The sequence below is a fragment of the Thalassophryne amazonica genome, chromosome 17 (genome assembly GCF_902500255.1).
Source record: "Thalassophryne amazonica chromosome 17, fThaAma1.1, whole genome shotgun sequence".
Classification (NCBI taxonomy): domain Eukaryota; kingdom Metazoa; phylum Chordata; class Actinopteri; order Batrachoidiformes; family Batrachoididae; genus Thalassophryne; species Thalassophryne amazonica.
The window spans coordinates 4,009,528-4,131,209 of NC_047119.1; the positions used below are offsets into that span (position 1 = coordinate 4,009,528).

Sequence of the window (121,682 nt, forward strand, 5' to 3'; positions counted from 1 at the left end):
TTCTTCTTCTTACTTATAAGGTTTTGAATAATCAGGTCCCATCTTATCTTAGGGACCTCATAGTACCATATCACCCCAATAGAGCGCTTTGCTCTCAGACTGCAGGCTTACTTGTAGTTCCTAGGGTTTGTAAGAGTAGAATGGGAGGCAGAGCCTTCAGCTTTCAGGCTCCTCTCCTGTGGAACCAGCTCCCAATTCAGATCAGGGAGACAGACACCCTCTCTACTTTTAAGATTAGGCTTAAAACTTTCCTTTTTGCTAAAGCTTATAGTTAGGGCTGGATCAGGTGACCCTGAACCATCCCTTAGTTATGCTGCTATAGACTTAGACTGCTGGGGGGTTCCCATGATGCACTGAATGATTCTTTCTCTTTTTGCTCTGTATGCACCACTCTGCATTTAATCATTAGTGATCGATCTCTGCTCCCCTCCACAGCATGTCTTTTTCTTGGTTCTCTCCCTCAGCCCCAACCAGTCCCAGCAGAAGACTGCCCCTCCCTAAGCCTGGTTCTACTGGAGGTTTCTTCCTGTTAAAAGGGAGTTTTTCCTTCCCACTGTCGCCAAGTGCTTGCTCACAGGGGGTCGTTTTGACCGTTGGGGTTTTTCTGTAAATATTGTATGGCTTTGCCTTGCAATATGAAGCGCCTTGGGGCAACTGTTTGTTGTGATTTGGCGCTATATAAATAAAATTGATTTGATTTGATATATATATATATATCATCCATTTTGAACAAGTCTGTAACATAAAATGTGCAAAAAGTGAATTGCTGTGAAAGCTTTCTGAATGCACTGTATACCTTAAATAAAACTATTAAGTGGACTATTGCACTTTAGAGGTGGGGTTCAAAGCCCACATGCTGATTTAAATGACAAAAATTACATCAACTTGAAGTTTGTGTTGAACTAACGGAAAAACCAAAAATCTCAAACAACAACAAAAAAAACCTTTTTCACATTGTTATTATGGGATATTGTGTGTAGAATTTTGAGGAAAAAATGGATTTCATCCATTTTGAAATAAGGCTGTAACATAACAAAATGTGGAAAACGTGAAGTGCTGTGAATACTTTCTGGATGCACTGTACGTGCCGTCGTGGTTCAGTTTCTTCATCTGCAGAGAACAGGGAGATAACTGACAGTTTGAAAGGTGATGTGTGACAAAAAAAAAACAAAGGAAGGTGGAAAATATGAAATTCAGGAGTAAAACAAGCGATGGATGATGAAGGGGTGAAGGAAGAAGTTGGAGGCAAGCTGCCACCGGTAAGAAAGAGCAAGCGAAAGAGTGGGGCATCAATCAATACTATGACTCATTCTTTGTGCATCGACTACTTCCTAACAGCATTTATTAAAGCAAACCTAATCATTTTGGACCAATAAACAGATCCAGGAGGCTCTGTATTCTGTCAGGCTACACAACACGCATTAAAATTAAGTACACTCAAACTAAAGTGGGAGCAAAGACATACAAGCAAGGGTCAGAAAACCGAGGTGTCGGACCAATCAAAACACGCTTATCTGCACGTTATGTACATGAAAAAGTATGGTGTAGAGTCAACATGACATTCTGCAAAGCTCCATGGTGATCAAAGAAGGTCTAAATTTATCTGTGAGTACTGAAAGAATTATGTGAAACTAAACTATGTGCAAGAAGCCCTCATAAAGCCCCACTGTCCAAAAATCGACATGTGCTGAAGAGGTAACAATTTGCCAAGCAACACACTGACTGGCCTAAAGAGAAATGGAGCAAAATTTTGTGGATGGAAGAAAGGTTTGGGTTTAGGGGGCCACAGACGCCCCCCAAAAACTGAATTCAAGCCACAGTACAGTGGTCCCTCGCTATATCGTGGTTCATCTTTCATTTTGCGGATTTTTTTTAGTGCAATTTTGCATGCTTCTTCTTCTTTTTTTTAACAGCGCATTGTGTGCTGCATCCTCATCAGGGAGGCCGGACGGCATCACCGCGATTGATCTCACTGCCTCTGATGCACTTACTGAGTCTGCAGGGTTGGTAAGCGCTGCAGCGGGCCACTCACACCACCCCACTGTCTGCTGTGCGGAGTTGTGGCCAAAATCTGGCAACAGGTCCAGAACCTACGCTCGCTGTTTTGATGCAGAGCGCTCCAGCAGCCCGCAAGGATAGAATTCTTGCAGAAAAATCCGCAGCGCTGCATGGTCTCGGTAACTGCAGCCGCAGAGCTCCGTGGCCACTGAGAGAGGTTTGTATCTTTTTAATGACTTGGATTCTTTGCAGGTCCCACATCCGTCCCGCAACGGTAACACCGGAGGCAGTGAGCGAAGAAACAGCACGCGCATTGTGTTCTGCGTGTGTCTGTTTATAAGAATCTTCTCGCCCAGAAGAAAAAAAGAGCGCCAACAACTACCCATAACTGTGTTCTTCACTCGGAAAAAGACACCTGCACCGAGGTGTGACTCAGTGAAAAAAGACGCTAAAAGTGGCGCCAGGACGAAGAGGTGCGGCCAGATGAACTGTGAAATACTGGTCAGTCACTATTAATAATTTCTTATGTGTCCAACCCCGTAGGTTGATTGTTAAAATTAAATTCATTAGTTCTAAAAGCCATCATAATTATTTATAGGAAAATGTTCTATTTTTATATCTCAAAAAAATATTTGGGCCTGAAAACAGGTTGGTCTTATTTTTCTACTAAGGTTTGAAATTTGAGAGTGTTTACACACGAGAGAAAAGTGAGAAAATGTTAATGCCTGTTTGAGAAAAGTGTATAAAGTGTGTAGTGAGGGGTTTTACAGCCTTAAAACATCCATAATAATTGTAAAAAATAACACTGACTACTTCGCAGATTTCGCCTATCGCGGGTTATTTTTAGAACGTAACTCCCGCGATAAACGAGGGACCACTGTACACTGTGAAGACAGTGAAGCGTGGTGGAGCAAGCATCATGATATGGGGATGTTCTGTTGGGTCTATTTATCGCATACAAAGGATCATGGATCAGTTTGAATGTACATCAAAATACTTGGAGGTCATGTTGCCCTATGCCGAAGAGGAAATGCTCCTGAAATAGGTGTTTCAACAAGACAACAACCCCAAACACACCAGCAAGCGAGCAGCATTTGGGTTCCAGACCAACAAAATTAAAGTTATGGAGTGGCCAGCCCAATGCCGGGACCCTACTCCAATAGAAAACTTGTGGGGTAACATCAAAAATACTGTTTCAGAGGTAAAACCAAGAAATGCAGAGGAATTATGGACTGCAGTCCAGTGGTCTTGGACTGGAATACCTGTTCACAGGTGCCAGAAGTTACTCGACTTCACACAACACAGATGTGAAGGAGTTCTCAGAAATAGTGTTCATACAACTAAATATTAGTTCAGTGATTCATAGGAAAGATAAATCTTCAAGCTTTTTCAGTTTCTACAATAAAAGTTTGAGTTTGTAAACAAAAATGCAGACACTGCTATTTTTTTGAACAGCCTATTATTCATTTTTCTTCACTTTCTGTAAAGCAATAACAAATTTGATACATTTTTGTTCATGTTTTGATTTGGAATTGAATGTACAGTGTTCCCATTGCATTTGTGTGTATGGAAATAAAAGTTATTATAAAAATTGAGCTTTACTCACTTTTTTAAACACACTACCATTATTTTTAACACTACTGTAAATGTCCACCAAGTGGAGATATTGCTCCATTTCAAGAACCTTGAGTATGGGTTTCAGTTGGACACCACACCAATGATGACCAAGTTGCTGCTTATATTTGTGGATTACAACAAAGCAGCTATTGATACAGTCATGTATTCCAACACTTTGTATAGCATCAATTAACAAACTACCGTGAGTATCGTGACATAAAGACGGACATTGTGGCATCAAAATAATAATAAGAATAAAACTCTACTGGAGGCAAATGGTGAATTTCAAGCTCAATGCTTATTTTTAGGTTTGGGGTCAGGGTTTGGGTTGTGCATGAACCGTAACACTGGGCAGTTCGCGGTTTGCATCTGATATCGTATCAATAGAAACGGTGAAGAAATGATCCCCTTCAACAGCGCCACCCTAAGCTAATGTACAGTATTACAAGAACGTAAAGAGGATGACCCTCAAGTAAATAACTGTTTTATGTTTGATTAAATCAAACATTTATTTGTAACAGAGTTATGCCTGTACAAGCAATTTGTGTGTGGAGTTTTTTTTTTTTTTTCTTCCTCAAAATGACCAACTGCATCAGTTAGAACACAAAACTAACTCCACAGATTCTGCTGCTCTGACGTCACCTGATCGCCTGCAGTTAATCACACATATTGCTGCATATTATCCATCAGCTTCTGACTCACCTGTGTGTGTGTGTGTGTGTGTGTGTGTGTGTGTGTGTGTGTGTGTGTGTGTGTGTGTGTGTGTGTGTGTGTGTGTGTGTGTGTGTATCCGGACCTTCGTGGGGATCATTTCGTCCGTGTGTCCGCTGCTCCGCCATGGTCCAAACACGGCTCTGTGTCCGGTGTCACCGGCGCTCCTCCGGCTCCGGCACAGTGATGGTCCGCAGATTAACTGTTACACCAGGACACAGACACACAGGTGAACAGCGCCTCCCAGCGGCCAGAATCCGCATGCAGGCACCGAGGGGAAAAGCGCGGGAACTGGAACGGCCATCTTGCTAATAATCAGGAAGACGGTAAACAAGATGTAGCATAAAATACACAACATCACATTTGTTAGGTTTATCAATTCTGTTTGTACGGGTACTAAATAAGTAAGTCGTGGAATTCTGTAGGCATGTTAAGTCCAGTGAGCTACAACACAAACAGCTCACTAAAATATGAAATGTACATTTGACATCTACTATAATTTTAAAAAACTGCACAGAGCTTCATTTTGAGTTATTCAAAATGTATGTGAAAGAAACTAGGGCCAGGTTTTGGCTGTAGTTCTGTTCTGGTGAAATACTCATTTGTAGCCACGGTTCAAAAACTACTAAAATCATTTCCTCAACATGCATGTCATACTCCATTACTGCTTACATATTCAAATCAAAGATAGGATAAAAACATTTGTTTTTAGCTAAGTATGAATACAGGCACAGTTTTGTTCTTAGGAGGCAAAACCTCTCATTCACACACATCATATTGTCACTAATAACGTATTTACAAATTTACTGCTAACGTATTTAGAAAGTAAATTTATCTCCATACTTTTCAATATATGTTCCTTGCAGGTATAAATGTATGCAAAGACACTATTATATATCTTATAGCACCAAAATAAATTGAGGATACATCATGAAAATTGATGCCAGTACTTTCTATGTGCAACTTGCATTCGGACTCACTGCAAACATAACCGCTGGGCAGGTGGTACCAGGCACTACGTTGCAAAATGAATCACATTTTCGTGATGCTTTTCGTTCTTTTTTCAACTATTTCTAACCATAGCCCTAACCATAACCCCACAGCCCCCCCCATGTATTTTGTGCTCCCATAACGAAAATGTAGTGCTTTCGGTGACAGGATAATGAACCATAGATTAATTTACTTTTCATGATGCCATCACAAAATAGCGTGAGATTGGGTTGGTCCCTGTACTTCCAGGTTTAATTGCTTAGTTTTGTTTATAGACGCCTTTACGGTCTCAAATCTCGTGCGTAATCACGTTCTCGGAGGCCGAGATTTTGTTGTCAGTGTCAACAAGCGTTCGCGGCAACTTGTTTGCAACATTGCATCGTTATGGAGGTGAGTTCAATCAAAATATGCATTTAGGTGTTTAACTAAGATAATCGTGAGTCTTTAATGTGAGTTTTATTAAAAAAAAAAAAGTGTGTTGCTGTTAGGGTTGTGTGTCGGGAACCAGTTCTTTTCAGGTATCTTTAAGAAATGATTCGATCCATCGACATCAATAGCCTTTTTGCTTATCGATTCCCTTATCGGTCCTTCAGAGTGGCCCTTGTTATTGGGGGTGTTTGTCAGGAAAATTATCATTTCTCTTATACAGACCCTGCAGCGGGTCTGTAATTAACCATTTCTGCAGTGCATCTTTGCTTTGAACCTTGAACCAGTGAAGCAGTGCTTTGATCTTTGATCTGCTGCTTTGTTGGTTGTGAAGCAGCAGGACCTTTGTGGCCGGGACCTTTGTGGGGGATCGAACCCACGCGGCTCGCACCAAAAGACCGTTCCTCTACCAGGTCAGCCAAAGGGGAACTCCCCGTTAGCCAAGCTAGCAGGAACGTCTTTTCAATTGGGACCCGGGACTATCATCCCGCTACAGTTGTTTTATTTTGCTTTATCTTAATTTTTCCCCGCTAAAACCCTAAAAAGCATATGCCTGTGAATATTTACCTTTTTTATGTTAAACCGACCTGTTATGGTCTTCTGAAACAGTTCATAGATGTATTTTATAACTTAAAAACGGGGCCGATGCTAACATGTTAGCATGTCTATGACATTTTCAATATTAAACTTAGCATTAAGCTGAGCCATTATCAAGCCTCCTTCCCCAGCGTGCAAAGGATTCTGGGATACTCTAAAACCGTGAATCAAATCAAATCAGTTTTATTTATATAGCGCCAAATCACAGCAAACATTTGCCCCAAGGCACTTTATATGTATATATATTGTTATATTATTGTATGGCCTTGCCTTACAATATAAAGTGCCTTGGGGCAACTGTTTGTTGTGATTTGGCGCTATATAAAAAAAATTGATTGATTGATTGATTGATATATATTGTAAGGCAAAAGCCATACAATAATTACAGAAAAACTCCAACGGTTAAAACGACCCCCTGTGAGCAAGCACTTGGCTACAGTGGGAAGGAAAAACTCCCTTTTAACAGGAAGAAACCTCCAGCAGAACCAGGCTCAGGGAGGGGCAGTCTTCTGCTGGGACTGGTTGGGGCTGAGGGAGAGAACCAGGAAAAAGACATGCTGTGGAAGAGAGCAGAGATCAATCACTAATGATTAAAAGCAGAGTGGTGCATACAGAGCAAAAAGAGGTGAATAAAAAGAAACACTCAGTGCATCATGGGAACCCCCCAGCAGTCTAAGTCTATAGCAGCATAACTAAGCGATGGTTCAGGGTCACCTGATCCAGCCCTAACTATAAGCTTTTTCAAAAAGGAAAGTTTTAAGCCTAATCTTATGAGGGCTGTCAATAAAGTATAGGTCCTTTTTATTTTTTTCAAAAACTATATGGATTTCATTCATATGTTTTTACGTCAGACATGCTTGAACCCTCGTGCGCATGCGTGAGTTTTTCCACGCCTGTCGGTGACGTCATTCGCCTGTGAGCGCTCCTTGTGGGAGGAGTCGTCCAGCCCCTCGTCGGAATTCCTTTGTCTGAGAAGTTGCTGAGAGACTGGCGCTTTGTTTGATCAAAATTTTTTCTAAACCTGTGAGACACATCGAAGTGGACACGGTTCGAAAAATTAAGCTGGTTTTCTGTGAAAATTTTAACGGCTGATGAGAGATTTTGAGGTGATTCTGTCGCTTTAAGGACTTCCCACGGAGCGAGACGTCGCGCAGCGCTCTGAGGTGCCATCGTCAGCCTGTTTCAAGCTGAAAACCTCCACATTTCAGGCTCTATTGATCCAGGACGTCGTGAGAGAACAGAGAAGTTTCAGAAGAAGTTGGTTTCAGCATTTTATCCGGATATTCCACTGTTAAAGGAGATTTTTTTAATGAAAGACGTGCGGACGGGTCCGCGTGTCGGGACGCAGCCGGCGCGGTGCAGCGGCACAGGAAGAACACCTCGGTGTTGATAACCATTTGTAAAATCCAGGCGGTTTTTGATGGCTTTCAGTGGAGTGAGTATATGAGAAATTGGTTAACAGCTGGACATGTTCCAACTTGTCCTTAAGGCTTCCAACGGAGGTGTTTTATTCAAAACCTTATAAGTAAGAAGAAGAATTTTAAATTCTATTCTGGAATTAACAGGAAGCCAATGAAGAGAGGCCAATATGGGTGAGATATGCTCTCTCCTTCTAGTCCCTGTCAGTACTCTAGCTGCAGCATTTTGAATTAACTGAAGGCTTTTCAGGGAACTTTTAGGACAACCTGATAATAATGAATTACAGTAGTCCAGCCTAGAAGAAATAAATGCATGAATTAGCTTTTCAGCATCACTCTGAGACAAGACCTTTCTAATTTTAGAGATATTGCGCAAATGCAAAAAAGCAGTTCTACATATTTGCTTAATATGCACATTGAAGGACATATCCTGATCAAAAATGACTCCACAATTTCTCACAGTATTACTGGAGGTCAGGGTAATGCCATCCAGAGTAAGGATCTGGTTAGACACCATGTTTCTAAGATTTGTGGGGCCAAGTACAATAACTTCAGTTTTATCTGAATTTAAAAGCAGGAAATTAGAGGTCATCCATGTCTTTATGTCTGAAAGACATTCCTGCAGTTTGACTAATTGGTGTGTGTCCTCTGGCTTCATGGATAGATAAAGGTGGGTATCATCTGCGTAACAATGAAAATTTAAGCAACGCTTTCTAATAACACTGCCTAAGGGAAGCATGTATAAAGTGAATAAAATTGGTCCTAGCACAGAACCTTGTGGAACTCCATAATTAACCTTAGTCTGTGAAGAAGACTCCCCATTTACATGAACAAATTGTAATCTATTAGATAAATATGATTCAAACCACCGCAGCGCAGTGCCTTTAATACCTATGGCATGCTCTAATCTCTGTAATAAAATTTTATGGTCAACAGTATCAAAAGCAGCACTGAGGTCTAACAGGACAAGCACAGAGATGAGTCCACTGTCTGAGGCCATAAGAAGATCATTTGTAACCTTCACTAATGCTGTTTCTGTACTATGATGAATTCTAAAACCTGACTGAAACTCTTCAAACAGACCATTCCTCTGCAGATGATCATTTAGCTGTTTTACAACTACCCTTTCAAGAATTTTTGAGAGAAAAGGAAGGTTGGAGATTGGCCTATAATTAGCTAAGATAGCTGGGTCAAGTGATGGCTTTTTAAGTAATGGTTTAATTACTGCCACCTTAAAAGCCTGTGGTACATAGCCAAGTAATAAAGATAGATTGATCATATTTAAGATCAAAGCATTAATTAACGGTAGGGCTTCCTTGAGCAGCGTGGTAGGAATGGGGTCTAATAGACATGTTGATGGTTTGGAGGAAGTAACTAATGAAAATAACTCAGACAGAACAATTAGAGAGAAAGAGTCTAGCCAAATACCAGCATTACTGAAAGCAGCCGAACATAAAGATATGTCTTTGGGATGGTTATGAATAATTTTTTCTCTAATAGTATAGTATTAATAGTAATAATTTTATTAGCAAAGAAAGTCATGAAGTCATTACTAGTTAAAGTTAAAGTTAAAGGAATACTTGGCTCAATAGAGCTCTGACTCTTTGTCAGCCTGGCAACAGTGCTGAAAAGAAACCTGGGGTTGTTCTTATTTTCTTCAATTAGTGATGAATAGTAAGATGTCCTAGCTTTACCGAGGGCTTTTTTTTAATAGAGCAACAGACTCTTTTTCCAGGCTAAATGAAGATCTTCTAAATTAGTGAGACACCATTTCCTCTCCAACTTACGGCTTATCTGCTTTAAGCTGCGAGTTTGTGGGTTATACCACGGAGTCAGGCACTTCTGATTTAAGGCTCTCTTTTTCAGAGGAGCTACAGCATCCAAAGTTGTGCTCAATGAGGATGTAAAGCTATTGACGAGATAATCTATCTCACTCACAGAGTTTAGGTAGCTACTCTGCACTGTGTTGGTATATGGCATTGAAGAACATAACAAAGAAGGAATCATATCCTTAAACCCAGTTACAGCACTTTCAGAAAGACTTCTACTGTAATGAAACTTATTCCCCACTGCTGGGTAGTCCATCAGAGTAAATGTAAATGTTATTAAGAAATGATCAGACAACAAGGGGTTTTCAGCGAATACTGTTAAGTCTTTAATTTCCATATCATATGTCAGAACAAGATTTAAAGTGCGGTTAAAATGGTGGGTGGACTCATTTACATTTTGAGCGAAGCCAACTGAGTCTAATAATAGATTAAATGCAGTGTTGAGGCTGTCATTCTCAGCATCTGTGTGGATGTTAAAATCGCCCACTATAATTATATTATCTGAGCTAAGCACTAAGTCAGACAAAAGGTCTGAAAAATCACAAAGAAACTCACAGTAACGACCAGGTGGACGATAGATAATAACAAATAAAACGTTTTTGAGATGGACAAGACTAAGAGTCAAGCTTTCAAATGAATTAAAGCTCTGTCTGGGTCTTTGATTAATTAATAAGCTGGAGTGGAAGATTGCTGCTAATCCTCCCCCTCGGCCCGTGCTACGAGCGTTCTGGCAGTTAGTGACTCGGGGGTGTTGACTCATTTAAACTAACATATTCATCCTGCTGTAACCAGGTTTCTGTAAGGCAGAATAAATCAATATGTTGATCAATTATTATATCATTTACTAACAGGGACTTAGAAGAGAGAGACCTAATGTTTAATAGACCACATTTAACTGTTTTAGTGTGTGTTTAACTGCAGTCAGAATGCCTACTAGTTGCCAGATTGTATTCGGGTCAGCCCTGCTGACTAGTGTTACAATTACTGTTTCTGAGTCCACGTTACAGTAATTTTGTTGCCATTCTGAACTCCTGCCTTTCACCTGACATCTTGGACTGTGTGGTATAAGAATCTTTGGTTACTGATCTCTTTGTGTTGGGGAACTCTGCTGCCAAACTCTTTGAAAGACTGTAGCCATTCGGAACTCCGGTCTGAACTGTTTTGGATAAAGCTGCTAACAAACCCTTTAAAACTGTTAAGGACTGAATCTTGAAACCAGTTCACACTGACGTTTGCTGTGGTTCTCTGCACTGGGGTCTGTTACAAGTCATGTTCAGGATATTACAGGCACATAAGCCATTCATTCACTTGAGAGAACTTTTTTTTTTTTAGAATGTGTTGCAGGCCTTTAATGCAGGAATATGGGTGTATATTAACAAATGAAATGAAATTGACCACAGAAAATACAAGCTTGCGTTTAATTTGTCTGCAATGAAATAGAAGTCAAAGTAAATGTAAGGGATTGCTTTTTTCTGGCATTTTCCATGTCATCTTAACTTTTTGTGGGTTGGAGTTGTGTAACTAAAAAGATCCAATCTAAATCTAAAGTAAATACGAACCAAATATAAGGTTAAACTGGCTTTACAGCTCATTTAAAGGCAAACGAATGCTTATTTGAATTTCAGACAGAGTATAAAGTTAACTGAATTTAATGTGAAATGAAAAGCTAACAAAGTGCTCTTCTGGGTGTTAAAACAATACAGTATTTGGATTTATGAACTCAGGACAGAAGACCTCAAATTGTGCACACCTTAACTAACAATACACACAATATATAACATACTGAGGCTCACATTAAATATATGTACTTTTTGTAAAGGAGAGAATGGGTTAGACTTTCATAAATCATAAAAACAGAAAGATACTCCCGCCATCATTAGAAAAAGCTTCATTTATTGTTAAGTTCACGTCAGGTAGTTGAATAGAAACAGGTCCAAAAAATGTATGGCAAAAGGACTGAATCATGCACAAGCATGGATCAGAACAAACGTACACAATGCAGCAGCTGGAAACGTGTGCTGCTTTGACTTTACAAACTGTAGCTTCCAGTCAGTGAAAATATGCCGAAACAACAGACGTGGCAATGGATAAAATTTGGAAACGGGATCGTTCCAAAGGCTTTTCCCATTTGTGCCAGTAACATTTCTTCTCGTCATAAGTTTGTTGGCAAGTACAATTCTTTTGAATATTGCTCATTGGTAAGTACAACTGAACACCAACGCCACATCCACCTCTGACATCACTTCCTGTCCTGCTACTTTAGCTGCCACAAATACAATGGGGCGGGGGGGGTCATGACAACTGAATCAATCTGCAAGAAGCTTGTTTTTAATCAAACTGAAAACTGGCTGTGGAATGTTTCTTCTCTGATTCTGAGTTGCAGTGAACCACACACACCATTTTATACTAAATATGTAAGAATATCATGTCCGTAATAAATATTATACAGTAGTGTTCAGAATAATAGTAGTGCTATGTGACTAAAATGATGAATCCAGGTTTTGAGTTTATTTCTTATTGTTACATGGGAAACAAGGTACGAGTAGATTCAGTAGATTCTCACAAATCCAACAAGACCAAGCATTCATGATATGCACACTCTTAAGGCTATGATATTGGGCTATTAGTAAAAAAAAAAAAAGTAGAAAAGGGGGTGTTCACAGTAATAGTAGCATCTGCTGTTGACGCTACAAACTCAAAACTATTATGTTCAAACTGATTTTTTAGCAATCCTGTGAATCACTAAACTAGTATTTAGTTGTATAACCAGTTTTTCATGATTTCTTCACATCTGCAGGGCATTAATTTTGTTGGTTTGGAACCAAGATTTTGTTCGTGTACTAGTGTGCTTGGGGTCATTGTCTTGTTGAAACACCCATTTCAAGGGCATGTCCTCTTCAGCATAAGGCAACATGACCTCTTCAAGTATTTTGACATATCCAAACTGATCCATGATACCTGGTATGTGATATATAGGCCCAACACCATAGTAGGAGAAACATGCCCATATCATGATACTTGCACCACCATGCTTCACTGTCTTCACTGTGAACTGTGGCTTGAATTCAGAATTTGGGGGTCGTCTCACAAACTGTCTGCGGCCCTTGGACCCAAAAAGAACAATTTTACTCTCATCAGTCCACAAAATATTCCTCCATTTCTCTTTAGGCCAGTTGATGTGTTCTTTGACAAATTGTAACCTCTTCTGCGCATGTCTTTTATTTAACAGAGGGACTTTGCGGGGGATTCTTGCAAATAAATTAGCTTCTCACAGGCGTCTTCTAACTGTCACAGCACTTACAGGTAACTCCAGACTGTCTTTGATCATCCTGGAGCTGATCAATGGGTGAGCCTTTGCCATTCTGGTTATTCTTCTATCCATTTTGATGGTTGTTTTCCATTTTCTTCCACGCATCTGAGGTTTTTTTGTCCATTTTAAAGCATTGGAGATCATTGTAGATGAACAGCCTATAATTTTTTTCACCTGCGTATAAGTTTTCCCCTCTCCAATCAACTTTTTAATCAAACTACGCTGTTCTTCTGAACAATGTCTTGAACGTCCCATTTTCCTCAGGCTTTCAAAGAGAAAAGCATGTTCAACAGGTGCTGGCTTCATCCTTAAATAGGGGACACCTGATTCACACCTGTTTGTTCCACAAAATTGACGACCTCACTGACTGAATGCCACACTACTATTATTGTGAACACCCGCTTTTCTACTTTTTTTTTTTACTAATAGCCCAATTTCATAGCCTTAAGAGTGTGCATATCATGAAAGCTTGGTCTTGTTGGATTTGTGAGAATCTACTGAATCTACTGGTACTTTGTTTCCCATGTAACAATAAGAAATATACTCAAAACCTGGATTAATCTTTTTAGTCACAGAGCACTACTATTATTCTGAACACTACTGTATCAGTGCTGTGTTGAAAGCACGACTCAGTATTTGAAGCAAAAATAACTAATATTCTTGGAAAAAAAAAAGCTGTTTAATTCAAGTATGCAAATATTCCCTTTAAGATTGATCATTTGTCCCAAATTCTGTTCTGTAAGTAAAATGTGCCAAATGAAAATTTAAGTACAAAAATATCAAATAAATAAAATTAAAACATTTCTGTAAACAGGAAGGGAGGAATGACAGTTACACTTCCCAGGAAGATGAATCTCTGCTGGAAACTCTTTGATCCTTCGCATTTACTTTGAAACGGCTGATTCAAGTCAACTGCATTCACATGAACATGGCAAGAAAAACATATCCTATTAATAGTCTGTGCTAAAAAAGTAAATGACTTTATAAATCTGTGTATTACTGAAAATATACTCTAACATTATATTATATCTTCAACATGTAAAAAATATCCCAGAGTAATAAGTAAATGTGTATAAAAGTTGACGTGGGCTTTCTGTACAGTGATTATGGCACAGAGAACGACTGATAGAAAATCAGTGCTGAACAGAAACCAGAGACGGACGTCGCTATATGTTAGCAGAGGAGCGGAGGACGTGGAATCTCTTCAGAGTCATGCGGATGGATCCCAGCTGACGGTTCAGTCTCTCCAGGCGGTTCTCCAGGGCCACCTGAGCAGGAGAAGCAGCAGCACTGAAACTGTAAGCGACCGCTGAGCAGCAATCACGAGGGGAACAATTCAACCAAAGCTTATTAAAAACAAACAAGGACCATATCTGAAGAGTTCTCCCGGTGACTCACCTCATCTAATCTGGTCTGCAAGCTGACTCTGCCGCCTGCTCCGGGCATCCGGCTCAAAGCTGCTTCAATCTGACACACAGACATAAAGGTTAATCATTATTCAAAAATAATTAGCGTGAATGAACAACGTAAAAGGGTGAAGACTCATTTGTTTATGTAAGTTACTACTAATCTTTCTGTGAGCCATAGTAAAAAGTGAAAGGTGACATTCAATTGGCTTTACTGCTTTGGTAAACAAAGGAGACGTGTTCTGACAGCGCAGGGCAAAAACAAACAAACAAACATACATCAGCTGTCTTAACCATGGACCACATTAAGAGTTTGGATAAAGAGAATATTGTCAGTTCTGCTTTTAAGATTTAAAACAGGAAAAATATAATGTATGTAGACCAAACTTAGATATTTTTATTATTATTTATTGATGTTTTTATAGGTAGGGATATGAACTAGAGTACCAAGAGCCCTGTGTGTTACCAACTCAATTGAAGCCCACGACAAAATGCCCATTTCCAAGTGAACGAATGTATGCAAATAATTTTCGGACAGGAACAATGTCAATGACCAATATCGTGCCCTTGTGAAATTAAAAGAAAAATTATCGGACAGTTTTCCGAAAATTGGGTCCAAATGCCCACATTGGTTGTTTTTGTCATAAAAATGGCCGCCATTTTCAAACAAACAAATCTATGACATTAATGTTTTGACGTGAACCCTGCCAACAACCCAGATTACGCCCTTCACAAATCAGGAAAAAGAAAAAGAAAAGTTAGACAGTTTTTGAGAAAATTGGGTCCAAATGCCCAAATTGGTTGGTTTTGGCATAAAAATGGCCGCCATTTTCAAACAAACAAATCTATGACATTAATGTTTTGACATGAACCCTGCCAACAACCCAGATTACACCCTTCACAAATTAGGAAAAAGAAAAAGAAAAGTTAGACAGTTTTTGAGAAAACTGGGTCCAAATGCCCAAATTGGTTGTTTTTTGCATAAAAATGGCCGCCATTTTCAAACAAACACATCTATGACATTAATGTTTTGACGTGAACCTTGCCAACAACCCAGATTATGCTCTTCACAAATTAGGAAATAGAAAAAGAAAAGTTAGACAGTTTTTGAGAAACCTGCCTTTAAGTGCTCAAAATAGCTATTTTCATCATAAAAATGGCCGCCATTTCCAAAATTCTGTTTCTGAGGTAAAACCAAGAAATGCAGAGGAATTGTGGAATGTAGTCCAATGGTCCTGCACTGGAAGACCTGTTCACAGGTTCCAGAAGTTTGTCAACTCAATGCAACACAGATGTGAAGCAGTTCTCAGAAACTGTGGTTATGCAACTAAATATTTGTTCAGTGATTCACTGGAAAAATAAATCTTCAAGCATTTTTCAGTTTATACAGCAAATGTTTGAGTTTGTAAAGAGAAATGCAGACGTTGCTTTTTTTTTGAACAGCCTAATTATCCTTTTTCTTCACTTTCTGTAAAGTAATAACGAATTTGATACATTTTTCTTCCCATTTTGGTTTGGAATAAAATGTACAGTGTTCACAATGCATTTATGTGTATGGAAATAAAAGCTATTATAAGGATTCTGAGCTTTACTCACTTTTTTCTAAAGACACTGCTATTAATTTTAACACTACTGTAAATGTCCACCAAGTGGAGATACTGCTCCATTTCAAGAACCTTGAGTATGGGCGTCTGTGGGACACCACCAACAGCACCCCACTGCTATTATTATGAACACAGCTGTGTGAATTAAGGATGGGCCATATGATACTGTTAGTGATATAAAGGTATAAATTCTCCCCATGAGAAGAATTTGTCATTATATAGTTGATGGCATGCTTTCATATACAAGGTCTGTTAGAAAAGTATCAGACCTTTTTATTTTTTGCAAAAACCTGATGGATTTGAATCGTGTGCTTGCATGAGCAAACCTTGAACCTTTGTGCGCATGCGTGAACTTTTTCACGCCTGTCGATTGTATCATTTTCTGGTAAGCAGCCTTTGTGTGGGACATGTGCAGCGTTCGGCGGATTTTCATTTCAAGGAAAAAGACGGAACAACTGGAGCAGCGCCGCATCAAATTTTGCCAGAAACTGGGCGACAGCCAGGTGGAAACCATTCGGATGATTCAGACGGCTTTCGGTGACTTTTCAGTCGTGTGACTATCCGAGAAATTGTGGAAGAGGTGGGCATGTCACAGCATGTCCTGTGAGACTTCAACATGAAGGCGCTTTTGCTCCGCCATCAGAAGCAGCATGAATTTCACCGCCACTCTTTTCGTGGCCAAATTTTCTGTCTTCTACAGTGGAATGTACCGAAAAAGTGCTGATGTCCACCTCTTCCGCAATTTCTCGGATAGTCACACAACGGTCCCGCATCACCACAGAGTTCACTTTGGAAATGATCTGGTCATTTCAGCATGTTGATGGCCGACCGGAGCGCGGCTCGCTCTCCACCATTGTGCGGACGTCTTTAAACCGGTTGTACCACTCCTCAATCTGTGTGATGCCCATAGCATTGTCACCGAAAGCCGTCTGAATAATCCGAATGCTTTCCAATCCGAATGCTTTCCACCTGGCTGTTGCCCAGTTTCTGACAAAATTTGATGCGGCGCTGCTCCAGTCCTTCCGTCTTTTTCCTTGAAATTAAAATCCGCCGAGCGCACTGCACACGTCCCACACAAAGGCTGCTTACCAGAAAATGATGCAATCGACAGGCGTGAAAAAGTTAAAGGAGACCTGCATTGAAAAAAATGCAGTCAGATTTTTTGAACATAAAATGACTTACATTTACACATGAGATCCTTCTGAATGTAGTAAAGTAAATCTGCAAGCCCAGATCTGTCATTCAATGGAGAAATCTTCATTTGAAAATGACAAAATTACAGCTAACATTTAGCCCTCCGCAAACTGTCCCTCTCATCATGGATGCTGCCAAGACGCCACGGACAAGACCCTCTCCCAGCATGCATTGCGCCAATTGTAATTTGTGGATTTACGTCAGTTTGCATCTGCACCTTTTTCTTGTCTTATACGGAAGGATCTACTTTTTTTAAAACTTCATATTGTCTTGCGGCACGTTTGGTGAGTACACATTTCTTTTATTTGTGCTTGAAAATGATTTTGGGGGACTTTTTCATACGCCCGTTTGATTGAGTGGTGTCGCAATGAAAATCTACTGTCTTTCGCCTCCGGTACCTTCGCGGGATATGGAGGCGAGACCCGCAAAGAATCCCAGTCATTAAAAACATATAAACCTCTCTCAGCGTCCATGGAGCTCTGGGGCTCCGATTGCCGAGACGTGCGGTGCTGTGGATTTTGCCGCAAGAAGTCTGTCCTTGCAGCAACAGGTGTACCGGCCGCTTCGCATTAAAACAGTGAGTGTAGCGGAGGCAGAGAGCGGGAGAGGAAGAACGGCGCCCGCTATCGATGTCGTTGCTGATCTGAGCACACAGATCTGTATCTCACATTCATTGCAGCTTACTTTTGGATGTTGAAACCAGGACGTGTATAAGTAACATTACTAACAGATAAAATCAATTTCAATGCGGGATCGGACTGAAGGCGGGAGTGCGTCGTCTTGTCCCTGACGTCATGGAAATGATACGGCTGTACAAACTGTTTTCACAGAGGGCTAAATTTTAGCTGTAAATTTGTCATTTTTAAACGAAGATTTCTCTGCTGAATTACAAATTTGGGCTTACAGATTTACTTTACTGCATTCACAAGGGTCTTATAAATACATATCAGCTATTTCTTTCTGAAATCTGATCACATTTATTTCAATGCAGGTCTACTTTAACGCATGCGCACGAAGGTTCAAGGTTTGCTCATGCAAGCACACGTGATTCAAATCCATCAGGTTTTTGAAAAAAATAAAAAGGTATGATACTTTTCTAACAGACCTCGTATGCTGCATGCAGGCACGTCATGCATAATTTGCATTTGTTTTGTTTTTTTACCAAAAGTAGAAGCAGTTTTTACTTTTGACCCTTGTACAAACTGAAAATGACCTTTGTCGCCACTTTTGCTACTTTTAATTCCATAACGTCCATAATATTCTGTCACAGGTAGTCCAAACTATACCTCTTTAGAATATGATTGGAGCATTTTTCAGTTTTGACCCCAGTGGAATTCTTCACTGACTTCTACCTGGCTACAGCCACCACCCTGGGATGGCCACCATGCATTTTTGTATAGGCCGTGGTGCACTGAGGCTGGATTCCAAGTGCTGTTCCGTCACCTTAAGTGGTACTAATGTTGTGTGGGCCGCTGAAGAGGAGGTACTGCTGGCCCATCACCAGAGGGCGCCCTGCCTGAAGTGCGGGCTTCGGGCATGAGAGGGCGCTGCCACCTCCCAGGAGCAGCCAGGAGTGACAGCTGTCACACATCAATCATCAATCACCACATCCCATAAAAGCCGAGCAGCAACTCCACCTCCCTGCCGAGAAATCGTCTACCCGTCAGGTAAACTGCTCAGCCTGCAAAAACATTACAGTAGTAACGTCTTTACTTCTGTGTGTGTAATCCCTAACTTTGCAGACGAACCTTTTGTACGCTAAGGAGTAGTCGTTGTGTTTGGGGAGTTGGCGTACTCCGCATCTCAGTTGTGGACTGCTAGTGTGACATCAGGATCTGCATTTATTTCGGGAGTATTGTGATTAACAGGTGGAGGTGTTTCCCACCCTTGTACTGACTGTTTGCTGGGTGTTCACGCACCCACCATCACCTGTCCTTCCTGCCAGCAGTACCAGATCTGACAGTCGGAGGCAGTGGCCACCTGGGGACTCAGCGCTTGGTGGCTCCGGTGTGCTCCAGATCCGCTGGCAGTGGAAAGCGTGTGGGATCCGGCTCTTCTCTGGACAGGCGTCTTCTATCCTCGAGCCTGCCCACACGTCACCTTGTATTATTGACTGCTATTCTAAATTGTGTTTGTCTGTTTTTCTGTTGTGCACATTCACAACATTAAATTGTTGTATTTTGGCTTATTCCACTGTCCGTTCATTTACGCCCCCTGTTGTGGGTCCGTGTCCCTACACTTTCCCAACAGGATTTCTCGGCCAGCGTCATGGATCCCGAGGGGCGTCAACCATCAAGTGAACCACCAATGGAAACGCAGGGTGCACAGGCGCCGGCAGGAGGTGTGTTAGGTGAGCTGCAGCAAATCTTAACCGCCTTCACTGCTCGGTTGGACTTGGTGACCGAGCAGAATGTTATACTCAATCAGAGGATGGAGGCTCTCACCGCCCAGGTGGAAGCGCGCACGCAGGGCGCTGCTGCAGCACCTCCTCCTGCTGTTCAAGCACCGAATACAGACATTCCAGTGCTGATTCAACAAACCCCCCCCCTTCCCATAGGCATACATAAGCCCTCCGGAACCGTACGGAGGTTGTGTCGAGACGTGCGCTGACTTCTTGATGCAGTGTTCACTCGTCTTTTCACAGCGTCCCGTCATGTACGCGTCAGATGCCGGCCGGGTGGCTTATGTTATAAATTTGCTTCGAGGAGAGGCACACGCCTGGGCTACGGTGCTCTGGGAGCAAAATTCACAGCTCCTAACCACATATACTGGGTTTGTGAGGGAGTTTAAACAGGTGTTTGATCATCCCAATAGAGGCGAGACCGCTTCGACCGTGCTGCTGTCAATGAGACAGGGATGTCGGAGTGCAGCCGAGTATGCAGTTGACTTCCGCATCGCGGCTGCGAGTTCCAGCTGGAATACTGTTGCACTCCGTGCCGCCTTCATAAACGGACGGTCTCCGGTCCAGAAGGAGCATCTGCTGGCTAAGGATGAGCCGCGGGATTTTGACGGGCTTATCGACCTGGTCATACGGTTAGACAACCGATTAGAGGAACACCGTTGGGAGTGGGGCGAAGGGCGTGGCCGGGCGCGAGCCGTCCCTCTTCCTTCCGGGTCCGAAAGGGTGCCGCCGTCCTCACGCTCCACAGCCGGAGAGCTCTGTGTGGCAACAGCTCCCCCTGCTGACGAAGCTATGGACACGAGCAGGGCTAAAGTAAAATCTAATGACAGACAACGGAGGAGAATGTTTTTTCTGTGGCTCGAGTGAGCACATACAAAAGAACTGCCCCAAGCGGTTAAACTACAACGCCCGCCCCTAGAGACTGGGCTAAGGGTGGGCCATAACATTCACGCGGGGAGATCCCGTAGATCCGCACGCATCCCAGTGACGATCCTGAGTGGGGATCTTACCCTTCACGCCCCAGCACTTGTGGACACGGGGTTGGAAGGGAATCTGCTGGATAGCAGAAGGGCTAGGGAGGTGGGGCTCCCTCTAGTGGCTCTACCTTCACCATTGAAGGTACGGGCACTAAATGGCACCCTTCTCCCGTTAATCACACACCAGACACAGCCCGTGACTCTGGTTGTGTCTGGGAATCACAGGGAGGAGATTGTGTTCTATGTAACACCTTCTACATACCGAGTGATTTTGGGATTTCCATGGATGGTTAAGCACAATCCCCGGATAGATTGGCCGTCTGGGGTAGTGACGCAGTGGAGCGAAACCTGCCACCGGGAATGCTTAGGATCCTCGGTTCCACCCGCTGTGACAGCTAACGAGGAGGTTAAAGTCCCCCCCAATCTGTCGGCGGTGCCTGAGGAGTACCATGATCTTGCTGACGTCTTCAGCAAAGACCTGGCACTCACTCTTCCCCCACACCGTCCGTATGATTGTACCATTGATTTGATCCCGGGCGCTGAGTACCCGTCCAGCAGGTTGTACAATCTCTCACGTCCTGAGCACGAATCAATGGAGACCTACATCCGGGACTCTTTAGCTGCCAGGTTGATCTGGAACTCCACTTCCCCGATGGGTGCAGGTTTCTTTTTTGTGGGCAAGAAGGACGGCGGACTCCGTCCATGCATTGACTACAGAGGGCTGAACGAAATCATGGTTTGCAATCTATACCCGCTGCCTCTGTTAGATTCAGTGTTCACGCCCTTGCATGGAGCCCAAATTTTCACCAAGTTGGATCTTAGGAATGCGTATCACCTGGTTCGGATCCGGAAGGGAGACGAGTGGAAGATGGCGTTTAACACCCCGTTAGGTCACTTTGAGTACCTGGTCATTCCGTTCGGTCTCACCAATGCGCCCGCGACGTTCCAAGCCTTGGTTAATGACGTCTTGCGGGACTTCCTGCATCGGTTCGTCTTCGTATACCTTGACAATATCCTCATCTTCTCCCCGGATCCTGAGACTTATGTGCAACATGTACGTCAGGTCCTTCAGCGGTTGTTGGAGAACCGGTTGTTTGTGAAGGGCGAGAAGTGCGAGTTCCACCGTACTTCTTTGTCCTTCCTGGGGTTCATAATCTGCTAATTAACTAATTAGTTTGAAATTGACTACTGGCTCATGGACTACAACTGAATTACAACTGAATTCACTTAACTCAGCCCACAGCATCAAAATAAAGATGACAACACTATTGGGTTGACCAACAACGCCCTAGACAGCCTGCAGTATGTCCAGAACTCAGCTGCCAGGGTGCTAACTCACACCAAGCCCCGGCAGCACATCATTCCCATCCTCAAGAAACTTCACTGGTTCCCAGTCAAAGAACGCATCAGCTACAAAATCCGCCTCCTTACCTATATATCACTTCATTTGTGGGATTTTTAGTTATTTTTTCCATCATCTCTCTTAAATAATGTAGACCAAGTTTGTCTCATCACACTTCCACCTAATATCAAAACACAATACTTGCACAGTGAAATAATTAATTCTGTGCATTTGTTTTACTTTTATTTCCAGGCCTTTTCCCTCATTAGTGCCACTACACAGCAGCACGTATGGCAGGAAAGGCGAGAGAGGAAAAACCTTAATCTGCACATCAGATGTAATCCATCGTTCTGCCTCCAGCAGATCACGGTGATGTGGTGTGCCATACTTATTCCATTATACAGAAGACCTATAAATATGCACGCTGTGTTTACTGTGCAAATGAGAACACAGCATGACCAGGACAGAGGGAGGGGGTAGAAAGGGGAGCCAGCGGATATGAATTTTCCAAAAATAGAAGTCATTTAGCAGTGGCAATGAAAGCAAAAAGTCCAGGTTACATAAGAGGTGTAACGGGGATGAGTCGTCCTCTATTTATGCCTGTGTGCTGAAGGTGAGCCTGTTTTGATTTTTTTCTTTTTGCTGATGACTGAGGCCCGGTGACCACCTGATAGCAAAGCCATAAAAAGTGATTGATGGAAACCAGGAAACACTCTGATGTGTTCAACTGTCAGCTTGCCTGTAATTTTTCCTGTGTCAGCTCATCAAACAGTCTCTCGGCGTCGGCCAGTGAGTGCAGTGGAGAGGAATCCTCGCAGGAGACCTGCAGGTCAGCGCCCTGCTCCTCCCAGCCCAGCCGGGAGTCACCTTCAGGTGGATTCACACAACCAGACGACTCGGGCTGCTGCACGTCTAAAGGACATTAACAATCATTTATCATACGACACATTGTTATTGTTTCTAGGAAACCGTCACGAATGTATAGTGTGCAGTCTGCTGCCGTAAGTGCATCTAAAATTAAAAACTACACAGTTATTGGGCACCGCAGTCTCATTTCAGGGTGGACCCAACCCATATTTTGCCTAAAAAGGCAAAATATGACACATAATTTCTCTACCTCCGGTGACAGAAACATGGCACTTTCCCTGAGTTTTGGGGTAAATTAGACGCAAACAATGTGATAATGCAAAGAAAAAGTGAGGATGGGATGGAAAGTGGACATGTGTTGTGGTTGGTTTATGACCCGGTGCTCAAACGTGTCGAGGCAATTCTGCAGGCGAGAGAACGTAGCTACTCTAGTTAGCTGTGTAGGCTAACACTTAACAACACAACGTCTTCCCTTCTCCACTGGGAACTGAAAAGAACAACACTTTTCGCAACTGCAGCCAAAAACAAAACAGTACACCATTTTCCCGTGTGAAGTTATGCTGTGTATATATCGTGCAACGGGAGCAGCTGTCCCCATAAGTGGTCAAATCCCATGATATCACGCAGGGTTCAAACGAGACTGCGCTGCCCTATTACTGAGTTTATATCAAACTGAACTGCAATTGCAGCTCAAATTAAATTTAAAAAACAAACACCTCTTTCACTGTTAAAAACTTTTAAAAAAAATGTAATTTACCATATTTTCCAGAAAACAAGTTGCATTTTTTTAAACTAGTTTGGGAGGTTCTGTGAATTACATTGCAAAGGAACTTATATATGTAAAAAAAATAAAAATAAATAAATAAATAAATAAATGAATAAATACTGCATTCTCATATATGGCCACAAGATGGCACCATATACACACAACATGCTGCTCCCGGATACGGAATAAGATGCTGTGGTGATTCACACTGCAGAGCAGAAGCAGCAGTAACAACTCTGAATGAGAAAAACGTTTTGTCTCAAAGAACAATGAAATTTAATAAATAATGCTCTGCAACTGAAAGACCACACTCTGGAAAAAAAAAAATTAACAGAGAATAAAAAGAGAACATAACTTCTATAACTGTTTGGCACAAAACTTGTTTGGACTTTGTGAGACAAGAACAGCAGTGACAAGACTGCTAAGATGCTATCTTTGACAAATGTTTTCCAAAAATTTTCAAACATTTAAAACACACATGATCGCCTGTTCAGGGGTAAAAAAAAAAGGGCATTTTCCTTGTGTTTTGTGCTTGGTTCAATAACATTAACAAGCTTGTAGCTTGTTCTCCTTAATATGTCATTTGTGTTATAAATAGATAACGCACTGATTAAATTAATTTTGCTTCTTGCTGCATGAAGTGGTAACATCACATTTGAAAATAAATGCAACTTATACCACAGTGGAACCTGTATGTTTTTTTGCTCTTCGTAATTCATTTTTTGACATCTGTGACTTACACTGCGATGCCCTTTACAATCCGTAAAATACTGTAAATGTCTCAGAAATGCATCTTCTTCAGCCCCCAAGTTTCTAAGGGTTTGATTAAAACCCCACATTAGGATCCAAAACCACAATATTTTGTTCAGGATTAAGTAGTAAAGACAAACCACAGCACAGGGACCATGTTACAGACACAAACAAGAAGGTTTTTTTTTTTTTTTTTTTTTTTAACAATAAGGATGGAAAAAGGACACTGATGATGTCACTTGTTGAATAATCTGTTCAGCAGAACAGAAGAAATACATATACTTTGGTTTGGAGTCTAATGACACATGTACTCGTACTGGTCCTGGACAATTTTGTTCCAGGCCTTTCAGTTCAGCATGCAGGTGTGCTGAATGAATACAGCGACTACAAGTGTGGAACTTTTTCCTCTGTGCAGAACTCACTTTGCTACACAGCATTTCCCCAAAGCAACTTCAGCAGGAGACTAGATCTTATTTCAGCCCATGTCCATAGCACAGTCTCTGCTGTTTGGGAACACGACGGTGCCTCATTTGAGAATTATGGTGATCGACAAAAACGCATGAATGGGACAAAAGCAAATATATTTTTATAGTACAAGTCATGTTTTATTTTTTTAAGCTCGTTTTGGAAGTCGTTTATGTACACCGTATATGAAAAATACTGCATTATCATCCATGGCCACAAGATGGCAGTGTCTACACCTGTGAGAAGCATAGACTGAATACTGGACAAACTCTGCTTGACGTCACCCACAGGTTGTAGGGGGAGCTCCTTAGAGAAGAATATGACCAAAAAAAAAAAAAAAAAGACGAAACTGTCAAAAACTAACCAAAACTGCACATTTGCCCTTTAAGAGTTACCTAGTTACTGACAAGGTAAACTAAAAGACTAACCTCTGTTGGGGTGATGAGTGTCCAACCCAACCGTGCTGCAATACAGAGTTGGATCATGCTATGTCCAGTGATGCACTACCAGGGTTCTACCTAGGACCATTTTAGTGCCGGCTAAATTATGTGATTGTGGCTCATAGCTTTGGGGAGCTGTGGGCCCCGCGAGGCCCCAAAGCTATAGGGGTTTTATACCACTAAAACATTCTTGGCAAACCCTATTTTAACTCATTTTAGATGCATTGAAAGCAAGAATAATAAACAAAATTATATTTATGTTGTAATATTTGTAAGATCAAAGTTATTTGTTCCATGTTTCTGTCAAAGTCTGTTAATAAACTAAATAATGTTGAAAATGTTAAAAACATATTAATACTTAATGGACCTATCATTTACTCTCTTCTTCAAAAATGACACACAGTAGTTTTTAATCCAGTGAAACAGGTAGTTTTTCTGTCATCCTGACAGTTTTTTTTTTCAACATTTTTGAGTGGGATTGTACGACATTTCTTTTTAAACAGCTTATTTTTGTGGCAGGGACGGCGGTGGGATTCGAACACCGGATTGCTCACACTCGAGAACAAGACTCTACCAGGTCAGCCAAAGGGGAATTCTCCGCTAGCTAAGCAAGCAGGAACATCTTTTCAATCCGGACTTCACCTTGCTACATATATAACACCTAACTGCCTTGTTTGAACAAGAGCTGAACCTGGACTGATTTGTCAAACCTGCTCTTTTAAATGAAAAACTTTGTGAATCAGTTTCACTTTCCTCTTTCACTGATGCTGTGCCCCTCCTCCTCTCCACCCCTCCTCTCTCTCTCTCTCTCCCCCCTCCCTCACTGATCACATCTGCTGTGTTTCAAACTCGAAGCTCTTTGGAAACACGAAGCCTTTCAAATGTAAAATAAACTGTAAATTTCTGAATATATCATCACACACGGACACAGGACCTCTGGATTAATGTTGGATTTTCATGGTAGATTTTTTTTTTAAATTCATTTCAGAGCAGAGACGCTGTTTTCAGCTGCTGCCCTTCACAGTGCACCGCTGTGGCCACATAACACGCTGACTCTCTGATCTCTGCTGTTTGCGATTTGATAAAATTGCCAAACTATGACTCTATAACAGTGGTGTCCAAAGTATTCCAAAAAGGGCAGAGGGTGCAGGTTTTCTTTGCAGCCACTGACTCCAGCAGGTGATTTCACTGATGAACTCCTCCCATCTGCTCAAAGTGATGTTAATCAATGAAATTACCTGCTGAAGTCAGTGGCCGCAAAGAAAACCTGCACCCTCTCTGCCTTTTCTGCAACATTTTGGACACCACTGCTCTATAAGCTTGAAATACGTTTCAACATTTCAGTTCATTTTTCATAAATTTTGTGCTGGGTGGCACAGCTAAATTGAACCCGAGAGCTAGGTGGAAATCTGCAATGCCGGGCAGGGCCGCCCAGCGCCGGCCGTCGTGGCTAGAACCCTGTGCACTACCAAGTTGGTTTGCATGCTACTTCTAGCTTAATATGAAGCATCTCGTAGTTCTGTAGTCTGAGCAGAGTGAAACAGAAGCAGACACCCCATTTACCCCCTGCCCCAAAGTACAGATTGGTCGTCCCTGCACTGAAAGGTACTGTACACCTGCACAGCCCCATCCCACTACGTTATATTTATTTAACAGTGAACACAGTCTTGCCTACTTGAGTATTTGACTTTTTACAGAAGTATTTTTTTCCTTTTTTATTATTGTTGCTTATGCACCAAAACACCAGATCAAATTCCTTGTATGTGAGAACTTAACTTGGCAATAAATTTGATATCACTCATTTTTTAGCGCTGTTACCATCTTCTGCATCAGGTGATGGAAACTGGAGTCTTTTCCGGGGTGTGCTGATGTGGAATGAATGGCGTCTCTGGTCAAATTGTCCTTCAAACCTGTAAAACGTACACAGTGTTTTCTTTGTCATTCGTGTAACCCACAGAATGTGTATATATATATATACACTGCACAAAGCCTGCGTGACATCATCCACTGGTTCTCTATAGAGACCCGCAATAGCCGAAATGACACCCATGTCTGGGCGTCACCATGTTGGGAGCCCCGCCTGCACTGATTCACGGTGAATTCATTAATGCACAAAGGGGTGGAGCATGGGTGGCTCAGTGTGTGATGAAAAATGCCTGAACACACCCCTCTCTTCGAGTCCAAAGCACAAGCTAACAGGCTAATCTCAGTTTGGGTATTTGGGGACTCCTAACGATTTACTTTGGTGTGCACAGTAAACTTAACGAGCCGCGTATTTCCTCAGTAATCATACAGTAACGGATGAAGCTACCAACAGCTGCTAAAAGTACTAACTGTTAACATACAACAATAAATAAGGCGAGAGTTTCACTAAGGACAAATATTGCAACACAGATGTCTTAAGATGATCTGTTATGGTGTTTCACCGCACAACAAACAGACACAGCAACAACACAAGAGTGGACTGAGTTACAGTCAGAGGCTACGAACCGGTCACTACGAGTGACCGGTTCAGCCTTTGTCACTCGAAGTAACCACGCCCACAGTTACGCAGACCTTCATGGACTAAAATGCCTTAAACTAAGAACTGAAGGAGAAAAGTTTTTTTTTTTTTTGCTTTTTTGTACCAGACTGTAAACATGTTTATTTCTGCTCTAAGGTTGGACATTTTAAAGCGCACTTCTATGGGAATGTGCTCTATTTTGGAGGCAGCCTCAAGTGGCCAGTCAAGGAACTGCACTTCTGGGTTGGGGTCAAAATACAGGATCAAGTATTGCATCTTGGGAGTAACCATGGTAATACGCACTCTGAGAAACTTTACCTGTATTTCAGCTTGGTTTGAAGATGAGGTTTATTTGGAGATGTTGGATAAAAATTAAACTCAAAGTTGGAGTTCCGTCTCTACTCTGGCTCAGAAAGATATCTGAAAGCACTTTGGACTATCTTCTGCACTTTCTCATGCAGGGCTGTGCTGTGAGTGTTTTCCTCACCTTCTGACCAGGTGTTCCTCTCTCGGCATCATGTGGCCAAAAGCAGTGGAGTAATTCTCAGTTGGACAGCGTTTAGGGCTGGACTTGGCAGACAGCGGCATGAGTAAAGTTTCTCTCTTTGCTTAAAGGAAAAGAACAATACAGAATTAAGAACACATTCTGTTAAAAGGCTTTACATCATTATAATTCTCATACTTCTTTGGGCATGACTTTTCTCATGGAACCAAAATTGATTAAAGTTTCGATAAGCCGATAGAAAGAAATAAATAGTTTTAAGTTTCGATAAGCCGATAGAAAGACATAAATAGTTTTACTCTTCATAAAATTGTACATATATCCATTATTTGCCAGCCTTGTGTTCCTGGGGGTCGGTTTTATGCTGTCATTTTTTTTTTTTGACATTTGACATGCTCTCCTTCACAGAAATATGTTCAACCATATTGGAAGATGTCCATCTGATATGCAGAAATATGTAACTCCACTGTGTTTATACTGTATTTAGCAGGGATGTGGGTGGAGGAGGGAGAGGAAAAGTTCAACCATATTGGAAGATGTCCATCTGATATGCAGAAATATGTAACTCCACTGTGTTTATACTGTATTTAGCAGGGATGTGGGTGGAGGAGGGAGAGGAAAAGTAGGGGTGGGAGGAGGATGAGGGGTCGGGGGGTCGGGGGGGGGGCAAGCGGCTCCAGATTTTCTACTAACTGGTGCATTCTGTTGTTTTTAGTTGGAGTTGTATTTGTGTTGACGACCCTCCTGTCCTGTGCACCAACAGCAATTCTTGTATATTCGTCCGTGAATTGTTCTGTGAATTGTTTCTGTAATTTATGTCTGTATCATGGCCCAAGCAGAGGGTCACCCCTTTGAGTCTGGTCTGCTTGAGGTTTCTTCCTCAGAGGGAGTTTTTCTTACCACTGTTGCTCTGGGGGTTGGTAAGGTTAGATCTTACCTGTGTGAAGTGCCTTGAGGCAACTCTGTTGTGATTTGGCGCTATATAAATGAAAATAAATTGAAACTGAAATAAATGATTTTCTAGGGGGTTTAACTACCATATTTTCCGGAGTATATATCCCATTTTTACTGGTTTGAGAAGCCCTGCAATTTATAATCCAGTGCGGAGGTGATGGTCTAGTGGTTAAGACGTTGGGCTTGACACCAGAAGATCCTCGGGTCAAATTCCAGCCTGACGGGAAAATCACTAAGTGCTACTAAGGGCTACTAACAAGCAGTGTATTTAACCATCTCGGTCGTGCTGGCTCTAAGAGAACTAGCGCCTATGTGGCCCTCGACTTGTTTGCACTGTGTGTGAGACAGCCTCAACTGCAATGGAGGAGGATGGCTAGGCTAAGGTAAGGCTAACTGTATAAGCAGTCATTTTAAAAACAATATTAACTTTGGATTTGAAGTAAACGTACGTACTGGGTGAAGTTGTAGGAATGTTTCGCTGTGCTGGAGGAGGCAGAGAAGACGACCTATGGCCATCTGGAGACAGACTCCTCTGAGCTCTGAGCAGAGCTCCAGTGCTCTCTGCTCCAGGATGACACCTCCCTCCTCTGCGCTCAGGGCCGACCACCATAGGTTTAGCAGCATCTCTCTCTGCTGACAATCGAATTCGCTCCTGAATGGGCTCTTTGTGTCTTCGCTCCATGAAGGCCACTGTGGTCCTCTGATGGCCAACCCCTGAATCAGTAAACCACAGGCAGGTTGAGTTAATGTAAAATAATCAGCTTTAGGTTCTGATTAGGAGTCACAAAGCTTCACACACACTGAGGGGGAACTTTTGCCATTCAAAGATCTTTGATCATAATGTTCTCAGCTCTCTCAATGGGAGGTGGTAAAGAAATAGCTAACTAAGACCGAAATCTAAAGTCCAGCACAATGTGGTGCCTATAATCAATGTTTTCCTCTGTGCAACCAGTGGAAGGCATCGTAAATCTCATTTAATCTTTAAGGCTTTCTTTCCTGAACCCCCGCCCCCCCACCAAGCTTTCAACAGCTGAAAATGAAGGAACATAACTGGCATCGTCTAATCATGCACCAACCATATTTATGGACATGATTTTGTGTACAGGGGTTTCAAATTTAGATACTTTGTGATGACGCAAATCTCCCTTTTACAATTTATTATATTTTTTCTCAATATCAGATACATATATACCTTGAAAATTCTCAAACTAAATGCCAAATGCATTACAAACAAGTTAGAAATGGGGTTTCGATTTAACCATTTCCTACTTCATAACTATGTTTCTCCATTTTCTTCCATGACATTATTTTTATTCAGCATTCACATACTGATGGTACACAGCACAGTAAACTGGATGCTGTGTTCATTTCAGTGAAGAGATGACGCAAAGCTGCATTACTGCTCACTGAAAATGACACTCCACTCATGAAGGCATCAAATTAAATACATTTTTCCACTCAGAGTTATGATGCAATTCACATCTCCCTCACTGAAATATCACTCACCACAGTCTGAGTGCACAATGAGACAATGGAGAAGACTGTAGATAGGAATCAAGAACCAGTTGCAGTTGAGAACCGGTTCCAAATTTTTCAATCCACTGGAATCGTACGTGTCAGACATTATAAATTTCTCTTTTCAATGCTGGCAAGATATTCTGACATTATCGCACTGCAAGAACGTACGTGCCCTGATGTCACATTATGACATCAACATCTGCATCTAATAAAAAGGAAAACTGCTGCATTGACATTGAAAACTTGTGCAGGCCTCCATTTTCAACACAGAAAATTTGTCCGGAATAGATATTGATGAAAACTTATAAATTCATAGCCCTAGAGAAGACACCAAAACTCTGAATCTTATCATTTGCTTATTTATGGCATAATATCTGACAGCAAATGTCAAGATTGGGACAAATCCACCACAGTCAACAGTCACTTCCTGGAACAACAAGACCACTTCAGTTCACTGAACACCTCTGCCACTGTAATGCCGCACTTTTCCATAACAGTCGAACATGGTCATCCTTGCTGATACAAAGGACGGTCCAGGTGGCTACCCCCATGAAAATTCAGTAAGGTATGTCTTCTATTATACATTCCAATTCTAAGGTAGAACTCTACTAGTGTATAATAAAGTATATCTAAATATCTAAAAAAAAAAAAAAGAAGAGTAGAGTAGAGCCACTTAGGTGCCTGGTCTTGAGAACCAGGGATGGTAGGTTGAAAAGATTTTTTATCCCATGGGAACTCTCCCTACCCACCTAAGTGGCACAAGAATATGGACAGCAGGTATATAAGTGACATTTACACAATCAGGGTAGTAAACAACATATACAAGAAATATAGTTACTACATAATATTATAGGAGTTAGCTTCTAAAACCTAAATATTCATACAGGAGAAGATTGTAGTACAACCCCTGGCAATAATTATGGAATCACCGGCCTCAGACGATGTTCATTCAGTTGTTTAATTTTGTAGGAAAAAAGCAGATCACAGACATGACACAAAACTAAAGTCATTTAAAATGGCAACTTTCTGGCTTTAAGAAACACTATAAGAAATCAGGAAAAATAATTGTGGCAGTCAGTAACAGTTACTTTTTTAGACCAAGCAGAGGGAAAAAAATATGGACTCACTCAATTCTGAGGAATAAATTATGGAATCACCCTGTAAATTTTCATCCCCAAAACTAACACCTGCATCAAATCAGATCTGCTCGTTAGTCTGCATCTAAAAAGGAGTGATCACACCTTGGAGAGCTGTTGAACCAAGTGGACTGACATGAATCACGGCTCCAACACGAGAGATGTCAACTGAAACAAAGGAGAGGATTATCAAACTCTTAAAAGAGGGTAAATCATCACGCAATGTTGCAAAAGATGTTGGTTGTTCACAGTCAGCTGTGTCTAAACTCTGGACCAAATACAAACAACATGGGAAGGTTGTTAAAGGCAAACATACTGGTAGGCCAAGGAAGACATCAAAGCGTCAAGACGGAAAACTTAAAGCAATATGTCTCAAAAATTGAAAATGCACAACAAAACAAATGAGGAACAAATGGGAGGAAACTGGAGTCAACATCTGTGACCGAACTGTAAGAAACCGCCCAAAGGAAATGGGATTTACATACAGAAAAGGCATTATTATTAGGCATATTATAAACGAAAGCCATTATTAACACCTAAACAGAAAACAACAAGGTTACAATGGGCTAAGGAAAAGCAATCGTGGACTATGGATGACTGGATGAAAGTCATATTCAATGATGAATCTCGAATCTGCATTGGGCAAGGTGATGATGCTGGAACTTTTGTTTGGTGCCGTTCCAATGAGATTTATAAAGATGACTGCCTGAAGAGAACATGTAAATTTCCACAGTCATTGATGATATGGGGCTGCATGTCAGGTAAAGGCACTGGAGAGATGGCTGTCATTACATCATCAATAAATGCACAAGTTTACGTCGTTATTTTGGACACTTTTCTTATCCCATCAATTGAAAGGATGTTTGGGGATGATGAAATCATTTTCCAAGATGATAATGCATCTTGCCATAGAGCAAAAACTGTGAAAACATTCCTTGCAAAAAGACACATAGGGTCAATGTCATGGCCTGCAAATAGTCCGGATCTTAATCCAATTGAAAATCTTTGGTGGAAGTTGAAGATAATGGTCCATGACAAGGCTCCAACCTGCAAAGCTGATCTGGCAACAGCAATCAGAGAAAGTTGGAGCCAGATTGATGAAGAGTACTGTTTGTCACTCATTAAGTCCATGCCTCAGAGATTGCAAGCTGTTATAAAAGCCAGAGGTGGTGCAACAAAATACTAGTGATGTGTTGGAGCGTTCTTTTGTTTTTCATGATTCCATAATTTTTTTCCTCAGAACTGAGTGATTCCACATTTTTTTTGCCTCTGCTTGGTCTACAAAAGTAACCGTTACTGACTGCCACAATGTTTTTTCCTGATTTCTTATAGTGTTTCTTAAAGCCAGAAAGTTGCCATTTGAAATGACTTTAGTTTTGTGTCATGAAGGGGAGAGCATATCTCACCCATATTGGCCTCTCTTCATTGGCTTCCTGTTAATTCTAGAATAGAATTTAAAATTCTTCTTCTTAATCAATCAATCAATTTTTTTATATAGCGCCAAATCACAACAAACAGTTGCCCCAAGGTGCTTTATATTGTAAGGCAAGGCCATACAATAATATGTAAAACCCCAACGGTCAAAACGACCCCCTGTGAGCAAGCACTTGGCTACAGTGGGAAGGAAAAACTCCCTTTTAACAGGAAGAAACCTCCAACAGAACCAGGCTCAGGGAGGGGCAGTCTTCTGCTGGGACTGGTTGGGGCTGAGGGAGAGAACCAGGAAAAAGACATGCTGTGGAGGGGAGCAGAGATCAATCACTAATGATTAAATGCAGAGTGGTGCATACAGAGCAAAAAGAGAAAGAAACAGTGCATCATGGGAACCCCCCAGCAGTCTACGTCTATAGCAGCATAACTAAGGGATGGTTCAGGGTCACCCGATCCAGCCCTAACTATAAGCTTTAGCAAAAAGGAAAGTTTTAAGCCTAATCTTAAAAGTAGAGAGGGTGTCTGTCTCCCTGATCTGAATTGGGAGCTGGTTCCACAGGAGAGGAGCCTGAAAGCTGAAGGCTCTGCCTCCCATTCTACTCTTACAAACCCTAGGAACTACAAGTAAGCCTGCAGTCTGAGAGCGAAGCACTCTATTGGGGTGATATGGTACTATGAGGTCCCTAAGATAAGATGGGACCTGATTATTCAAAACCTTATAAGTAAGAAGAAGAATTTTAAATTCTATTCTAGAATTAACAGGAAGCCAATGAAGAGAGGCCAATATGGGTGAGATATGCTCTCTCCTTCTAGTCCCCGTCAGTACTCTAGCTGCAGCATTTTGAATTAACTGATAATAATGAATTACAATAGTCCAGCCTAGAGGAAATAAATGCATGAATTAGTTTTTCAGCATCACTCTGAGACAAGACCTTTCTGATTTTAGAGATATTGCGTAAATGCAAAAAAGCAGTCCTACATATTTGTTTAATATGCGCTTTGAATGACATATCCTGATCAAAAATGACTCCAAGATTTCTCACAGTATTACTAGAGGTCAGGGTAATGCCATCCAGAGTAAGGATCTGGTTAGACACCATGTTTCTAAGATTTGTGGGGCCAAGTACAATAACTTCAGTTTTATCTGAGTTTAAAAGCAGGAAATTAGAGGTCATCCATGTCTTTATGTCTGTAAGACAATCCTGCAGTTTAGCTAATTGGTGTGTGTCCTCTGGCTTCATGGATAGATAAAGCTGGGTATCATCTGCGTAACAATGAAATTTAAGCAATACCGTCTAATAATACTGCCTAAGGGAAGCATGTATAAAGTGAATAAAATTGGTCCTAGCACAGAACCTTGTGGAACTCCATAATTAACTTTAGTCTGTGAAGAAGATTCCCCATTTACATGAACAAATTGTAATCTATTAGACAAATATGATTCAAACCACCGCAGCGCAGTGCCTTTAATACCTATGGCATGCTCTAATCTCTGTAATAAAATTTTATGGTCAACAGTATCAAAAGCAGCACTGAGGTCTAACAGAACAAGCACAGAGATGAGTCCACTGTCTGAGGCCATAAGAAGATCATTTGTAACCTTCACTAATTCTGTTTCTGTACTATGATGAATTCTAAAACCTGACTGAAACTCTTCAAATAGACCATTCCTCTGCAGATGATCAGTTAGCTGTTTTACAACTACCCTTTCAAGAATTTTTGAGAGAAAAGGAAACCTTACTTATAAGGTTTTGAATAATCAGGTCCCATCTTATCTTAGGGACCTCATAGTACCATATCACCCCAATAGAGCGCTTCGCTCTCAGACTGCAGGCTTACTTGTAGTTCCTAGGGTTTGTAAGAGTAGAATGGGAGGCAGAGCCTTCAGCTTTCAGGCTCCTCTCCTCTGGAACCAGCTCCCAATTCAGATCAGGGAGAAAGACACCCTCTCTACTTTTAAGATTAGGCTTAAAACTTTCCTTTTGCTAAAGCTTATAGTTAGGGCTGGATCAGGTGACCCTGAACCATCCCTTAGTTATGCTGCTATAGACTTAGACTGCTGGGGGGTTCCCATGATGCACTGAGTGTTTCTTTCTCTTTTTGCTCTGTATGCAGCACTCTGCATTTAATCATTAGTGATTGATCTCTGCTCCCCTCTACAACATGTCTTTTTCCTGGTTCTCTCACTCAGCCCCAACCAGTCCCAGCAGAAGACTGCCCCTCCCTGAGCCTGGTTCTGCTGGAGGTTTCTTCCTGTTAAAAGGGAGTTTTTCCTTCCCACTGTCGCCAAGTGCTTGCTCACAGGGGGTCGTTTTGACCGTTGGGGTTTTTCCGTAATTATTGTATGGCTTTGCCTTACAATATAAAGCGCCTTGGGGCAAATGTTTGTTGTGATTTGGCGCTATATAAATAAAATTGATTTGATTTTGATTTGATGTCTGTGATTTGCTTTTTTCTACAAAATTAAACAACTGAATGAACATCCTCCGAGGCCGGTGATTCCATAATTTTTGCCAGGGGTTGTATACATTTACCTAGTCTGTAGACTGGTTGTACAATTAAATTATAGCTAGTAAGCTCAACTATAAATATGGTTATTTTATTATAGAAACAGAAGCTATGATGTAATATGTTTTAGGTATCTATCTAAAGTTCACCTTTTAGCTTACTATAGGAAGACAAAATCCATGCTCTATATGCTACCTAATGGAAACTCCAAACTTAGATACTATCTGTTGATATATATTAAAAAACCATAAACTGAAGAACCATTAAAAATCTACACCATATAAAATAAGTGTAAATCATGAAAGTAAGCTAACTATAGGTAGAGCTACTGTTAATTTAGCCGTTAATTAGCCAACCGTACCTTGCTAGCCAACAAGGTTAAACCAAGCTGGTAACTAGCGTAAAAGTACAATAGCATAGTTTAGCCCTACAACAAACAAGTGTGTATTAATGATAGCTTCCCAAAAAGAACAGAGCAGACTATATTGTTAAGTATAAGTTAATGTTAGCTGTTAGGTTTAACTAATTGTACCCCACTCCTACATTTTTATCACTAATATAATAATATTAAAAAAGAACAAGAAAAAGGACATTTGTATGTATTCACAACCATAAAGCGTGCTGAAATGTATATGGAGACAAGATCATTATTTGAAAAAATAAAATTCTGTTGCATCTGAAGCTCAAGTATAATTATATTCCTTCTAACACCTTAATGTTACTCCTTACAATTATCGTCTGTTGGTCCCTACAGATGATATTGATTCTGTAATGACAACTGATACGATTGGTTTCCTGCCCTCAATATGTGAACGTAGTTGCACAGGAAAAAATTCATTTTAAGAATACAAACTTGTTGATGCCTAATAAATGTTGACATTTGAATAAATTTGTGGTGTGTCATTGTTTGCACGATGTAACCTCACTGTCACGTATTAAGGTGTAGAGTTGTGTTTTAAAAATGAGCGTTCTTACATGGAGCTCGACTTGCTGTTGCTCTGGTCTCCTCCAACTCTATCAAGGCCCTCATCATTGGGGTAAGGGCACACGATCCTTCTCTCTGAACAGACTCCTGTTTAGCAAACATCTGGTCTTGGTGCCTGGTCTGAGCCTGGACAGTTTCACACTGAGGGGGAGAGGAACACCTGCAGAACAGGACACCACCACTCAAAATCTTCAAGAGCCCTGATAAAATATCCACAGCAGTAATAAAACTTGAAGGGCACTCAGTACAGCACAAAACTACATCAAGAGCCTATATCCCCCTTTAAAACACAACTTAAGGAAGCTTCAAATTCCAGCCCTTAGTCCATCCTTGTGGACCTGGGTCTGAAAATGCATTTTTGGCTACCAGATTTACACCCTCACATAAATCTGGACCAAGGTGTACCTACGAATCCAAATAATCGAGGGATCCTAAACACTTGTTTTTGACCAAGATTGTGACCTTAATCCTTTTTGCTCATCTTGGTTTCTCATTAATGACCTCTTCCTCTGATCTTTGTTTATGATAATTCATCTCTAATCCTGATTACCATATTTTCCGGAGAATAAGTCACATTGGTCAAAAAAAAAAAAAAAAAAAAAAAACACTCTTTAAAAGAGAAAAGAAAAAAGTATATACATCGCACCATATAGTATATGTCGCACTTATCAGTTCAAGCAAGAAGAAGCAAAATGGATTTAATCGCCATATTATTCATTTATAAGGCACAAATGTAAAGCAGCAGAGCTAACAAGCTAATTATTGTCACTGTAAGAGCAAAAAATGACAGTAAACTGCTTCTTTCAGCCACAGAAAAAACGATCACGTTGGGAGATGAAGGTACCAGGCAATGAAATGTTTGAAAACCCGGTGTGTCATTTATATATTTACAACACAAACGTTGCTTTAACCATCAGAAGCTAAGAGCTAATTAATTTGTTGTTACAATCACAAACTGCCTCTTTAAGCCACTGAACAGACGATCATACATACAACCCCTGGCAAAAATTATGGAATCACCGGCCTCGGAGGACGTTCATTCAGTTGTTTAATTTTGTAGAAAAAAAGCAGATCACAGACATGACACAAAACTAAAGTCATTTCAAATGGCAACTTTCTGGCTTTAAGAAACACTATAAGAAATCAAGAAAAATTCCTAACCCTAACACACACACACACAGACCAACGTGTTTGTTTACTTGCACACACAAACACAAACGTCTGTTCATTTACTCACACACACACAGACACAAACATCTATTCGTTTACTCGCACACACACAGACACAAACGTCTATTCGTTTACACACACACACAAACGTGTTTACTTGCACACAGAGACACAAACGTCTATTCGTTTAATTGCACACAGACACAAACGTCTGTTCGTTTAATTGCACACAGACACAAACGTCTGTTCGTTTACTCGCACACACACAGACACAGACACAAACGTCTGTTCGTTTACTCGCGCACACAGACACAAACGTCTATTCGTTTAATCGCAAACAGACACAAACATCTGTTCGTTTAATTGCACACAGACACAAACGTCAGTTCGTTTACTCGCACAGACACAAACGTCTCTTCATTTAATTGCACACAGACACAAACATCTGTTCGTTTACTCGCACACAGACACAAACGTCTGTTTACTCGCACACACAGACACAAACGTGTTTGTTTACTCGCACACACACAGACACAAACGTCTGTTTACTTGCACACAGAGACACAAACGTCTATTCATTTAATTGCACACAGACACAAACGTCTGTTCGTTTAATTGCACACAGACACAAACGTCTGATCGTTTACTCGCACACACACAGACACAGACACAAACGTCTGTTCGTTTACTCGCGCACACAGACACAAACGTCTATTCGTTTAATCGCAAACAGACACAAACGTCTGTTCGTTTAATTGCACAGACACAAACGTCAGTTCGTTTACTCGCACACACACAGACACAAACGTCTCTTCATTTAATCGCACACAGACACAAACGTCTGTTTACTCGCACACACACAGACACAAACGTCTATTCGTTTACTCGCACACACAGACACAAACGTCTGTTTGTTTACTCACACACAGACACAAACGTCTATTCGTTTACTCACACACACACACACAAACGTCTATTCGTTTACTCGCACACACAGACACAAACGTCTATTCTTTTACTCGCGCACACACAGACACAAACGTCTGTTCGTTTAATCGCACACAGACACAAACGTCTATTCGTTTACTCGCACACACACAGACACAAACGTCTATTCGTTTACTCGCACAGACACAAACGTCTGTTTGTTTACTCGCACACACACAGACACAAACGTCTATTAGTTTACTCGCACACACAGACACAAAAGTCTATTCGTTTACACACACAGACACAAACGTCTATTCGTTTACTTGCACATACACAGACACAAACGTCTGTTTGTTTACTCGCACACACACACAGACGTCTATTCATTTACTCACACACACACACACACAGACACAAACGTGTTTGTTTACTTGCACACACAAACACAAATGTCTGTTCATTTACTCACACACACACAAACACAAACGTCTATTCGTTTACTCGCACACACACAGACACAAACGTCTATTCGTTTACACAGACAAAAACGTCTATTCGTTTACTCGCACATACACAGACACAAACGTCTATTCGTTTACACACACAGACACAAATGTCTATTCGTTTACTCGCACATACAGACACAAAAGTCTATTCGTTTACACACACAGACACAAACGTCTGTTCATTTAATCGCACACAGACACAAACGTCTGTTCGTTTACTCGCACACACAGACACAAACGTCTGTTTGTTTACTCGCACACAGACACAAACGTCTATTCGTTTACTCGCACACACACAGACACAAACGTCTGTTTGTTTACTCGCACACACAGACACAAACGTCTATTCGTTTACTCGCACATACACAGACACAAACGTCTATTCGTTTACTTGCACACACACAGACACTAACGTCTATTCGTTTACTCGCACATACACAGACACAAACGTCTATTCGTTTACTCGTACACACAGACACAAACATCTATTCGTTTACTCATGCACACACACAGACACAAACGTCTGTTCGTTTACTCGTACACACACAGACACAAACGTCTATTCGTTTACTCGTGCACACACACAGACACAAACGTCTATTCGTTTACTCGTACACACACAGACACAAACGTCTATTCGTTTACTCGTGCACACACACAGACACAAACATCTGTTCGTTTACTCGCACATACACAGACACAAACGTCTACTCGCACACAGACACAGACACAAACATCCATTCCTATGCGTATTTACGCTGCAGTTCTTTGTGCCATTAGACTCTTCACTGTTTTGATCGACATTTATTCATATCTATTCTTGAATTCTTGGTCATGAATCACATTTTTTTTTTCTCTGTATATAAGTTGCACTGGACTATAAGTCACAGGACCTCTGAAACTAGTAAAAATACACGATTTATACTCCGGAATATACAGTACTCATCTTTATCTCATTTTTCTGAACTTTGATCCTGATCACTGACAAGTGATCCAGATTGCTGCAATTTGATGCTGATCACTGAGCTTTAAACTTGACTGTAGACCTTTGACCCTGATCTTTGGTCATGTTCCTGATCTCTGATAAACGTAGATGCTGACTGTTTTAATCCTGTAATCACGATAAAAGAGCAGCATTAAGCATAAAAAATAGGATCCCCTTGATCCAGATCAACTCCGAAGTTTAATGGCTTTTTCCAAAGCCAAACTAATCTACCAGGTTTGAGTCAAAGCGGTTCGTTGCACAGCCCTTCTAAAAATCTAACGGGCACTAGTGATTACATAATCTCCTTGACAGAAATATAATAAATAATAATATAATAGTATAATAATAATTAAAATACTATAATAAATAAATAAACAAAACCTCCAGCTGCCAGCAGCTGAACAGTCGTCCACGGGGGTTCCAGTCTTTGCTGATTGGTCACGTAATGAGCAATATGACTGCTTGTGGCCAGTCGATTGGTTGGTCTGAGGGAAAGGTGATTTTCTGAAGCCATTTAGCTGGTCAGAAAGAAGACCGAGTGGCTTCCTGTAGGTGACATCTGGCTCAGCCTTGCATTTGCTGGGAGACAGCAGCAGGTCAGGATGATGGAAAAGACTGTAAACATGTTAAAAAGGAAATTCAAAATCTCATGGTCTTTGGCATTATAACCCAAAATTGGTCTAAGCACACTTTCATTATGATGCCACAGAGGCCAGCAGTCAGGACACTGAATTAATGAAGGACTTACCCGGCCCCAGAGGGTTGTCCACTACTGTGAGAAGGAAAACGAGCCCTGGCCTGGTTCTCATGCTCCAGCTGCTTCACCTGAAACTCCAGTTTGGAGATGACCCTGAACAGACAGAAAATACTTGTTCATAAAATACAGAGAATAACATTAATTTACTGCATTCAGGATCACTGTGTTTTACAACAGGTCTCTTTTTAGACCTCCCTGGACACATCTGTTTCAAATGGAAGGTTACTTATTGAAACATGAATGAGTCCTGTGATGTGCATTCTAACAGAGAATGTACTGGTCAGGTGCTGTACTGTGGCCATATGTGACACATTTTCCTCAGCACGATCCAGAACACTGGTGCTTCAGTGCTGAGAAAGCCGGGAACTGGACGAGGCCAAGATGACACCCACACAAGACCTGACTGCCATAAACAGATGGTTTCTTTATACCCCGTCACAGGAGAGGCTGAATGAGGCCGAATGAAAATTTAACCCACATTCAGGAGGTGTTGAGGTGCATTCACACCTACAGTAGTGTTCAGAATAATAGTAGAGCTATGTGACTTAAAAGATTAATCCAGGTTTTGAGTATATTTCTTATTGTTACATGGGAAACAAGGTACCAGTAGATTCAGTAGATTCTCACAAATCCAACAAGACCAAGCATTCATGATATGCACACTCTTAAGGCTATGAAATTGGGCTATTAGTAAAAAAAAAAAGTAGAAAAGGGGGTTTCTGTGTAGGCTCTCAGTTGTCCAGGTGGTTTCCATAGTAGAGAAGCTTGAATCTTCGACTGGACTGGGTTGCTTGACGCGAGGACGTTTCGCTTCAAATCGCAGAAGCTTCCTCAGCTAAAATTCTTGCTCTGGTGGTCTGACTTCTGTCTTGACTCTTGTAGAGAAGAATAATCAAGAAGTCACAAAAGCTGGAGTTTTAAACCTAACCAGACCCCTCCTACCGAGAGGCAGACTGCTATAGGCTGGTGACTAAACAATAGCTCTAATTAGCACCTATTGTGCTCTAGTTAGCACCCTAACCACACGTTTGAGGACAAGGAAGTTAAAATATTAGCCAGAGAGAAGAAATGGTTTGAGAGAGGGGTCAAGGAGGCATTCTTTGTGAAACGTTTGAAACCCAGCCTTAACCGGGAAGGGAGTCTGAGACACGCTTTATCCCCTGTTTACAATGGGGTACTCAGGTCAAAGCAGTTTCAGTCTTTTGTTCATGGTAATGAGTCATTCACGTCATCAGCAGAGTCGTCAAGGGAGCCATCAGGAGAGGGACAGCTGCCCTCTCATTAGGAGGGTGCTAACTAGAGCACAATAGGTGCTAATTAGAGCTATTGTTTAGTCACCAGCCTATAGCAGTCTGCCTCTCGGTAGGAGGGGTCTGGTTAGGTTTAAAACTCCAGCTTTTGTGACTTCTTGATTATTCTTCTCTACAAGAGTCAAGACAGAAGTCAGACCACCAGAGCAAGAATTTTAGCTGAGGAAGCTTCTGCGATTTGAAGCGAAACTGTTATGTGTAGGACGCAGGTGGAGGAGCGGTCCAGCGTCTGACTGAACCCAGCGCTAAATAACCAGAAGCAGTTCCAAAAAGAAACAAATTTATTTTTCGTCCCACTGTGCTATACACAAATACAAAGTAAATGAGTCTGGTGGGGTGAAGAGGCGGCGGGCTCTCCCCGCGCCTCAACGGATCGGAGCCCGAACATTCTGGACTCAGGAGTTCCACCGACACCCCCCAGGTGGCTTTTCCCGAGACTGTACTCTGCGAAGGAGGAACAGAGGTAAGGTTATTCAGTACTTTTATCAAGAAAAACTATTTAGAGGCACACTTATCAGCAACACGTTCAGGACTGATTTCAGGCTTAATTCAAAAGAACAGCTGCTCACAGCTTGTGGAGGATTATCAATCCGCACGCCACAGCCGCGAGGAGCAAACGAGACAATTCTCTTCAATACCTAATTTTAGCTGCGCACAATGCCACGTTATATTCACAGATAAGATTATAAGGATAATCACCTCTGACGTGTGCTGACAGCGCTTGCCTCTCACCCTCGTCCTCCTTCACAGATGCAATGTCAGATTCTGGAGCGGCCCTCAGCGTCCTCAAACGGTGGTCACACGGTCGTATTCTCCGGCAATTAAGCCCAGATCACCACTGGCTTAAATGTAGTTCTTCATCTCTTCATTGGTACCAGCTGAGAGTCCTCAGAGCTGCACGTGAATGTCACAAGTGTCATAGATCATCCTGATTAGAGAATCGCACGTGAGTGCAACAGGTGCAGCAGATCACCATGACAGAGGTGAGAGACTCTTCTGCAGCACATTCTCCCCAGAGATCAGCCCCAAACCACCTGGGAAGGAAAACAAACACAAAAACCACAAAACAGTGTCCAGCCAAGCCCCCCAACACACAACAGAAACGTCCTCGCGTCAAGCAACCCAGTCCAGTCGAAGATTCAAGCTTCTCTACTATAGAAAAGGGGGTGTTCATAATAACAGTAGCATCTGCTGTTGACGCTACAAACTCAAAACTATTATGTTCAAACTGCTGTTTTAGCAATCCTGTGAATCACAAAACTAGTATTTAGTTGTATAACCAGTTTTCATGATTTCTTCACATCTGCGAGGCATGGAGTCAACCAACTTGTGGCAACTTCCAGCTGTTATTCCACTCCAAGATTCTTTAACAACATTCCACAATTCATTCACATTTCTTGGTTTTGCTTCTGAAACAGCTTTTTTGATGTCACCCCACAAGTTCTCAATTGGATTTAGGTCTGGGGATTGGGCAGGCCACTCCAAAACATTAATTTTGTTGGTTTGGAACCTGTTGTGTGGGCCGCCAGAAGAGGAGGTACTGCTGACCCACCACCAGTGGGCGCCCTGCCTGAAGTGCGGGCTTCAGGCACGAGAGGGCGCTGCCGCCAGGGACACAGCCGGGGGTGACAGCTGTCACTCATTATCTCTTGACAGCTGTCACCCATCTACTCTACAGCATCTCACTCCATAAAGACCAGACGTCATCTCCACCTCGTTGCCGAGATATCGTACTTCAATGGAGGTAACTTTCTCTGCCTGTAGTAATTGATTCTAAGAGCTATTGTTTTGCAGCTGTCAACCAGAGGACCGGCGTGGGTCGCGAATGTTTCGTCCTACGTCCGTCAGATAAGTGGTTAAACAGACGCTGCACGAGTGTGTGTTAGAGGTGGAGGTGGCATTCCCACCGTTGTTGTTACGGGGTGTACACACACCCACACTTGACTGTCTTTGTTCTTCGCCAGCAGTACCAGATCCGACAGTCGGGGACGGTGATCACCTGGGAATTCGGGACTTGGCGGCTCCAGTATTCACCAGGTTCGTTGGCGGCGGAAATCGTGTGGTTCCGGCTCTTCTATCCTCGAGCCTGCCCACACGTCACCTTTGTGGATTGACTGTTATTATATTCTGAGATTGTCTGTGTATTCGTTGTGCACCTTCACAACATTAAATTGTTACTTTTTGGCTCATCTATTGACCGTTCATTTGCGCCCCCTGTTGTGGGTCCGTGTCACTACTTTCACAACAGAACCAAGATTTTGCCCGTTTACTAGTATGCTTGGGGTCATTGTCTTGTTGAAACACCCATTTCAAGGGCATGGCCTCTTCAGCATAAGGCAACATGACCTCTTCAAGTATTTTGACATATCCAAACTGATCCATGATACCTGGTATGCGATATATAGGCCCAACACCATAGTAGGAGAAACATGCCCATATCATGATGCTTGCAACACCATGCTTCACTGTCTTCACTGTGAACTGTGGCTTGAATTCAGAGTTTGGGGGTCGTCTCACAAACTGTCTGCGGGTGGCCCTTGGACCCAAAAAGAACAATTTTACTCTCATCAGTCCACAAAATATTCCTCCATTTCTCTTTAGGCCAGTTGATGTGTTCTTTGGCAAACTGTAACCTCTTCTGCACATGTCTTTTATTTAACAGAGGGACTTTGCGGGGGATTCTTGCAAATAAATTAACTTCACACAGGCGTCTTCTAACTGTCACAGCACTTACAGGTAACTCCAGACTGTCTTTGATCATCCTGGAGCTGATCAATGGGTGAGCCTTTGCCATTCTGGTTATTCTTCTATCCATTTTGATGGTTGTTTTCCATTTTCTTCCACACGTCTCTGTTTTTTTTGTCCATTTTAAAGCATTGGAGATCATTGTAGATGAACAGCCTATAATTTTTTGCACCTGCGTATAAGTTTTCCCCTCTCCAGTCAACTTTTTAATCAAACTACGCTGTTCTTCTGAACAATGTCTTGAACGTCCCATTTTCCTCAGGCTTTCAAAGAGAAAAGCATGTTCAACAGGTGCTGGCTTCATCCTTAAATAGGGGACACCTGATTCACACCTGTTTGTTCCACAAAATTGACGAACTCACTGACTGAATGCCACACTACTATTATTGTGAACACCCCCTTTTCTACTTTTTTTACTAATAGCCCAATTTCATAGCCTTAAGAGTGTGCATATCATGAATGCTTGGTCTTGTTGGATTTGTGAGAATCTACTGAATCTACTGGTACCTTGTTTCCCATGTAACAATAAGAAATATACTCAAAACTTGGATTAATCTTTTTAGTCTCATAGCACTACTATTATTCTGAACACTACTGTATTTCGGACATATTCTGAGCGCAGTGCAAACACTTGGGCACAGTCGTGCAGCTGCCCCAAATGTTTTGCTCAACACCCGGGGTGCAGTCGAAGGAGAAAATATCCAACGGCAGCCGAAGTGCAGTCTGACTGCATTCTAAACAATTGGATGGTGTGAAAACGGCATTCTGACTGCATTCGGGGGGGGATATTCATCATGTTTCACCACGTTGAACCCTGGCTGAATGTCCCAGTGTGCCACAAGTGCTGCTGGAAAATATTCTGCTGAACCACAACCATATGGGTTGTAGTTGCATTCTTATTGCTGGCAGCTCTCCGGGTCCTCTTACTGGGCCTCATGTATCAACGTGCGTATGGCGATATTTGAGCGTACGTGTATATGGGGTGTACGCCAAAATGGCTGCGCTACTTGGCATTTATCAATGTGGTCGTTGGCGTACGCTGCGCTGAAAATATATACCAGGTCGAGAGGTGGTGTAAATTATACACCAAAATGAACCAGCGCTGGAATCCACATAAAAATGAAGATGATCAACATGATAAACAGTGCTATTATACAAATCAATGCATATGTTACATAAATAACACTTTCCTGATTATACTACATAATAATCAATACAAATACCGCTTTTGCGGGATTGCTGGTCTATTGAGCACGATCCGTGGCCACAGCGCTGACTGCAAAGAAAGCGCTGCTCACCTTTTTCTCCAGAGCCTGGAGCCAGAGCAGCGCTGAGCTTAACTTTATCTGGTGTGATCATTTTATACACTGAAATTGATAATTACAACTGTAGTGTTGTCATTCCCTTCGCCCGTGCTGCAACCAGGTTTTGTTTTCTCCATTCGTTTGTCACAATAAAATAAATAAAGAAATCTGAAAAATTAGGCGTGTCTTATTAATTGAGCGAGCAAATATCCACGTCAAGAATTATGGACATGTGAAAAGAGAATACAGTGGTCCCTCGCTATAACGCGGTTCACCTTTCGCTGCCTCGCCGTTTCGCTGAGTTTGTAGTCCAATTTTGCATGCCTTTTTTTTTCTTACAGTGTTCTGTGTTCTGCATATCTGTTTATAAGAATCTTCTCGCCCAGAAGAAAAAAGAGCGCTAACAACTACTCATAACTGTGTTTGTCACTCGGAAACAGACAGCTGCAGCCAGGTGTGAGTGGAAAAAGGCACGGCGTCAGGACGCAGAGGCGCGATCTGTGAAATACTGGTCAGTCACTATTAATCATTTCTTGTGTGTCCAACCTCGTAGGTTGATTGTTAAAATTAAATTTGTTAGTTCTAAAAGCCATCATAATTATTTATAGGAAAATGTTCTATTTTTATTTCTCAAACAAATGTTTGGGACTGAAAACAGGTTGGTCTTATTTTTCTACTAAGGTTTGAACTTTGAGAGTGTTTACACACGAGAGAAAAGTGAGAAAATGTTCATGCCTGATTGAGAAAAGTGTATAAAGTGGTTTTACAGGGTTTTTACAGCTTTAAAACGTCTATAATAATTGTAAAAAAATAATGCTGACTACATCGCGGTTTCGTGTATACGGGCTATTTTTAGAACGTAACTCCCGAGATAAACGAGGGACCACTGTAACAATTTTTTTGATTATACTACAAAACAATTGATACGACGGCCGCTTTTGACGCTCTATTGGCACGCGTCGTGATTGGTGGAGTTCTTTTTCTTTGCCGTCTTCCTGGCTTCCATGTCATAAAATGAGGGTGTGTCTGAAGCGGAGTCTGAATATTTATGGGCGTGTTTATTATAATTACGATTGTTTTCACCCGCCGCATTTATCAAGGTCACGTCAGGCATACGCTGGAAATGGGCAGGTGCGCACTGCTTGATACATGTCACGGCAACTTTGGTGTACTTCAAATTTACACCGTAAATTTACGCCACAAGTGCACAACATTGATACATGAGGCCCACTGTGTTCCACCTACATTTGTAGGCTCATGCACACGGCATGTGCACAAATCAGTTGGGGTGGGTCGGAGCTCAGTCTGAGTATTCGGACGGCTGTCCTTTGCAATTCTTATTCCCTCCCAGATGTGGCACAAATTTGGGTGTTTTTGACATTCCGCGTGATTCAGCTTGGCTCGTGCTCATTCGCACTAAGTGTGATGGGGCCTTTAGGGAGTCAAGCATGGGCCACAAAAAGCTGAAAGGTCTAGAAAAAAAAAAGTCAAACTTGCAGCAGTGTCAGGCATAAGAAAAAAAAATAATCCAATGAGAAAGTTTATTTATTTTGCAGTCATGCCTTTGTCTCAGACACTGCATCCACCTGAGTTCAACACCTTCATGGGCAAACAACTTGATCAATCATCTTTTTGGATACTGTGATACAACATATCCTCTCTGGGTTACTCTCTTGAACCATCAACACATTTGCATCTATTCACTGGCAGTAATTTCAGTACAGAAGGACAACAACTGTGCAAAAATTATACTATGGCACGCTACAGCATCTACGGTTATACAACATGCTCAGCACCTTACACCAAATCAGACCACATACGAGACTGGCAATGTCATCGTCAAATCACATGCTAGATCACATTCATGGGGAATCGTGATCTTCGCACTTCAGTTTGTCAAAGTTATAGATTCGACCTTCCGGAAAGCATGTCAGCTCCATTATGGATCTGCATGTTGATTTGTCAAAAGTTTTATACTGGATGACCTTCCTGATGCAGCTCCACATGACATAGAGAATAGACAGAGATGGTGTTGAACCAGGGGCCTTCTGCTCACACTCAGCACTTGGCCACCACACTGCATACCTGACTTTAACTGTCTGTTTAGTGTTAGATTGTCTGTTTTGAGTTAGAGTCTAAACTCACCTCTTCAGCTCAGATATCTCATCGTTGGCATCAACAAGCTTGTTCTCTGTTGAAATCAAGTTGTTCTGGAAACACACAATTTCCAATGAGGGAAGCACGGACAGCTCCAAATTAAGATAGCACATGAGTCAACTTTGATTTGGATTTTAAACACGCTCGCTTACTTAGTGTTTGATAAGCAATTAGGAATACACAAATCCAGTATGAGCCTTACCTTCACTCCTTCATGCTCTTTCACCAAAGAGTCATAATCTGCAAGCAACTTAGGAAGCAAAACAACCATTAAGGTCAGAAATTGTTCAATGTGAAAGAACTGGGGAAAAAACAAAATTTATGCTACATTTTTCTTTCAGGTGGAATTCATTTCAATTTCTGACTTCTGAGTAGGAATTTTTTCCGATTAGAGGCTGTATCTAAAATGAATTAAATTCAGTAAATAGCAGCTCATAGATGTTACTGATGATGTATGTCTTTGTGTTACAGTCTATGGTATTCTTTATTTTACATGTCAGCCCAGACGAGGCCCGCACTCACATTCTGCAACATCTTGGACTCTCTCTCCCTGCGAGCCTCCTTCTCATCTGCTTCCCGACAGGCTTTCTGTGTTGCCTCTTCCAGCTGCTGTACACGGGTCTTCAAGCGTGCTGCCAGGGTGTCCTTCTCTTTGCTGGAATGCTTGCTTTCTTCTAGTCGCTGCTGCAAAGACTTCACAGCAGCCCCTGCTACAGCATAGCGCTCTGGCCACTCTGCCTAACAACAAAAAGTCACAGCAAAAGTACATGTACAATGATGCTGGAAAATGCCAAGACTTTTAGCTCCAGCTACAAGGCTGACACGAGGGAATCCCAGGGAAGCCAAAAAAAAAAAAAAGGTCCCGGTATTAACGGATGCTCTCAGAGCTGTGACCTGAAACAAGGAGAATGTCTTCACAGCAGATTCCAGGTACAACATCTGAGGTTTATATCCAGAAGAGTGGACATCTAGAAACAGTTACTACACTGAGCAGGACCTTCACACTCGCAGGCCTCCGGCAAAAGACCAGAGCTTGTGGGAGACAAACATGCCACTGCCACAGGTCAGGTTTGAGAACATGTGGTGCTGCAGTGAGTTGCCGTATCCACCAAACAGCACAAATTGCGCAAAAGGTGAGAGTGTTTCATTAAAAAACACATCTAAAAAATACTGTCTGCAAATATGTACAACCCTAATTCCAATGAAGTTGGGACATTGTGTAAAATGTAAATAAAAATAGAATACAATGATTTGCAAATCTTCTTCAACCTATATTCAATTGAATACACCACAAAACAAGATATTTAATGTTCAAACTGATAAACTTTATTTTGCGCTTCATAATGCGCCACACATTTTCAATGGGCGACAGGTCTGGACTGCAGGCAGGCCAGTCTAGTACCCACTCTTTTACTATGAAGCCACGCTGTTGGAACACGTGCAGAATGTGGCTTGGCGTTGTCTTGCTGAAATAAGCAGGGACGTCCCTGAAAAAAAAGGTTGCTTGGATGGCAGCATGTGTTGCTCCAAAACCCGGATGTACCTTTCAGCATTGATGGTGCCGTCACAGATGTGTAAGTTGTCCATGCCATGGGCACTGACACACCCCCATACCATCACAGATGCTGGCTTTTGAACTTTGCTCTGGTAACAATCTGGATGGTTTTTTTCCTCTTTTGTCCAGAGGACACGACATCCATGATTTCCAAAAACAATTTGAAATGTGGAATCATCAGACCACAGCACTTTTCCACTTTGCGTCTGTCCATTTCAAATGAGCTCGGGCCCAGAGAAGGTGGTGGTGTTTCTGGATGTTGTGTTGTGTGTTGGGGGGGCTTGGCTGGACACTGTTTTGTGGTTTTTGTGTTTGTTTTCCTTCCCAGGTGGTTTGGGGCTGATCTCTGGGGAGAATGTGCTACAGAAGAGTCTCTCACCTCTGTCACGGTGATCTGCTGCACCTGTTGCACTCACGTGCGATTCTCTAATCAGGAGGATCTATGACACCTGTGACATTCACGTGCAGTTCTGAGGACTCTCAGCTGGTACCAATGAAGAGATGAAGAACTGCATTTAAGCCAGCAGTGATCTGGGCTTAATTGCCGGAGAATACGACCGTGTGACAACCGTTTGAGGACGCTGAGGGCCGCTCCAGAATCTGACATTGCGTCTGTGAAGGAGGACGAGGGTGAGAGGCAAGCGCTGTCAGCACACGTCAGAGGTGATTATCCTTATAAGCTTATCTGTGAATATAACGTGGCATTGTGTGCAGCTAAAATTAAGTATTGAAGAGAATCGTCTCGTTTGCTCCTCGCAGCTGTGGCGTGCGGATTGATAATACTCCACAAGCTGTGAGCAGCTGTTCTTTTGAATTAAGCCTGAAATCAGTCCTGAACGTGTTGCTGATAAGTGTGCCTCTAAATAGTTTTTCTTGATAAAAGTACTGAATAACCTCACCTCTGTTCCTCCTTCGCAGAGTACAGTCTCGGGAAAAGCCACCTGGGGGGTGTCGGCGTAACTCCTGAGTCCAGAACGTTCAGGCTCCGATCTGTTGAGGCGCTGGGAGAGCGCGCCGCCTCTTCACCCCACCAGACTCATTTATTTTGTATTTTGTGTACAGCACAGTGGGAAGAAAAATAAATTTGTTTCTTTTTGGAACTGCTGCTGGTTATTTAGCGCTGGGTTCAGTCAGACGCTGGACCGCTCCTCCACCTGCGTCCTACACATAACATGTTGTTGATGTTTGGCTTTCACTTTGCATGGTGGAGTTTTAACTTGCACTTGTAGATGTAGTGACGAACTGTGTTAACTGACAATGGTTTTCTGAAGTGTTCCTGAGCCCACGCAGTAAGATCCTTCACACAATGATGTCGGTTTTTAATGCAGTGCCACCTGAGGGATCGAAGGTCACGGGCATTCAATATTGGTTTTTGGCCTTGAAGCTTACGTGTAGAAAGGTCTTCAGATTCTCTGAATCTTCTGATTATATTATGGACTGTAGATGATGGAATCTCTAAATTCCTTGGAATTGAACATTCAGAAACATTGTTCTTAAACTGCTGGATTATTTTTTCACGCAGTTGTTCACAAAGTGGTGATCCTCACCCCATCTTTGCTTGTGAATGACTGAGCCTTTTGGGGATGCTCCTTTTATACCCAATCATGACACTCACCTGTTTCCAATTAACCTGATCACCTGGGGAATGTTCCAAACAGGTGTTCTTTGAGCATTCATTAACTTTCCCAGTCTATCAGTTTGAACAATAAATATCTTGTCTTTGTGGTGTATTCAACTGAATATAGGTTGAAGAGGATTTGCAAATCATTGTATTCTGTTTTTATTTACCTTTCACCGAAGGTATATATTCAAGGCATAAAATAAGGCTACTGCACAGAAAACTGTGTGTGAGGGAAGCCAGCAGTCAGAACTCTGTGGCTGTCAGAGAAAAGTCCAAATGCAGAAGAGTCACACCGATACTCTGAAATGATTGGCATCCAAAGTAATTAATACTTGGTATTAATATATATATATATAAAATTCCTGGCCTGGCAGGGGTTCTTCAAGTTGCCATGTGGTGATACATTTTGTGAATGAAATGAAGGTGAAAATGGCAATGGAGGTTAATAATGAGACAGCAGGCATTTCCACTGTGAGAACTAATACAACATTTGACATTTTGATGCATCATTCACACGTCTCGTGGCTCTAACAAGAACCTGGTACAGCTTGATGGAAGTTCTGGGATGCAAATGAAGCTGATGGTGACTACAGTAAATGGAAATTTTTGACTGGTAACTGCTTCTGGCCAGGTGGATTTCATAAAAACAACAACAAAAAAAAATTTAAATCACCATTTTAAATCATGGCAAAACAGAATATCTACAGATGGTAAATGTACTGTACATGTATATAAAAGGTGTAGATTGTGAGACAAGCCCCAAATCATGAACATCTTTTGACAGAAAAAAAGAGAATGGATACCAGTTTCTTTTCCAGTGAGCTGTTTTTTGCCTCTAGGTCCTGAATACGAGCGACAGCTTCAGCCAGAGATTTCTCAAGATGTTTACATCTGGAAATTAACCACAATTACAACAGTATAAAGCCAACACATCACCAACAACAACTTCAGTAAGAAAACAAAAATGCTTAAAAACTAACAATACAATGAAAATGCACGTACAGACCAAGGACAAACCATATGCACCTTTTTTTGGTGAGGGGTTGAAAACTTAAAACAGACCTGTCAGACAAGACTTGGTTGCTCTTCTCCAAGTCCTTCGGTAGACCTCTGAGCTTAAGTTTGTCTCGTAGCATCCGGATCTCAGACTCATAATAAGCCTTCAAATCAGCCACGTGTCTGGAGTGCTTCTCTCTCAGGTTTTGCCTTATGCTGTGCAGAAAAGAAAAATGGGAAGTGAATAAAGGGAACTGAAGAACGGACAGCGAGTGTCTGCTAGTCAAAAAGGCCTTATTAACACTGGGGCTGAAACCAAGTATTCAACGACTACAATATTCGCTCATTAAGATGGTAGTTAGTTTTTAGTTTGGACACAGGCTATTTGGTTGTTTTTAAATACTACAGACAACCAAGAAATGCATGCTTTTGTCAGTACATTCTTTCAGACTTACTTTACTTATACATTTTAATTTCACTTCATTTTATTTCATTTATACAGCGGTAAGAACAGCTGCAATCGCATCCTGGTTGCCTCAAAGCTGTCACTCACAGCAGCAAAAGTTACACTGAAGCTTTGACTGCTCACTGCTGATTATTCACAAAGACTTGAAGCCCAAAATATGACATTCAGCACAGCCCTACTTCAAAGAAGTGGCTCAGATGGCACACATTAATGGGGGTGGGGGGGGACGACTCATTTGGACCCTGATCTCTGGAAAAGAAACAATGGAAGAACACCAAAGGTCTTCTCTGAGGAGGGTGGTGACCAGTGCAGTGCCGAGTGGTTTTCCACTGCAATGTGGAGTCCAGGACTAAGGTTGAGGCAGCTCACACCGGTGGGCACAAGGAAGACCATCTTCCACGATTGTCAAGGAAGCTTGGAATTCTCTGCATTGCAGTTGCAGAGCTGAGGTCTAAAAACATGGAAGCAGCCAGATCTCGGTGGGTTAATTCACTACACGCTGTGACTGATGACTGTTTCAGAGGTGATACTCCTCTGGTCATGGGTGTCTTCATAGTAACCACATGCACTGACAGCTGGCTGCAACGACTGCAACATTTACCACAGATCTGGCAAAGATGTTAACAATGATTTAATGATCTGTGACTTAGCAAAAAGTTGGGGGAGTGATGGGTCTCTGGATGCTGGTTTGATCATCCAGAGCACCATCCACCATTGGACCCGTGGTTTTAGTTAGTGACATCGATCATGCTCTCTTGCATGACACTGGAGGCTCCTGAAGGTTTATAGAAGTACCTGGTTTGTGAACTTTGAACAGACTTGTTCTATCTACTCAAAGGACTCAGTCGAAATCTTGCAGACTTCTGTCTGCTCTGTGATCAAGACAGCCTGGTTAAACTTCACTGTTTGAAAGAACTTTTCATGCAGTCTGGCTAAGTATGGAAACATGGACACAACAATTGACTAGAATGGAATGTGAGTTCTCATAACAAGAAATTACTGGTTGAGCTAAACGGTTTAATAAATGGAATAGTTTTTACTGTGAATTCTTGGCCTTCAAAGTAATGGTTAAACAAGGTTAACATCCATTGAATTCCATATGGTGTCCCCTAACATGATAATTAAGCACAACAGATAGTGCAAACTATTACTTTTTTAAAACCATATTAGCTCAGTTAACCCATTTTTCTCCAAAACTGGAGCAACTTTAATTTTTGACCCCTTTACAAACTGAAATTGACCTCTGTCAGTTTTCCAGTTTCTACCCCATAGGACTGACTCTTAGATGGCCCAAATTATACCTTTTTGGAATCTTTACGATCAGACAAATAATGTGGTATAGTTTTCAATATGATTGGAGAACCCTGGAATGGCCAGCAGACATTTGTGTTTAGGCCGTGGTATACTGAGGCCGGACTGTAGGTGTTGTTTAATCCCTTTAAGTGGTACCAAAAACCTGCTTGTCCCATGGACAAAGACTATTTATGTATGAAGACAAGAATTTGGCTTTTGTATATGTTATTTTGCAAAAGAAAAAGACAAAAAAGAAGCAACTAGGATGATACATTAGCATTAGAGAACTGGAAAGTAAATCTAGACAAATTCTAAAAAGAGACTTATGCACACTGCAGCAATTAAAGCCATCAGTCAATATGTTCTGCCTTCCTGAATGTCTCACAACAACATTCTTTATTTTAGTCTACAGTTGCACTCACAGAGAGAGGACAACAGGATCGTCCACGTGTGTGCTGGTTGCTGGCTGTAAAGCTGCACAGTCAGCTGGCTTCAGCGTGCTGGTGTGGGTGTGACTTCCCTCCTCCTCGCTGGCTAAAGGGGCGCTGGTTCCTTGGTGCTTGTTTGCTGTGTGAGAGAAGGACTGGGACTTGTCCTGGGTATTATGGAGGACTGTCTGGGATGCATTTCCCCAGGTGTTTTTCACCTTAGAAGGGCAAGGTCCAGCTCCTGAAATGCAGGAGGTATCAGAGATACAATCAGTACCTCCAGTGTTTGGACTGCACTCAACCATACTGTCTGGGGTTACAGGAGTTGCTGCTCTGGGACAGAAATTGGGCTGCGTGGTGAGTGCAGGACTGCTGAAATTAGAAGGCGAAGTGAAGCCAGAGGTACAATCTGAATGCCTCAAGTTAGCATCTTGGTCCAAAGTCAAGACCTGAAGCATAAAGACAACATAGCACAGCTTAGAGAAACAGCTAGCCATGAACCAGATCACGAACATGAGATCCACATGCCCTACCTGTGGTGACAATGGGCTGGATGTAACAGAGACTTCACAGTCTGCATGCTTATAGCCTGTTCTTTGCTTGTTTTGATAGATCTCTTTGAGAGACAACTGAGGCTCTTGAGGTGGAGTCTGTGGAAGAAAACATCAACAAATAAGAACAAACTGTAAAAAAAAAAAAAAAAAAATCACTGGTGAAATGTTGGATCTGCTGAGTTTAACAAGCCCATCATTGCAACAGTTTTCTCAAGGACATAAAAATTCCAAACCTAGGAGGAAAATTTTGGTCAGGACTGTACCGTAATCTTCATTGCCCAAGACACAGAACCATCGTATTTTAACTTACAAGATTCGTGGACGCCTCTTGAAGAAAGAAGTATGTGCCACTGCCAATGCTGTCTGGTAGAGGGTGATATAGGTCATTCTCATTTCGATGCCAGTAAGTAAGACCTAAAAGAACACAAGTGCATTGTAATTTATGATTTATTGTAGCTTCTTCTCACTGAGCAAAAAGCATGCTAAAATAATAATAATAATAATGTACTGTATATAGTTGGGTGCAGGAATATATTGTATTTTCCGGAGTATAACTCACACAAAAGTGTAAGTTGCATCTGTTGTCTGTATGTGGAACTCACTTTTTAACAGCGTTGTAGCACATGTGCACACCACACTCTGTGCTGTTATTTAACATAAGGACTTTTTAATTCCAAAAATGAGCAAGGTAGATAAATAAATGTGCGTTGGACAACATATTGGATGTTATATGATGCAGTTTGACAACTGAAAATGTAAGATAGGCACAGCTGCAGAAGTGAACTTCGGAATTTTGCAGAAAGCTGTGCACCATAAGAACTCAAATTTTTTTTAAATAAGATTTACAAATAAATGTGTGATGGAGAACATACTGGATGTTATGTGACACAGATGAACACAGACTGCTCATCCAGTGTTGGAAACATGACAATAAATACTTGTCTATTTGAATTTTTGGTGGGGAATTTTAAATCTGACCTTTATTTTAGGACTTTTATACATTGTTCCAGTGTACTTTTATTACTGGACTCTCTGTTGTTTAAATTACTGATCCATGGGAAAGTGAAAAGTGATGTAAGGAATAAGCAGGTACAGAAAATGAATAAATGAAGTTCAAACGTCTGAGGTGTGTGACGTTAAAACTGACCAGCTACTGCGCATATTTACAACGATCTGAACAAAGCTTACATTTATGATAAAACTACATATATTTCTGTGATGAGAAATGTTTGCATATATCAAAGCAGCACCATCATAACAGCACAACAGCACCATCTCATTGACATTTGCAGTAGCTGCAATAGTGCTTCATTGAGAACTTAATACTGCATTCAGCCCTTTTTATGATGCCACGTTGTGATTTCTTAAGTGCTGTTCGGCAGTCAATTGCTACCTGATGTCTCAGACAACAGGCTGTCACTCCTCCTGAGGGAACATGAGCTGGATGGCGGCCCGGCTGGTCGATGCTGGAAGCCAATAAATATGAGTGAGTTAGACTCAGCAGCAGAGACGTAATCACGTCAGCCACAACAAAGCACTACAGACACGGCAAGGCAGAGACAAACAGTATTATTTTGTTTTTAATCACACTTTCTCAGTTTTATTGGTCTTAAAGGAGCGGCTGTGCTGTGGGGAACCCTGGTCTACCTGTTCCTGGGAGTCTCTGTTCTCCAGTGGACTTTGTTTGTGGGATTCTCTGGTGATACAGCAGTCCTCCTGGTACTCTGGGATTTGAGGAGAACTTTGTCCTGTCTTAGTCTTCTCTGCCCTGAGTTTCTGCCGCTGGGCCCAGGAGGTCAAAGGCTGGTTGCTGCTACCACGAAAGCAAATGAATTTCTCGAATTTCTCAGACACAAAAATGAACTGAATCCTTGCAAACAGTGCTTCTAACTGACAATATGCCTGAAACATACCCACAGATTCTCTGCTGATGGACTAAAGGGTTCTGTGCCTCTGCTTCAACATTCCTTTGATGAGGTCCATCCTGCTGAAACCCCATCACAGTTACCTCTGAGTCATCTGGTAGCTTAGAAGACCAGTGAGGCTGCTCCCCTACTTGATGACCATTGCCCTCTTCCTCTGGAGATCCAGCAGGTCTTGGACCTGCCTGCCAAGAGGACAGAGTCCCATAACCACTGCTGAGCACTGTGGCCACCCGGTCATCTCCTTGATTGGCAGCCTCTGGTTGGTGGAGTGGAGATGAAGCGGAACTAAAGGGAGTATGGGCAGGAACTGCCAAGCCATCATTGTCCGTGAGAACATTTTTGGAGATTGTGCAGTCACTGGGCAAAGTGTATTCCTTGGTGGTGGTTGTCTTGGTTACCAAAGTTGGAGAGAAATCTGCATGTGCCTGGCGGTTCTGGAGTTGAACCAGGGCTTTAATTTCATCCTGAATTAACTGAGAAAAGAAGCCGACAGTGGTTTCACTGTTTGTTTTTAAAATTTATTATCCAACTAGAAAAAGGCATAAGTAACTGACCTGTATTTGGCACTGGTATTGTTCTTGTTGAGCAAGTATTTGCTCTTGGTATTGCTTCTCCACCAGCTGAAACAGATGCAACCATCGACCCTGGTGGAGAAAATAATGCATATGTATAATCATTACTGGAATGAACATGCGTTGAGTAAACCGTGTTAACTGTGACATCACAAACATTGCTTATATATCTTTGACATGCAACATGGCATGTCACCTACATGCTGCACAGGTTCTTTGAGACATGACTCAAGATGGCCTTTGCTGAACGTATCTGTAGGCACTGCTCAGCCTCCTACTCACCAGGAGGTACAGTGAGGAAAATAAATATTTGAACACCCTGCAGTTTTGCAAGTTCTCCCACTTAGAAATCATGGAGGGGTCTGAAATTTTCATCTTAGGTGCATGTCCACTGTGAGAGACATAATCTAAAAAAATCCAGAAATCACAATGTATGATTTTTTAATAATTTATTTGTATGTCACTGCTGCAAATAAGTATTTGAACACCTGTGAAAATCAATGTTAATATTTGGTACAGTATTTAAACACCTACCAACCAGCAAGAATTCTGTCTCTCACAGACCTGTTAATTTTTCTTTAAGAAGCCCTCTTATTCTGTACTCTTTACCTGTATTAACTGCACCTGTTTGAACTTGTTACCTGTATAAAAGACACCTGTTCACACACTCAATCACACTCCAACCTGTCCACCATAGCCAAGACCAAGAGCTGTCTAAGGACACCAGGGACAAAACTGTAGACCTGCACAAGGCTGGGATGGACTACAGGACACAGGCAAGCACTTGGTAGAAGACAATAACTGTTATGATTATTTATTAGAAAGTGGAAGAAACACAAGATGACTGTCAGTCTCCCTCGGTCTGGGATTCCATGCAAGATCTCACTTTGTGGGTAAGGATGATTCTGAGAAAGCTCAGAACTACACAGGAGGACCTGGTCAATGACCTGAAGAGAGCTGGGACCACAGTCACAAAGATTACATTAGTAACACATGATGCTGTCATGGTTTAAAATCCTGCAGGGCAGCAAGGTCCCCCTGCTCAAGCCAGCACATGTCTAGGCCTGTTTGAAGTTCACCAGTGACCACCTGGATGATCCAGAGGAGGCATGTGAGAAGGTCATGTGGTCAGATGAGACCAGAATAGAGCTTTTTGGAATCAACTCCACTTACCATGCTTAGAGGATGAGAACAGCCCCAAGAAAACCATCCCAACCGTGAAGCATGGGGGTGGAAACATCATACTCTGGGGGTGCTCTTCTGCAAAGGGGACAGGACGACGGCACCGTATTGAAGGGAGGATGGATGGGGTCACGTATTGCAAGATTTTGGCAAACAACCTCCTTCCCTCAGTAAGAGCATTGAAGATGGGTCATGGCTGGGTCTTCCAGCATGACAATGACCCCAAACACACAGCCAGGGCAACTAAGGAGGGGCTCCGTAAGAAGCATTTCAAGGTCCTGGAGTGGCCTGGCCAGTCTCCAGACCTGAACTCAATAGAAAATCTTTGGAGGGAGCTAAAACTCCAACCTGAAAGATTTGGAGAACATCTGTATGGAGGAGTGGACCAAAATTCCTGCTGCAGTGTGTGCAAACCTGGTGAAAAACTACAGGAAACATTTGACCTCTGTAATTGCAAACAAAGGCTACTGTACCAAATATTAACATTGATTTTCACAGGTTGTCAAATACTTATTTATAGCAGTAACATACAAATAAATTATTTAAAAAATCATACGTTGTGATTTCCGGATTTTTTTTAGATTATGTCTCTCACAGTGGACGTGCACCTAAGATGAAAATTTCAGACCCCTCCATGATTTCTAAGTAGGAGAACTTGCAAAATGGCAGGGTGTTCAAATACTTATTTTCCTCACTGTAGTTTCCCTCCTGAGTTTGGAGTCAGTGTACTATCCTTAATGAGGTTGGTAGTTATGTCCCAATACAGCACAGCATATTACTTAGTTATATCCATATTGAATACACACAAAATTCACACTGAAAGTTGACTGCACTGTACGTGGCATGATTAGTCTTTACAGTTCCACTCAGGACCAGGGAAAAAGTAAGTAGTCTTCCAATCGAAGGTTTAGAGGATCAAATCCAGGGAGCGTGACATACCGCAACATTTCCTCAAGACTTTCAGTATTATCTGTTATCTGGAGGCATACCGTGTCACGTTATGACGATGTATTAGGGCGTCTTGCTGACATCTTGGCAGTTTTTTTACAATATCTTGCTGAATCATGATGAGTCTTCTTGGGAAAAGTAGATAAATGGCCTCAAATCAGTAAGGTGCTGTCATGAATCCATAAACAGCCCACCACGACACCATCCAGAAACTGCAAGGACATGGTCAAGATCACAGAAGACCTTCTTCCTTTCATACTGATGTTTTATACATCCTTTTATATACTGGTGTGGACTAATGAAGAGGTTTCAGAATTAAATCATGACCATTATCATTATACTGACTGATATGGAGTTGTTATATTTATCTAGACAGGCCTCGAGGCCAATTTTTTTTTCTTGGTGCCGTGGCCTCACTATGACTTGGTCTTTGGCCTAAATATCACACGGCCTCAAAGAATAAGCCGAGGCTGGTGTCACCGACTGAACGGTCCGCTCTAAAATCGGTCCGCCCTGCCTTCACTGCGCATGCATCATTAACCACGGTTCACTGATTATCAGCTCGTTTCTGCTTCAAAGTGCCTCCAGTCATCATCTATCTCAGCGACAGATATCTGAAGCTTTTGTACAACAATTATTTCCACATAAATTCAGCATTATTTCATAATAAAAGACGGCGGAAGCGATCAGAGTGCTGCAGCTACACGAACTGCTAGCTGATGCATTCACACTGCGTGTCGGTCATTCAAAGTGCCACCAAGTATTAAAACAGCCTCGTTTCTGCTTAAAACAGACTTTGGAGACAACTTGTGGTTGAGAATGACATTCATTCACAGGCAACAGCTCTGGTGGACATTCCTGCAGTCAGCATGCCGACTGCACACTCCCTCAAAAGTTGCGATATCTGTGGCACACAGTGATGTAGTGACTTAATAAACACTCAAACTGATGCTAGCCTGTTAGCTAGTGATTTGGACTTTGGGCTCAAAGAGAAGGGCATGCTCAGGCATTTTTCGCCACACACGGAGCCACCCACGCTCCACCCCATTATGCATTAATGAGTTCATCATGAATCAGCACATGCGGGTCTCTCAACATGGCGACACACAGACAAGGGTGTCATTTCAGCTGTTCCGGGTCTCCACAGAAAACCTATGGGTGGCGTCACGCAGGCTTTGTCCAGAATACAAACACAGTCTATGATCGTAAGGTATTCATGATATTTACTTTGGTTGACGTAACAACTGGTGAATCGTGCTCATGTTTTGTCAGCTGCAGAAGTCATGACAGCGTCTTGTGACACAACTGTGCTGTAGTAACGGTATTGTAGTGGTATCGTGATTCCATAGTGGGTATGGCCTTAATTTTGTGTCTTCATTTTGTATGTCAATGTCTCCTTGTGCCTTGTGTGCCTGCAAGTGGATTCTGTTCAATCTTTCCTGGCAGTAATTAAAGACAAGCGTGTGTGTAAGTATAGTCAGTGTGTTCATTAACTGCTTTACACAACAATATGCTACAGACAGCTACAACAACAGACACACTGCAGGTTCAGTGTGGAGTTTTTAAGTACTGATGCAGTAACACACTAAAGAGCAGGTCAATGAATTACACACAGTAGTGGCATTCTGTTGTCAGCTGTGATCGATACAGTGAAACCCAGAAATTAGGCAGCCAGCACTTAAAGGCAGCGACCCTAATATGGTTTTCAGAGTCACAAGCATGCACTCAGCACCAGTATTGTCTTTTTGGTCCTGTAACACTCACCTCACAGTCCTTCCAGATTTCAGGGTCTGTCTCACCACTACTTTGGATTTCCTGCACCAGTGCTCTGAGGGTCTCCAAGGAGCTTGGATTGATGAATGGAAGATTCTTCCCTTGAGAAAATGCTTCATCTGTGCTCAGACAAAGACTCCTAGAAGGACGTTATAAATGCAGGTCTATCATTGATTGATTTTTATTAAAGTGTCATGCATCACCGGTTCCCAGCCCACATGGACTTATAAGACACTCCATATACAAAACAAGATAACCACATACAAAAAAGATAACCACATACAGTAGTGTTCAGAATAATAGTAGTGCTGTGTGACTAAAAAGATTAATCCAGGTTTTGAGTATATTTCTTATTGTTACATGGGAAACAAGATACCAGTAGATTCTCACAAATCCAACAAGACCAAGCATTCATGATATGCACACTCTTAAGGCTATGAAATTGGGCTATTAGCAAAAAAAAGTAGAAAAGGGGTTGTTCACAATAATAGTAGCATCTGCTGTTGACGCTACAAACTCAAAACTATTATGTTCAAACTTCTTCTTCTTCTTTAATATTTATTTCATTCATTTAAAAGAAAAACAGAAAAGCAAAAACAAAGCACCACAATACCAGAATGAAAAGGAGCAGAAAGAAGAACAAGTCTTATGATTTCTGCCCCTTTTAACAATACAATCTTTCAATATCCAGCATCATAGTCAACTTTATTTAACAGATTGCATTTCTTTAACTTACCACATACCACTGACCCATTTCATAATTATGACCATTAATTAATAGATTACATCTCTGACACTCCAAACATTATTAACAGATTACCTTTTTTTTTTTTTTGGACTTTCTTGCAGCCCACTGACTTATTTCATAGTTTCATACTTATTTAATACATCTAATTTAATACGTTTTTTAAATAATTTAAGCAACCTTAATTCTTTAATTTCTTTATTAAGATTGTTCCATAATTTGACACCATTTACTGCAATACTCCTTCCTTTACTTTGGATCTAAATCTTGGTTTTTTTAAAGACTTCTATTCCTTTCAATTTATAACTACTTACTCTTTTTTCAAACATATTTTGAATGTTTGTTGGTAAAGTATTTTTATTAACTTGGTACACTGTAATATTTTCAAATCGACTAAATCATGAAATTTAAGTACCCTATACTTAATAAACAATGGATTAGATGGATCTCTAAAACCACTGTTACTAACCACTTTTAAAGCTCTTTTCTGCAAAATAAATAAAGGTTGTATATAGGTTGTATATGTTGATCCCCAGATTTCTACACAATAAGTAAGGGACTTATATGGGACAATCAATGAATTGTACAATGTTAATAAACCATAACTATTTAATGAATATTTTACTTTATGCAAAACAGCAATGGCTTTCGCTATTTTCCTAAATTTTCATTTCATCTGGAAAAATCCCAGTTGACAGAGACAGATTACAAATATAAGTAAATGGTTCAATAACAATTTCTATTATATTTTTACAGTCATCATGTCTAAATCTTCATGGTCAGTTGATCTTTGCTTACACAGTTTTTTTTACAATATTTCTTATTTCATCTTTTTCCACATTGTCCAGGAAAATACTATTGACCGTATTTACCAATGTACGTAATTTATCTTCTGTTATTGGTTTATTTTCCCACCAGACTTGATCCTACATTGAAAAATAATCATTAAACCCATTTGCAACTTCTTTTATATCATATATCTCTTTATTTTCCTTAAAGTAATTTGGAATAGTTGCTTTCGCTCCATCACTATCAATCACACTTTTTATAATTCCCCATGTTACCCTCATAATATCTTTACTCTTATTAGTTGTTCACTGTAATAATCTTTTTTTTGTTTCCTAATTATTGTTAATAGTTTATTTTTATATTTTTGTATTTATGTTCTGATTCCTTTGTTGCAATTTAAAAGCACCTGTATAATAGTTTTTCTTTGCACAAGCATTTTTTATTCCCTTTGTCAGCCATGGTTTATTTACTCTTTTCTTACTAATTTCAATTAATTTACAATTTTTATTGTATGATTTCATCAATATTTTCATAAATGAGTTATATGCTACATTAACATCACTGACATAAACTTCTTCCCAATTTTGATTTTTAAGGTCATATTTTAATGCCTCTAAGGCTTTTACTGACTTATCTCTTTTAAAGTTTATAACAGTTTTTTTTGTTGTACCGAAACTGCTTTTTTAGCAATCCTGTGAATCACTAAACTAATATTTAGTTGTATTTCAAGGGCATGTCCTCTTCAGCATAAGGCAACATGACCTCTTTAAGTATTTTCACATATCCAAACTGATCCATGATACCTGGTATGCGATATATAGGCCCAACACCATAGTAGGAGAAACATGCCCATATCATGATGCTTGCAACACCATGCTTCACTGTCTTCACTGTGAACTGTGGCTTGAATTCAGAGTTTGGGGGTCATCTCACAAACTGTCTGTGGCCCTTGGACCCAAAAAGAACAATTTTACTCTCATCAGTCCACAAAATATTCTTCCATTTCTCTTTAGGCCAGTTGATGTGTTCTTTGGCAAATTGTAACTTCTTCTGCACGTCTTTTATTTAACAGAGGGACTTTGCGGGGGATTCTTGCAAATAAATTAGCTTCACACAGGCGTCTTCTAACTGTCACAGCACTTACAGGTAACTCCAGACTGTCTTTGATCATCCTGGAGCTGATCAATGGGTGAGCCTTTGCCATTCTGGTTATACTTCTATCCATTTTGATGGTTGTTGTCTGTTTTCTTCCACGCGTCTCAGGTTTTTTTGCCCATTTTAAAGCATTGGAGATCATTGTTGATGAACAGCCTATATTTTTTTGCACCTGCGTATAAGTTTTCCCCTCTCCAATCAACTTTTTAATCAAACTATGCTGTTCTTCTGAACAATGTCTTGAACGTCCCATTTTCCTCAGGCTTTCAAAGAGAAAAGCATGTTCAACAGGTGCTGGCTTCATCCTTAAATAGGGGACACCTGATTCACACCTGTTTGTTCCACAAAATTGACGAACTCACTGAATGAATGCCACACTACTATTATTGTGAACACCCCCTTTTCTACTTTTTTTTTTTACTAATATCCCAATTTCATAGCCTTAAGAGTGTGCATATCATGAATGCTTGGTCTTGTTGGATTTGAGAGAATCTACTGAACCTACTGGTACCTTGTTTCCCATGTAACAATAAGAAATATACTCAAAACCTGGATTAATCTTTTTAGTCACATAGCACTACTATTATTCTGAACACTACTGTACATGTCACAAGTTGCACGATTTCAAGATACAACTGGGTACAACACCTGTTGTCTCCTTTCCCAAGCTTTACAAACAAAAACAGCAAAAACAAATGTTTCTTTTTCAAAAATCCAACTCAAGATTTTCTCCTCAGAAATGTATCAAATCGCATGTATCCATGTGTGATCATTCATTTAACACATTTTTTTACAGGCATAATTATATATGTTGAAATGAGAAACAGCTCCACACCCAGCAAACACATGACATATTGGTGACGTCGGGTTTTGGTCAAGATACAGTCGTGTCAAAATATGACATCATCATGACGTCACCTTAACGTCAACTATCGATGTCATTTAATGACATCCGTAATCAGTTGTCATGTGACGTCATTTGGATGCATTTAATGGATCATCCTGTGACATCCATAAAATGACATCCAGCAGACGTCATGTAAATGCTGCAAGACTGACTAGTTATTGAACATCCCAGCAAACATTCTGACGTTGCTGTGACATTGTGGTGATGTCACTTTATGGTCAACATATCGTTTCATGGTGACGATGTCATCACGTCATTGTGTAAATTCTCAGCTAAATTTTAGCTACATCATCATTAAGGACCCTTGGCCAAGGTCCTTAATCCGCTAATTCCTCCTTGTGTGTAGTGAGTACCTTGTATGGCAACACCCTCACATCGGGGTTAATGTGAGGCACTATTGTAAAGTGGTTTGAGCATCGGATGCAGACGGAAAAGCGCTATATAAATGCAGTCCATTTACCATCACCACGTGATGTTATATTGTGACCATTATACAAACTTCTCACAACCATAAATAACCTTTCTGTGACCAAAAAAGGCTTCCTCCTGATTACATTACTTTGGCTGCTCCTTTGTTTTGCACTCAGGGTTCAACCCGGAGCTCTCTCACTATGTGACCATTTTGTCGATGTTCTCACTGGAAGTCGGTTATTCTACTTTTGAAAAATTTCTTGAAGCGCCGCTGAATTTCTTTGTAAGCAGAGATTTGTCTATATTTTTGCTTTGTCTTTGCAGTAGACTGCAACTAAACTAATAATGAATTTAAGTTAATCTGCTGGTTATTATTTTATATTCTATTTACAGTTACACAAAACTGAGAAATAATAAAAATTCACAACCTGGAAAAACTGGAACTTATCATGCATATTCCTGAAAATTGACTTTCAATCATCAAACATCTCACGACTACAAGTCAACCCGTTTAACTGTTTCAGCATTAAAAAGTAAGAACATTTGCCACACACAGTCTGTGGTTTGTGGTACTTCACCTGATCTTGTTGCATGCTGGTGTGACGTCCATCTGCCTGCTCTCCACAGAGGCTCCTGTTGTTTTGGAGACTGCATGTCTGTGCTCTGACACGGCCAGCCCCGAGGCTGATATCTCCTCTGAGGATACCAACGACGTCTCGCTTTCCTTACACACATCCCCATCGGGACTGACGTGGCAGTGGCTCAAAGCTCCAGAGCTGGACACATCCTCAGAAATACTGTCATCTGTGGACATGGTTACGAGCCCGTGCAGAGGGGATCAGACCAACAGCTGAAAATCCAAAGAGCAGTGAGACAAGTGGACTGTTGAACCTTTGTCATGCTCACACACTGTACTGTATATAACTGAACACAATGACAGCTCAGCTAAAGTGAAGCCACATGCACAATACTGACCAAAACACTGGACAGCCTGACAGCAAATCAGCCACGCACCAAAGTGACAAACAGATGCAAATAAAGAGGAAGTACACTTTTTTGTTATCCTACACCTTCATGTGCAAACTGAATATAAAGCTAAGTGCACAACTGAAATAGGATTGTGTAGCAATTCCACAGCCTTCTTGCTGTGAGGCAACAGTGCTAACCCCTAAGTCACTGCGTCACCATAACATACAAATAGTATTAACATAATGCTAGTGATGAATACAGTTCGGGGTGTTTTGACTGTACAACATTCATACTGTGTGTAAGCATAATATTTGTATTTTTGGAACTGAGCTAGGGCAGCACAGTGCCTTCGTGGTTAGCTCTGCTGCGTCACACTAAGAAGGTCCCAGGTTCGCTTCCCATCTGGTCCTTTCTGTGTGGCGTTTGCATGCTCTCCCTATGTTTGTGTGGGTTCCCTCCCACCTCCAAAAACATGCAGGTTAGGTGATCTGGTGTCTCTCAGGCCTCGTTCAGATTGGGGTTTGCAATTCATCTTGAGCCAAATTCAAGCCAGATTGCTTTCTAGCCGGATAGCACTCTTAGTCTGTGAGCTCAGGGCTTCAACTCGTTCATTCTGTTCCCAACAGCTGATTTTTTTTCTTGAAATAAAGAAAAGGTATTGCTCATCATGAAACAAAAAGTTCTGCATTCCAAATCTCACAGATTTTTAATGAAATGCTTGCAAACACAGGATTAATTTAGCCACTGCAGATGTGCCATTGGAGTGATCCATCAACGTGCAAACACTACGAAACATAAGTGGACCAAGTAGAGAGTGGCGGGTCATTAAGTAGGTCATAGTTCAACAACATGGCGGTGTACAGTGATGTTTTCTTTCTTTTCAGTGTTTAATGGAAAAAAGAACCATTACTGGCTTTAACAAGACCAGGTGGACAAAACTTCAGGAGTGCAGCACTGAACAGATTAAGTTGCATGGAGCAGATCATGATACATAACCAAGAATTCTAAACACTGTATTCATCATCATCATCATCATCAAACTTTATTTCAGACACAAGGTCCATAGTAACACAAAAGAACATACAATAAAACAATAAAAAGACCAATTTCATCCATGGCCATATAAACTGATACGCCAATGTTCCACAGCCTAGAAGAAAACCTGACCGAGCTCTGTACAGGACTGGTCAGGATATGAATGATACTGTTTACACAATCTGTAAATCTGCACATACATCTGTACATGAAGTTTCTGAGCACAGCAGCACAAGTTGGAACACTAACATTTACAAACATCTGACTGGCACTACTCCATCTCGGCACCTTAAGCAGTATTCTCATGCCATCATTGTATGCAACCTGAAGTTTGTGCATACTGCTTTGTTTGAAATGCCGCCACAAATGGGCAGTGTACATTGAAGTGCAATATGCTTGTTTGTATTATCTGTAGAATAGAATGTTTGTCTTGGCCAGCTCATCCACCCACGTACACAGCATGTGTGAGTGGATTAGGAGCCGGGTTTATACTGCTGTCGTATTCTACAAATGAAGAGGAAACAATATGAAGATTTTAATGACCATAAAACATCGGATGGCTTCATAAAGCAGATTAATGCAGGCTGAAAGAGAAACGGTGGGGATGATAAAACAGCTTCTTTCAAAAATGAAATAGAATAAATACAAAACAAAACAAAAAATATTCATGGTGGTACTAGACATTACACAATAAAAACTTCATAAAGTTTCTTCAGCTATCAACAAGTGTTTGAATTTCTATAAATTGTATCCCTGTTTGATGATGAATCCATCGTGCTGCACATCAGCACAGTGTTATAAAGTATCACAGAGCTTGCTATGAAGAATTCCTATGAAAGAAAAAGTTCATTGGGTAATGACAAGATTTTAATTTTTATTTTGTCACAATATTTTCCATTCAGTGATTCTTATTTGATTCTTGAGGATGTGAATTAATAAAAATTGATAGTTTACCAATTCATACTATTTTATCACTCATTTCTTTTTTGAGTGTTTTTTTTTTTTACAACTGCTGCCTGATATTTATTTATTTTAACAGATAAATTTGATATTACATACTGCAGATGAGCTAAAATACTGAGTCAGACACATACACTCAACAAAAATATAAACGCAACACTTTTGGTTTTGCTCCCATTTTGTGTGAGATGAACTCAAAGATCTAAAACGTTTTCCACATACACAATATCACCATTTCCCTCAAATATTGTTCACAAACCAGTCTAAATCTGTGATAGTGAGCACTTCTCCTTTGCTGAGATAATCCATCCCACCTCACAGGTGTGCCATACCAAGATGCTGATTAGACACCATGATTAGTGCACAGGTGTGCCTTAGACTGCCCACAATAAAAGGCCACTCTGAAAGGTGCAGTTTTGTTTTATTGGGGGGGGGATACCAGTCAGTATCTGGTGTGACCACCATTTGCCTCATGCAGTGCAACACATCTCCTTCGCATAGAGTTGATCAGGTTGTCAAATGTGGCCTGTGTAATGTTGGTCCACTCCTCTTCAATGGCTGTGCGAAGTTGCTGGATATTGGCAGGAACTGGTACACGCTGTCGTATACGCCGGTCCAGAGCATCCCAAACATGCTCAATGGGTGACATGTCCAGTGAGTATGCCGGCCATGCAAGAACTGGGACATTTTCAGCTTCCAAGAATTGTGTACAGATCCTTGCAACATGGGGCCGTGCATTATCCTGCTGCAACATGAGGTGATGTTCTTGGATGTATGGCACAACAATGGGCCTCAGGATCTCGTCACGGTATCTCTGTGCATTCAAAATGCCATCAATAAAATGCACCTGTGTTCTTCGTCCATAACAGACGCCTGCCCATACCATAACCCCATCGTCACCATGGGCCACTCGATCCACAACACTGACATCAGAAAACCGCTCACCCACACGATGCCACACACGCTGTCTGCCATCTGCCCAGAACAGTGTGAACCGGGATTCATCTGTGAAGAGAACACCTCTCCAACGTGCCAAACACCAGCGAATGTGAGCACTGGCCCACTCAAGTCAGTTACGACGACGAACTGGAGTCAGGTCGAGACCCCGATGAGGACGACGAGCATGCAGATGAGCTTCCCTGAGACGGTTTCTGACAGTTTGTGCAGAAATTCTTTGGTTATGCAACCGATTGTTTCAGCAGCTGTCCGAGTGGCTGGTCTCAGAACGATCTTGGAGGTGAACATGCTGGATGTGGAGGTCCTGGGCTGGTGTGTTACACGTGGTCTGCGGTTGTGAGGCTGGTTGGATGTACTGCCAAATTCTCTGAAACACCTTTGGAGACGGCTTATGGTAGAGAAATGAACATTCAATACACGAGCAACAGCTCTGGTTGACATTCCTGCTGTCAGCATGCCAATTGCACGCTCCCTCAAATCTTGCGACATCTGTGGCATTGTGCTGTGTGATAAAACTGCACCTTTCAGAGTGGCCTTTTATTGTGGGCAGTCTAAGGCACACCTGTGCACTAATCATGGTGTCTAATCAGCATCTTGATATGGCACACCTGTGAGGTGGGATGGATTATCTCAGCAAAGGAGAAGTGCTCACTATCACAGATTTAGACTGGTTTGTGAACAATATTTGAGGGAAATGGTGATATTGTGTATGTGGAAAAAGTTTTAGATCTTTTGAGTTCATCTCATACAAAATGGGAGCAAAACCAAAAGTGTTGCGTTTATATTTTTGTTGAGTGTATGTCAGCTCAGCATAACATAGGCATAGGAAATACATCTGAAGGAGGGCAGTGGACACCCCACTCAGTGAGGGGGCCAACAGCCACATCGTTATCTATCTGATATACACCCCTTCCTATTGCTGGGCCTAAATGCAAAGGGGTTTATATGATCTTAAATATTTCTTACTTTCATAATACTAGGGAGGTCACACACAGCAGAGCACAAAATTTATTTGTACAAAATGCTTAATTCTACAGATCATACAGTGTTTAGAATTCTTATCAGGACACCTACTGCTGAATGCACAACCCAAACAATCTACCAAATATTATCTCTGACATGACAAATGTCTAACATTTGGAGTTTTTAGCAAATCACATTGAATTAATTACAATGCTAAAATACGCAAATAAATGTGTAATAACTCTGTGTGAAAAAACCTGTCTGAAGTGTGTTTGTTTTGACAGCTATGAAATACAGACTGTTAGCATTAAACATGCCTGGGCTCAGAGACAAATTAACGCTCAATAATCGATATCTGTTGCTTTAATTAACATTCGGACGTGTGTCTGAAAAGACACTGTAAACAGACAACATCTTCAAAGTTGTTAGTAAACTCGGCGGGAACATGGCTCAGTTAGGCTAAGCTACGCAGCTAACAAGCTAAGCTACAAATCACAATGAAAATCATTTCAAAAGCTTAGCAAGTCAGCTAGCGAGCTAACTTAGGCTAAGTTGGGTTATTACATGTTTGTCAGCATAGCACCAGCACGGGTGCAGGAACGATGCAAACTACCGACAAAAAACACAATACTACAAGTCTTTTTTGTTTTGCAAGAAACAGTTAACATACCTGTTAACTGGCATCTTTATTTCGTTCATATTCCCCTGCTGATTGGTGCACTGCAGTGCTCACAACTGCTAACGAGCTTCTTCTTCTTGTTGTTTTTAAATCGTGACAGGTGGCAGAACAGCTTGTTGGCGCATTACTGCCACCGTTTGGACAGGAGTGTGGCGCCCGAGGGGATATGATAAGGAACATGCTTTTTCATATAATATATCATGCCATAAATGTCATGTTTCTGTTCATTTTCATTCAGATTCTCTACCATGTAGGTTGTCTGTACAGCTTATAAAAGCTCTTCAGGAGATCTAATTTTCGATTAGAATCCCCTGTGTTGTCTAAACCTAGTTCTTGGACAGCGGAAACTTTAGATGAGTGGGCGAGTGAGCTAATTAGCTTGTGCAAGTGTTGGAATGTTCCATGACACACGTTCAAATGTCCTCAGACCACTTAATGTTACAAACTGGATTTGACCTGACTGCTTTACGTACAGTCAAGATGCATGCCCAAATGTCATCATTTGCGTGCAGTCGAAACTGATAAAACCAAGTGCTTCATATCTGTCTGGGACAAACCTCAGTGGCACGGAATGTTCCGTTATTGCTTATTATGCTGACACAAACACATTTATCACAAAGGTTTGATATAATACATGCTGCCTGAACAGACGTGATCATGTCGCCCACTTACCACGTCGACGCACCAGTATTTTGCAGCCAATTGCATAGCTCCACTGATCCACATGGAAGGGCAATGCCCCTCTACTTGGGGGTGGGCTGAGTGCAGGTATAAGAATCAGCATAGCCCTAAGGTTGGGGCTCCTTTGCAGTGGTGCATGTGACACCTGCTTTAAGACCCCAGCACTGTCTTAGTTGACTCTGTTCATGATTGTAGGCATCTTCTTAATAGAACACCTGTTTTTAAGGTCTGTCTCCTGTCAGTCTTTGAGTTCGCTGACCACATAAAACTACTGGGTGGGGTTCAACAGCCAGAAAAACCCTAACAAAAGCAATAACTAAAAACACTGTATCATCTTAGTATATCTCACATAATTAGAAGAACAGATAATGAGGATGAAGGAATCAAAGGCAGTTAACTTTAATGAAACAGAATGTTTTTGTTTTTAAAAAAACTGCTTTGTTTTGCCTTATTTTATAAATTAAGCTGTGGCTTGCTATGAACTAACAGCAAAATCAGTATTGAATTACCTCAGTGTTAAATGAAACAAAAGGGTCCACACTTTGAGAGTTTGTGTCAAAATGCTCCTGTTGGGTTCAAATGTACCAGCTGTGAAAATTACAGTTTCTTTATTTTGATGTTGGCACCAACTTGTCGTTAAATCTTGTAGAAATGTGCCAGTGTTCTTCCCAAAAACTTCATATTTCTGGGTTTATGCCTGCTTATGCTCATGTTATATAAATTGAAACCTTTGCGTTTCTTTTCTCAGGTCCTGCTCTAGAAAAAAGATCACTTATTTTAAGTTGGTCTTGTTGCAACACCATTATGTCATAAATGGTGAATAGAATAAATTAACAGGTTCACCATTGTATCATTTTTTGCCATCCTGATCATGCAACTGAAATATGATTATAGGATTATCTTAATGTCAAAAGTCCTTAAAAAACAAACAAACAAAAAAACAAGTGTTGCAACAGTTGGATTAGCTACCATTGAAGACGATAAGCAGTTGGTGTTTGTCACTTGTTGGGCATTACTGTGTAGTGTTTCATGAAAGATTGTAAAGAATGAAGAAACCCAACACTGACACTATGTGCTTTTCCTCCATGCATAACTGCTTGACAGAACCAGTTTGATTTATTTCAGTAAAGCGGGTGTTACGGTGACGCTCCTGTATCAACTGTTAGCTTTCTAATTTCTGGATAGCAGTACATCACCTCAGACGTATGTATTATCTAAAAATGGTCATTTCTTGCTAACATTTACAAAATATAAGAGGAAAAAAAAGCCAAACATGTCAGAGTTACGCACAGCATAGCAACAAATTGTCTCACGTTGCAGTGAAACACCCACTCTGATCAAAATGAATAGCAGCTGGTCACTTTGCCTGTGCTTGTAGCTCAAGGAGTTACAGGAAAACCAGTGGAGGTGGAGTTCTATAAATATAACGCAAAGCTAAAACACCCTCAGCCGTATAAACATCGTCTTCTTTATAATTTGCAGTTGTTCAATTGGTATCCCAGTGCAAAGTATGTATAAATAATGATAGATTTATTGTTATTTAGATTAATTATTAAGATCCTACTGTCTTATTTACAATTTCTAAATAACCTAAAATGCACCAATTCAAACAATGACAACTGTATTGAAAATACAATTTATTACACAGAGTAATAAATACATACAAAGATGTAACAGCATTTTCCTTTTTATACCAAAGCCAACCTCAACATTAATCTGCCCATCAGTCAGTCACGTGTGTCGTTGGGGTGTGAAAAACGGACCAAATTCTATCAAAAGTGTTCTCATATTCCCCCTGTGTAAGCCATGCAGTGTGTGCAATTAACCCATGGGCCTTTTCGCATGCATAAACCAATGTTTGTTTTGTTTTAAATATGAAGTCAAAACAAAGATCCCAAAATGGGTCATAAAACACATTACTCTTGTTTAATCCACATATGATTAAAATTATCCTCCAGAATCCTCAGGAGTCATGAATTGTGTCACTGTATTACTTTCAAACGTTTGCCCTCCCTTCCATTAGCTCATTTACTTCCTCATCTTAGAGGAAATGCCATGCAAATTATTATTACTAGTTTTTTTTTTTTTTATATACATAAGACACACTTCATTCTTCTTGCAGGGAGGAAAGTATCTTCATAGCTAGGACCTTGCATTCCTCTCCGTCTCAGCCAAGCATTCACGCACCAGCCCCCTGGCATGAATTATTCCTTTGGAAGAAGACCAAAAACACATATACATATATAATTGAAATTGATACCTGCTGGGAGCTGTGAGCATGCAGGTTGTTTTGCATATTAAGGTTGAGCGTACCTCTTTTCAGTCTCTCCATTGCACTCTTACTTCCAGCATATGTTGGCCTGATCTCCTTTCCAAGCTCCTCGATGATGGCCAGCAGCTCTGCATATTTGTTCTGAGGAACTTGGCTTCCAGTAGAACCCTTGAGTTACAGCAAACAACAGCACAATAAACCACAATAACATCAGTTTCAGACTCTTCATCACCTTAGAGTGAGTACAGTAGAAGAATGAAGCCCATAAGGCCCAAATACAGGTGAACCCCGTTAAGTCATATTTCATAAATGCTATGAATAAAGAAATCTACTAAAATAGTTTTATTGTTATTTTGGAGATTTTATATATTTCATTAATTTGAAGAATTTACTAAATGATATATTTTAAGTATTTGGGGACATTTGAGATCGTGTGGAGGTATCCACTGAGATTACCTTAATGGTCTATCATCATGAAAACTGACGTGAGGATCAGTTTGAACATCTTGAAAATTGAGTCACGGTTAAAACAAGACTATGGCTTAAGAATGAAATATTGTGGCTCAACACAGACACCCATGAGTCCCGGTGTTGCCAACTGAACGGTCCCCCAACCAAAAATCGGTCCCACCTGCCTTCACTGCGCATGTGACATTTTGGAGTGTCAGCAGCGATTCCCTGATTATCGCCTCGTTTCTGCTTCAAACTGCCTCCAGTCATCATCTGTCTCAGTGACAGATATCTGAAGCTTTTGTACAACAATCATTTCCACATAAATTCGGCATTATTTCATCAAAAAAGACGGGGGAGTGATCAGAGCCCAGCAGCATGCCTGAGTCTGACTCTCTGAGTCTGACTCTCTACCCCCAAAGTGATCAAAGGGATTAATGTGATTATTAACCATCAGATGACAAAGTAAAACCTCTTAAATCATTCAAAAGTCAGTTTGAAGCAGAAACGAGGCGATAAACAGTGACTTGCTGCTGACACACCAAAATTACGCATGCGCAGCGAAGGCAGGGGGACCGATTTTTAGGGGAGACTGTTCGGTCGGTGACACCGGACCCTCTAAGGCAGTGGTGTCCAAACTATTCCAGAAAGAGCCGAGAGGGGGCAGGCTTTCTGTGCAACCATCCACTCCAGCAGGTGATTTCACTGATTAACATCCCTTTGAGCAGGTGAAATCACCTGCTGAAGTCAGTGGCTGCAAAGAAAACCTGCAATAGTTTGGACAACACTGCTCTAAGGTTTTCCAAGGCAACAACAAGGTTTCAAACACCAAGCTTCATGAGAGTGAGAAAGGGAGTTAACTAATTCTTCACTAGAAAGTTACAAACTAAGTCAAATCTGGGAGCTGGGACTGTGCGTGGCCACACCCACCACACTAAGGAACCAAGGATGGCAACCAGACAGACAACTACTCCATCTCTCTCTCTCTCTCTCTCTCTCTCTCGGAAAAACCATTTATCTGCTGCAACCAGGTGAAGCATAGGCCTCTACCCAAGGATCTTAGAAGGAGGCCTAGGACCAAAAACATCCCATATTTTTGTCTTAGGTCAAAGGTTAGCATCCAAGTCTCACAACATGCAGGTAGCACCAGGACCCTAAAGACTGGGACCTTCATTCTCCTGCAAAAGATACCTGCATACAGTAGTGTTCAGAATAATAGTAGTGCTATGTGACTAAAAAGATGAATCCAGGTTTTGAGTATATTTCTTATTGTTACATGGGAAACAAGGTACCAGTAGATTCAGTAGATTCTCACAAATCCAACAAGACCAAACATTCATGATATGCACACTCTTAAGGCTATGAAATTGGGCTATTAGTAAAAAAAAGTAGAAAAGGGGGTGTTCACAATAATAGTAGCATCTGCTGTTGACGCTACAAACTCAAAACTATTATGTTCAAACTGCTTTTTTGTAGCAATCCTGTGAATCACTAAACTAGTATTTAGTTGTATAACCACAGTTTTTCATGATTTCTTCACATCTGCGAGGCATTAATTTTGTTGGTTTGGAACCAAGATTTTGCTGGTTTACTAGTGTGCTTGGGGTCATTGTCTTGTTGAAACACCCATTTCAAGGGCATGTCCTCTTCAGCATAAGGCAACATGACCTCTTCAAGTATTTTGACATATCCAAACTGATCCATGATACCTGGTATGTGATATATAGGCCCAACACCATAGTAGGAGAAACATGCCCATATCATGATGCTTGCACCACCATGCTTCACTGTCTTCACTGTGAACTGTGGCTTGAATTCAGAGTTTGGGGGGTCGTCTCACAAACTGTCTGCGGCCCTTGGACCCAAAAAGAACAATTTTACTCTCATCAGTCCACAAAATATTCCTCCATTTCTCTTTAGGCCAGTTGATGTGTTCTTTGGCAAATTGTAACCTCTTCTGCACATGTCTTTTATTTAACAGAGGGACTTTGCAGGGGATTCTTGCAAATAAATTAGCTTCACACAGGCATCTTCTAACTGTCACAGCACTTACAGGTAACTCCAGACTGTCTTTGATCATCCTGGAGCTGATCAATGGGTGAGCCTTTGCCATTCTGGTTATTCTTCTATCCATTTTGATGGTTGTTTTCAGTTTTCTTCCACGCGTCTCTGTTTTTGTCCATTTTAAAGCATTGGAGATCATTGTAGATGAACAGCCTATCATTTTTTGCACCTGCGTATAGGTTTTCTCCTCTCCAATCAACTTTTTAATCAAACTACACTGTTCTTCTGAACAATGTCTTGAACGTCCCATTTTCCTCAGGCTTTCAAAGAGAAAAGCATGTTCAACAGGTGCTGGCTTCATCCTTAAATAGGGGACACCTGATTCACACCTGTTTGTTCCACAAAATTGACGAACTCACTGACTGAATGCCACACTACTATTATTGTGAACACCCCCTTTTCTACTTTTTTTTACTAATAGCCCAATTTCATAGCCTTAAGAGTGTGCATATCATGAATGCTTGGTCTTGTTGGATTTGTGAGAAACTACTGAATCTACTGGTACCTTGTTTCCCATGTAACAATAAGAAATATACTCAAAACCTGGATTAATCTTTTTAGTCACATAGCACTACTATTATTCTGAACACTACTGTATGTGAGAACTTACAAGTAAACACAAAAACCACTAGTGTTCTTATGAGGATTTAAAAATGTTTTCTCTATGACCTGTGACCTTTCTCAGTTACCTGTGAGAATCCCAGAGACGGGGGCCCATAATCACTCAGAAGGGGCCTGTAGGACTGCAACGTGGCCAGGTTAGCTGCTGAGGGAGACTGGAGATTCCCAACTGTTCAGAAAACAAAATAATACTATCATCAAGACAACAGCGACAACACAAATCCAATCATGGACGAAACGGTTCCGTCTCACTGACCACACCTTCTCAACCAGTGACATCTAATGTTAACTCGAACCATTGCAGAAGCTACAGCATATACACATTATTCTGTCAGTGTTCTGACAGGGCCTGCACGTCAGGGTCAGTGTCAAGAAAAAAAAAAATTAAATGAATATTGGTTCTCTGCTCACAAGACAACTTTACAGTGAAAATCATTTTTATGGTCAAATCTAATTAACAAGAATTAACCACTAAAGTATTTAAATGAATCCTTTACAGATGTCATATTGCACAAAATGTTTTTTCCCCCAAACTTTTACACTGACTGATAGCTGGAGTTCCACTTAAACACCCCAGTCCCAGAACTCTACGTGTGTGTGCAGAAACAACCCGGCGATGAGCAAACGTGAGGCTTGAAAAGACTACTTCTGCCACATGCAAAACAGGAATCCATATCTGGACTTGTGCTCGTTGCTGCCACACACACACACAGTGTCAGAACAAGAGCGGGACACTCCCCCTCTAAAAGAGGAGAGGGTGTCGCCAGCAGAAGAGCCTTTCTGTTTGAAGCTACAGGAAGTTCCTTAGATATGCGTCACTGTGTGCTATGACAGCGGAGGTGTTACTGGGCCGACACGTCACGTTGTTCTCCCTCTTTGTCAGCAAGGCCTAACCATGAGTGAAGAAACTGTGTGCCGTACAACTTCTGCCCGCTGCACCACCACTTACAAAGCTTCATGATGTGAAATTTCAGCTAAAGTCTTCCAGAAGACAGATGAGAAACTTCAAGTGAGATTAAATTTCCTGCACTGAAATCCAGAGCCCAACCGATAGAGATTTTTGAGAGGCTGATATCAGGGAGTAAAGAATTTACAAAACCCATATATCTGATACAGTGGGGAAAATAAGTATTTGACCCCTGGTCAGTTTTGCAGGTTTTCCCACCTACAAAGAATGTAGAGGTCTGTAACTTTTTATCGTAGGTTCACTTCAACTGTGAGAGACAGAATCTAAAAAAAAAAGAAAAATCCAGAAAATCAATTGTATGATTTTTAAATAATTAATTTGCATTTTATTGCATAAAATAAGTATTTGAACACCTACCAACCAGCAAGTATTCTGGCTCACACAGACCTGTGAATGTTTCTTTAAGAAGCCCTCTTATTCTGCACTCTTTACCTGTATTAATTGCACCTGTTTGAACGTGTTACCTGTATAAAAGACACCTGTTCACACACTCAATCAATCACACTCCAACCTGTCCACCATAGCCAAGACCAAAGAGCTGTCTAAGGACACCAGGGACAAAACTGTAGACCTGCACAAGGCTGGGATGGACTACAGGACAACAGGCAAGCAGCTTGGTAGAAGACAACAACTGTTATGATTAATTATTAGAAAGTGGAAGAAACACAAGATGACTGTCAGTCTCCCTCAGTCTGGGATTCCATGCAAGATCTCACTTTGTGGGTAAGGATGATTCTGCGAAAGCTCAGAACTACACAGGAGGACCTGGTCAATGACCTGAAGAGAGCTGATGAACACATGATGCTGTCATGGTTTAAAAGCCTGCAGGGCAGCAAGGTCCCCCTGCTCAAGCCAGCACATGTCCAGGCCCGTTTGAAATTCACCAGTAACCATCTGGATGATCCAGAGGAGGCATGGGAGAAGGTCATGTGGTCAGATGAGACCATTATAGAGCTTTTTGGAATCAACTCCACTTACCATGTTTAGAGGATGAGAACAACCCCAAGAAAACCATCCCAACCGTGAAGCATGGGGGTGGAAACATCATACTCTGGGGGTGCTCTTCTGCAAAGGGGACAGGATGACTGCACCGTATTGAAGGGAGGATGGATGGGGTCATGTATTGCGAGATTTTGGCAAACAACCTCCTTCCCTCAGGAAGAGCATTGAAGATGGGTCATGGCTGGGTCTTCCAGCATGACAATGACCCCAAACACACAGCCAGGGCAACTAAGAAGGGGCTCTGTAAGAAGCATTTCAAGGTCCTGGAGTGGCCTGGCCAGTCTCCAGACCTGAACTCAATAGAAAATCTTTGGAGGTAGCTGAAACTCCAAACCTGAAAGATCTAGAGAAGATCTGTATGGAGGAGTGGACCAAAATCCCTGCTGCAGTGTTTGAAAACTTGGTCAAGAACTACAGGAAACGTCTGACCTCTGTAATGGCAGACAAATGTTTCTGTACCAATTGTTAAGCTCTGTTTTTCTAGGGGGTCAAATACTTATTTTATGCAATAAAATGCAAATTAATTATTTAAAAATCATACAATGTGATTTACTGGAGTTTTTTAGATTCTGTCTCTCACAGTTGAAGTGAACCTACGTTAAAAATTACAGACCTCTACATTCTTTGTAGGTGGGAAAACCTGCAAAACTGACAGGTGGTCAAATACTTATTTTCCCCGTTGTATATAAGCGACAAAAGGCAATGATTCTGAACATTTCATTATCAAACCCTTATGAAAAAGAAAAGCAACTGAGGCTTGATGTTTTACAGTTTAAGCAACAAACCTATGTTACATTGCCGTCACGCTGTTTCACTCCGATTGATTTTTCATCTATTTTGGCCTCACATAGCTGGCAACATAGTGACCATTTGTCTCTTGTTGTCAAAAATCCGCTCCAATTTGTTATAGCTAATGTGATCCAGGGGTGACGGGAGTCCCATGAACTGTAAACAACCAATGTAATGTAAATGCCATTTCCAACAGCCAAAGTGTTTTTCTGTATAGTTTAGCTGGTCAGATAAAAGTTTTAATATCAGCAAAAACAACGCAGATAACTATGTGCTTGTGAAAGTGTCAACATAATCGGTCAGGCTCTATTAAAATCCTTCTGTTTGCCTCAGGAGGCTATAACTCCTTCAGCATTATCATGAGGTGTCTTGGTGGCTTCCCTCACTCTTCTCCTTCTGGGACAGTCACTCAATTTTTGCGAACTGCCGACTCCAGACAGATTTACCACATAGCACCATACTGTTTGACTGATGTGAATAAAGTCCAAGAAATATTCAGTGACTTGCAAATGTTCATGTAGCCATCTCCTGACTAGTCTGAAGAAAACTGGCTGCAAAAGTGATGAAGAAGAATAGGGCTGCAACTAAAGACTATTTTCAGAACTGATCTATCAACTGATTACTTTCTGTATATTCTATTCTATTCTGTATATTCTGAATATTCTAGTAATTGTTTGGTCCACAAAATGTCAGGAAATGATTACAGAGATGAGGTCAACCAACTGACAGCGTGGTGTTCAGCTAACAACCTGTCACTGAACACCACAAAAACAAAATAAATAATCCTGGACTTCAGGAAGAACAGGGCTGACCCAGCCCCACTCTACATCTAAGGGGACTGTGTGGAAAGGGTCAGCTCCATCAGGTTCCTGGGAGTGCGGCTCTCTGACAGCCTCTACTGGACTGCCAACACCACAGTGGTGGTGAAGAAATCCCAGCAGCGACTCCACTTCCTGAGGGTGCTCAGGAGAAACAATCTGGAAGAGAAGCTGCTGGTGTTGTTCTACAGAGCCACCATGGAGAGCATCCTGACGTACTGCATCACAGTGGGGGGTGCTCAGCAGCAGACAGGAGAGCGCTGCAGAGGGTGATCAAAATGGCCCAGGGGATCACTGGCTCCTGTCTGCCCAGCCTGGAGGACATTACCAGCTCTCGCTACCTCAGCAGAGCTGCTAGCATCTGCAAAGACACATCCCACCCCAGCAACCACCTGTTTGACCTACGACCCTCCGGCCGACGGTATACGTCAATCAAAACTAGGACAAACAGACTCAGGGACAGCTTTCTCCGCAGAGCGATCACTGTGCTGAACAATAACAAATCACTCTAATCCGCACCTTCAAGTTTCTTGTGCAATATCTGTAAACCATGTGCAATATTTCCCGTGCAATATGATTCCACAGTTGTATACAATTCTTGTTTTACATTTTACTTGGCCCACATTTTATTTTATTTAGTTGTACATTCATTCATTCATCTTCTACCGCTTAGTCCAATTAAGGGTCACGGGGGGCTGGAGCCTATCCCAGCAGCCATAGAGCGCGAGGCGGGGTACACCCAGGACAGGACGCCAGTCTGTCACAGGGCCAAAAACAGACAAACAAACACAGACACACGCACACACACACCTACAGACAATTTAAAGATATCCACTTAACCCACATGTCTTTGGATGTGGGAGGAAACTGGGGCACCTGGAGGAAGCCCACGCAAACATGGGGAGAACATGAAAACTCCACACAGAAAGGCTATGGGAATTGAACCCACGACCTTCTCATTGTGAGGCAACAGTGCTAACAACTAATCCACCGTGCTGCCCTTAGTTGTACATATACTTTGAATAATTTGTTAAATTTTATTATCTCTTATTTGGCTAACATTACTCGCACCTCGGAAAAGCACCTTTTGGAGTTGTACTCAATCTCGTTGCAAAGTAAATTACAACAATAAAGACGATTCTGATTCACATCACAACACTGTGATAGCACAGAAGCAAATATACAAAAATTGCGCCTATTTAATCCTCACACTTTACATCTGAATTGCGACGACCACAATGGAAACGCGTTTTTTTATGCTTAAAAGTTTATTTCTGCACCTTTTTATTACACGGATAATTTTACTGCACCTCTGGCTGCAGTGCGCGCCCTCCACCGCCAGGTGTCCTCGAAGAGTCGCGGAAAAGCCGCGGCAGATCAATCAGCAGCTCCTCCGCGCGAGGAGCATCATGGAGGAAACGGAACAAGGGCTGGCTCAAGAAGACAGAAGTGATACATTTTTTTTGTCACCGCTTTAACGGCGCCCACCCCGCGGGGCGCGGGACCAGGACACGGGAAGACGGATAACGGCATTTTCGGAAACGTCGCTTTGTCGTTTTTCCGGCCCACGTCGTCGCGCGCCGCCTGATGCGACGGACGGCGCTCGTTTCCATTAGTAATAATGGCGGCTATGAATTAGCCTAGCTGCCAGGATCTGACCCGACATATAGAACTGGACAAAAACTACACGCTCCGTCTCCAGGTATTCTCCGACACCCCGGATTTAACACTCGGTTTAACACGCGCACGCCTCGACTTTCTCCGCCGTTTTCGCCTTACCCTGGTTCCCTGAAGTTCCCGGAATGTGCTGATGGACATTGGGTTTATAAGACATTCCCAAAGACATTGTAAATTAGAGAAATAAAAATGACCCGAAATTCAGTGAAGCGTCTGTCTCTCACTTTTTGTTTACAACAGCGGCACCGGCAAATATGGCGCCGTCACTTTATATTGACACCCACTCGGCTTTTTCTGAGCCGCCGCGCGGATCCTCACAAAAAAAAAAAAAAAATCACTTAAATTAACCAAAAAAAAAAAAAAAGACGGATTTTTTTTTTCACCAAAAACTCCCACAATATCCGCACGCGCTTCGGTTCCCTGACACGCGCATTTTCTGTCTTCTTTCCAGCTCGCGCGCTGTTTGTCAAAAAGTAAACAGACTTTTAAGGAGAACCAAAGACTTTTAGAAGAGTTTTATAGATTTTACGTTAGATCTTTTTTTTTTGCGACGATTTACGGGTGGAAACTTTGGTGAAGTGTTAGTTTGTTTCAGGCGGGTTTCCTTCAGAAAACACGTGGAAATGTTACCTGTCTTTGTTTGAAGGGGCGCATCCATCGAGTCTGTCCAGCTTATAAGAAAAATAAAAATAACGAACCTCCAACCAGCTTGGATGGGGGGGGGGGGGCTAGCCGGTCTGGTCGTTTCTTATTTCCCATCAGGCTCTTCACCACCACGAGGGTGAACATAAATTTTGATGCACCCCCCAAACCAGCATTCATTCCCATTCCATTTAGACAAAAATAAATAAATAAAACATACATAATTTGCAGTTCTTTCCAACAATTAGACACATTTGAAAAAATTGAGACATTTGAAAAAAGTGAAATATTCAAAAAAAAAATTCACTCACATTCATCAAAATGGTAGAGAAGCGTGAATCTTCGAGTGGATTGAGTTGCTTGACGTCAGTCGAAGATTCACGCTTCTCTACTATGGAAACCACCTGGACAACAGAGCCTTCACAGATTCATCAAAATACATTATTTTTTGAAACATGACCTTTTGTTAAAAAATATACAGTGTTTGTGTATTTAGGGTTAATATTTGTCTATCTAGATTCTGGAATAGAATCTAAAGCATCAGTGGTCACCAAGCATTTCTATTTTTTTAAAGCACTAACTATTTTCATATAGTTATTTTCTAAATATACTTTCAGTATAGTAGGTCCATAAGAATGTGGACAGATGAATGCACACACAATCGAAATAAAATGAAACAGTCGATGTTCTTGTGATGTAGACTGTCAACTTTAATTCAAGGGGTTTAGAGTCTCAAGTAATTAAATCCTTATAGTCTGTCCAATTATTTATGGCCTCTGAAAATGCAGGGATAAAAATGGTTAATATTTTTGTTTAACCCAACAGTTTAAAGCTAATGGTCTAAACCTTTTTATGCATCTCATTTAGTCAGTTTTCTTTAAACAAGTGAGAGCAAAAATATTTCCAAGTCTAAATATGTCTTGGACTTCATTTACACACACAAAATGACCGAACAGCTGCAGATCCTGCTTTGTCGGGGGTTATTTGTGCAGTCACACTGATAAATGGTTTCAGTACTGGGTTCTGGGATGGTTCAGCATCTTCATGTATGTCAATGGGTCAGTTTTGGAAGTCAGATCTGTCATCAAGTCTAAACTGTCTTGACTCATTGCATACTTCTAGAATCTAGAAGGTTCTTACGATGTGTATGTTGAAATGTCAATGCTGTCTTTTTGTCATCTGTATCTCACACTAGATGGCAACAGAGGTCATCCTGTCAGAATGATGAAGAATTTATCTTTTGCACAATACTGTATCAATAACACGGGGCAGCAACGCATCACATCTGCTTCTTTGATTAAAAATGCAAAATAAAATCCATTTTATTGTTGATCTGTACTTCTGTGATTTTTCAAGGGTGGTAATAAATTATGCAAAGTTTCTATGTTTTTAACTGAAAGCGAAGGAGATTAACATGAGAAAGATGTGGGTGTGTTTGTATGAATGGGTGAATGTAAGGCATAATTGTAAAGTGCTATGAGTGTCTGATGCCAATGGATAAGTGCTATATAAATGCAGCCCATTTACCAAAGATTTGTGAATAACTTATTTTGCACATTTAGTTGATGTTTTACAACTGGCAAGGTTTGAGATATTTCCTTTGTTCAGAGCTTGTCTGATTACCAGGGACTGATTCATGGTGGTATCAATCCTATCCTATCAACTTTGACAGTTCTTCCACAATCCAAAATACATAAGCATACCAAACAGCAAATGTCAGTGCTCACCAGTTTCTCTGTGACTGAAAGTACACACACACCACCTCACTTTTAATGTATTGATGAAATCGAACACATTCAGTGACTTCAACATTTAATGTCAAGAAAACTGGCTTTCCCCCCCCCCCCCCCCCCCAGTTGAAAATAATCAAGTTTGTCCAATTACTTATGGGCTCTGAAAATGTATGTAGTAACTTGTCTAAAGGAAACTGGCTGTAAAAGTGTTTCCATATCAGTTCAAAAGGGTGACAGTAACCATGTCCCCAGCACAGAGTACACCAACTTATGTCACTATATGAACATTTTTGTTGTTCAGTAACTGGACATTTCATTCAATAATTACATTATACAAAATGTATTCCTGTGCACATTTTTGACTTGGTCTTAATGAAGGAGAAATCTGCCAACCGAGCTCTTTCACAGCTTGTAGAAATCATGATGACTAAAGAGCAGTCAACCATTTATCAAAACTAATAGCAAAGTACACCTTATTAAAAACTGCAAAAGAAACCACATGCTGCATTACACTGCAGATATTTTAGGGTAATATTTTGTTCACACGTTTTCAGATCTTCTGTACTGAACAAACCATTGGGTAGGTGAAGGTCTAGTGGTTAAGCGTTGGGCTTGAGACCAAAGGACCCTCAGCTCAAATCCCAGCCTGACCGGAAAATCACTGTGGGCCCTTGGGCAAAGTCCTTAATTCCCTAGTTGCTCCTGGTGTGTAGTGAGCACTTTGTATGGCAGCAGCCTGACATCGGGGTGAATGTGAGGCATTATTGTAAAGTGCTTTGAGCACCTGATGCAGATGGAAAAGCACAATATAAATGCAGTCCATTTACCATTTATTCTGCATCTAGACTCATCTGTTATTAAAATTATGTTAGTGTGAGAATTCTGGCCCAGGTGTTGTTGTTGACCAACACCTCCTCACACACTCGATTAAGCAGTTTGCTCCTGCTGTCTAAAATTTCTGTCAGGCATCAAACGGGTCAGGGTGCATGTGCTGGTGTCACCATATCCACGACAGCTCGATAGGGTCACCACAATTGAGGCAGGTGGAGATGCCAACGGACGACCTTGGCGAGGGAGCCATTATAAGTGAATTATCCTCAGCTGTGACCCCGACGTTCTATCGGATCTTTGGAACAGTTGGTTACTCCTTCCTCCACGATGAAGACTGAATGATATGGGGGGAGGGGGAGAACTTCTTGTATTCGATTAGACTGAACTTTATTGATCCCTTGGGAAGACTCCCTCAGGGAAATTGAGGTTCCAGCAGCATTATATAAAACACAGGGTAAGAAGCACACAGTATCAAAAGTGAAAGTAAAAACCTGCAAATATAAATACCAGAAACCCTACTACTGGTTTACTGGCTACTGCCCCCCCACCACCACCAAGTGAGGAGTTGTACAGACTCTACTGCTCATGACACCTAAGGAGGAATCAGATATTTATATTTAATACAAAATATTTTCACTAAATATATGACTGGCCTGGTCCTTTGCCAGTTAACCACAAATTACTGCAGTATATCATTCACCACCCTTACTAGTTACTCCACAAACTTTTGATGTTAAACCTTCAATGCTGTGCAAAGTAGTATTCATCTGTATGTACAGTGAAGAAAAAAAAAAGTTAGAAAACAGTTTTAGCCAAGGCGGATACCACGACTGCAACTATACAGCAACTGTTGAGCCGAGCATTCAGTAGGTGACAAACTGCACTCAGACGTATACCAAGCTTTATTGAGCATCACACTCATTCCTGTACAGGTCATGTAGAATTTTTGTACAACTGTCCGTATGTTCAACTCATGCAGTATTTCAACTGCAAAGCAATCAACATTCTTTCAACCAAAAATAATTCAGCAGCCTATATACATAAACAACACTAAATAGTAAAAGTAGTTATTGACGTCCCATTAGTGAGTAAACCTTATATTGGAAAAGATTTTACAGAATTTCTTCAAGTCCTGTGCACGAACTGAGGTGGAACATGGTGCAATATGTGACTTTAATACTTCCATCAAACCAAACCCACATTTCTATGACACTGAAAACTTCTTACCCAGTTTTCAAACTGTCTCATCAATCAGCACAGTCTGGGACACATAAATAACATCCACAGGGTAAAGCCGTCCCTCTCCATCAGCAAAACCAGTGTTGATCCACAACATGACTGAGCAAGAACAACTCCTCAATGCTCCCTCCAACTATCAGACAAGCAGATTTCATACACCTGGTTTTAAAAGAGGGGAATTACAAATACATGTGTAATTTGTGCGGCAAAGCTGTAAGATGCAAATGCAGCCAGTGATGTTACTGAGCAGAAAGACATGATCCGGTCATGCATTTATGGTGGTGGCTTGTTGAGCAGCATTAGTGTTTGTTCTCCATGTCATAGGGTTTGTTTTTTGTTTGTTAAGTCAGTTGTGCTCCTTTAACCTGTATAGTTTGAAAAATTTAAACAGTGGTCTGTTAATGACCTTTCAGTTCTGTGGCTCCCTGTCAAAAGGAGCACATTGGACAGATCTGTAATTAACACTGAAGATCACATTAAAAAAAAAAGAATGACCAAAGGTGGTTTTGGACTTTCAATGGGGGGGGGCGCTTTTCCTACAGTTTGTGAATAGAGGAAGGCTCAATGTACTACAAATTAATGTAGGTATCCATTGACTGTGGAAGCACAAGAGGGAAAAGCTACATTTACCTGAATGTTCACATTGGGAGGGGGCGGAGCCAGACATTCTGACCAATGAATGCATGATTGAATCATTTAGAGCCCCAATGTGATCACATATGTATGTTCACAGCTTAACATATGAGAACAGGTATGACAACACGTGTCCCTGCACAAGTTTAAAGAAAAGCGCAGCTGTTTGTGACACCTGACAATAATGCAGCAACTGCCCCTCCCCAAAAAAAACAATTACAGATGGACGAGTGCAAAGAATGAAAGCGAGAGGGAGTGTGTGCAAACAGTTAACAGAAAATACAAGAAAATGCTGATAAATGTTCATGCAGCTAAAACCATCTCAAACTTATTCCACCTCTTTTCTTTTTAATTAAACTTAATTGACTGTGGCCACTTAGTTTGAACTGGTGTGGTTACACAAGGCATTTCTGGTTACCGTGGCAACTATTCTGGTTATTACTGCAGCATGTAAATGTAGTCAATATAAATTTTTTGGGGGGGGTGTTAACATGTAACTACTAAACTGTTTAAGGCTTCAATGTCACTGTACAAAAAAACCTTTTCAACTCTTACAAATAAAAACAGCTCAGAGCAGCTGAGGCTGAAGCAAAGCAAAATTAAAACAAACATCACAATACGGTCAGAAATGGGAAACAATGTTTCGTTGCCATTCCTTCTGGTGCACAATCTGATTCACAAAAAAAAACGAGTTAACATTTTAACATCTGAAATAAGCTTAATTAATTCAGACCAATTTACATACGTGTAAATGTAAAACCGGAACATTAAAAAAAACTAAACATTTCAAATAGAAAGTATCTTAGGACTGACACTTTGGTCTCCCATCATGAGCTCATATACAACAGCTTCAGTAAATCTAAGTCACTGGTTAGTTCAGTGGAATCCAGAGACATTCCAGTAAAGACCAAGAGTGGGCAGGTTTTCTTTACAGCCACCAACTCCAGCAGCTGATTTCACTGATGAACTCATCACATCTGCTCAGCGATGTTAATCAGTGAAATCACTTGCTGTAAAGAAAACCTGCCCCCTCTCAGCCCTTTCTGGAATACTTTGGACACCACCGGGTTAGATGGATCAATCTGACTTTACAGCACAAACGGCAGCAGGACTGACTGAGATTTAAGGTGTGATGAAGTGATTTCTGAGATAAATTTCCTTGTGACCATTAACTGCTGAATCCAGGCTGAATGATAGAAATGTGACACTGTAGTTTCGCCCAAAGTTCTTCTCAGACTGAATAGGAGACATTCTTGTCCACTTTCGGTCTGGACCAGAACAAGCAGGTTGCCTCAACTTAAGCTGTGGTACAAAATTTAAACAACGTACAGCTTAGCTGAGGAATAGAGAACGGAACAGCAACAGATCAACTTTTCTTTGTCTTCCCACTCTTTCTAGGGATCAACATAAGAAACGTTCACTCTGAATATCAGAGAACAATAAATCACCCTTCATGCCTCAGGTGAAAACAAGTCTGAAGATTGAAAACCAATGTACGTTTCTCTGTACAACTACTTTACATGTTGGAAAGATCACCGCTTAGGTATCACCTCTGACCCGCCAAAACAAAGGGGGCGGGGCCAGCAGTCCCGGAGCCTCCAGATGTGACTGTGGATCCCTGAAGGGGGTGTGGACCCTTGAGATGGGGGCAGAGATCGGTCCCATCAAGAGTCATCCACCCAAACACTGTTGGGTGCCTGACTAAGACTTTGGGGGTGGAGCTGCTGCCGCTTCTGCTGCTCCTGAACAGCAAGCTGCTGGGACCGGTCTGATGTGGACAGCTTGTTAATTAAGGGGGCCACACAGTTCGCTGGAATCATCAGTCCTGTGGGAAAAAACATTTAAAAGTGACAATGTAGCTAAACCATCAGAAAAAGTAACTATTTTTTTTTTTTTTTTTGAGGCTGCAGCCTTCAGCAGGTGACTTCATTGATGAATCTCATCATCGCAAAGTGACCTTAATCAGTGAAACCACCTTTTGGAGTCAGTGGCTGGAAAGAAAACCTGCCCCCTCTAGGCCTTTTCTGGAAGGTCAGCCAATCACGAAAATCTAAAACCAAGTATGATTATTTGGGTCACCGAGTTCACACACAATACACAGAACAGGTGAAAGGCATCAAAAACCTGAACTCATTTAGCAGTTGATCAACTTTATCAGCTGAATCTGTCTGCAGTCAATGTGTGCAGGGGTCAATGTCTAAGATGACCTCAGCAGGCCAGGTGTCACCAAGCATTCTCCTGGAAATCACCTGCCCTGCATATTTTCACCACTCCCTCTGCCCATTTACCAACTCTAGTGCACTCAGCCAATTAACAGCTGGAAAACAGGGCAGTGACCTCCAGGAAGAAGGCTGGAGAGTCCTGCAGTGGTTCAGCGAGTTACTGCAGATTAAAACATGGATTGCGGTTGTTGGCTCTGTGCAGCTTGGCTTGAACAGTCTCTGTACTTCTTTATTTTCTCTAATAACTGCCATTTAATAAGAATAAAAATTTCTATTAAATTTGTTCTTTGTCAATCTGGTTACATAATCACGTAATGAGTCAATTGTGAGAACAGGAAGCTGCAGCTGCTTGTCTTAATTCTACAGAAATTCATATGCTTTCATGTTTCAAAAATATTGCAGGTTGTAGAGGTATTCAAAATTTGACTGGTGATACCCAAAGAATCAGAATATTTAATTTCTTGTATTTAAGCATCATAGCATATAATTTGTTTTCACCCCAATGGACCAAAAACTGGAAAGTTTTCACCAACTTCTGACTTCACACAATGAACTGTTGGTCTTTGTCATTTTAAGATATACTTTGTGTAACCAAATGTGTTAATGCAGAGGCTCATTTTTAGTCAAGGCTCCAGATGAACAACTTTGTTTTATCGTGGAGCACTGCAGCCCCCTACTGAAAATTTTAAGTGGTTGTGACCGTGCTGATGATGTGACCTGCAGCTTCACTCCCGCCCAGCCCTGTTCCAATAAACAAACATGGGTTTACTCTGTGTTCATCAACATGGGAGAGTGAAGAAAATTTGCAGGTCACATGTGCAAGCAGTTGTATAAATAAATAAAATACTTGCATTATATCAAAAAAGCCACACAAAGCAGCCATTTGGGGGAATTCTGGAGCCTCGTAACCCGTTGTAGTTTTACTGCAGCTGTTCCTTCTTTGATGTTAACTTACTGCAAAGTCTGTTTAGGAAAAGCAGCAACTTTACATCATACAGACTGAAGCACAAACATTTGCTCAGTGTTCTCAATTTGAAGACAACAGCGTAGAAAACAAATTCATACTGGCTTGTCTCAAGTATCAAATTGTGATCTCAAATATCAATGACTAGTTCCTCTAATCATAATTCCTTTAATTTAACTCTATGCATGTTTCCAAACCTCTGCTCCAAAATGAATTGAGTACTGCTCAGAAACTACAAGGATATATATATATATATATATATATATATATATATATATATATATATATATATATATATATATATATATATATATATATATATATATATATATATATATATATATATATATATATATATATATATATATATAAAAACGGTCAGAATAAATGAGGATGGCACAACAGAAAGCGAAAATCTTATTTCTGCCCAAAGCACAAGTAGTAACACTTTTTAGTTGCTGGAAACCCCACAGCCTCGGGGATACTCTAGTTTTAGAGGTTTAACTTACCAACTATTCTCTGACCATCTTCTGTTCTGAGGCGGACAATTTGGACCTTTACGTTGGTTCCACTGACGGGGGTAAGAACTTCCTCCAGCTCGTTCCATACGCTCAGTACTGAGCCACACAGAACATAGTACATCCTGCAGCGCAGGCCCACCTCACACTGTAAACCCTTCAGGGCTTTCTTACAGTTGCCACGCCTGCAAAACAACAACAGTTTCAACCACAGAGCAAACAGAAGCATCACGTTTGTCGACTGAATAATCTGATGCAAACATTTCAGCGCAGGCCCAGTGACGAGTGTATTTACCAAAAAGCATGAGAACAGATGTTTGCCGAGGACTTGTACTGCTCAGTCCAGTGCTGCTTGGCATCTTCTGACAAAACCTGAGGAGACACCATTCCTCAAATAAAGCATTCAGTGTCTCATTCCATTGAGAAGGCTACTTTGAGTTCACACCTTTAGCAACATCCAACAATAATATCTGGTCCAATTTCAAACACAGCATTGCTCCTGTCCTAACGCATTATTCACTGCAGCAGCCTGATCGGGATGAACCGATGACTGTGATAGGACATTTATGACTCAACAGGTTTCACTGAGGTCAATATGCTAAATCTGAGAAGTCGACTGAAATAGATCACATCCCGTTCTGAAGCTCTCTACATTCAGATCTCAAGCAAATAAAACTCAACTGACTTATTCTCTTGACAGAACTTAGCCTGTCGCCAAGTTTGGAAGAGATGAAAGTGGGCTGAAAACTGCGTAATCTCACCAAAATAAACAAGCATTTTGACAGATTTAAAGAGTTCTGTAACCTTTTTCATCTTTTTCTTCAGGTCTGCATACGTCTCCAGTTTCAGTTGTCTTCCTGTGTTCGGCCTGTACACCAAAAACAGACTCTTCTTGGTGTTCACTTCTTTCACCAGGATGGCAGTTTTTCTGTTGTTTCTTATCTGAAAAGAAAAACTTCCACTTTTAAACGAGCAAACGGCAAATATGTCACTGAAAAACAATGCAGGCAAATTAAAGTGAGAAACATTTTCATGCTAAATTAATGTTTTTCCATTTGTGTAATGGAAAGTATTTTCATTCATTGAATAAAATGCTTGGGCAGCAAGGTGAGCACTGTGGCCTCACAGCCAGAAGGTCTTGGAATCGCTTCTTGTGTGGAGTTTGCATGTTCTCCTCATGTTCATGTGGGTTCTCTCCGGGTGCTTCCAAAGGCATGCAGCTTAGGTGAATTGAAAACTTTAAATAGACCGATAGTTATGTTGTTAGTGCCTGAGCACAGAGTACTCACGTGGAACGCCGTGGGCAGCAGCAGTGCCTTTTAACGTGGCTGTGCATCTCCGTGTAAATACACGGACATGACAAAATCCATCTAGATAACACTGCAACAACTGCCTTTAAGTTGGCCAAACGAAAAGTGGACAAAGTCCCTTAAGCGTGTCCCAGATGTGACAGACCAGTAAGAGATGACAATGGCGCTGTCAGCTGTAATTCTGCATGGACATTTTTGTCAGCTTTATTCGTAAAAATCATTTATTACAAAAGTAAAAATAGCTTGTGTGAAACTACATTTAATGCCTTGATTCAAATGGTAGCTGTGTTTTGGAGGAAAGCCAGAAAAATAATGGATTTTTTTCCCCATCACAAAGGCAGGCAGATTGCAGAATGTTCCATTCAAAAACAAAGTGTACTGCTCCAATTGTCATGAAAAGAAACACACCAATTCCATATTTTTTATTTTTAGAAATGGTAAAAAGGTGTTAACAGTTGAACTTCTGGCCGAGGGTACAGTTCTTTACTTTCGTATGTGAGCGGGTTGCCGGGTCTGCAATTTATAAGCCAGCCTGTTAGGAGGCAAACAGGATTGAGCAGTTTCATCCTGTTATATCCCCTTTTTTAAATTTTGGGTGATTGCAGTAGAACACCACCCTGTGGAATAAGCTGCCAGAGCTGGTCCTTGTACACATTTTGGACAAATGGCACTTAACACTCCCCATGCTGACAGCAGTGGGAGGTAGTCACGTGAAATTTACGCACTACTGAGCATGTGCATTGAGAATGTAGCAACGGTCTATTGATTACAGGTTTGTGCACGAGTGTGAACATGTTTGTCTAATTGTGGCCCTGCGACAGACTGGCATCCTGTCCAGGGTACCAGCAGGATGTACTGGGATAGACTGCAGAATCGCATAGGCCCAAAGTACACAGAAAACAAAAAGACAAAAAACAAACAAAAAAAAGTATTAATCTAATCTATGAAATTGTGGTCATATCAACACCTCATCCACAAGTTCTCTGCAGGGACTCAAATAGTCAAAGGAATTCAGTGAGATGGGACAATTATGTAAAGCCATCCATTGACTACACAATGAAGTAATACAAATAGACAATCCCAGCAGAGTGCAGAAACAAGTCCTACTGTAAGGTTTGTACATCAGCTGCATTATAAATGTTCATCATGGTGAAATGAAAGGGGAAGTACAGCAGTTTGAAGTTTTTGCGATACGGCCAGTGCAGTATTTTCTGTATTACATCAATGTGCGTTGCTAAAGATGTTATAAGAACCGTAGATGTGCAGGTGTGTGTGGATGGAGATGGATGTTTCAGTCTTTAAAACTGTAAATGAGACTGCACAGAATAAATAAATAAACTGTACCTTCAAGGTACCAGACTTCCAAGATGCACACATGAACGCAGACATGAAGAGTTGGGTCATACTCACACTGGACTCAGGGGCCTCAGACTCTACCAGAACAAGACTCCACCCACCCCATATTATAAGCCCTGAAAATCTACATCAATGACATTTATTTTAAGAAAGTGTGCTCTCCACACCCACCCACAGACAAGCTAACCCTATTCAGATGACATGTTACGTAGGTAGGTGTAGTAACTAGTATTTATTGTGACAGAGCAGCACAGGATAAAATGCTTTCTAGAAGTGAGCACTCAAGAGTTACACAAACTAGACCTGGGGGGCGTGACACACTGGTAGTGTCCAAAGCATATAAGGGGTACATCCTTAGATTAGCCAAAGAGGACAAATAGGCAGATGGGGAAGAGGTATTGTACCCAACGTGTCTGCACAAAACATGATTTTGGCAAAGCATGCACCTTCCTGAGCAAACAAAACCTATTCTGTCATCTAATGTTTAAAAGTGTTGTCATCATCCACATAAATGTCCAATAAAGTTTATCACTCAGGGTGCAATTCTTGTTCCTGTGCACACTTGGCAACGTACAGATTTTTGTGTGTATGAACTAATCAAACATGGAAAATATATATAGTATGGAATACTGCTAAGCCCATACCTGGACATAGAAGCCATCATCTGGTCCATTCTGTTCTGCCCAAAGATGAGTTGCTTCCTCCCATGACATCCCCCTCTCCACACTGACCTGTGACAGCAGCAGGAAGCCAGGTACTGTAAGCTCCAAACATACCTCAAGTCAAAAATAATACTTATATAAATGTTTCTTAGCATACGGTGTAGAGTTCAACGTGTCCTGATGTTGTATAGCCTGGTGTTAGGAATTTTCTGCAGTCCACCTTCTTCACCTTCTCGTCACCAGAACCCAGATCTAAGAGGAGATCAGCTTGTGTCACATTTTAATTTCATTCAAACTGAATACATTCTCACTCCAATGCAGCACTTAAGTCCAGTTATGTCAGCACAAGATTATGGAGGGAGATAAAGAAATTAAAGCACTTTTCTCTTCTGCATGTGCACATTTGGTTTAACAGTAACAGACTTGATGACCATCTTACCAAGAATGCCCATGTCATATCTCCCATTCTTCTTTGCTTCCTGAATAACTGCAGCTAGTGTATCAGAAAAATACTGGAACAAGGCATTCTGCTGCTGAACCTCCATGCCCAAAATACGGTTAAGAAACTTCCCAATGTTGTTGTGGTCTGTAGCAGTAAAGAAAATTAAGTCACTGAATGTGTTTTTCAAGCTTTCCACAGTTAAGTACAGCTGAGAAGTTATTCAATATGATGATAGCTTATCACCTTTATCCAGTGACAAAAAGCCAGATCTGTCCTCAACATTTATGAGACCCACACCTATTAGTCCGTTTTGAATTTCTACAAACGGAACAAAAAGTCAGACAGGAAAACCAGAAATATGTCGACAGCAGAGTGTGAACGGTCAATGTACCAAACAAAAGATTGTGACAATGTCATTTTGTGGAATACAAACCTTTGAAGAAATCCCCTTTAAAGTCTGAAGACGGGGACACCAATGGAACATCAAGCTTTACAATAGACTTCATCACAATTTCCAGAGCATTTCTCCCATACTGAAGCGAAGATCAACAAGTTAGTGACTGTCCCCATGGAGACAACTGAAGAATTTTATAGACAAATTGTGAATGTGCTTACTTTGTTGTCAAAGTTGAACCTGCTGAGATCTCGGGTTTCCGTTGCTCTTCGATCTCCATGAGTGAGAGCACCCTATTAAAAACAAATACAGGCTATAAATATTTAGTCTCTAGATTTGAATTCCTTTAAATGCTTGTTTGAAACCAACAGTCATTACCAAGCTTTCTAATCTTTTGGCAACAATGGATGCAAATCTCTGTTCTCCTGCAAGTTCAGATATGAGGAAAACATATTCTGGAGCTGTGACCTGGTTGGACCTGTGAGTTCTCCCTGAACCAAAGGAAACAAAGAAGAGCATTTGTAACATTTTACATCACAGCTCTATAAAAGGTTACTTCTCCAGTTATTCTAACAAGGGGAAATAAGTCTTGTCACTTGCTCTGCTGATCAGGATCAAAACAAAAGCTTTCCTCCTCTGCTAATCCTTTTCCATGTTCAGCAGAAGGAATGTCAGTTGGAGCATTACCAGGTAGAACAGATTTCCATGAAGGAAAACCCACATTTTTAGCCTCATCATGGTTTTTGGAAGTCACTACTGACTGCCATCTTGAATAAATGCAACATCTATGCAGTGAGTGCCACGGTCTCGTAAGCTTTGGGTGGTTCAAAGGGTGGCACTCATACACAAAATGAGTACACACCAGAATCTCATACTGAACGTGCATTTGTAGCTGTCCTGATTATGTAAATAAGGGACAGAAAAGCTCAGATAAACAGAGGAGTATTACTTTAATTCTTTTTACACTATGCCGTTATGGCACGAAGTCGAGACAGAAAATAATTGTCGGCTGCTATATTAAGGTTGAAAATGCCATTTAGAGATGACTAGATTTTTTTATCTAGTTTATTTTAAAAAAGGTGGGGTTACATTTAACGCTAAATAGATCAGTTACAGAAGGCTAAATTGTAAAGTTTAATGTGGCTGGTTGGGTCATATAGAGGGCAGAGTACAAAATTCAAATTTCCACTGAGGTGTCGATTAAATAATCACAAGAAATTAACATGAACTACATAGTGCCCCAGACAACGGCAATATCATCAAAACCCAAATATGTCAATTTATGGTGAAAAATGAAAAGAACAAAATCAATTTCAATTTGACAAGCTACAACTATTATTGCAATGGTTTCTTAAGAAATTATAGTTGATCACCACTCGTTGGGGTCAACTCACCAAACTGTTGTATAGCTCTGTCTGCACTCCAAGGCAACTCGAGCGTCATATGGACTCTTCTCCGCTGGTTCTTCACTCGTCGGTCTGCCTGCAGGGAAATCCCTGAACTTGCAGCCTCTGAGATGATGGCTATGTTCTGTATGGAAGAAAAGTTATCAGCATTCATGATTATGGAATCAACTTATTATTGTTCTCTCCTGGAATGTTTGGCAATGAAGGCACTGCTAACCCTAACCCCAGTTTTACACCATCAATGAAGAACCAAATCTGCCACAGCTCCTTTTTGGAATAACAGAGGCATTACCTTTTCTCCATTCATAAATCTCTGCTTCTCTGTAAGATTGAGGATTTCCACTGGGACATCCATCTCAGAGCGAGACTCATAGCAGATACTGCCATCGTCATTGCTGACCACACGACCCTTCCGGCCCGTCATCTGAAACACATTTGAAGAACGAATTAATGTAAAATCTATTTGTGACCAACATTACAAAAAGAACTGAATTATATTTGATGTCAGAAACAGACTGATACCTCTGCTACATTTTCAGGCCCTCCAAGTTCATCTATTAGTTCATCTAGTGTGTTGGGAGGGAGATCCTCAGACAGTTCTTCAAGCCTTTCCAACAGTTCTTTTTTCATTTTCTGGGCTAGTTCCACTGCATCGTGACTTGTTAGACAGCTATCCTCACTCTCTGCTTTGACTTGGGAACAAACAAAACATGTTATCTATTTAGACAAAAGTAGTCCAAACCTGCTCTGCCTTCGGGTAATGCGCTTACCTGCAGTCGGTGCACTAGGGGGGTTAGAGGCAGTAAAGACCAGTCTGGTGGAGCCGAGCCCAGAGGCTAACAAGGCACTTTGAATGGAATCTGGATCGATACTTTTCCTTCTCTTTTCTTATCTTTTGCTTTCTTTGGACCTTTTCTGATAAGCCAAGGATCTGAGCAAAGAAAGCATAAAGATCAGAGGACAACCAAGATTAGTCTACACGCAACAATAACGACCACCCGAAAATGAATTCACAATTCTCACCGTCTTCATCGTCGTCAGACTCATCTCTGAATGGGTTGAAGTCATCGTCTTCATCGGCTGAGCTGACAGACTTCAAGCTGTCATCACTGTCATACTCTTTACCGGAGTCTTTGTCCATGTCTTCTGACTGGCTGTCCTCTGAACTGCTACCCGATAAACCCCCGTGCATGCGGGGCCTCTTTTTCGGTTGTTTTATGTCTGAACCTGAATGACAACGATATAGAATTATAAAAACCAAAACTACAGACTTTTCCGAAAGCAACTCTCCTCAAAAGATCAAAGACTTCAGTTAGAAGATTCATTTCTCTTCACACAACATCCCCCCTTACTGCCACCTGCACTGATATTCAACAACGTGACGATTAACTGGGAACATTCATGTTCATAAACAACTTCCTGATAAAATGTTTTTAAGACTTTTGTTAGTTTATCTCCAACATCCCGTTGGACCGTGGGCCAGCCTAACACTTTTACAATTAAGCCCACCAGGTTCAATGGCTAATGATTAGCTTCCCATTTAATATGACGTTGTCACCCGGTAATCTGAATGATTCCCATCTCCTAAATCTCTAATTTTCTTGCAGATTTGTCATGAAAATACATTTTATGCATCTGCTGCATGTGACATTCCCTGAGGTAAGACATCAATCAGTCCTGTATCTGCTCTGACGTCCGTTCGTGTCACCGGATTCCATAGCATGAAGCTGAGGCCGGGACCCAGTTACAATTGGGTCGAATGAGACAATCCAGATGAAAATATCTTGCCCAAGGACAGAGAGGTAGCATGAGCGGGATTTGAACCTAGGTCTACATATTGGCAGGTCAGCTCCTTATCCACTGAGCTACCTGCTGGTTCCTGCTACACATTTATCTACCTTGGTATTATAAAAGCAAAAACATCTCATTTTCCAGAGTACTGATATAAGTATTGATGCGCGCGTGCACACACAGTAATTATTTATATAAGGCTTTAACAGGAATCAAAGCACAAAAAATAAACTCCAATAAGGGCACAACATTCACAAAAAACCACAAATTAAAGAGCTGATAACAGGGGAAAAAAAAAAAAAAGTGCAACTTAAGAGAGCACAACGTAGTTTTTAAACATGTAATTTGTACTCAGGAAACTGTGGTACATTTTAGTGCACGCGGGAGAACATGTGATGACTATCATTTAATGTGGAATTCATATTTTTCACGTGGATGCACACTTGTGACCCATTCACCAGGTTCAGGCTCTGTACATCTTCCTTTTGATACAAATGTCAAACAATGCTTTGAATGCCCTGCACAGATTTCAAAATGCCGCAAACCAATGTTTTTACTTTGCCATTACAAATTTGCAATACGGCAACATTTCTGGCATCATCCTGACGAACACAATCTATGCTTAATTTTATTCCAAACTGACATTCTCTTTCTGGTGTACATTTCATACCGTATTTAGGATACCGGCTCCAAAACACGAGCCTTGCAAAGATTTCGTAACAATGCGCAACAGTTTTTTTGAGTTTGCAATCAATTTGCACAACCACAAAAACTTATGGGACCACCTCCAGCCACAAACACTATTCAGCCTTTAATTCTGGTTAAACCCCCCCAAGCAAGCATCTGAGTGCTCTACTCACCCGGGCCCAGCCCAGTCTATAGGCAATTACTAGAGCAGGGCGCACCAATCCGCACATTTCCCCATTTGATGGAATGGGGAAATGTGTCCAAACATTTCACTAGTACTGTATTTTCATGGACATCTCCACACCCACAACATTGAATATTAAGTCATGATCAAATACTGCAATAATTAATGCACTGTACAACTGCATCATGCTGAACATCAAATGCCACAATTCTGTGAGTGCATGTAGAAATTCTCCTGCTATGAAGACAACTTTGATCTGGAACAATGTGTTTTCACTACCTTTCCTTTTGTTGACTCTCTGTTCAGGTTTTGCACCAGTGTCACCGGGCTCAGAGGTTTTTCTTCGCCGAAAGATCAATACCGAGCAGGCTATAGAGCTTCTGTCTGTCAGGAGCTGGGAAGTGTTTCTCAATCAGGGACTGCAGCACACCTCTGCAACAACATTTACAATGAACACAACTTTTAAAATAAAGTGTCAATTTTTTTTAATTGTTCAGTTGTAGCTTAGTTACTACATACTTTGCCGTTGACACAAAGTCATTGAGCTCGCCGCCGCCTTCCTCTAAGGCTTCAAGTGTTCTTGCTTCTCCAGTGGACTGAAGACCTATCACCACACACTGATATTTGGGGGGGGGGCGCTTGTCAGTATGTCACAGATAACTTATCACTGATGTACTGAGGAGTTACACATCCATCACCTTCACCCAAGATGAAGATGTGCACATATTCAACGACCGTTCCAAGGGTCGTATTACCTTCCCATGCTGGACCTCCTGTCTGGCCAGCTGAACCACTCTGCGAACTTTGGAGGCAATACAGAGGTATTTGAAGAACCTCTGGTGTGCAGACCAGAACTGACCCCACATGGACTTTTTCATGCGTTTGTTCTGCATCCATCAGGTTAGCAGCCTGCTGGAATTTCTCACGAGCGTTCACCCACTGACACACAAACGTAATGGAGCAATTTCAGGTGCAAATAAAACCACGAGCAGAAAGCTCTTTAAATATTACTTACCAAATGTACAGATTTGTTGTACATGTTGATGTACTGCTGAGTCAGCGGAACCTCTTCAATCTTGAAGTTACGCCTGTAAAACTCAATTGTCTTGCAATGTACATCCCTCTTAGTTTCATATCCATGGCTACTATTTCCATGGCGCCAACACCTCTGAGGAGACATGAACATCATGCAAGTTAATCATTTTTCAAATTTCTCAACTTATGGATTTTTTTTTGTTAATCCATTATTTATACAGGTAGTCTCACTGAGACACAGGCAGGGGTGGTGGCCAAGTGGTTAGTTCACTTGGTTTTCAGTGTAGTTCAAAACCCACCCCGCCACATTTCTCCATGTAATGTGGAATTGTGTCAGGAAGGGCATCTGGTGTAAAACCTGTGCCAAATCAGCATGCAGATCTACCTGCCTTGGATCTGCTGTAGTGACCCCCAAGTGAAAACAAGGGAGCAGCCAAGGGACTTACTTTGAGCAGGAGTGGTGCGCAAGTGTGCTTAGTTTCAGTGCAGTTCAAACTCCACTTCGCCACATTTTTCCATATAATGTGGACTTCTGTCAGGAAGGGCACCAGGTGTAAAACCTGTGCCAAATATCAGCATGCAGATCTACAGTAGTGTTCAGAATAATAGTAGTGCTATGACTAAAAAGATTAATCCAGGTTTTGAGTATATTCTTATTGTTACATGGGAAACAAGGTACCAGTAGATTCTCACAAATCCAACAAGACCAAGCATTCATGATATGCACACTCTTAAGGCTATGAAATTGGGCTGTTAGTAAATAAAGTAGAAAGGGGGTGTTCACAATAATAGTAGTGTGGCATTCAGTCAGTGAGTTCGTCAATTTTGTGGAACAAACAGGTGTGAATCAGGTGTCCCCTATTTAAGGATGAAGCCAGCCTGTTGAACATGTTTTTCTCTTTGAAAGCCTGAGGAAAATGGGACGTTCAAGACATTGTTCAGAAGAACAGCGTAGTTTGATTAAAAAGTTGAAAAACCGGAGAAGCGTGGAAGAAAATGGAAAACAACCATCAAAATGGATAGAAGAATAACCAGAATGGCAAAGGCTCACCCACTGATCAGCTCCAGGATGATCAAAGACAGTCTGGAGTTACCTGTAAGTGCTGAGACAGTTAGAAGATGCCTGTGTGAAGCTAATTATTTGCAAGAAACCCCCGCAAAGTCCCTCTGTTAAATAAAAGACATGCAAAAGAGGTTACAATTTGCCAAAGAAACATCAACTGGCCTAAAGAGAAATGGAGGAATATTTTGTGGACTGATGAGAGTAAAATTGTTCTTTTTGGGTCCAAGGGCCGCAGACAGTTTGTGAGACAACCCCCAAACTCTGAATTCAAGCCACAGTTCACAGTGAAGCATGGTGGTGCAAGCATCATGATATGGGCATGTTTCTCCTACTATGGTGTTGGGCCTATATATCGCATACCAGGTATCATGGATCAGTTTGGATATGTCAAAATACTTGAAGAGGTCATGTTGCCTTATGCTGAAGAGGACATGCCCTTGAAATGGGTGTTTCAACAAGACAATGACCCCAAGCACACTAGTAAACCAGCTAAATCTTGGTTCCAACCCACAAATGAATGCCTCGCAGATGTAAAGAAATCATGAAAAACTGTGGTTATACAACTAAATACTAGTTTAGTGATTAACAGGATTGCTAAAAAAGCAGTTTGAACATAATAGTTTTGAGTTTGTAGCGTCAACAGCAGATGCTACTATTATTGTGAACACCCCCTTTTCTATTTTTTTTTACTAAATAGCCCAATTTCATAGCCTTAAGAGTGTGCATATCATGAATGCTTGGTCTTGTTGGATTTGTGAGAATCTACTGGTACCTTGTTTCCCATGTAACAAAACACGAGGTCTGTTAGAAAAGTATTGGATCTTTTTATTTTTTTCAAAACCATATGGATTTGAATCACGTGTGATTGCATCAGCCAAGCTTGAACCTTCGTGCGCATGCGTGAGTTTTTTCACGCCTGTCGGTTGCGTCATTCGCCTGTGAGCAGGCTTTGAGTGAGCACTGGTCCACCCCTCTCGTTAAGGAAATGGCGGAACGCCTGTCTCAATGTGCCGAAAAAGTGCTGATGTCCACGTCTTTTCACAATTCCTGTGCTAGTCAGACGACATACCGGATCAAGACAGCGTCCAGTTTAGAAGTGAACGGCACATTCCACTGTTACCCGAGTTTTTGTCATGGAAAGAGGGTGGAGGAATCCTGTGCGTCGCGGCGCAGCCGCATGGCGCAAAGAAACGCTTGTGATGAAGCCTCACAGGACATGTTGGGGCATGTCCAGCTCATGCTCAATTTCTCGGATATTCACACGACTGAAAAGCAACCGGAAGCCGTCTGAAAGCCACCTGAAAGATCAACACAGAGGTGGTTTTGTCCCACGTCATGAGCGGCACGGTGGCACATTCATCCGCCTCTTTTTCCATGGAAAAAAAAAAACAAAAAACTCCTGTAACAGTGGAATGTGCCGAAAAAGTGCTGATGTCCACGCCTTCTGCCTTTTTGTGAAAGTCAGACGACGTCCCGGATCAACAAAGCCTTCACGTTGGAAATGATCTGGTTGTTTTAGCGGGTTTGAGCCTGTCGATCGGCGCTCGGAGCACGCCGCGCTCTCAGACGCTGTGGGCGGTCTTTAAACCGGCTGGAGCACTCAATCTGTGTAATCCCCATAAAATCATCCCTGAAAGCCATATTAATTTTCCGAATGGTGTCCACCTGGAGGTCTCTCACAGTTTCAGGAAAAAATTGATGCAGCAAAGCTCCAAATCATTCCTTGACGACGAGAGAGGTGGACCAGTGCTCACTCAAAGCCTGCTCACAGGCGAATGATGCAACCGACAGGCATGGAAAAAAAACTCACGCATGCGCACGAAGGTTCAAGCTTGGCTGATGCAATCACACGTGATTCAAATCCATATGGTTTTTGAAAAAAATAAAAAAGGTCCGATACTTTTCTAACAGACCTCGTATACTCAAAACCTGGATTCATCTTTTTAGTCACATAGCACTACTATTATTCTGAACACTACTGTACCTGCTGTAGCAAAGGTACTTACTAGTCTCATTGAGACAAGAGTCTCATTCCCAAGAGGAGACCCGTTTCAGTACATACAATAACAAATCAATTTTATTTATATAGCGCCAAATCAACAGTTGCCCCAAGGCGCTTTATATTCCAAGGCAAAAGCCATACAATAATTACAGAAAAATCCCAACGGTTCAAAACGACCCCCAAATATATATTATATATTTCTTATTATCCTTATCTTATATTGTACATCAAGATTTTCAATTGCACTGTCCTGTAAGATTTAATCTTGTATATAATTGGTACCTATACTTTCTTATAACTACTGTTTTTCATTCAACAATCTGTTTGCAGAGAAAAAGGAGATATCTCCAATCTCATTGTAGATTCTGTATGATAACAATAAAGGGCAGTAACTCAGTAAAATCAAAGTGCTAAACAGAAAGATTAAAATACTAGAATAAGGAACAAGTTTCCAGGGATTTTTCCAAGTGTCCTTAAAATAAGTGAAATCCCCCATTGGAATCAAACTGGACAACTTCAGATCCTGTTCCAGGTTGAAGGGGCAAAGTAAGAAAAAGCCTTTTTGCCAAGCTCTGTATGTACTGTAACACTGAAAGTAATCAGTGCCTGGAAGCACAGGCTATGACCACACTGTGTGAGGAACATGTAGGAGATCTATGAGGGCAATAGTCCAAGGATTGACTGGTAAATGAAACTGTACCAATGCAAACATCTATGTGTGAACAGTGATGATCAACTGATCAGAGTACCGTGGTGAAATGTTTACAGCCAGTTATGAACCTGTTGGCTTACAACTGTGTTGCATCGAACAGTAAACAGAAGCTCACCTCCGCTCCACAGCTTGGATAAAGTTGCCAAATTCTCGGAAAGGGGTTTTATGCCCCCCAGATGCCCAGACGGTTCATGTAAGCCATATTTCGTGGTTCAGAAGCACCTAGACAGGAAAAAGCAGTAGGTATTTGTTTTACCACATCTGCAGTGTCTGCACAGATTAACTGCTGGAAATAAAGCCAATAAACTATTCCACTTCATTATTTGCCTGACCTGTAGCACTTGCATACACCACCCGAGCTTTGGGCAGTTTGTTCTGCAACTCCAAAACTGCAAGGCCAGTTTTAGTTGGTTTAGATGATCCAATAGGGCACACGTTTTTGGCTTTGTGACACTCATCATAGACTATCTTAAAGACATTTGGTTAAGGAAAACAACCGCCACCCTGACAGAAGACAGTCCAGAACACCAGGTACTCACCCCGACTGGCTAACACACAGCAGGACAATTCTGATCATGAAAGACCCCCACAAGGGTATGACACCCTCCAACTACTGGCACATTACCTGCCTCTCCACAGCATTGAAGCTCCTATCAGACATCATAGCAACCAAGATGAGTAGGGACATGAGTCAACACTCAGGAATTTATTTATTTTTTTTATCCATCCATCCATTTTCTTCCGCTTTATCCGGAGTCGGGGTCGCGGGGGCAGGCAGCTCAAGCAAAGCCGCCCAGACCTCCCGATCCACACACACCTCCCCCAGCTTTTTTTTATTTTGGAATAATACTGTAAGCAGCAATATGGTTTCATGCCGATGAAGAGCATTATAGATGCAATGTTTGCTCTGAGAATACTATTGGAAAAGTACAGAGAAGGACAGAAAGAGTTACACTGTGTGTTTGTGGACTTAGAAAAAGCTTATGATAGGGTGCCAAGAGAAGAGTTGTGGTATTGTATGAGGAAGTCTGGAGTGGCAGAGAAGTATGTTAGGGTAGTGCAGGACATGTACAAGAATAGTGTGACAGCGGTGAGATGCGCAGTCGGAATGACAGACTCATTCAAGGTGGAGGTGGGATTACACCAAGGATCAGCTCTGAGTCCTTCTTGTTTGCCAGTGGTGATGGACAGGTTGACGGATGAGATCAGGACAAGAGTCCCCATGGACTATGATGTTTGCAGATGACATTGTAATCTGTAGTGAGAGTAGAGAGCAAGTTGAGTCTAGTCTGGAGAAGTGGAGATATGCTTTGGAGAGAAGGGGAATGAAAGTCAGTAGAAGCAAGACTGAGTACATGTGTGTGAAAGAGGGAAGCCGAGTGGAATAGTGCAGTTACAAGGAGTAGAAGTGGTGAAAGTAGATGAGTTTAAATATTTGGGGTCAACTGTTCAAAGTAATGGAGAGTGTGGTAGAGAGGTGAAGAGAGTGCAGGCAGGGTGGAGTGGGTGGAGAAAGGTGGCAGGAGTGATTTGTGACCGAAGAATATCAGCAAGAGTGGAAGGGGAAAGTTTACAAAACAGTAATGAGACCAGCTATGTTGTATGGTTAGAGACAGTGGCACTAACAAAAAGACAGGAGGCAGAGCTGAACATGTTGAGATTCTCTTTGGAGTGACAAGAATGGACAAGATTAGGAATGAACATATCAGAGGGACAGCTTCAGGTGGGACGGTTTGGAGACAAAGTCAGAGAGGTCAGATTGAGATGGTTTAGGACATGTGCAGAGGAGGGACCCAGGGGTATATAGGGAGAAGGATGCTGAGGATGGAGCCACCAGGCAGGAGGAGAAGAGGGAGACAAAGAGGGAGGGTTCATGATGTGCTGAGAGAGGACATGCAGGTGGTTGGTATGACAGAGGAAGATACAGAGGACAGGGTGAGATGGAAACGATTTGATCTGCTGTGGCGACCCCTAACGGGAACAGCCGAAAGACAAAGAAGACTAAGAAAACGTGAAAAAAGTGAAGCTCTGTGAATACTTTCCAGATGCATTGTATATAAGACCTACCAGGACGTGCAAGTGTGTAAAAACAAAATCGAACCAAAATGAGCAAATCCAAAACTTTTGAATACTGTCCCCGAGACATCTACCTCATTATATTACACCACCCCACCCCCCCCCCCCCCCCCCCCAAAAAAAAGCGTATGAAAGGATACAACTCCATCAAAGTCCTCCCCACACCAGTGGAGGAGCTGTGAAATCTTGTCTTGTACTTTCCTCCAGGACTGACTCTCTCCTATCAGTGAGGAGTAGGTGGCGAAGATCACACCTTTCTTCACACTCCCATTGTGTTTTGAGGAGATTTTGCCATATTTGAACTAAAAAAACCCAACAAAACAAATCAGATGCGTATTAAATTACATGTTCAGTGCAACATTCACTTTGCCATTTCCACGTCAGACGCAGCTTACCTTGTTTAGTGCATGAACCTGAATGTTTTTTGCTCCTATATCCCTTAAATCCCGTTCAGCATCATATTTCAAGTCATTTGAGACACTAAACCTGAACAAAAGAGCATATTTAATGAGGTTCCACAATGAAGGCAATTATACATGATTATTAAGAATTAGGTGAATAAGTGTTGAAAATAAAAAGAATCAAATTTACCAGAGAGATCGTTTCCTGCCTAAAAGGTAATTCTCATAGATGATCCCTGCAATGGTCCGACCTTTCCCAACTCCGGCTCCATCACCAATCAAATATGCAGCTCGCTCACCATTAGGGAGGAATGTTTCATGTTGCTGTGGTACAAAGAGCAAAGAGAAACGTTCACTTTCCATAACCAGGCATTTCAGAAGTGACAATTTAACCTAAATTAAACTATCCTGAACAATGTTTTAAAAAAAATGGCAGTCAGTCAAACAAATCAGCTGGTGCACACACATAGCCCAAGAGGCACGTTACAGATTTAATACCTTAGATTTATATTAAAAAAAAAACAACAAAAAAAAAACACACATGCACTACTGTACACATGGCAAAACCACCCGTCACATACAAAACCAGAAGTGTTCAGATGTTTTTAATCTGCAAACAGACCCACGGGCTACTTATATAATGGGGAACATTAAATATATTAAAAATATTAAATTATATTAAACCACCTTTTAACTGCCACCAAATTAAGACACGTCTACAAGATAAATGTGTAGATAGGGGTGTCCGGGCGCATCGTGGGGAAAAAGCTGTCGGGATGTGTTAATACCCCCAACACCAACTGTAAGTGGGTTTCACCCTGAATTCTGTCAAATTCAAGAATCTTCCATGCTGTTTAAAATCATTGTTGTGTTTGTAACACTAATAATCAGAGAAAGTAATTAAAACTACAAAATAATACACTAACAGATAAATGGAATATGTGCAGGAGAAAAAGCTCAAATTGTAAGTCTTTAGCCAGGTTATATGTTAAACAGCCACACCCGTAAAACACAATCATGTTACTTGAGAAGATCATAAGCAGAATGCTAACCTGAGCTGCATACGTAATTGCTTCCAGCTGCAAAGCAGAGAGGCAACCTCGATCTATGATTTCTTCTGCGATGGACAGTCTGTACCACACATCTGGAGGGCTGACACTGGACAGGGAACTGGTCTCCACGACAGGATCGGGATGACGCAGCCCATCTTCACTGCATTGACATAATGATCAGTCAATGATCAAGTTACAAACGGCAATAAACTACTTTTGCAACTGGAACAAAAAAACAAACAAAAAAAAAAAAATCAGAATTCTTACCTTAGCTACACTTCCCTATCACATCTACACTGTTTTAGCAATGGATACTGCCATCAAGCTCTATTCTTTTTTTCTAATTAATATTTTGAATTTTATGAAATCAGTAAACTCCCAAAACTAAGAAATAAACTGACATACTGTAATACCAGACAAGGATGTGACTCGCATTTAGAACAATGAATTGAAGAAATTCTATAGACATTTGTGAGAAAATTTTGTGAAACAGAGCAGTCTGAGTATTTATTTGCAAAGTTACACATGTGCCAATCCATTAAATAATATACATCTGTCCCTAACAGTGGGCTTATTACATGTTGTGCAGTAATGGCATCCAAGTTCTGCTTAAGATTCTTCAATATTCTCAACTGCACTAATACAATTTGAAAAAACCATACAACCTGACATGGCAAAAACCAGACCAGAGAGATACATACAATCAACTATGATCAGTTACACAACTAAACCACGGAAATCCATGATTCTGTTGAAATTACACATCCTTGGACCGTCTCCATGAAGACATTCTTACATTTCAATGGCATGTACTCTGCATAAGTCTCAGCATGTCCCAGCTCCTCTCCCTTCCTCCTCAGGCTCATCCTCTTCCTTTACTGTAGGGGGTTTCTGTGAACACACCCTCACTTTTCAGATGATCTAAATATAATCAATCAGAAGTATCAACTTGAGTGCAGCAGTACTGTAAATTAACATGTTACATTTATTAATACTTACCAGACACTGCATAAAGTTCTGAAGTTTACTGTCATCACCAGGCCAGACTTGACCTGCATCCTTACCCAACACTTCCTTCTTTATGCCATTATTCATTTCATCTGAAAACACCAACAGAGATGTTACCAATACAATCTAAAAGGTAATACACTTCACACGCAGCAGCTTTAAAGTTCTCATTAGAACCTAGAAAATTTCATTCAAGGCAGGCAAATGAGAACAAGGCAATTTAAGTGTTGGAACTTGAGTTAGTGTGATCTTTTTCTGTTTTGGAAATTATTTTTTCCCCCATAGATATAAATGTGATACAACCTTTGCTTCATTCAAAAATAGTTGCTTTAAAACACTATTTTGTGTGTTTTTGGTCGCCTTTGATTAAATAAACATTTTCAAATGAGACATTCATAGAAAAGAAATCAAGAAAAGTGACTACTTGTTCCACAGCACTGTATACAAGTGTCTGTCAGTAACAGGGGTGCAGAATTTGATGAAAAATTAAGTGATTATTGTGAAAAGTGTTGCAATACAACATGTATTATTTAGCCAGATCCAGAAGTATTTAGACAGTAGACTGATGTCCATTACCCATCAAACTGCACAATTTCAAGTAGCAACTTGAAGACATGCTCAAGAGAGACGCCTATGTTTTTGTAGAAACTCAATGCCGCAAGTCATTTTGTGCTTCAGTGAGGTGATTTTCCCAAGCGATTCAAAATGTAATTTCACAAAACAGCATTGGAAACATTTTCTGCTATTACAGGGCACATGATGTATAGTCATGACACATTTAGGGAATAACCCTGTTGTGTCTGATGATTTGCGGATGTTCATGCTGATTATACCGTCGCAAATTGAGCTTACCGGTGTACGTGTTAGCACGAACAAACCCAGCCCCATTTGATTTTATCCATGATCACGTTTAAATCCTCTTTCTGCAGCAGATCAACATTTCAACACGACACAGCTCATTTTAGTGTGCTTCCACACATAGTACGAATAAGTACAACTCAAGAGTGACTCACGACAAAACAGCTCATATAAACAAACCACAAAAACATCGCACAGACGGGCAGGCGTGCACGATGCCGGTGTGACGGTTCCTCCACGCGGCAGTATCTTTCGAGCAGGAACACAGCGCGAGTGACTGCACCACATCACACCGCTGATGTGGAGAATAAAATAAAAAACAGCTATATAATTAGTGAATATCACTGGGTTGATATAAATAATACATAAAACGGGACGCAATACACAACCCCACAGTTAAAAAAAATATCACTTACAGGATTTAAACCCGTAAGCTCTGATTACCAGATGGACACTTTATCACTGCGCTACCATCGCTGACCTGTACTCAGTGCGGAAAAATGCCTGAACGTCAATAAAGACATGGAGGAGGTTGCGCTGTGTCCAGCCCGCTGCAGCCCAGCAACAAAGGTGAAAGATGTTTTTTATATTTCCACGTGAGGACAGCAGGCAGAGACACGCGCCTCACAGAGAAATGTTGTCAGTTCACCTCCTTCCAAACACAGAATGTGTCCTCCAGCTGAGAGGTCCAGGAGCAGCTGGAGGACAATTACATATTTAAAAATGTGTAAATACACAATTCTCACATGCCTGATTGATATCGGTCATGGAAGTGCACCAAAGTAATATCGGTGCTCTATCGGCTAGTCACTACAGCCCTAAATCTAATGTCTGATTAAGTTTTATGTATGCCACTCGAGTACAATGGTTGTTAAGTACGTAGTTATCAAAAATTTTCAATATAATAAACTGTGTTGTTCCACCAACAATAGGTACAGCATGTACAAAAATAGCAACACTGTCTTAACTGCACATTTGGATAACCTACTTGGAATTGTGGCCGTTGCAGTTGCCACTGGTGTAGCAATATCAGATGGAGGCTTCAGCTTCATGAGCTCCATCAAACTGCTGCCCTTCACATTGCTGGACTTGAGAAGGTCTTTCAACTGAGTCTGATGAGGAAAAACAAGTGTAGGAGAATCAGCAGAGCCGCCACCCCATGCACTGAAATATTTCTCTGTGCTAGAGATGCCCTAATGCCACAGTCACCGTTAGGAATACTGTTCAGATACTGCTTTTTGCAATTATACTTGCAGTAATTAACTTAGTGGCAGAAGGACAGTAAGTTGGCAAAGAATTCAGCTGTTTATATAGATTTTTAATCAATGAAGATAAAAGTAAAGTGGACTGCAAATTTTGCTCTGCAAATTTGCCAAGAGGAGAATGCATAGTGGTTCTAACCCAAGATCTGCAAGTAAGTTCAAAATTTTCACCGCTGCTCTGCTACACAAGTAGTTTGCCTTTTTATTTATGATGGTAAATGTTTGCCATGAAATACCTAAATTAACAAACTGATCATCCCAATACCCGCCCGCTGTGCATAAACTGATAACGTCATAGCGCGCAGCCCAAGAACTGTCCGCAGAGGAAAAGATGAAAAGGTGAGAAGTACGTGTTAGTCACAATATGGATATTCCGGATGATTTTATCATGGATAGTACGACAATGAACAGCAGCCAAAGCAGCCAGCTTGATGAGGATGCACTGGTGAATTTGGAGAGCAGCGCGGTACCAGCCAAAATGTCAAAAGTTAAAGTGAGCCAACTTTTTATGTACGCGTTTGCTGGGTCTCATGCATTTTGAAATGACATTAAATATTGTTAATGTGATTCCACGTGTTATGTATCTCAGTAAGTGATAATAATGCAAATAACATGCAGTTGTCGTGCGGTATGTATTTTCAGAGGCCCGACGTCCATGCCCAGTCACCCACAATGACAGATATTCGCCCGAGTTAGACAAGGGCGAATATCTTTTTTCAGGGAAAAAAAAAAAAAAAAAAAAAAAAAAAAAAAAACTTTGTCTAATGCCTATCTATGTAAATATATCATGTTACAACGTGGAGACCCACAGCTTAGACAAGTGCGGCCTATTTATGTACAATTTATTTTTTCTTTCTAAAATTGCTGGGTGCGGCTAATATTCAGGTGTGCTATGTATAGTCCGGAAATTACAGTACTCTGCCACAGAAAAACAAAAACGAAAGTGGGTTATCCCTACTTTGTAATGTATTAAATAAAATCTATTTTATGAAGACGACACACACAGCTTCTACAAACTTACCTGGTCACTGTTAGAAGGCACTACTGTGGTTACTGAAGCAGGAATACTTGTGGAGGAAGTAGTCGCCGAACCTCGCAGGGCTGAACTAGTAACCTGTACCACCTTGGTTACAGTTACTGTTCGCTTAATAGGATTTGTAGCCGACTGCTTTGTCACAGCGGCTCCTATTGATGGCAACTGATTTAGTTGATTTAAGACAAATGTGGTGGTCGTTGGCTGAGGTTTGTGCTGTGAAAAGATTAGTGAGATGTTAGGCAAAGAAAATAAACTTGTCACAACATGGAAAATGAAAATACTGTCAAAAATTATTCAAATAGTGCCAAAAGTCACAAGTCCTCTCTAAGCACTATACACTGATTAAGATCTAGACCTAACCCACCCCAATCACAGGGTTTTGTATTGTAATCTCACCCTAATAGCAACTATGGGGACTGGAGCAGCAGGCTGGGGCCGAACAGCTTCCACCATGTCTGCCCCCAAACCAACATCGAGGGCACTAATGGAGATAGACTGGAAGAAAGACAGAAATTACAACATTAATGAGGGAATCATTTAAAACAATACCTTCTAAGAAAAATGTTACGCTGGGAATGCAACCCAAACCACCCCCCGCCCCAAAAAACATCATGCTGATTGGCAAGCCGTTGCTGAGATCATCTTACTTGTTGGGTTGTAGAGGGCTGTGCAACATCCTGAGAATCAGCATCCTGAGAGTCAACATCGAACAGGCTATATCATTTGGGCAAATGCCACTTTCACTGAGGGCTGTAAGCAGCAAATCCTGTCCAGGATCCATCTGCAGGAAAAATAGTCATTGTAGGGTTTCTCTTACCACTGTAACCAACCTTCCAAAAAAAAAAAAAAAAAACGCATTGCTAAGCTATGGAGAGTAAAGGCCCCCTGGCACTTGCACGCCCTGTGTTGTGCCTGAGAGTAAACTCATCTTTAATGGGTGTATACTGAACACTAGAGATGTGCCGGCGCATGCAACTGTGCAAAGAGAATTTTGAAATGTTCAATAAAATCTTCCACGCATAAACGTTGTGCAACATTGCGCATTCTACTTGCCAACACAACGTGCAGCTCGTCAAGTGGAGTAAAGAAGTGAACAGTTCGAGTGAATGCGTCAGCGCACTGCATCAGAGCGTAGCTCGTCTGAGCAATTATAACGAGATGTTAAATATGTCATAAACGTATTTTTACAGCTGCTCACAAGAAGGAAAGAACATGCAACTGTTTTACCAAGCCATGACAATGTAAACATGACAAATAATTCTCAAAATGCCTTTTCTGTCCCATTCAGCCTACGCACTCAAACAGCTGCTGCTGGAGCACTCTGATTCAGGAAACAATTAGAGCCGTTTTCAACAGCTAACTCGCAGAGAAAATGATTACTCTGCCACGAAAATCATTTTATATATGCAGCTTCTAGCGCGCAGCGGCTGGTGGAACAAAGCACGGCATCCAGCCGGGAACACAGTGGATGGGATCATCACGACGATGTGCATGCATTAAAGTTGTGCAAGTGTCAGGGGGCCATAATCCAAATGCTGCTGCAGAGAGCGCTGCAGTTTATTAAACTAGTGCAGTGCCCGTAGGAAGTTTTTTTTTATTTCTATAGGAGGAAATATCAATTGCAGTGCAAAATAATAAAGAACTGGATTTGGTTTGGTGTTGGCATATCAAATTAAAATGATGTTGAGCAAAGATATTAGTTAATACATTTGGGTGCACTCATTTGATGATTAACTTCACACTGTTCAAGGTTATTATCATTAACTATCTAACTTGGTAGGATTTGGTGATAGAGCAAGGTAACGTTCCTTAGTGTTTTGTAAAGAAACTAAACTAATTCTGTAATGTTAAATTCAAATGAAATACAATATAGTTATTGAATAAGTTAAACTTGAAGAAGAATAGTACAAGGTACAGACAGTGTGTGTGTTTGGGGTGATCCCCCCCCCCCCCCGAAAAAACTTCAAAATAAAGGTTTTGAAAATAAATCCCAAATAACTTAATCAAGGACTGAGTCGATAAGCACTTTTTATGTCGTCCGGGTCTATGTTTTGAATGATGTTATATTATTCGAATATAGTATTTCATTGTTAAGTAGTAGAGAAGCTTGAATCTTCGACTGGACTGGGTTGCTTGACGTGAGGACGTTTCGCTTCAAATCGCAGAAGCTTCCTCAGCTAAAATTCTTGCTCTGGTAGTCTGACTTCTGTCTTGACTCTTGTAGAGAAGAATAAACAGAAGCCAACAAAAGCTGGAGTTTTTTAAACCTAACCAGACCCCTTCTACCGAGAGGCCGACTGCTATAGGCTAGTGACTAAACAATAGCTCTAATTAGCACCTATTGTGCTCTAGTGCTAATTAGAGCTATTATTAGCACTAGAGCCGAACACTGCCCGGCTCACCTGGGCCGGGCAGTGTTCGGTGTATCGGGTGGAGACGGAAGGACACCGCCAGAAGCCTGCGGATTAATCTGACTCAACACGGGAAACCTCACCTGGCCCGGAGACAGAAAGGATGAACAGACTGATAGCTCTTCTGCTCCCATCAACTTTTATTCTCACTGTTCTTTGTTGGTGGAGCGATTTGTCTGGTTAATGCCGATAACAAACGAGACTCTGGAAGACTAACTAGTTACGTGGTCCTGTGCTCTTGCCGTCAACTTCTTAGGGGACAAGTACTGTTCAGCCACACAAGATTGAGCAAAAACATGGATAATTGTTACAGTAGTGAAGAAAAAAGCAGACATGCAAACTCCAGCCGTACTGTTTAAGCCTGCAGAAAATTATTTGGGGTAGTTGACTGTTAACCCGGAAGTGCTATAGGTTCTCCCACGCATGTGCACTCATAACTGAGATGGCTTATTGCCAACAGCACCACTATACTAAAAACTTTCTGCAAAGAACCCTGTATCACAGAGGGTTAGAAATCTCAGTGTGAAGTGGGCTTAAGTCATGAAGATTAACTTACTGAAATAAGTGTCTCAAAGATTCTCCAACACTGCAAAGATGAACCACCAATCTATGGAATTTGAACAGTTATGATTGCTTAACTCGCAGCAAACTGTTAGACTAGATATTTGTCCATTAACAGCCGTTAACATTTACCCCGAGTGCTGATGCTAGACGAGTTCACAATGACCCAAAACACTACACGTGTTTCCAGTGCTGTCCTTTACTCCATTCAACTTCCTGGTCTCTCGGACTCAACAGTATGTCTCAGCACAACCACTGTAACAATGACTTAAACTATTCCAGCGTATAACAAATTTGACGATATTTCTCACAGATGTCTTCACTGGTCAGAAGAAATCATAAATCACCAACCAGTCCTTAACGCACTGTTGCACTAGCTAAACTGGCCTGGTTAGTACAGGGTGACACAGCTTAGCCACGTTAGCTTGTCGACGAGACGAATGCTAAAGCAGGTAAACTCGAGACACAGTGACAGAAACCAAACCAAACCACGAAGCTAATTTACAACTGAGCCCAGCAATTTCTCTACTTAAAAATCTCAGGTCGTCTCACGTAATATTGTGACGACTTAGCAGTTAAATAACTACTACCACGGTGACTCGGCTGCACTGAACTAGCGTGACAAAGGTCATTCTCTTTTAACCACGTTTAACATATGATATTCAAACACGGATCACACGTTTGTTTGTTGTCGACCAACTTATTTTAACACTGCGATGGGCGTTAGCGAACTTGCGATGTTTTACGCAAAACTGATAAACGGCGTTAGCAAGCTCCCGCAGCCCAGTATTCAGTAAAAAAGAAAAGAAACGAACACCAACAAGAATATCTAGACATTGTCGCTGGACGCGGTTGCTATGCGAGTTTAAGAGCAATAATTAGTTACTCACAGTGTTGACTGTGCTGGTCATCACTGAGGCTAGCTCGCGTTAGCAGTCAGCTAAAGCGGCGGCTGTCGCATCTTCATTTTAATACAACGAAAGGAATATTTTCACCTTTACCAACAGAGAGGAAAATGTAGCGTTTTATGAATACGACAGCGTTTGTGCTTAAATTAAGACACGCTGCCCGATTAAAATAAACCCACCTGACACGTCCTCGGGCCCGGTCAGCGGCGCTCGGCAGTTCGGGGTTTGTTGTCCTTTTCGCTCCGCCGCGCGCACGCCATCTTTTATCAAACGCTCCGGCGCATGCTGGTCACGTGACGTGTAGGCCGCCGTCCTCGAAGTCAAACTCCTCGGCCAGCGTCGACGAAAACGAGCCTTCGAGCAAGCGCAGGGTGTCCTTTGACGAAAATGAAGCGATAAAGGCAACGAAAAAAGCATTTCTACAAGGTTAACATAAACGACAAACATAGAAGAGTCAGCGAGCTAATACACCATCACGTGACCCCACGAGGGTCTTAGTAGGAAGTGACGACTTCATCTTCTTCTTCGTTGTCTACTTCCTCGTTCCCTCTTCTTGACCTGACACATTGGCGCTGTTGGCAAAATACACACAACCTGAATCAATAATCTTTCAAAATATGAAAAAAAAAATGCTGCATTGCAAAAAAAAAAAAAAAATTGCTTTATTTAATTATTACATACAGAATTATCAATAGTGTCAACAACATCGAACCAGGGAAACTCTTCGAATTCAGGGAATCAGACAGGAACCTTTGAGGACATTCAAAAACACTTAAGAAGAGACCTGTAAGACTAAACATTGGGAAATACTCATTTCAGGGCTCCGTGCTCGGTCCCACCCTCTTCACCATTTACATGCTTCCCCTCCAATGTGTCGTTGGCAGGCATGGAATCCACTTCCATTGCTATGCTGACGACACACAGCTCTACATCAAGATCACTCCCTCCGCTCCTTCCTCTGCCACCATTTCCTGCCTCAACTCCTGCCTGGAGGAGATAGGGGCATGGATGAGACAGAACTTCCTGCAGCTGAATGGCTCAAAAACAGAAGCCATTCAAACCAGTACTCACCAACTCCACTCCTGTCTCATTCAATTTCTCTCTTTGGCCACAGCATTCCCCTCTCTCCCTCTGTTACCAATCTCCGGGTCAGGTTTGACCCCACCTTTCTTTTGACAGTCATGTCAATAACATCTGCAAAACCTTTTTTCCACCTCCGTAATATTTCCAAACTCTGTTCTTCACTTTCCCTTTCGGCTGCGGAGAAGCTCGTCCATGCCTTTGTCTCCTCCAGGTTGGGCTACTGTAAGGCACTCCTCATCGGGATCCCTGGCAGGAGCATTCAAAAGCTCCAGTATGTCCAGAACAGCGCTGCCAGGGTCCTGGTGAGGGTGCGGAAACACGAGCACATCACCCTCATCCTTCACACCCTCCACTGGCTCCCCATTCACTTCCGTATAGAGTACAAGATCCTTCTGCACACCCACCACTGTCTCCATGGTGATGCCCATACCTACCTCACTGACCTCCTCACTCCACATACCTCTGGCAGAACCCGGTCAGGCCAACAGCACCGTCTGCTCCCGCCCAGGACATGGCTCAAGACCATGGGGACCAGGCCTTCGAGGCTGCTGCTCCCGCCTTTGGAACGCCCTCCCAGACCACCTCAGGGCCCCACAGACGGTGGACGCTTTTAAGAAAGGATTAAAAACCTTCCTTTTTAGAAAAGCTTACAGCTAGTTTTTAACTAATATATGTATGATGTATTGTAATTTTATCTTATCTCTTTTATTGCTGTTTTATGTGCACTTTGAGATTTGCATTCAAATATAAAGTGCGGTACAAATAAAATTTATTATTATTATTATTATTATTTTCAAGAAGAGTCATCAATGAATGGAATAACACGTCCGAAGAGGCTGTAAGCAGCGCTACAGTAAATTAATTCGAAGGCCACATTGAAACGATCCTTAGGAAGTGTGGGGGGCTCTATACAAGTCAGCGAGGACTCACTGCCCCAATAACCAGAGCCACTGGGGGACAGACATGACTCCGGTGGATCAAGGTGAATCAACTGTCAGTTCCTGGATCAAGGATTTTCTTCAAGACTGAGAGCAATATATGTCCATGCTATCTGGCAAAGGTTAAGGAGTGGTGTTCCTCCAAGATCTGTCTTGGGGCCAATGCTCTTTCTGCATTATGTAAAACTTGTACATAGGATGCAAAGGTATCCACTTTTGTCATTGGTCAATCATGAGTCTTCTTAACAGACATCATTTACTTTGACAAATGCAAATTGTTCCATGTAAAAGGAGAAATCCCTGCTAACATTATGGATGGACAAGTTCTCAAAATGTTCAATTCATTTTCTTTTCCCACTATACTCCATCCCAGCAGTCACAAGGTGAGAGACAGGATACACCCAACAGGACAGGATGCCAGTCTATTGCAGGGCCACATAGATAAACACATTCACACTTGTGGTCAATTTAAAGTTACCTAACCTGCATGTCTTTGGAATTAAGTAAGTAAGTAAGTAAGTAAGTTTAAAGCTTATTGTGTAGCACCTTTCAAGATAAAATCACAAAGTGCTGTACAGGAATTTAAGAACACAGAAATAAAATGGAAAATGGCAGAAAGCCAGCCCACCCAGACGAAACCCACACAAACTCCACACATAAAAGACCAAGCAGGTAGCAATCTCACAACCTTGTTGCTGTGAGGCAACAGCACTAACCACTACTCCGCCATGCCACTCTTCTACAAAATACATTACAAAGAAAAAGATTTAGGTATTTTGGAAACTGATTCCTTTCATACTCAAAGTACGAGGTCTGTTAGAAAAGTATCCGACCTTATTATTTTTTTCAAAAACCATATGGATTTGAATCACGTGTGATTGCATCAGACAAGCTTGAACCCTCGTGTGCATGCGTGAGTTTTTTCATGCCTGTCGGTTGCTTCATTCGCCTGTGAGCAATTTGAGTGAGGTGTGGTCCACCCTCTAGTCTATTTTTTATTGTGAATAAATGTCTGAACGATTTGGATGTTTGCTGCATCAATTTTTTTCCAGAAACTGTAAGCGACCTCCAGGTGGACACCGTTCGAAAAATTAATATGGCTTTCAGGGACGATTTTATGGGGATTAAACAGATTACGGGGTGTTACTGCCCCTTTAAGGACGGCCCACAACTGCTGAGAGCGCAGCGCGCTCCCAGTCCCCATCGACAGGCTGACACCCCGCACAAACAACCAGATCATTTCCAACATGAAGGCTTTGTTGATCCAGGACCTCGTCTGACTTTCACAAAAAGGCAGAAGATGTGGACATCAGCACTTTTTCCGGCACTTTCCATCGTTACAGGAGTTTTTTTTCCATGGAAAAAGAAGCCGAGGGACGCGCCACGGAGCCGTTCATTACGTGGGACAAAACCACCTCAGTGTTGGTCTCACAGGACGGCTTAAAGGTGGATTTCAGACGGATTCTGGTTGCTTTCCAGTCGTGTGAATATCCGAGAAATTGAGCATGAGCTGGACATGTCCTGTGAGGCTTCATCACGGCGTTGCTTTGCACCATGCGGCTGCGCCGCAACGCACAGGATTCCTCCACCTTTGTTCCTCTTTCCATGACAAAAACTCCTGTAACAGTGAAATGTGCCGTTCCTTTCTAAACTGGACGCTGTCTTGATCCGGTATGTCCTCTGACTAGCACAGGAATTGTGAAAAGATGTGGACATCAGCACTTTTTCGGCACATTAAGACAGAGGTGCGAGGAGTTCGGCGCGTCGTGGTGCAGCCGCTTGGCGCAAAGAAACGCCGTGATGAAGCCTCACAGGACATGTTGGGGCTTGTCCAGCTCAAGCTCAATTTCTTGGATATTCACACGACAGAAAAGCAACCGGAATCCGTCTGAAAGCCGTCCTGAGAGACCAACACCGAGGTGGTTTTGTCCCACGTAATGAACGGCTCTGTGGCGCGTCCCTCGGCTTCTTTTTCCATGAAAAAAAACCTCCTGTAACGGTGGAATGTGCCGGAAAAAGTGCTGATGTCCACATCTTCTGCCTTTTTGTGAACGTCAGACGAGGTCCCAGATCAACAAAGCCTTCACGTTGGAAATGATCTGGTTGTTTGTGCGGGGTGTCAGCCTGTCCATCGGCGCTGGGAGTGCGCTGCGCTCTCAGCAGTTGTGGGCCGTCCTTAAAGGGCAGTAACACCCTGTAATCTGTTTAATCCCCATAAAATCGTCCCTGAAAGCCATATTAATTTTTTGAACGGTGTCCACCTGGAGGTCTCTTACAGTTTCTGAAAAAAAAACACTGATGCAGCAAGATCCAAATCATTCAGACATTTATTCGCAATAAAATAGACGAGGGGTGGACTAGTGCTCACACAAAGCCTGCTCACAGGCGAATGAAGCAACCGACAGGCATGAAAAAACTCACGCATGCGCATGAAGGTTCAAGCTTGGCTGACGCAATCACACGTGATTCAAATCCATATGGTTTTTGAAAAAAATAATAAGGTCAGATACTTTTAACAGACCTCGTATATACATACACGCATACATACATACATACATACATACAACAATATATACTATATATATATATATATAATATATATATATATATATATTATATATACACTCAACAAAAATTAAACGCAACACTTTTGGTTTGCTCCCATTTTGTATGAGATGAACTCAAAGATCTAAAACTTTTTCTAATACACAATATCACATTTCCCTCAAATATTGTTCAAAACCAGTCTAAATCTGTGATAGTGAGCACTTCTCCTTTGCTGAGATAATCCATCCCACCTCACAGGTGTGCCATATCAAGATGCTGATTAGACACCATGATTAGTGCACAGGGTGCCTTAGACTGCCCACAATAAAAGGCCACTCTGAAAGGTGCAGTTTTATCACACAGCACAATGCCACAGATGTCGCAAGATTTGAGGGAGCGTGCAATTGGCATGCTGACAGCAGGAATGTCAACCAGAGCTGTTGCTCGTGTATTGAATGTTCATTTCTCTACCATAAGCCGTCCCAAAGGCGTTTCAGAGAATTTGGCAGTACATCCAACCAGCCTCACAACCGCAGACCACGTGTAACCACACCAGCCCAGGACCTCCACATCCAGCATGTTCACTCCAAGATCGTCTGAGACCAGCCACTCGGACAGCTGCTGGAACAATCGGTTTGCATAAGCAAAGAATTTCTGCACAAACTGTCAGAAACCGTTCAGGGAAGCTCATCTGCATGCTCGTCATCCTCATCGGGGTCTCGACCTGACTCCAGTTTGTCGTCGCAACTTCGCACAGCCATTGAAGAGGAGTGGACCAACATTCCACAGGCCACAATTGACAACTGATCAACTTTATGCGATGAAGATGTGTTGCACTGCATGAGGCAAATGGTGGTCACACCAGATACTGACTGGTATCCCCCCCCCCCCAATAAAACAAAACTGCACCTTTCAGAGTGTCCTTTTATTGTGGGCAGTCTAAGGCACACCTGTGCACTAATCATGGTGTCTAATCAGCATC

At 41.5% G+C, this 121,682-nt stretch overlaps 3 protein-coding genes and 1 long non-coding RNA gene across 4 annotated transcripts; 1 reads left to right on the plus strand and 3 right to left on the minus strand.

Moving 5' to 3' along the window:
• Window positions 1–2,890: 2,890 nt before the first annotated feature.
• On the plus strand, window positions 2,891–15,904 carry LOC117529386. Its single transcript, XR_004566006.1, has 2 exons — window positions 2,891–3,199; window positions 15,491–15,904. It is a non-coding gene; the product is annotated as an uncharacterized LOC117529386 (long non-coding RNA).
• LOC117529385 (M-phase phosphoprotein 9) lies at window positions 13,561–71,497 on the minus strand. Its single transcript, XM_034192156.1, has 24 exons — window positions 71,384–71,497; window positions 66,408–66,679; window positions 61,814–61,961; window positions 57,902–57,991; window positions 57,336–57,820; window positions 57,070–57,232; window positions 56,816–56,888; window positions 55,733–55,836; window positions 55,402–55,518; window positions 54,863–55,317; window positions 52,748–52,897; window positions 52,489–52,576; window positions 49,032–49,247; window positions 48,712–48,759; window positions 48,498–48,562; window positions 40,985–41,086; window positions 40,618–40,851; window positions 36,636–36,805; window positions 29,521–29,781; window positions 28,099–28,219; window positions 26,927–27,018; window positions 22,560–22,732; window positions 14,295–14,363; window positions 13,561–14,164 (listed from the first exon to the last, which is right to left on the minus strand). The coding sequence occupies exons 2-24, from the start codon at window positions 66,641–66,643 to the stop codon at window positions 14,063–14,065; spliced, it is 3,762 nt and encodes a 1,253-aa protein (XP_034048047.1). The 5' UTR covers window positions 66,644–66,679; window positions 71,384–71,497; the 3' UTR covers window positions 13,561–14,062.
• Window positions 71,498–73,697: 2,200 nt separating this feature from the next.
• On the minus strand, window positions 73,698–83,036 carry LOC117529873 (cyclin-dependent kinase 2-associated protein 1). The gene is made up of 4 exons (XM_034192762.1): window positions 82,836–83,036; window positions 77,549–77,649; window positions 74,387–74,513; window positions 73,698–74,283 (listed from the first exon to the last, which is right to left on the minus strand). The coding sequence occupies exons 1-4, from the start codon at window positions 82,900–82,902 to the stop codon at window positions 74,216–74,218; spliced, it is 363 nt and encodes a 120-aa protein (XP_034048653.1). The 5' UTR covers window positions 82,903–83,036; the 3' UTR covers window positions 73,698–74,215.
• Window positions 83,037–86,823: 3,787 nt separating this feature from the next.
• On the minus strand, window positions 86,824–113,033 carry sbno1 (strawberry notch homolog 1 (Drosophila)). Its single transcript, XM_034191852.1, is given in 39 exon segments — window positions 86,824–89,636; window positions 91,507–91,700; window positions 91,811–91,887; window positions 92,320–92,457; window positions 94,826–94,912; window positions 95,001–95,095; window positions 95,283–95,429; window positions 95,529–95,603; window positions 95,719–95,818; window positions 95,901–95,972; window positions 96,058–96,170; window positions 97,074–97,209; window positions 97,378–97,509; window positions 97,608–97,777; window positions 97,856–97,972; window positions 97,975–98,016; window positions 98,109–98,312; window positions 100,027–100,087; window positions 100,089–100,179; window positions 100,267–100,364; window positions 100,503–100,628; window positions 100,630–100,686; window positions 100,763–100,830; window positions 100,833–100,915; window positions 104,675–104,730; window positions 104,732–104,781; window positions 104,892–105,027; window positions 106,776–106,937; window positions 107,031–107,121; window positions 107,227–107,360; window positions 108,089–108,243; window positions 108,885–108,937; window positions 108,939–108,979; window positions 109,088–109,188; window positions 110,943–111,066; window positions 112,238–112,465; window positions 112,649–112,747; window positions 112,900–112,967; window positions 112,970–113,033. Coding segments are annotated over 39 exon segments (4,206 nt in total). The 3' UTR covers window positions 86,824–89,475.
• Between the last annotated feature and the right edge of the window lie 8,649 nt (window positions 113,034–121,682).

Coding starts and splice junctions, on each gene's coding strand:
- LOC117529385 (XM_034192156.1), bottom strand. CDS start 66,643: ATGTCCACAGATGACAGTATTTCTGAGGATGTGTCCAGCTCTGGAGCT. Junction 56,889..57,069: donor ACAGAGACTCCCAGGAACAG/GTAGACCAGGGT, acceptor ATTGGCTTCCAG/CATCGACCAGCCGGGCCGCC. Junction 14,364..22,559: donor TGACACAGGAAAAATTACAG/GCAAGCTGACAG, acceptor TCTGTGTGTCAG/ATTGAAGCAGCTTTGAGCCG.
- LOC117529873 (XM_034192762.1), bottom strand. CDS start 82,902: ATGTCTTTGGGAATGTCTTATAAACCCAATGTCCATCAGCACATTCCG. Junction 74,514..77,548: donor CGTCTCTGGGATTCTCACAG/GTAACTGAGAAA, acceptor CTGTAACTCAAG/GGTTCTACTGGAAGCCAAGT. Junction 74,284..74,386: donor AATGGAGAGACTGAAAAGAG/GTACGCTCAACC, acceptor CTTCTTCCAAAG/GAATAATTCATGCCAGGGGG.